General features: G+C 30.7%; 1 protein-coding gene across 2 annotated transcripts; it reads right to left on the reverse strand.

Moving 5' to 3' along the window:
* Window positions 1–19,635: 19,635 nt before the first annotated feature.
* LOC142334076 (protein FAM117B-like) lies at window positions 19,636–81,962 on the reverse strand. Of its 2 annotated transcripts, XM_075381753.1 has the most exons (9): window positions 81,551–81,962; window positions 74,299–74,465; window positions 69,431–69,516; window positions 60,609–60,822; window positions 58,931–59,042; window positions 58,749–58,832; window positions 53,756–53,903; window positions 49,747–49,924; window positions 19,636–20,037 (listed from the first exon to the last, which is right to left on the reverse strand). In XM_075381753.1, the coding sequence occupies exons 1-9, from the start codon at window positions 81,780–81,782 to the stop codon at window positions 19,987–19,989; spliced, it is 1,272 nt and encodes a 423-aa protein (XP_075237868.1). In that variant the 5' UTR covers window positions 81,783–81,962; the 3' UTR covers window positions 19,636–19,986. The 2 variants fall into 2 exon arrangements, with proteins under 2 accessions (XP_075237868.1, XP_075237867.1); XM_075381752.1 differs by lacking the exon at window positions 19,636–20,037 and having other exon boundaries at window positions 46,069–49,924.
* Window positions 81,963–121,985: the final 40,023 nt, after the last annotated feature.

The raw sequence follows: 121,985 nt of genomic DNA on the forward strand, positions 1-121,985 counted from the left end.
GAAATATTAAAAAAAAAAACACAGTGCATCTGTTGGACGTAAATGCAACATACGCTATAATAAATATTTTACAATTCAATTTCAATGTTTCCGATATGTTTGTCCGTAAACAGTATTATACTACGAAAATTTGACGAGAGTATCACAGTGCGTTCCCGGTACATTCACAATGCAATCCTTTCTCATTCTACAGAAAAATGTAAATTATGTGATTATAAATACAAAATATTTCCTAGAAACGTTTGGTCTAAGACACAAAAAAATCAAATTATTTCTTATTTCATGAAAATATTGTGTTTTAATAACTGTATTATGGAATGTAATGGGCTGGACTTGATTGGGGTTAGTCAAGTCCAGTCCATTTCGGTTGCATAATGAATTTTAAATTAAATTTTTATATAATCTTAAAATTTTTCTTTGTATAATTTTATTTTGCATTATGAAATGTAACTGGACTGGACTCGCGTGAGTCTAGTCCAGTTACATTACCCTTTTGATTGCGTAAATACAAATTGCCATAGCAATTGAATTTAATAATCTAATTCTGTCCATTTACATTGAGATCGCGAAAAATTTCAGCTTTCAGATTTCAACGAAAATTTCCATTTTCCCTGAATCCATTTTCGCGTGACATCTGTACGTATACGAATGTGTCTCGCATATCTGAAAAACGATTAGCCGTAGGATATTGAAATTATGGACTTAGGTTGTTTTAATATAAAGTTGTTCACCACCCATTTTAATTGCAATCGACCGCATCAAAAAAGCCCAAAATCCTCAAAAAATTGAATTTTGGACTTTTCTTAACCGCAGTAATAAGCCCTCATTGAGAGATTTTCAACGTTATATATAATAAGTGGTAACAATTTTCATTGGTTCCAGAGTTATAGCAAAATAAAATTTTAATTAATGAAAAAATATTTGGATCTTACAAGGGCATCTTACACCGGTTCGAATCCGACTTTATACCTTTTTCTGTTTTTTTTAATTTAAATATATTGATTTATTAATTATTTTTAACCTCTGATTTAAAAAAAAATTCAATAAATAATAAAAAAATTAATAATATAAAATAAATATATGAAAAAATATCAGAAGTTATTAATGAAATAAAATTTTATGTACTTTTCATTTTAAAAAATGTGTATGTAATATAATAAGCTACAAGTCATATGGTTTTACATCAGATTTTTATTTTTATGTAAAACTTTCATCACTAAATTGAGGAATCCGTCGGGTTAGTCTAGTGGTGAACGCGTCTTCACCAATACACCTGATTTCTGAGTCGAAAGTTTTAACGTTCAAATCCTCCCCATATTTCATTAATTTTTTTTTTTTACTATTCTATAAATTATTAAATATTTATTTACTTACAAGAAATTTTTTAAATTAATTTTTAAATAAAAAGAAACATTTTTAGATTACGGAGAAATTTAATTTAAAATTATTACCTAACCAAAAGGGTAATATAACTGGACTTGGACTCACGCCGAGTCATAAGCCCAGTCCAGTTAACTTTCCAAAATACAGTTATTAAAACTTAATATTTTCATGAAATAAGAAATAATTTGCTTTTTTATATTTTATATCACATAATTTACATTTCTCTATAGAATGACAAAGGATTTCATTGTGAATGTATAGGGAAGTGCATTCCCTATTCGAAAATTGAGAAGAGGATCACAGTGCGTGTGATCCTCTTTTAATTTTCGTAGTATAATACTGTTTACCAGAATTTCTTGTAAAATAGCTCTTACGTCGCTAGTTTTTTTTTTAGGTACTAAGAACCACTTTCATCTAAATGAAAGTGGTTCTTAGTAACCACTTTCATTCATGGATGAATTTCATCCGTGTAAATTTTTGTTTTATGCAAAATCAAAAAAAAAAGTATTACTGCAAATTTCTTTTCAATTCCTAATTTTGTAAATTTTAAACGAAAATGATGTTGTGATTTCATTATTTTATCTGTTATCCATTTACATAGCAACAACAGGCTTACGTTCCCCTGTAGTTACTACGTAATGATAAATGATTTTGAATGCTTAAATGTCCAAATATTTTAAAAGATAATTTTTCCTGTGTTAAATTCAAGATGTATTATTTGTTATCGAACAGAAAAATCGCGTATTTCTTAAACGGAGAGTCATTTAAAATGTGTTCTATATGCTGAATGTTATATTGTTATTATCACCTGGTTGAAAATATACTATTTCTTCTTTTTGCGCTGTGCTGTATTAAAACAACATTGCAATTTTATTTTTATTTATTGAAATAGTAATTTTATATGTTTTATCAGCTATTTTTTTTTTTTAACTTAGTAACTGATTTTCACATTAATAAACTGGAAGATAAAATAATTAAAATCAAATAGAAAGACTATAATTATGTTATAAGCTTTTCCGACTGGAAAAAAGAAAGGTTTTTTTTTTACGTAAAAACAGCTGTTAATGTATATTTAAGATACTAAGATAATATTTTTACTTCCTTTTTCGAAGTAATTAATGTATTGTGATCACAGATTTATTTTACTTATCTCATCATTTAAAGCAGAGGTTCCCAAACTTATTTTTCTCATAGACCACTTTCAAAATTTTGCTGGTTCCGGTGGATCCCCTGGAGCTACATTTCTACCATATTTCCAGTCGACAGAAAATGTAAAGATTAGATATAACTATGAAAATTTGCGTTACGGCTGAGTTCCACGAACTAACAGCTTCCGAAAAAAAAGTGAGAATTGATCGGTTAATTTTTGATCGACTGTGCTGTAAGTGGATGTCAAAAAATTAAAGTTGGCCGATCAAAAAAAATGCTTCCATCCAACTTTACATTTTTGACATCTACTCCCAGCACAAGAAAGCAATCGATTCTCACTTATTTTATTTAGAAAACTTCCCGTTCAGAGTGGTAAAAAGCAAAAGAAAAATAGTATATTTTTTTGTTTCGCATTTATTCAAATATGTAATCGTTACACGCTATTAATTATTATTGTTATCATATCGCGATGTAATATAATAAATTTGTCGTAATATAATTAAAATTAAACAATAATAACGTAATGTAACTTCTACAATGAAAATCACAAAATAGTTACAACATTATCTGCCTAGATTGATACTCAAAGTCAAGCCAACATTTTAGTTCTTCACTATCGAAACCAGATGAATTTTCGTGGACCCCCGCTTACGAATTGTGAACCCCCAATTTTTTTGTCACGCCAACGTAGACCCCCGTCGAGTCTCCCGTGGCCCCTGGGGGTCCACCTGGACCGCTTTGCGAATCAATGATTTAAAACAATGCTCCAATCTGCTAAGTTTTGTGTTAGATAAATGATCTAAAGCCTGGTAGTGAACTTAAAGCTACAGTCTGAATAATTATTCTGGATCTGTTCCTCCCTACTTTAGATTCTGTTGTAGGTCAGATCCCTTTTTGGTCAAAGGAAGTGAAAACCTGTAAATTTAGTGCGATCTGGTATTAAGTTGAGTTACCATGTAAATTTCTGGTGTAATATGGGGACTCATTTCTTCCCAGAGACTTCCAATCGTATGAACCCTACTGTAATGTGATGCAGTTATATTAAGCAGAAGAAAATAATGATAAAGAAACTATATTCATGCTGGATAGAATTGGACTTTAAAGAATTTATCTTTACAAGAATGACAAATGTCGTAGTGATTCCCAAACAATGCGCCACGGCCTCTTTACAGGAGTGCCATGAAATATTGTAAAAGTTTCACAATTAATTGAACCGAAAATATTATAATTATTAATTTATTGTTAATAAAGTAAAAAAATAATGAAGATACACGAGTTTTATTTATCTTATCTATTATTTTTGAGTAGTCACACTTTTACTTAGAGTAGGGCACCATGAAAAAGTTTTAAATGAAAAAGGACGTTGGTAATTAAAAAATTTGGAACTACTGCACTAATGAATTTAAAATAGTGTTTTTATACAACATTTATACACTCGTATATATTTTGTCTGTATTTTTTTCTTCTAGTAAACTGGATTTTCTTTTAGTAAATTGGACTATAATGATGAAGCATGTTAATTATTTTCCATCTAGATAGCACTATAACTCTAGAAAGGAAAGTATTGTAATTGATCCAATTTGGGCAAATGCGGATTTCATCGGATCTTGAAGTTTTGACACGTAACGGACCCAAAAACACCAGATGGAAATTTTCCAGATGTTAATGTACGCGTGTGTTTGTTATTGACCTCTAAATCACCTTATATCTCTAGAACTACTGGACCGATTTTGACCAAAATTGGTCAAATTACTTCTACAGGTTGTCCCATATAAACGCAACCCATGAATCACACATCCATGAAATTTCAAAAGTCAAGCTTACTCCCCTACTCGTTACTGAAATGGACTCGTCCACATCTGAACATCGCGGCGACGCAGTAGAACACTACCGATAGTAACAACAATGCAATCATAACGTTCAGTGTATTGCTAGAGACAATATGGTGTTTTCGCTAGATGAACGTGTTTTCATTGTCGAGTCGTACTTCAGTACGAAATCAGCGGTTGCAGTGCATGATTTGTTTCGCCATAAGTACCCAGATAAACCGGCTCCTAACAAAACATCAGTATTAAGGTTTGTCGCAAAATTTAGAGAGACCGGTTCCGTTGCTCTCAGTTCTTGCTCTGACAAGGAAGATCTGCGTCAGTGTTGAATACAGATATAGTCGCTGAAATCAAAGACCGATTACTCGCCTCGCCAAATAAATCAATCAGACGTCTGTCTGCTGAAATTAATTTGTCTAAATCAACTGTTCATCAGGCAACCATACGATCAGTTACGACCTTATCGCATTCAAACGGTTCATCGACTTCTTGCGCCCGACAAAGAAAAACGGCTAAAATAATGTCAACGGTTCCGTGACGGAATTACCGTTACGGATTCGTTATTTTTCACAGATGAAGCACGGTTTCATTCGGATGGCTACGTAAACAGCCAAAACAGTAGACTTTGGAGCGCTGAAAATCCCCACGTTTATCACGAAAAACAATTACACCCGCAGAAGTCGGGCGTGTGGTACGCGATATCGCGGAAGAAAATAATCGGTCCTATTTTTTTCGAGTACACCATTATTGCAGAACGATATCAGGATATTTTATTTCGGTTCATCGCACTCTTGGAAGAGGAAGACAGACACTGCCGGCTACAACATGACGGTGCGACATCGCACTACGCAGGTTCAACTTCTGATCTCGTCGAGGAATTCTTTGGTAATCGTGTTATCGGTCGAGGCTTGTGGCCACCAAGATCTCCAGATTTGACTGCGGCGGATTTTTTCTATGGGGATTACCTCGAAGAAAAAGCCTACAACAACAAACCACGAACACTTGAACGATTGAAAGTCAATATTGAACAAGCTGTATTAAATATCCAGCCACAAACTTTGAAAAAAGTTGCAAGAAACGCTGTAAAAATAATTGAAGCTTGTATTCAAGAAGATGGCGGCCACTTCCAACATTTACTCTTAATGTAAGGGTAATGGATGGTAATAATAAAAATTACATTTACATTTACACATGCCTTTTTATTATTTCAATACCTACCAATATAAGGTTGGGTTGCGTTTTATATGGGACATTCTGTATATATAGGGCATTAATGCCAAATAAATTTTCGAATGGGTTAGCCTATACAACAAGGTCGCCCTCAGTACTTCAAGATTCCGTCTAATTGAGGTTATATTTTTCTTAGAAAAATTTGTTAATAATTAAGAAATAATAATTTTTCAAACTGTTAAAGATTTAATTGTTGATCCGTATTTGGATATAATTAAAAAAAAAAAAACAAACAAACAAAAAACTCGGATTTACGTACGAGAAATGCAATTAAGAAAAGTATAATTATTTAATGTTATCTTAATATGTTTTATATATTTTAACAAATATGCGATAATTTATTTAATGATTTTTTTTTTTAAAGATAAAGTTAAATTTTATTATATAACGTCATTTACTTTATTATTTTTATCAACAAATAATGTATATATACTTTTTTATCATGTTTCTAATAGATATCAGCAATGGATAAAATTAGTGAGTAATTAAAACGCTTATGCAATCAATTCATTAAAAAAATATTCAGTTATTTCATTAATTTGGATTTTATCAGTTTTTTCTAGATTAGATTAGATTAATTATAATGCATACAAACATTTATGTATATATATTAAAAATAATAAATAAATTAAAAAGTTACGACAATTGCTAGAAGCAATCTATATAAACAAAAATGTAAATATTCGTTTTCTCCGAAAGTTCTTCACAAATTGTTTTGAAATTTTGACACAGGTGTTACATTCGAATACGCGCTTGCTTTGATATACCTACTATTTATATTACTTTGATATCACACCTGTGACAGGTAATAATATTAAAAAAAAAAAAAAAACAGCGCATCTGTTGGACGTAAATGCAACATACGCTATAATAAATATTTTACAATTCAATTTCAATGTTTCCGATATGTTTGTCCGTAAAGAGTATTATACTACGAAAATTTGACGAGACGAACGCACTATCACGCACTGTGATAGTGCGTTCCCGGTACATTCACAATGCAATCCTTTCTCATTCTACAGAAAAATGTAAATTATGTGATTATAAATACAAAATATTTCCTAGAAACGTTTGGTCTAAGACACAATAAAATCAAATTATTTCTTATTTCATGAAAATATTCTGTTATAACTGTATTATGGAATGTAATGGGCTGGACTTGATTGGGGTTAGTCAAGTCCAGTTCATTTCGGTTGCATAATGAATTTTAAATTACATTTTTATATAATCTTAAAATTTTTCTTTGTATAATTTTATTTTGCATTATGAAATGTTACATTACCCTTTTGATTGCGTAAATACAAATTGCCATAGCAATTGAATTTAATAATCTAATTCTGTCCATTTACATTAAGATCGCGAAAAATTTCAGCTTTCAGATTTCAACGAAAATTTCCATTTTCCCTGAATCCATTTTGGCGTGACATCTGTACGTATACGAATGTGTCTCGCATATCTGAAAAACGATTAGCCGTAGGATATTGAAATTATGGACTTAGGTTGTTTTAATATAAAGTTGTTCACCACCCATTTTAATTGCAATCGACCGCATCAAAAAAGCCCAAAATCCTCAAAAAATTGAATTTTGGACTTTTCTTAACCGCAGTAATAAGCCCTCATTGAGAGATTTTCAACGTTATATATAATAAGTGGTAACAATTTTCATTGGTTCCAGAGTTATAGCAAAATAAAATTTTAATTAATGAAAAAATATTTGGATCTTACAAGGGCATCTTACACCGGTTCGAATCCGACTTTATTCCTTTTTCTGTTTTTTTTAATTTAAATATATTGATTTATTAATTATTTTTAACCTCTGATTTAAAAAAAATTCAATAAATAATAAAAAAATTAATAATATGAAATAAATATATGAAAAAATATCAGAAGTTATTAATGAAATAAAATTTTATGTACTTTTCATTTAAAAAAATGTGTATGTAATATAATAAGCTACAAGTCATATGGTTTTACATCAGATTTTTATTTTTATATAAAACTTTCATCACTAAATTGAGGAATCCGTCGGGTTAGTCTAGTGGTGAACGCGTCTTCACCAATACACCTGATTTCAGAGTCGAAAGTTTTAACGTTCAAATCCTCCCCATATTTCATTAATTTTTTTTTTTTTACTATTCTATAAATTATTAAATATTTATTTACTTACAAGAAATTTTTTAAATTAATTTTAAATAAAAAGAAACATTTTTAGATTACGGAGAAATTTAATTTAAAATTATTACCCAACCAAAAGGGTAATATAACTGGACTTGGACTCACGCCGAGTCATAAGCCCAGTCCAGTTAACTTTCCAAAATACAGTTATTAAAACTTAATATTTTCATGAAATAAGAAATAATTTGCTTTTTTATATTTTATATCACATAATTTACATTTCTCTATAGAATGACAAAGGATTTCATTGTGAATGTATAGGGAAGTGCATTCCCTATTCGAAAATTGAGAAGAGGATCACAGTGCGTGTGATCCTCTTTTAATTTTCGTAGTATAATACTGTTTACCAGAATTTCTTGTAAAATAGCTCTTACGTCGCTAGTTTTTTTTTTAGGTACTAAGAACCACTTTCATCTAAATGAAAGTGGTTCTTAGTAACCACTTTCATTCATGGATGAATTTCATCCGTGTAAATTTTTGTTTTATGCAAAATCAAAAAAAAAAGTATTACTGCAAATTTCTTTTCAATTCCTAATTTTGTAAATTTTAAACGTAAATAATGTTGTGATTTCATTATTTTATCTGTTATCCATTTACATAGCAACAACAGGCTTACGTTCCCCTGTAGTTACTACGTAATGATAAATGATTTTGAATGATTAAATGTCCAAATATTTTAAAAGATAATTTTTCCTGTGTTAAACTCAAGATGTATTATTTGTTATCGAACAGAAAAATCGCGTATTTCTTAAACGGAGAGTCATTTAAAATGTGTTCTATATGCTGAATGTTATATTGTTATTATCACCTGGTTGAAAATATACTATTTCTTCTTTTTGCGCTGTGCTGTATTAAAACAACATTGCAATTTTATTTTTATTTATTGAAATAGTAATTTTATATGTTTTATCAGCTATTTTTTTTAGCTTAGTAACTGATTTTCACATTGATAAACTGGAAGAAAAATAATTAAAATCAAATCGAAAGACTATAATTTTGTTATAAGCTTTTCCGACTGGAAAAAAAGGTTTTTTTTTACATAAAAACAGCTGTTAATGTATATTTAAGATACTAAGATAATATTTTTACTTCCTTGTTCGAAGTAAATAATGTATTGTGATCGCGAAAAATTTCGGTTTTAGATTTTAACTGAAAACATCCATTTTGGCCATCTCTGAATCCATTTTTACTAGTTTCGGCTGTACGTACGTACGTATGTATCTCACATAACTCAAAATCGGTTTGCAATATAATGTTGAAATTTTGTATTCAGGACTGTTGTAACATCTAGTAGTTGTGCACCTCCCCTTTTGATTGCAGTAGACTGGATCAAAAGTGTCCAAAGAAGTCTAAATACCAAAAAAAAATTGAATTTTGGATTTTTTCTTAACTCTCTCAATAAGTCCTTTAGTGAAGTGAATAAACTATACTTTTTACTTTAAAGTAAATACTGGTCAAGTAATGTAAACCCTTGAGACTAAGTGAATAACCTTTTACTAATACTTGTAAGTAAACACTTGTAACATTTGTAGTTGTCAAAGTATTTGCCAGTAGTTTTCCCATTTTGCTTTTACTTATCCAGTATTCTCTTTACTTATCAAGTAAACACTTATATGATTCATATCCTGTACATCATCATGTTCAGACACGTTTGTCAATACATCAAACTTTTCTTTTGTTTTAATCTTTTCCCATCACAATGATCCGCGGTTGATTGGTATCCGCGAAAATATGTTGGTATCTGATTGCCTCAAAAATTACGATAATTTAATTGAAGAATTATTTTGCGCATTTCTACCGCGTTTTTTATTAGCGAATTTTTTTTTTTTTGCTTTCTGTTATGAAACATAGTTTGCTGATTTTAAAAATAATACTTTCAAAAGCAAATCGGTTGAAAATGGGCAAAATATGATGAAAAACCCGTGTCATAAATCACAGATTAGTAACATATGTTAGTATAAGTGAACTTAGATTCAGAAAACTACGTTTTATAAAAATTCCCACCACTCAAAAGGCTATTCATATTGTCAAAAAACCATTTTTACTGTAAACTCTTATTCATTACGAATCGTTATGTGTTACATGTTTACCGATATCATTTGTCAGAAAAGATATTTATAGACCTCAAATAAAGTGACGTATTTATGACCACAAATTCCTTCTTTTTTTTGTGTGCCGTATATCATAATTTATTATGTATTTCAATACATCGATATGTTGCTAGTAAGATAAGCTATACATTTCTGAGAAAAAAATGGTCATATTCTTTCTAGTCTAAATAAAACATTTTACAACGTATAAACAAAATAAGCGACTTAGATGCCATATAAAATGAGTTCGTAACAAAGTTTTAAAACTGTCTCCCAAAAGGCATACCGTACCTTAAATTTAGCCATGGTTTGGCAAACACTGCTCCGTTTCCAAATGCGACTGTCATCGGTGCTACCCGGCCAAGAAGCATCAACGCTAGTGATTTTTTCAGTGGAATCACATGTTACCTGAACGTTGATGCTGGGATACTTCTTACGGTTTACGTAATAGTCTCCGTAACGTGCCGGTTTATTTATTTCTAAGTGCGTGCAATCCACAGCACCTATTACGCTCGGCATTTTAAAGCGAGAACTCCATTTTCTCTTTGCTTCATTTAACTCATGAGCATTCTGTGGAAAGTGAATCCACTCAGATGCCTTTTCGTCTATTTTATTCACAACGTAATCGAAAGTTTTGCATACTGTAGAACGGTGAATCCCGAAGTCTTTACTGACACCGTTTTGAAATCCAAGGTCTGATAAGTACCGCAAAAATACTTCCATCTTCTGTTGCGATGACAGAGCACCTCCTTGCTTTTCATTACTTTCTTCCAAAAAAGCGTTGGTCAAAAATTCAACTGATTCTTTTGTAAAACGAATTAGTTCTTCATATCTTCTTGGACTCAATACTCGCCTTTCTTTGTAAGTTTTTGGTTGACGAATGTTGACAAAGGCAGCCATACCAAGTATAAAAATTAAATGAAAGTTTGATAAGGTTACTAAATAGCTACCTTGAAATTCTACCAGTAAATACTTGAATACTCTTCCGAACTTAGGATTTTATTCACTCGTTTTAAGTAAAGTCTGACCGGAATCAGTAATTGCGTGTAGTTACAAGTAAACGCTTGATAAGTAAAGCTTATTCACTTCCCTATTTTACAAGTAAAGAGAATACTTGTCAAGTATTTGGTTTACCGTTGTTTATTCACAGAGCTGGCAAGTAAACACTTGTATAATTGCAAGTAAAAGTAAATACTGGTTTTTATTCACTTCACTACTTATTGAGAGAATTTCATCGATATATAAGTGATACTTATTTTCATTGTTTCCAAAGTTGTAGCTAAATTAAATTTTAATTAATGAAATATTTGGATCTTAGAAGCGAAGGTACATCGGTTCGAAGCCGTTTTTTTTTTTGTAGCTCATATTTTTTTTACGTTTTTAAATTTAAACATATTGAGTTATTAATAATTATTAACCTCAGATTGTAAAAAAAAAACTTTACGATAAATAATAATTCAGAAAAAAGAATAAAATAAGAAAGTTATTATGGAAATAAAATTTTACGTATTTTTCTTTTTAAAAAAATGTGTATATGTAATTTAATAGGCGTACAAGGAACTAACGTAGTGTAAAAATAAAGATAAAAAAACCTGCTTTTTTTAATAGGAAAGTGTAATCAGGCATCGATTGTCAGTATTAATACGATTAATCGATTATCGAATTCAGTAATAATAAGAATCGAGTTAAACTTTAAAAACTGTTAAAATTTACTTTAAAATAGTAAACACAAAAAAATTAGCACATAAATCTTGCTAAATTTTATAAATTAAAAAGTCATAATAAAATATGTAATAAAGAAAAAGATTGTTTCGTTTTAATAAAAGAAGCTGATTTAAAAAAGGTTAAAAATTACTTTAATTTTTTTTAAATTACTGCGGATGTATTAGATATATGCCAGTTATTCTAGTTTAAAAAGGTAAAAAAATAATATTTTGGTACTTCACTGTGCAAATTAAATGGGACAAAGAAATAAAAACACTCTTTTTTAAACAACTATGCTTTTATTCGTTCTATGTACACTGATAAATATATGCATTATGAAGAATGTTCTCCTTTAGCAGAAATGACCTCTTAAAGACATTTTAACATCGACTCCACTAGATTAATGGACGTATTCTTGACTTCATCATCGTGGAACCATACTTTTGTAGTATTAGTTGTCATGCATTCTTTGGTCGTATAATCCATTTTGCCTAAATATCTCTTTAAAATATTCCACAAGTTCTCAATTGGATTTAGGTCTCGTGAATTTCTGGGCTGATCAAGTGCATTAATTTGATTTCCCAACATGAAAGTCTGAATTATGACAAGGGGCCAAGTCACACTGAACTGTCCCGTCAGAAGTTTGCATGAATGGAAAAATCCTACTTCATATCTCGTTCATCATATCTTGAACAGGAATTTAACTTCCAGTCCCAATTATCAAAAAAAAAACCCAAAAATCTGTTTTAGAGGATGTTTTACAGTTTGTTGGAGACACTCACATCTCAAAGGTTCACTGTCACCTTGCCTCAGACATTTGCTTTGTACTGCTGCACAAATAGTGTTTCATCACCAAAAATTATCTTCTTCCGATCATCAGCAGTCTATGATTTATATTTTTGGGCCTATGCTAAATATTTTTTCTTCATTTAGATGTTAAAAATTGTTTTTTCATTGGTCTTCCTGCCTTCTGGCCGGCTTTCAGAAGCCTACAGCATGCAGTTGAACTACTATTATCAAAACCAGTTGTCCATAAATCTCTTTTAAGGTTTGAGCTTTATTCCTTGGATTAGTTTTACCATTTCTTATTACAATTTTGTCAGTTCTTGGAATAGTTTTCCGTTTGCACCCACATTTTCCTTTCCTTTTTGGAGACGATGATCCAAATTCTTTGAATGTTGTTAGAATTCTTCATAAAATTGATTTGCCTACACCATCTGCTGTAGAAATGTGACCTTTAAGATCAATCATTTTTGCAGGCTTTCTTGGAGTAATATCTATTTTTAAACAGATGAAAGTAACAAGTTTACACACTAAGGTAAAGTGACTACTTCCACTTTAAAAACAGTCAAATAACTTTCTTACTGTCAAGGTTGAACAATCACACCACCTGAAGGCAGATATAATTAGATTAAGGTGGTTTCAGACATAACTGGCAATCAATTAACAATTTGGAGAAAAAAATAGCTTGTCCCAATTAATTTGTACAGTGTAGTAATAATAAACAAAGATACAAGAGAATAAAACAACTATTTTATTTTTCTTTTGAAAAAAAATTAATATTTACATTTAATTCTTATAATAATTACTTAATATCTATAATAAAACTCATATATATATGCATGATGCAATGAATCCTTAAACATATTGTACTTTTTACACTTACTGTATTTATTAACTAATAAGTAATATAATGGATATATGTGTATCCAGATGGAACAATAAAATTCAGTAAATGTTACTATTTTAAGATTATTCTAAATGCCATCAAAAAATAAAAAGGAAACCTTTATCGATTTTCTAATCTCTTATATAAAAGAGAATGTCCTGACTCGTAATCAATGTACAACCAAAACTATTATAGGTAGAGACTTGAAATTTTCAGGGTACCTTTGTGTCTTTAAGTAGACGTGCACTAAGAAAGGATTTTGTGAAATTTTGATTTTAAGGGGTTCAAATCTATAAAAAACTAAATTTTATGTTTTTTTTTTTTAATAACAGTGCTATCTGTTGGATGTAAAAGCAACATACGCCATACTAAATATTTTATGATTCCATTGCAATGTTTCTGATATGTGTGTCTGCTATACACTAAAAAACTACTGGACCAATTTATGCGCAGGGAAGAAGGAAGAAAGGGAAAAATCAGAAAAGGGAAATAGGGAAAAATCAAAAAAAGGTAAAAGGGAAGAGGGTAAAAAGGGGGAAAACGGGGAAAAGGAAATGGAAAAGAGAAAAAATAAAAGAAGAAAGAGGACGCGGAAAAGGGAAATGAGAAATGGTAAAGGGAAAGAGAAACGGGAAGGGAGAGCGAAGCAAGCCATGACCCTCTGATCGTGACGGGAAGCGCAAGTAACCATAGAGCATGGACAAAGCCTCGATGGGGATGCTAGATTTGGGATTGTAATAAATTTTTTGTTTATCTTACTGCACTTTATTATTGAAATATTTTATTTCATTCATAAAATGTATTGGTCAAACAAATATTGTTCAATTTTCTTATCTTCCTTTTTTGTTTTCCTTTATTTAAGTTTTGGGCAACAATTCATTGTTTATCATATATTCCTTCAGTATTTTTCATAAAAATTTTTATTTACCGTTTTATCAGGATTTAATGAAAATCTAAATATTACATATTTTTTATTTATAAAAGAATAAGTTTGCTATTCAAAAAGAATTGCGAGTGAAGCTACATCTATATTGTGGGCAAAGTCACGACGGGGTACGCTAGTATTATATATATATTATATAAATATTAAAAAAAACTTAAAGAAAATGAAGCAGAAATGTATTCAATTTTCATAGAGTTAAATAAAAAAGTGTTATCAAGAATGAAGGAAGAAATGTATATAAAAAAGAATTAAAGTGGAGAAAAAATAAACAGATGAGGTTTTTTGTAAGAAAAAATGATATTAGAGAAGACTAATTTTGATACAGTTTTTATAAACTTAAAACAAAAATAAATCTGTAATGATAGACTGTGTACAAACAGAATTACTGTCTTATTTTTTTAGATTGGAAAATTGTCCAAAACCTTTTCTAAATGTGTACTTGTTATAACAAAAAAAAGTAGACACTGGAACTGTGAAAATTATTACACTATTGCGCTGACATCTTGTGTATTGAAAAGACTCATCACACCAGAATAGTTTATATGTGAATAGAATATATATGGAAAGCATACTATTTAACAATCAGTTTGATTACAGAGAGAGAGTAGATAAAAAGAGAGGAACAAAACAGAATGCAAATGTGTTAGAGGATGCTTTATTATATAACTTTTCACACAACCTGACCAATTATCCTTTACTGTTAGGTCTTATAAATTAGATGGAGGGTAATTTATTTTTAGTGATTGGTGTAGATTATGTTTATTTGGATGGTATTATCTTTTTTTTTTAGATTGTGAGTCTTTTTAAATTACTGTGATTATTCCTTGAGAGAGTTACAAAATTATACCTGCCTTCTCTCAGCAGGATTGCCCTTCAGCACGATATTACTACCTTTTTGTCATAATACACTCCCTTTGTAAAAAGACTTGCATATGGTGGTTGCCTGCCTCTAAGTGACAGGCAAAGAATCTCTGGATATTGGAGATTATTCTTTTTCTGGTGTTCCAGACTGAACTTTCTCTGCTTTCGTAGGATGGTCTATAGTCTTTGCTTCTTCTTTCTACCTGACTTTCCAAGTTTTGGTTATTATTATTTACAAAGGGAGGTAATTTACAGAAGTGTATGAACATAAAAGAGCAATTTATAAACCTGAACAAGGCATTTCAAAATGTAGAATGAGAAAAATGTTGAACATATTTAGGAAAACTGGAATGAAGTACATTGAAAGAAGACATATTTAGAAGAATTTGGTAATATTTATAACAGTAAATGAGGAAAGGGGAATTTGTGATTAGAAAACAGAAAGTCAAGGATATAATCCATCCCAATTGTTTTCTTTTGGATTTATGTATAGAAGACGCCAAATGAAATTAACAACATTTTGATAGTGGAAACAATCCAAAAAGAAAAAAGAGCATTAAGTTTCAAAACAATATTTTTTTTATTAGAAATCAAAAATGACCTAAAAGGAACATAAGCTAGAAAAAGGCCTTTGAAATGTCATGTCACAAGATGTTAACAATCAAGTGGGTCGATAAAATTTAAATAAACAGTTTTCAAGATGTATGGGAAAGAAGAGGCATTTATGAATATAATCTTTGCTAAAAACAAGTCACTTATTCTTAGAAAAAAAATTATAATATCCACTTCTATCAAACCAGACAACAAAACAGTACTTTATAACTAAACACAATACTTCACAGCTTATACAAAAAAAATCTTAAACTTCCATTACCATTTTTAACAAGTAGCCATTTGAAAAATTTCCCACAATTTAATTAAAATATTTTCTTTTAGAGGAAAATTATTACTGTTGATGAATTTTTAAATAATACTAATAAAAAGTTTTAAAAAAAATTTCCACATCCTATTCAACACGTACATAAATTGCACTCAAATAATTTTCATTAATGTCTTCTGAATTATTTTTACATATAGTACCTTCATGTATTTTACCTTAACAATATTTTAAATAATTATATAGAGTTTAATCATATCTACTGAAGAATTAATTCATTACAGAAGATTGAAAAGTTGGTACATGGAAATGAACATTTTGTAAACCTAACTGAAATTTGAACCCAGGACCTCCAAATAAAAGGCCAAGTCATTACCATTTTGCCACAGAGATCAAGTAATAGTTTATTTTATAATTATATATTTTGTGATGCCATTCTGATTAAAGTTTTACCACGGTTTCCTTGATCCAGCTAGGTAAATTCTCAAGCAGTTTCTCTTTTTATCTGTAGAGAAACATATCTACCTATTCCTGAGATGGTCTATAAAATGTACCAACCAGAATTAGAGATTTATTTATTTATAATAGAATCCTGCAATAAAAAATGTTGTGCCATATATTAAGATATCTAAATTTAATTAATTTGATAATAGAAGGTTTTATTAATGGTAAAAGCTATAACGAAGTTAAAAAAAGGATTAAGTGCAATATATAAAATAAATAAAAATAAAACATGAATATATGCATGTGGGTCCATATTTCTTTTCTTAATATTACTCATAGGTTATACTTTTTACTTTTTCTAAATTTTTTTTTTATAAAGCCAACATAAACCATTATGTTTTTTAAAATTATTTTTAACTTAAAAAAGCTATTTTTTTCAGTTGTAAGGTTTTTGTAAAATAGCTGCATATTATACTGTTAATTAATTTATCACAGGAATTTAGAAAATTATAATCTTTTTTGTTAAATGAAAAACCTTTTTATTTTTAGTTCAATCCTTTCATTAAACATTTTTGGAAAAAATTGAGTTTATTATACGACTGCCCAAAAAGGAGTGTAATGTATTTATGTTTGTTCCACTGTACCAACTCAACGGATGAACCGATTTACTGGTTGAAACACAAACTTTAATGAAATGTGAGGCTCTAATACTGTGTGAGCTGAGTTTGAACTGAATGATTCAAATGAATAATATTACAAAAATAATAGAACTAAATTTACCTTAAATAAAATAAAATTAAATAAATTTAAAATATTTCTGTTTAAGAAAAAATTTTTCTTCCTTCTCATGGGGACTGCATGTGAGGCTAGAATGGTGGTGATGTGGGCACCTCGTGCAAGACTAAACCAATTATCACCAATAAACGGGGTGCCCCGTTTATTAATTAATAAAAAAAGAAACAAGCTTTATAATAATTAAACTTTTGAATTGAAGAGAATTGAGGGTTCTGTTTGTTTTTTTTTTGTATGATATCTTATGTTTCTATGAATAGACAGAATATTAAGTATAACTATGAATTAATAAATAATGGTATCCCACAAAAATATTATACATTTCAGTTACTGCTTTTTTTTATTTTTGGTATTATGTATAAATTAAGTGAGCTGGATATTATTGGTTTTTTGCAAGTTTATAGAATGTATTTGTTTTATAAAATCTCTGAAAAAACATCGACACAAAATGTTGCTTTCATTGTCTCTACATCAATTGGATTTAAATCCAATTAAATGGTATGGGCTAAAGTAAAATAATGTAATTACACAAAATTAGTATGAAAGTAAATTTTTTAAAATAAATTAATTACACTGGACATGTTATGAAAAAATGAAGAAAATAGAAAAAATTTACATCCAACAAAAATTGATATTTGATATAAAAAATGGGATTTTTTTACACGACTGCTCAAAAAGGAGTGTAATGTATTTAGCATGTATGTATGTTTTTTGTTCCTCCATAGCAGCTTAATTGGCCAAACCAATTTAGACATATGACTCTGGATTGGAATCCTTACATTACCAGGAGTGTCATAGGTCAGTGGTTCCCAAACTTTTCCGATTCATGGTGCCCTTTTTCAATTAAAACTTTTCTATGGTACCCTACCCTCAGTAAAAGTACGACTACTCGTAAGGAAGAGATAAAAATAAATAAAACTTGTATATCTTCATTATTTTTTTTATTTTATTAACATTAAATTAATAATTATAAATGTCTTGGTTCAATTAATTATGAAGCTTTTACAATATTTAGGAGCACCCCTATGAAGAGGCTGGGCTTCCCTGGGTACAGTGACACACATTTTGGGAATCACTGTCATAGGCTATATAAATATGTATATCTATATATATGTGGTAGTAAAGAATTTACTGGTTGAAGCACAAACTTTAATGGATTAAATTTTAATTAATGAACTGTAAACGTCTATCACTGTGTTAGTTGGATTTCTACTGAATGATTCAAATTAGTGAAATGAATAATATCACAAAAATAATAAATTAAAAAAAATAAAATATATTTAAAAAATTCTGTTTAATAACAATGGGTTTCCTGTGTGAACTGCGTGTGAGGCTAGAACGGTGAGTTGGTGCAAGCACCTTGTTTGAGGCTAGACCAATCAACATCAACTGGTAACAAACGGCATGCCCTGTTAAGCCATTTGTATACCCAACAATTAATTTACAAAACATACCTAATAATTCTCAGATTAATTGTATAAATATTAAAATTAAACTTTATTTAATAAAGTAATAAAAACAATTATAAAAATTAAAAAACATGACTGTCAAAAAATAAAAAGAATTAAAAAAATGACAATAAATTAAACTAGAAGGAAAATAAGATATGTAAATAAAGAACTAAACACCACATAATTATGCAGTATTTAATTAAGTAAAATAATGGGTGATCAATCAACTTTCAGTTTTAATTTAATTATATTTTTCATATTGTAGAAATAGCAGGCATTTAAGGTTGTTTATTGATTACGTTCTCATCAGGTTTTACATTGATAAGAAAATTTTGTCTTTCAATGAAAATATTTAAATGCTGTCAGGGGGCTCTTTAATAAAAAATAATTAATAGAGCTCTTTAATATAGGGCAATTACTATTCAGATCTCCCCCCCCCCCCAATGGCATTTAAATATTTTCGTTGAAGGACAAAATTTTCTTATCATTGAAAGAAGACTTTGTGAGAACTTAAATCATTAAAAAATCTTAAATGTCTGCTATTTCTACATGAAAAAAAAATTTAATAAAATAAAATTTATAAGTCTGTCTGAAAGTTGGTTGGTCATCCATTATTTTATTTACTTAAATACTGTATAACGATGTTTAATCCTTTATTTTCATTCTTTTAATTCAACTTATTGTCGTTTTTTTAGTTCAATTTATTTTTTTTTTATATTTTGGCAGTCGTGTTTTTTAAAAAATGATCTCTGTAAGATAACAATGATTTTAGAAACTAAGAATTAAATGTTCTGCTGTTGTATTATGTATGGCTTCAGTGAAAGCTAAGACTCATAATTTACTGCTGTAAATGTCTTCCACGGCATTTGGATCAGTGACGTCTCCCTGAGGGCAAAAAGATGACCTCTGGTAAAGCCAAACATGGCTAGGAACGGAAGGGATGGTGTGGCAACTGGAATACCACAAGGCGGGTTGTCTTCCTTTTATTTTAATCCTTGTCTCTTTTAAAAAAAAAAAATCATCATTTGTGATTAAATCTGGATCTTCCAGTATGATCTTGTGACAAAATGAATCGATTACTGAAAATGTTATTATTACCAAAAATGGAAAAAAGCTCATAAAAGCAAACCCAAATTCAAAGCCTCACTGTGTTTTTTTGATATCAAGGGTATAATTTTGGAAGAATGGGTTCCAAAAGGCATAACAATTATAAGGAAGTTTTGATTATAACAAAAAGATTTTTAAAAATTACCTTACTGTGGAAGAATAATTTCATTCTTCATTAGAATAATGCATCTACTCACACATAACTTTTGGCTGAAAAACGCATTACAACGATGGAATATCCTTCATAATTCCCAGATTTGGTACCATGTGACATTTTACTTTATCCTAAGATCTCATCTGCTCTACACCTTTGAAGAAAGTGTGATTAGATCTACACTGAAAATGACAATCATTAGAATTATATATATATATTCTTATTATTATATATATAATAATATATCTATATATAGATAATATATCTTATTATTATATATAATAAATATATATATATATATATATGAGATCTGTAAATAAAGTAGACTAGTGTTTTTTTTTGGCAGCCAAAGTGGCAACACTGTAAAGTTACTAATAAACAAATGATTATATGAACAGCTGATTTATATTAGGTATTAATATTTTTAGTATTTTGTTGCCATGTGAGATGTAAACGAACTTTTCGTGAAATGAGTTTTTGTTGTGCATTACAAAAGTGAGTGATACTAATTATGGGCAACGTTGTGCAATCAAGTTTTGTGTTAAACTCGGTGAGAATGCTACTAAAACCTTTTCAAAATTGAAAAGGGCATATGGAGATGATGCTCTGTCATGAACCAAGTTTTTAGGTGGTTTAAGACATTTTCAGATGGCCGGGAATCAGTTGCAGACGACCCACGCTCTGGAAGACTGTTGACAAAACGTGACAACATTGAGCAATCAGAGACTTGATACAGTACGACCAGCGATTAATTGTCAGAATGATTGCAGAACAATTAAATTTTAATCATACCACAGTCCATCAAATTTTAACCAATGAATTGGACATGAAAAAATTTGTCTAAAATTAGTCCCAAAAAAACATCACTGTTGAACAGAAAAACAACAAGGTGGAAGAGTGCCACGATCTTCTAGAGCTAATTGAAACAGATCCTGATTTTCTAAAAAAATGTTATTACTAGTGATGAAGCTTGGATATTTGAGTATGACCCAGAAATCAAAATGCCAGACTAAAGAGTGGCACACTTCAAACCCACCATGTCCCAAAAAACAAAAATGAGCAAATCAAAACTATGCTAATTTGTTTCTTCAATAAACCATAAGTACAAGTACATTGTCCATAAGTAGTTTTTGCCTATAGGACAGACTGTAAATCAATATTTTTATCGAGAAATTCTTGAAAGACTGCGGAAAAGAGTTGCCTTCGTAAGACCAACCATCAAAGACAACTAATGCTGCATCATTACAAAGCACCTTGTCACACTGCACTCTCAATGAATTTTTGGCAAAGAAAAACATTGCTGTAGTTCCTCAACCATCTTATTCACCTTATTTGAACTGCCTACAATTTTTTCTTTTTCCCGACTTTAGAAAACAAAAAAATATGTAACTAACCATCTGAAGGATATTCCGGTTTCTGAGTTCCAACACTGCTATGAAGAGTGGGAAAACCGTTTGAAGCATTGCATGGCTTTCAAAGGTGATAGAGTCCATGTATAATTGGATTGAAAATAAAAAGTTTTTCTGCACTAGTCTCATTACTTTACTTACAGACCTCATGTATAATATATATATATAAAGGTAAGTTATATCAGTCTGATTATTTAATAGTCGCATCCTGTGTACAGTATTTGAAGAAAATTTTTTGCATCCTTTAATAATTTCTTTTTTTGTTGAAAATTAAATCTCAATGTTCCCTTGTAACAATAGAGATTTGTTGAATATCTACAATTGAGTTGAAAGAGAGGAAATCCAGCAGAAATTAAATACTCTATATTCCACTTTATTTTGACTGACACTTCAATTGATGATAATGAAATGAATCTGTTGTAGCGTGTGAAAACATGCCATGTCTGTCCAAGATTTAAACCCAGAACCTCCAGATGAAAGGCTGAGGTATTACTACTCCATCACGGAGATCAGCAATTTAATAATTAAAAAGGATTTAATTCTTTCATGAAATTAAAAATAAATATAAAGTAAAATATTAGAATATATAAACTGTTATTAATACCATGTATATGAGTAACTGAAAATAAAACTTGTATAAAAGGATAAATTTATGTCAAAACAAGTTTATGATCTGAATGAGTGAACCTATTGGACTAATGAGATTGGAGCAGATTCAATTAATGTCGAAACAAACTTCAAAATTTATATCAATGGCTATGTATCAGTCTGTACCATCTATATCTGTAATATTATATAAAGAGGAAGAGGGTTTTTGTTTGAGAAAAACAAAAAACTACTCAATCAATCGCAACCAAATTTTTATCCATGTTTCTTGGGATAACTTAGAAGGTTTTTAGATATATTTCATTTCAAAAATCTCAAATTTGTGGTTGAAGCATGAACTTTAATGAACTGTGAGTCTTTTATCACTGTATGAGGTGGTTTTGTACTGAAGGATTCAAATCAATCGAATGAATATTACAAAAATAATAGAATTAAATTTACATTAATAAATTTAAAAATGTCTGTTTAACAATAATGGGCTTTCTGTGAGGACTGGATGTGAGGTAAGCGAGCACCTTGTGGGAGGCTAGATCGACAATCATCAACATTAAAACCGGTAACAAACAGGATGCTATTTCAGGAGATACAATGGGGTACTCTTATAATACATCTGCAAACAATTATTCTATTCTCAAAATTCAAACGGGATATTTGTTAGTAGGTTGAAGGCTAACTTTTGCATGTATCAGGTACACTCAATCTAACAGATCACAGTTATTCGAAAATATATATATATATATACATAAAATTTTTCTGTTTGTTTGTCATTGCATTATGCAAGAACCAATCAAATGATTACTTTCAAATTTGCAGGATACATTAGTGTTATCTCAGGGAAGGTTTTAAGCTGTCGACCAAGGCCCTAGCACCCTAGAAGGTTAAGATATTAAAAATATTATTTCTTCGCCCCAAGGAGGGTGAAGTTGTGAATTAAAGATATTCTTTAAGGAAAAAATAGATTGATCCTTTTACTTAATTATTATATTTCTGCCACCATACCAAAGAAAAAATTATGAATTTCTCGCCATCAAAGGTGTGTGTTATTTTAGTTACCATATTATTCCACCTTCTGTAATTTAGTTTCTTTTTCAGGTTTCTATAAAACCTGAATACTATATTTATTATTTATCAGTATTATTCTCACAACTGTAAGGATAATGTATAGTACAGGGGACCAGAGCCCTCTGGTGGATGGGAATGGTGACCGAAGCAAGCTCTCTGGGTATCCAGGGTGCCAGTTCTCCTGACAAATCAGGAATGGCGAGCAAAGCAAGCTCTGTGGCCATGGGATAGGCCTCTTCACCCTGAGTTGGCTTCAGGATTTGTCTGAGCTCACCTGAGCCCCAAGGGTCCAGGTTCTGGCTAGACGGGCAGGCTAGTTGATGTGTAAGTTAAATCTCTTGTTAAAATGTAGATAAAAATCAACTATTATTTTTTCCCGCACTCCTTACATAATATAAGATCTAAAATATAGTTTTATAAACATTTTTTATGTGATGACACTTAAGTAATCTAAGAATAGTGGCAATTACTGAAATTTTCTCTATGACTCATATACATAAACATTTAATGATTTAGAACTATGGTAATTGATTATTTTAATATACAATATTACAAAATATTATAACAAAAATATCTATATTACAATATATAATTAAAAGCAATAATATAATTAATTAATTGATAAAAAAATAATAATAATGCTATTTTTATGAGATTTTATTTTATTAATAATAAAATTATGAAAAAATCAGGCACAATAATATTTCACTTGCTCTTTCTCTCTTTCATACACACACACTCAATATCTAGTCCAGTAGATTTGAGATTTGGACCCAGAATTAAATTTGGCTAAAGAAATGTATAGTAGTACAGCTCAAATAAGATCACGTAAAAAAAATTATAATTATATATCAACAAATTCTCCGAAGAAATTACAGCCATGTCAGATTATTTTCTTTAAACCGTGCTTTATTAGGGATATAATTATTTTTTATTTTTTGTAATAAAAATGCACTAGAAAGGAAAAATGAATAATCCTATTAAATTTTTTTAAAATTCCATCTTTTTGAGATTGGTCGCCAAATTAGAAACAAAATTGTATATAGATTTAAGGAGTTTAAACTTCAAATTAATTATTTAACAGTATTTAAATTTCCATTTTTTACTTTTTAAAAATAAATATGGCCTCATAACTAGTCACATAAGATCAATACGTTGCCATTTTGACAAATTTTTGTTGCTCAAAAATTACGGATTTTTCCAAAAATTATTTGATAATGCTTGGTTTCAACAAGATAGATTGATGTTAACAGCATGAATATTGATGGCTATTTTATACCAGTTGTTTGGTAACTGTAATTTAAAGAAATGGTGATATTCCATGGTCTATCAGGTTTCCTTATTTATCTGTCTTTCCTCAAAAGCAAAGTGTATAGTAGTCGACCATCTACGACATTAGACAAGATCCAATCAACAATTGCTGAAATTTCTGTTGAAATGTTACGTTGAAACATGCAGTTTTATTATGAAACTGTAAAAATGTTTATGCAGACACATAAAAGATAAAAATGTTTATGTAGATGACTTACAAGATGTGATCATCAAAAAATAAATTTTGCGTATGCATTCAAAAATGGCTTGTATTTTTGTATTTAAATGTTATAAACAAATTTATTTAAAAGAATATTTTTATAAGCATATTTAATTCTCAAAATTTCGGATTTTCCTTAATCATCCTCTACAATGTATTATAAACAAAATTTACTAGGAAAAAACTCTTTTAGTACAAGATCTGGCAGCTGATTTCTGCAGTTATGTTTTTTTTAAAATTAAACTCAATTTAAATGAATGATTAATGATAACTTAATATATTACTGCCGAGCTGCCAAGCAAAAATTAGCCGCAATTACCTTTAATTAAATATATTGTAACTAATTTATTTAACAAATTGCAGCTATATTTTTTAAGTGAATTAAAATAAACAATTTGTAGAATGTAAAAAAAAATTGCCAGCTCTCAGTTTGTCACAAACTGTCAGGTGTAAACAGGTATGTTATTGTTAATTATTTACACTCATCGTGTTTTTAAAAAAAAAAATATATACTAAATTGAAGTTTATTTTTTTCTGTACACGACAACACATGGTTACCTGTAAAAAAAAATGGCCGCAAGTAGTGGTTACCATTATTTGAACTAATTACTTTCAGTCTGGATGAGTGTGAACAAGAGAGAAGGAATGTGTGCACTGCTTCATGTTGTAAACAAGAACACAGCGCGACTATCGTGAACAGAAAAAAATTAAACTTCACCTGATTACACCTGGCAATATGGAGGTTGTGGCTGACTGAGAGCTGACAACCATTTTTTTTTACATTCTTCACATCATTTTCTTTCAAATGACATTTAAATTCACTTAAAAAAAATGTAGCTGCAATTTGTTAAAATAAATTAATTACAATATATTTAATTAAAGGTAATGATGGCTAATTTTTGCTATGCAACCCGGCAGTAATGTATTAAATTTTCATTAATCACCCATTTAAATTGAGCTTCATTAAAAAAAACAAATACCTGCAGAAATCAGCTGCTGGATCTCTGGTAATTGTTTATTATTAGGGCACAAATTTATATTTTTCTAATGTTTAAAGAATTTATTTGTAGAAGGACAAAATAACATTGTTCCTGCACTTTGACTGCATAACATTATCTTATCCATATAGATTATTATATAGAGTACAGTGCTCGACACAACTTTTAAATTGTGGATAGTATAATAATTAATTAAGGCTTCAAGTACTAATTAGTCATGCTTATGCAAACACACTTTTTAATTCAATGCAAACTATTTTTAATTCTAAAAAACGTGGAATAAATTTTTTAAACAACATACTCTTATTTTTCTGTTTAGCCTCTGGAACCACCATAAGGCATTAATAGTCTTATACACTCTCAGGTTGATCAATCCTGAGATGTGCGGTTAATTGAAACCCAACATCGAAGAACACTGGTATCCATGATCTAGTATTCAATTACCTGTAAAAGTAACTGCCTTTACTAGGATTACAGAACATACTGATCACACATAAATGACTGTAGTGCACAGCTAAATAAGCCCTAAATATGAGCTATTATAATATACGTATAACTCAGTCCTGAACAATAAACATAAAAAACAAAACGCTGTGGTATTTAAGTTTTGCAATTCCAGGGTAAGTAATTTGACTCATAATCTGTCAAATAAACAATTAATTTCATGGAATTTTGGAGGCTGTTATATTCACCATGGCATGATTTCATCTGTAAAGAGCTTAAAACTTCTAGCTGAATCTCCATCGACTGGTCTTCTTAAATTCTGAATGTGTTTTTGTCATGTGATGTTTTATCACTCAGCAAAACAGTTTAAGGCTAGAAGGCATGTTAAGATAGCTGAGATAGACAAAAACAAAATTCAAATGGTGAAAATATAATGAACATTTTGAATAAATTTTACTTAAAAAATTTTTTTTTTGTATTTTTACTTAATTTTATTTTTTTTAAATAAATAAAAAAATGCTTCACAAGTATTCTGTGACATCACATAATTACTGACAATTGTCTAATAAACATTGATCAAATATGATATGAAATGTCATATAATATTTACTTTAAAAAAGACTACCTTCACACTTATAAATGTTCAAAATTATCAATATTTTGTTTCTATGACTTATTTTATTATTAAAAAGACAGTTGAGAAATATTCATAATCCTTGACTCTATTATTCATAAGACTCAATATTGAAAAGGGTTAAACCCAGATCCATGAATATCTAAAAAAAAATACCACACAAACATTCTCTTAGTTTAACAGTTTATGTGCTTACAAATACAACACATTAATTATATATATATTTTTTGAAATACAATATGTTATATAAAGGTAGTTTAATTATTCCTTTTCTTATATAAATCTAACTTGCCCACCAGGCTGATCTTGTAGTAAACATGTCATCACAAAATCACTTGTTTAACAACTGATTTTCAAAGTCGAAGGTTCTGAGTTTTAAATCTCAGTAAAAGTTAAGTTACTTTTATATAGATTTGAATATTAAACAGTGGATACCAGTGTACTTTGGTAGTTGGGTTTAATTAATACACATTACGGTAATGGTCGGCCTGATTATATACAAGACAACACTTTATTTATGTCACACTTATATCTTAACATCCTAATCTCACTGAGTGATTTTAGGATCACTCAGATGAAACCGGAGGGGGATTTACTTCATCTACATTTTCTACATCAATAAGCCATTATAAAATTTCTTTCTCATCCCATTCCTGGTCTATGGCAGCGTTTCTAAACATGGAATCATGGTGATATGAAAGGGGGTCAGAAAATTACCCTATAACTTTACATGTAGACAATAATTAAATCATTTTATAAGAAAAAAAATCATTTATTATAAACATTTTACTTGTACACATGTAAAGAAAAAAATTAATGAGTTGGTTGCATTTATTTTTTACTTAAATTTTCTCCATACATGGATCTATGTTAACACACAAAAGCAAATTTTTTTCAAGTGATAAAAGACTATTCCTATACTTAGTTTTTAGTGCAACCATAGATGAAAAACCCTTTTCACAGAGATGTGGTGAAAGAGATTAATATTTTTAATGCCATTGTGACTAAATTTCCATCTATTCACTTTGACGAGCAAGCCAAAATGTAAATTTTAATGTGAATTATAGCTGTAACGTTTTATCAGCAGATATTTCTGATGAGCTAGTCATGAATCTCAACTGGTAACTTAGCAACTGTAATGTTTTCACTAAATGGATTTAGCACCAGTCTCTTCAAAAAGTAATTTTTATCTTCCGGGAAATACTCCGCCAAGTGAATTTTTAGTTCACGCAAATGCATCTTCATGCTATCCAAACTTTGGTGATAAGAGTGTCTTCATCCAAGTGTTTTTCAATATAATCAGAAATGCGAGGAAATATATAAAAATTTTTGTTTTGAAGATGAATAATCCAGACATCAAGCTTCTTAATGAAAGCATGAACTTCATCATTAATAAAATTTTATCACATCCTTGTAAATTCACATTCAAGTTGTTTTAATTTGTGAAAAATCAGCTAAATAAGCCAACAGTAACATATACTCATTATGCTATAAAAACAATGAGAATCACATTTGCTTATCCTGGAAAAGTATTATTAATTCATCTTGCAATTCCAATAACTGGGTTAACACTTTCCCCTGTGGAACCATCTGACTACTGTATGGAAAAGAAGAGATTTTTTCTTTTTTTTTCATTTTATCACATAGTTTAGCAAACACCTATTCTGTAATGACTGACTTTTAATAAAATTAACCATTTTTACACCTTTACAAAGAATTTGTTTGAGATTTTCCAGCATAAGAGCATGCCTATGAAAGAAGCAGTGCATCCATTCCACCCTTGATTTAAGACAATCTCTTAATTTTTTTGGAAATCCACTATTCTTTGCTGTTATCACCTTTTCACTATCACTACATACTGCAATAAATTTTGTCCAATCTATGTTATAGTTCTCAAAGTGGGTGACAACACCCCTTGTGGCTGCTGAAGGCCTTCTGGGGTCAGTAGAAAGCCCACAGAAAATTGGGGGCGTTCAGTCTAGGAAGGTGATGGCCGATTACAAAAAAGGCAAAAATTGTTTTCCTGATATTTCAAATTAAAATTAAATACCTACTAAAACTAGTACAAAAAATTAAAGGGACACCTATATTTTATGATAAAAAATTAATTTATTCAAACTACTTTAACTTTGCAACTAAGAAGGTTGAGAGACAAATATAACTTGAATACTCTACTTTTTGACAGTACATTTCAGATTTCAAAAATCATCAAATTAAAAAAAAAATCAGCGAGAAGAAAAGTTAAAAAATTTGAAATTTTTCTTCGTGTTTGATCAAGTGTATTGGGGAAACAAATTTTTTTCAGTAAACTGCATTAAAATCATTTAAAAGCTTAGGATTTTAGTCTTCATTTCTTTTTTTGTATGTCCCTCTATGATTTTTCTGAACCGAAATATTCCACTTGGAAGGGGAAAGGCCACTTTTGTCTTTAATCTCCCGATCTAAGCAACATATTGATACAAATAAATATGGAAAGTAAAGGGTTTTGATCTAGCTTTAATGAACAAATTCGTTAAAACACATCATCCTTCACATTAATGTAAGTGTAATTTTTCAATTGAAAGCTTTGTTTTAATTATTGTATAGTTAATATTGAATATACTATCACTATTATTGTTACATAACTATACAGATACAATTGTAATTTTTTTGAAAGCAATTTTAATAAAAATACTTCCAAGTATAATTAAATATGTTTTAATTGCTCTCATTTAAAATGTAAGTTTCAACACAGAAATAGGATGACACATCTAAAAATAATAATTGTAATTGCTGTTTTTAAGAGTGCATCTTTAAAACAGCAACTGCAATTATTATTTTTCACAGTAGGTAAGTTTAGAAATTTTGGGGAGCGCTAGAAAATGTTGGATTCTGTGGGTGGTGGGTGAAAAAGTTTGAAAATCAATGTTATAGTTTTTAGTAGCTTCATAAAAAACATCAAAAAAACATTGTCCTGTTGTGTAACCAGGTATTGATTTGCAAAACAATTTTATTTGATTGGTCTGTTTCCTATCGCATTTATATCTCACAAAACATGACAATTGAGAAATGAATGTTTTCCATATCTATTGATTCATCAAACTGAATACTAAAAAATTCACTTTAACTCACTTGCTCAATTATCTGATCATGAACATCGGCAGCAATGTAATCGATTCTCTTTGATACTATATCATTAGAAAGCAGAACTTTTTTATTTCTTCCACATCTATTAAAACACTGACCATATCAATTGCAGCATTCAATATGAGTTTTTCTGCAATTATATGGGATTTGGACATCTTAGCTACTCTTAATGTGATAAGATAAGATGCTTCAAGAGTACTTTTATCAGTATGGCTTGATTTACAAATAGAAGCTGTTGATTTCTCAAAGTATGTAATCTTCTTTCAAAAAATTCCAAGGGTTTGCCGATGTTTACTTTCCAGGTATCAAATTAATTTTGATGTATTCATGCTTTTATCGGAAAGGACTTGAAAGCAATGGCTTTCCATCAAACAGGATAAAATTATAATTTAAAAAACCGTCATCGTACAATCTTGTCATATTACCAATTTATTCACCAGATGTGGATGTAGAAGCTCAATTTTGTTTTTTCACAAATTTATCTATTTTGCATAAAAATCTAATTGAAAATAAAATACAGTTACATTCTTTGCCACACAATAAAAACCCAAGACCTTAATTATTATTTTCAATAAAACTATGCTTTTAAAAACTTAAATAAAGGCAACCGACAAGCACTTTGCATTCGAGACTTAACTGACATTCTGCAATCCCTCACGCCTCTTTTATACTGCTGAGGGCATGTCGTGTTCAAACATATCATATACATTTTTGAAAATGATGCTCTCACAGTAAATATTATGCAACCAAACCAACTTACAAGGAGCACATACACATCAAGTTAGAACTTGTAAATTGCTTATGTTTGTACAGTTCAAACATGCATGTTTATACTCACTGCTATCAATGGAGCCTAAATAGTTTTAACTAGGTTTCATTGAGATGGGGTTGTGAGGGGGGGGGTCGCAAAATATTCATTATATATATATTTTTTTCACTTTTTGGAAACCATGGACCTAAAAAGGTAGAAAATCACTAGTCTATGGTATCAAAAAATATTTTTATAATTAAAAAAAATTTGTTTAATTATATTTCAAATTTTAATCCATCTCGTAAGTTATCTATTGCATTTAAAATGTTAGAACCTTAATTTTTTGACAGTCCTTAATCTTTAGCATTTATTGAAAAAAATTAAAAAATTATCACCTTCTTCATAAAAAATTATTACTTTATTTATTTAGAATTAGGACTATATCTGCATATTTTTTAACAATTAAAAAAAATTTTTAATTTATTGTCAATACAACTTTCCAGGAAAGTTATGCAATTTATAGCTAGTTTTTTTTTCATTATACTTCTTTCATTAATGCAGAAAAAATCTATTAGTTTAATTATGTTACATATAATAAAGGAATTCTATAATTTATGTTTACAATTTACATAAGTAAAATATTAAAAATATAAAACATAGCGTCACCCAATAGGAAAGTATGGAAAATACTTTCCTATTGGTTGGAATTTTATTCCAACCAATAAATAAATTTGGATTGGTTGGTTAATAAAATTCAAAATGAAAGGGGTCAAGACCAACTGAACAACAGACAAGTCTGGCAAAATCTTGTAAAATGAAAGAATTGTAGCATTACTTAGTAAGAGGTAATCTCCAGAACTGATCTGTCATTATAATATTATCTTACTCTGTTTGTTTATATGCACACATAGATTTTATTTATATTTGAGATGGCTGATATTCATGAGCAGTTTTTTGTTAAGAGCAGCATCAACAGCTATGGTCATTAATCTGATAAAAATTGGCAGAATAAGAAAAGATGCCATATCTAAATAGAATTTAAACCTGAATTTTCTGCACAAAATGCCGAGTTGCTATCTACCCAATTCATGATCAATGAATAAACATTGTTTAATAACACATTTTTTAACGGATAAGTTCTGTTTGTAACCTAGAGAGTTTACAGAACTCTTAAAATGATGAAAAGTTCATACTGACCACTGACTGAGTCTTATGTATTTTTATGAATGTTTCAAGTTCACATTAAAATATTGCAATTAGTTTGTAAGGAGATATGTACTGAATGAACTGTAAACAGAGTTCAGAGTTATTTAATTAAACATTTTTATCAATGTAAACATTTAAAACCAACAAAAATTAAGATTGCCATCAAAATCTACTGACAATAATAATGCAGCAGAAGTCATATTATTATCACAAAAAATCACAGACTGGGTAACTGATCCATTATTTGATGACCACTGATTTGAATAAAAAAAATAATAAACAAGCATTATATTGAATTTTAAAAAATTATTAAAATTGATAAAAGGGAAAAAACAAAAATGCTTTATAAGAAGTTGTAAGAAAGGGATGCTAAAGAAGTGGGCAAGCAAAATTTATGACCAAAGAAAAATACATTTAGAAAAATTTAATAAAAAAAACACAACAAATATATTGTTCTTCAACCACTGTTATTCTCCCAAATACATTCCATGGACTTATTAGACTATAAAAGTCAGTGTAAAAAGCAAACATAAAAACAGAAGTTTATTAATTTTACTGTAATAGGTTGATGATTCTTCAAAATAATAAATATCTATATGCTTCATATACTGGGAAAAATTTTACAAATATACATTTAAGTCTGCAAGATTACTGTCTACACAGTAGAAATCACTTGGCAAAAGAGAGCTAAAGGTAACAATTTTTTAGTTTTAACAGCTCAATATGAAAAATTATTTTTTGTACATAAAAATCTAAAAACAAAAATCAGGGTAAGCGTTAAAATTTTATTAAATATATATTCATATATATATATATATATATATATATTTAGCACAAGCTAAACAAGCCTTCAGTAAGAAATATAATTTGTTTACATCAAAAATTAATTTAAATGACAGGAAAAGATTTTTGAAAGTGTATGTTTGGAGTGTCGCTTTATATGGAAGTGAAACTTGGACAATCGAAGTATCTGAGAAGAAAAGATTAGAAGCTTTTGAAATGCGGTGCTATAGGAGAATGTTACAAATCAGATGGGTGGATAAAGTGACAAATGAATAGGTATTGCGGCAAATAGATGAAGAAAGAAGCATTTGGAAAAATATGGTTAAAAGAAGAGACAGACTTATAGGCCACATACTAAGGCATCCTGGAATAGTCGCTTTAATATTGGAAGGACAGGTAGAAGGAAAAACTTGTGTAGGCAGGCCACGTTTGGAATATGTAAAACAAATTGTTAGGGATGTAGGATGTAGAGGGTATACTGAAATGAAACGACTAGCACTAGATAGGGAATCTTGGAGAGCTGCATCAAACCAGTCAAATGACTGAAGACAAAAAAAAAAATATATTCATAAAATTAAAATAACAACTAAGACATTTAGCTTTGACCCATGTTTTTTATTTTATAGTAAAGCTATTTTTTCTTCGTAACTATAAAATAAAATAGTTTTATAAATTGAATAACTGCTTAAAAACAATAAAAGGTACAAATCTGAAATTTTAGTGGTAATAAGTTTATAAAATGAGCTGTCTTGTGTAAAAATTTGAGTAGAATTGCTGGAGTAGTATTTTTAATGGTAAACGATCAAATTTAAACTACATGCTAGAAAACAAAAACGTCTACTTTTTGTTCTACAGTAAAAACATCTTTAAAAATGATTAAAAAATACAAATTCAACATCAACGAATGCAGAATAAAATTATGTAAATTTTGATATTATTTTTGTTTTTTTTTATAAATCATGAAAATAGTTTTATTTTTCTTTATAAAACTTCACATTCGAGTGCATATAACTTTTGCAGTTACAGTAGAAAACTACTCTGAGGCTAATGTGCTATTTTATGAACAGAATTTCAAGAAGTGTTTTTTCAATGGAAAAAACCACAGGAGATTAATTGAAAGTACAAGAGAAATAAATCTTTGAAAATAATTAAAGAAATAAATGAATTACCTTTAAAACTGTTTTTACCGATTAATATTTTATTTTAAATTAAAATTAACCTTACTTGTTGATTATTTGTGAATTGAAAAAAAAAAATTGATTTATATGCAAGAACCTGAAGTGAACAAAAGCAACATTCAGCCTGTACTGTTCACCAACAAACCAAAAAAGTCCCCCTTGCCTCCTATTACATAGCCTTGTTTTAAAGAGGGCAGACTACCTAATAAAACTAAACGATATTATGCTAAGCAGTACGAACTCATTTTAAAAAATTTTAGAAAAAAGTTATACAATTTTCTTTTACTTTTGAGTAAAATTGAAATAAATTACTAACTGATTGAGAAATAAGATTACAAATTATAATTAAAAAGGAAGAAAACTTTTACATAAATTAATGAAAATGTTAAACAATAAAAAACATTTCATCAGGAAAAACTTCAACATTTTATTAAAAATAAGAAAACATTATATGATTTCGTCAAAATGTAGCATTAAAAAATAAAAATTCCTTAAGTCTAATTTTGTTAATGTTAAGACAGAGCATAACATTACCAATCCTGCAATGCCTTGGCTCATAATACGGTTTCATAAATTTCTTACTACTTGAGGTTAAAATCCATTATGAAATTTCATGCCTGATTATCCAATAACTTTATATAGTAGACTCACATCCACAATGACAAAACAGTTGCTGGAGAGTGATCATAAATCAGGGATCGTAAATTAAGCCCTTAAATATTACAAATGCATATGTAGGAAAATCCAATCTTATTTTATTTTTATTAAAATTGAATAATTGGATTCCATACTACTCAATGCAACCAGTTTTTGCTTTTCAACTAGATATTTATTTCCTGTTTTGATTGTTTACATCTACAATGTCATACGTTTCTAATAAAAACCTCTTCACTGAATGTTAAGTATTCATCTTCTTCTGCATATGTTAACATATAACACAGTGACTATTGGAAATGTACCTGCTACATTTTCTTGAATATTTTAATGTCATATTATCTGATTCGTCTATTAAATCAACGAAACCTTTGCTTTAACCTCAAATACTGATAATTTCTTTGTAAAAATAGTTACCTTAAAAAGTCTTAAAATTTATTTGGTACATCTACAATTCTTACATCTTTCAAATATATGTAAGACATTTTTAATTGATTAATTTAACTTTAAAATTTTGTGTTATGTTAAACAAAGACTTTTCTGGAATTTAAAAAAAATTGTCAAATTTGTATTTTCTGTTATTATACTATCAGAAACATACAGTTATGAAAGTATTCCAATTATCCTAATTGTGGCAAAGATTTGTTGAACGCAAGATTAAAATTTTGATAAAATATAATGTAATAAAAAGATATAACAACATACTTTAAAAGACAATCACAATGCAGAGATAACAACGATCTTTTAACTGCAATGTTGGTGACAAATAACATGGAATAGACTTAAGTGAGTTCAGAAAAATAAAAATAAAAATTAATATTTTAAAAACTGAACTGCATTATAAAACCAGATTCATGTTAAATTTACCAACTTCAATAGTTAAAGCAATGATGGAATGCCTATTTTATGTTCCAACATTGGCTATCAGATGTTCATTTTTAATGTATTTTGTTCCCAAATACAATATTTTTTTCCGTATAGAAGAGTAAGGGAAATAATAAAATAAATATGATACATATTTATGCAAGGACACATAAATTAACTGAAATAAAAATGTTTTTAGTTAATGAAACCCATCGATCATTTATTTTTAGTAAATTAAAAGGACCAGTGTAAGATTCTAATCACAGCAAATGATCATAAACTGGAGATCTACTATATACAACATAATAATTTCAAATTGATCATAGAAAAACATTTGGAAATTTCAATAATATTTGAAGATATTTAATTAATAATTATAGTAAAAGTATTTAAAAATATATAATGCTTCCCAGAATAATAAACCTGAAGGAAAATAAGACCTTTGTAATGAACATACCCATCATATAACAAGAAAATGAAACCTTATCATATAATTTGCAAACATTCATTTTGAAATAAATATATACATTTTTTTATATTAAAATAATAACAAACCATATGAAACACCACAATGTCTAAAATAATAAAATATACCTTAATCCCATATAATAAGATTCTGTTAAATAAACAGGTACACATTTCAGTAATGGAAATAACTGTACATTATTACTTAAAACATATACTATACTGTGTAAATTAATTGGGACAAGCCATTTTCTCTCTAAATTGTTATGCGATTGCCAGTTATCTCTGAAAACACCTTAAACAGGTTTTATCAGCCCAGTTTGATTGGTTTTCAAGTGAAAGCAGTCACCTTAGCTTCAGTTGTGAGCCTTTGAGTGCGGCAAGTGTAATAAGTGTTGCTTTTGTGTGTTTAAAAATGTATATTACTCCACCAAGGAAGCGTGCAAAAATTATTGCTCTTAAAGAACAACTTCAATGACAGTGAGAGATATCACTTCTGCAGTAAGTGTAAGCAAATCATGTGTATCAAGAATTCTAATAACATTCGAAGAATTTGGATCATTGTCTCTAAAAATGTGACCACAAATGGAAACTTACTCTAAGAACTGATAAAGTTCTAATAAGAAATAGTAAAATTAATCCAAAGAAAACAAGCTCAGACCATAAAACAGATTTATTGGTAACTGGTTTTGATGTTAGCAGTTCAACTGTACGCCATAGGCTTCTGGAAGCCAACCGGAAGGCAAGAAGACCAACAAAAAACAATTTTTAACTCCTAAAATAAAGAAAAAACTTTTTGCATCGGTCCAAAAATATAAATCTTGGACTACTGATGACCGGAAGGAGGTAATTCTTAGTGATGAAACTCATTCATTTGTGCAGGATTACAAAGCAAATGTTGTGAGATGAACTGAGCCTTTTAAGACCTAAGCATGACCAAAAAATTGTAAAATACCCTCTAAAACACAGGTGTTTTTTATAAATGGCACTGGAAATTATTTCCTGTTCAAGGTACGATGAATTCAAACTAGTATATAGAAATGTTACAACGTAGAATTGTTCCATTCATGCAAACGGAACATTTCAACATGACTTGGCCCTCTGTCATAATTCAAAATCGTTCAAGACTTTCATGCTGGAAAATCAAATTAATGCGGTCAATCTGGAAATTCACCAGACTTAAATCTAATTGAGAACTTGTGAAATATTTTGAAGATACGTTTAGGTAAGATGGACTGTATAATAAAAGAATGCATGATAACTTATGATATAAAAGTGTGGTTCCATGATGATGAAGTCAAGAAAATATGCACTAATGTAGTGTAGTCAATGCCAAAACGTCTTCAAAGTATATTTCTGCTAAAGGAATACATACTTCATACTAATACATGTTTATCAATGTATACAGAGGCATATAATGAATAAAAGCATAGTTTTTTGAAAAAGTGTTTTTTTTATTTTGTCCCAATTAATTTTTACAGTAGAGTTGATAAAAACACATTTATAAATCTAATTAACGTAACATTTTAAGCTCAAACTCTGATTTGATCTACAAAGAGGATTATGGCAATGATGCTACCAACTGATAATCTTTTTTTATATATGTATACTGAAGATATCAACAAAAATTCTTTACAAGATGAAATAATCTGTGTAGGAAGAAGGAGCATAAATGGTATTTGCAGATGATTTTTTTTTGGAGGGGGAGAAATGAAAACAGGCTATTCAACAAATGATTTCAAAATTAGAATAAGAGTATGACATGAAAATGAACGTTAGTAAAATAAAAATAATCATCATATAAGAAAAAACGCATGAATATCTGTACAAATGAAGGAACAATTGAATGAATAAAATAGTAAACAATTTAAGTACTATGTTAACAGGAATATAAAAATGAAAATAAGATTAGCCCAGTTATGGAAGCATTTAAAAGAAAAGAAAAAAAAACAATTATGTGATAAAATGTTTTTATGACTTGATAAAGTATCTTGTGAAGTGTGATGATTGATGTACATTTTAATAGGATGTGAAATATGGGCACTTCGTAAAATAAAAAAAAAGAGAGACCAAAGGTATATGAATGTGAGCATGAAGGAGATTAATGAGGAAGAATAGAAACTTAATCAGAACGATTCCAGAATAGGAATGCTAGCTAATTAGACTACAGCATTAAAATATAAAAGATCGGTTGATTAAAACAGTATAAAGAAGAACCAATAGAAAGTGCCAAAGGTGTAAAAATTAAAGATGATCTTAAAGAAATGGAGTTATTAAGATCTTAAAATTTTAGCTAGAGATGGAGAACTGATTAAAGATGTGGTAGAACAGACCTGTCTCAGGGCTGACAATCAAAATGATAAAAAAATTTGATTTATAATATAATCGACTTATAGTTTTTAACCACAGTAACAACATATTTATAGAATTACATTATAATATATTTTTTAAACACCATTTTTTAGGACTTTTTTGTTATAAAATATGACTTTTGATTTAATTAAATCAAAAAAAACTTTCAATTAACTGACTATTTTCTGTTCTTTAAACAATTTAATTGTTGTTTTTGTACTATGAATACATAATTGTCCGATGAAAAATTAATTGTTGCTTAACAACAATTTCATTTTCATCATTATTTGATATACTGGTTCTATATTGTCAAAATCCAGTTACCTATCTACAACGACAAAATTGGTTTGTACTAAATCTTGTTACCAAGTATATCTTTCGATTGAAACGCTGATAACTAGGCTGTTCTAATAACCAGACATCGATCATTCTTCACTTTCTGTTTACATATTTCTTTTACTATCACACAAAATTTTAAAAAGTTCTTTAGATTTTAAATTAATCGTTAAAAAATATTTTCTAACAATTTCAAACTACAAAAAAAAATTTTAAATAACTTTTCAAGTCAAAGATTAGGAGAAATAAATTTAGCTGCAATATACTTAAGTTCACATTATAACTGGGAAGCACTATATAATCAACTTCTTTTATATAGGATGATTACAAAATGAAATAATTTTAATGGTTTATACAAAATTTTATTTAAACGGTTTAAAGTTAATACAACTGCTTTTGTTGACATCAATATTTATTATTATTGTCACACAACTGCTGGTCTGACGAGATAACCATTACTCCCGTGGAGAAAGCTTATTGTATACTCAAATTAGTTAAACAAGATTTCTTAGTATAATGCACGAATATTTCAAAACAAAATACGGTAAAAGACCATTAAACTCCATTGACAAATAGAAAAGGCAATTAGAAAACCTAGTGTATTATATAAAAAGAAACACTCTGGAAGACATATGTCAAAAGAACAACTTTTATCTAGAGTAGTCCAGAATGGAGTAAATTCATAATTATAAACTCCATAACCAACCACATGAAGGATTTTTTTGGAAAATTTTGTAAATGACATCTTATAAATTTCAGTCAGTACAAAATTTAAGTGAAGACAATAAAGTCTTACATTAAGATTTCTAAACAACCACGCAGGAATGTGTTGACGAAGATGTTTTCTTTTAATGCTTAATTTTTAGTGACAAGTGTATATTTCACATTCGTATAAAGATCAAACAGACATAATACACAAATATAGCGAACAGAAAACCCTAGAGAAACTGTACAACATACGAGTATATAAGACTTGGCTAAAGTGAATGTGTTTTGTGCTATTTCCCATAAAAAAGTGTACGAGTTATAATTTTTTTTTACAACACACTAACTGGAGAAATTTATTTTGAAATGTTAAATGAATGGCTAACGACTAAACTTGAAAAAAAAAACAACTTAATTCTCATAAAAGAAAGATCTTTGCAGTACATACAGGTTTCAAATTATCTGGATTATCATTTTCAAAGATGAACTTTATAAAAACATGGTACTGATAAATTTGCCATCATTAAGTTCAGATATAACACCTTACAATTATTTTTTCTGGGGGTTTTATAAAAGACAAGCATTTTGTCCCTTGTATATGTAAAGGATTTAAAATGATGTACCACAAATGCTATTACTAGTTTTGCGCGAGATATGTTTCATGTATTTGGAATTAATTGGACTACTTTACTGATATGTCATGTGGTTAATGATGCACTCATAAAAACATTTGTAGAAACAAATTAAAAATTTTTTCTACTATAGAAGCCCCTGAATAATCTGAACCTTAGATAATCCACAATGCCAAGTAATCTGAACTTAAAATGAGAAAATGCAAAAAAACTAATTTTACATTTGATATTTTATGCAATAAGCCATAAGTTTGCCATATCTTTATCACGTCCCTCTCTACAATGATTTTTTTTACTACATTTTTTGTTGTTGATATGACTTGTGTTTATTTATAGCACAGTACAGTAACAAACTACTCCCTCTCTAGAAGAATCTGGGATGCATTCCATACCGTAGCAGATAAAAATGTTTATCTTATTCTAATGTGATTTCAGTAGCTGATGCGTTGTGTTTTTTTTTATCTTCTGTTAATCAGTTTTATGTGAGATTGTTTTTCATATGATTTGAGTATTTTATTTTAATACAATTTAATATTGTTATTGTCCAGTAGATACCAAAATTGCATGACTTCACTTACAACTAAAATAAATCAGACAAATGTAAGAACGTAGTTATGTTTTGTATTGTACTTTTTAATTAGCACTTAACTGCTACCGTGGGGTGTATTTTGACCAGAGGGGTATATTTTTGTTTGTTATGTGCAATGACTGTTGCTACCTCAGGCCAGCTATAGTGCCACGTGCATTGAAAGCTTACTGGTTCAACTTTTACGAGTGTTCCAGGTCTCCATCAACTCAACGATAGTAGTAACATTACTTTTTTTATATCAAGCATTTGTTATTTTATAATAAAATCAGTCACTGTATTTTTTGTGTTTTTAAAAAATTATGAGTTTATCGAGTCCAAGTACCTCTTGTGAAAGTAGTAAAAGTTAGAGTGAAAATGAAATTATAAATTATTTTAATGAACTGGATAATGAGAGTTATTGAGAGTTACTGTTTACTGATGAAATATTATATTAGAACATACAAATGACAAAATCACTGAATTATCTCTAAATTACTGCTCCACAACTTTAAAGCCAGCAATAGCTAGTTGCAAGGATTTAAAAAAAGATACGCTGTCTACCACCAATTATGGGAGAAAAACTTTCTTCCAATTCTAATGTTATTGGGTCATTTCAAAATAAATTTCTAAAAAAAAATGGAACAAACTTCCAATTCTAATGTTATTGGGTCATTTCAAAATAAATTTCTAAAAAAAAATGGAACAAAAGAACAAATTTACAACACTTATAAAAGTGGTTTGCTGTGGCAAGTCCTGGCTCATAAAACATTCGCTCTAGAGCTGAAGCTTCTGTCCAAGTTGAAAAATATCAAAAGAGCATATTATATTTTTGGTAATCGTAATTACAAGCTAAATATCCATGGGCGTTTAAACATTTTTTATCGCCAGTCAAATACAGCAATCAGGTAAATGCTTAGATGAATGCTGACATATTTTACAAATGGTTTCACAGCATTTTTGTACAATCTGTGAAAAATTACTTGAAATCCATAGCTTTGGAAGAGAAAGCTCAGTTGTTAATTGATAGGTGTCCAGGACATCCAGATGTAAAAGTTGACTAGTGAAGATTGAAAAATAACAATTACATTCTTGCCACCAAACTGCACAGCCATTTTACAACCAACAGACCAAAATATGATCCAGTCAATGAAAATTAAATTCAGAGAAAACCTTCTTTCAAAGTCATTTCTCAAAATGATTACATAGTAGAGTGCTTAAAAAAATTAATCTTAAAAATGTCGTGATTTCTGTTGCTGTTGCTTGGGATTCCATCGACAACGCTTTAATTTGAACATCATGGAAAAAACTTTTGCCTTCTATGATTAAAGATAATAAAAATGTAGGCATTAGTCTAAGTAAACAAATAGAAAGTGTGGTAGAAGAGACTAGAACTGGAAATATCAAAAGAAGATATTACAAACTGAATTAACGTAGACGCAAAACAGTGTTTCCGAATTAAATCCGATGATGACATTATTGAAGCAGTATGATAAGGACTAGATGAAAATGTTGAAAATGATGATGAAATTGAAATAGGAGCAAAGTGCGTAAAGCATGCAGAAGCAGCAAAATGTTTACACTAATATTGAGTGAGCAACTGAGAACAACAATTCACCGTTTAACAATTTTTTTATCTCAGATACGAAAAGCACAATAGAAAAATTACTTACTTCAATAAAACACATAAAAATCACCATTTTTTTTACAGAAACAATAATAAAATTCGTTTTTAGAATATAAATACCAATACAGTAATAAAAATGTTGTTTGTACAGTAAAAGAGTTTCAGCACTTATTTCAACTTCCAAAACTCACCTTGATATTCAATCCTGTACCTTTAAGTTGAACCCTCGATAATCAAAATTTTTCATAATCAGATTTTTATTAGTTCGAATTATCCAGGAGCTTTCCGTACCATGTAAGTAATAATCTTTATATTTGAACAATAAATTTTTTATAAACCACCAAAAGCAACTGTTTCATTTGTATTTACCCTATATATTTTCTCTGGTAACAAAGATTATATAAATATCATACCTCTGATACACCTATAATATTTAATGTTCTTATGGGTCACCTTTTTTTTCTACCAGACATATATCATCATCTTAACAAATATCTCTCACAAAACTCATACAAATGTTCATCCATTTATTTTTACATATATTATTATTTATTTACATACATACATATCTTTTTTACCATTTTATTATACACCGATGTCATTAAAATACTTTTAATTTTTAATTACTATAACTTCATATACCATATTAAAATGACTGAGCAGTTTTATACATTTAAATATAATTAATTACAAAATAATATCAGTTTTTATTTTTATTATAATTATTTATTTATAACATATAATAAAATATTATTTTTTAAGAATTAAAATTATATATACATATAAATGATAATTTGTTTTCTACTAAACTGGTGCAAATTTACATAATGAACATATCTTTATTATTATAATTACTATTATTATTATTAGTATACAATAATATTACCATTATTTATAATAATATATTTTGTTGTTCCATCTTTTTCTCATTTATTTATATAAATTCTTCTTTGCTATGATATACTCATTCATATTATCTACCTCACTCATTCATTCTATGAATATAAATGTATGTGTGTGTAGTATGTATACATATATATTTATAATACAATTAAAGAGTAAAAAATTGTAATTTTTTTTTAATGAAAACGAAAAAAAATGTTAGTCTGCTAAACATTTTGTTAAAAATGTTAATGAAATAAGCTTAACGTAAAATCAAATTTTCTTGATATTATAAAATCTTAATTTTATTTTAAATAAAGTGGTCCAAACTGCATGCATTTTCACCATAATATTATCAAACTAGATAATTCCTGTTAACTAACCATTGAAAAATTAAATTATAATGAGTGTACCGAATTTAATCTTGTTATTTTTTCCTCCCTCAAATTAACTAATTCTCATCAACTTTATATCGAATTATATTTAATCAAGAATAAGGTTATTAGGTAATGGTTACTTATTATTCAGTATAATATGAGATTAAGGCAGCTTAGGTGAATGCTAGCTGCTTGTGATTGAACTGAACGTTTACATATCTCATGAATTGCTCTTAGTAGAATACACAAATCTTATGAGTAAAAAGTCAATGGCATTAATTTTTGAAGTTAAACTAAATATTTAACATCTCTTGGTCCACAAATACTTGTAAATATTAACTACGAGTGATTAATCCAACATACATACAACAGCATATCACCTGATTAATTTAATTTTACAGTAAAATAACCTAAATGAAAAAAAAAATTGTTAATTGAATTTCCCAAACATCTCTGTAATATAACTGTTAAATATAATCAAGTGGTTTCTTTTTTGTTATTAATTACAAACTTCATAAAAACAATGAAGAAAATTGACTTCACAATCCATGTTCCATGCTACACTGCTGCTACTAATTACCAAACGTCAAATAACTTGCACTCTTATACAATTATAATGTCTCTACTCTAAACCATTATTCCTCACCTTTCTTTCCAGAAACAATAAAATTCAACATGATCATCGAGATGACAATATACCTTGTTTCCTTTAGATAAAAAATTATGTTATATGTAAGGTGAGAAATGACATCATTATAGAGACATGAAATTTAAGAGCTTATAGCCGTTTTAGCTAAACAGAAAAAAAAAATTCTTATAAACACAAAATCATTGAATTGATAATGCCAAGAAATTTACAATAAATCATTTTGAACAGTAAATTTTAAAGAATTAGAAATGTGAAAAATAACAAAATGTCACTTAAGCAAGTGTACAATGCAAGCAGTCTACAGTACTATTATTAACCTGTAATCTGGCAACACTGTGCAGCTCCAAAAACTATTGCCAAAACATGCTATAGAATAAAAAGTGGAAATCAATTTTTTTTTTAAATTCAGAAAAATTGCACCCATTATATTCAGATATATAACAGTTAAAAAATGGTTAATAAAACACAACTGGACATCCATATTCTGTTCATAAAAAAGGAATTCATTGTCAAAGGTTCTGGGCATGACAGTAACTACTCTGATCTGAAATAGTCAGTAAGATGACTTCAAAGGAGTGCTGTAGGAGATGTTTACCTGCAGCCCTGGTTACTTCATTAGCATCATGTTGGCATTTTTTTAATAGCAAGCAAGGAAGCTACTTCTTTACTGAAGTTCAGTAGAATGGGAACACCGTGCCCGTGAAATTATTATAGTGTTTCACATCATTATGAAAAATAGTTTTACTCTTGGGATATTTTAAACATGGAATCCTCTCAAAAAGATGACATTAACAAAGCGTGGAATAAAATTTTAAAATCGATGTCCAGCAAGACAGATGAAACATAATGTTAAGATGTAAAAAAATGTAAGGAAGTTCGCAGAAGAAATGCCATGCTGTACAGACATCGAGAGTATTAATGTGTGGATCATTAGTGATGACAACAACCCAGGGTATCATATTTTAAAGCGATGATGAGATCTTAGAGGAGATAAAAAAAGGATGATTAGCAAACTACTGAAGATGACTTGCATCCACCACCATAGTGAAAAAGGTCATGAATGTTTGTCTACTGATATGGGTTGGCTGGAGTGACAAAAAGAATGCATTACTTAACACGTGACGATGGTCAATAAGTTTTATTCTATTAAATGTACTATATATGTAATTATTTCAGTAACTTAACTTAATTTCTCATCAATACGTTTTTTTTACAAATAATTTTTGTAAATTATGATTCTTTGTTAGCTAATTTATACTCATTGGATTTTTTGTAATGTATCTATTTTTTATTGCACTTTATGTATGTTTACTTGTACATATCATTTTAATTTTACTGAAATACAACCATTTTTTCACATTTTCATCTTTTTGTTACGTGTGATACCAACTAAACATTAGAATGATATATCCAATATGTATGAAAAAACTTTTTAATTATCTTTGCCAAGGATTTGGCCTTGCAAAAGTCAATCCAGATATTCAGTGTTCTGATTATTTAAAAAAAAATTATGTTCTACTGAGTCGCAATTTGGTAAAAAAAAAAAATGGTTAAATTAATATATGTTAACTTAACTAAATATTTTATTTCGTTTTAATAGCAGCATCTAAAGGCCAAAATAACATCTTTTAAATTCATTTTTCCATAACAATGAAACCAAATTAACTTATTTCACATTGTACTCTTTTGAGAAAAATGTCTTAATTAGTATACTTTTGATTCATAAGTATACTTTCATAATGAATTAACTTCATAAATAAAAAAAAAAGTAAAGGAAATATAAATAAATAATAGAAAAACATTTATGTGCCCTATGTTTGACCAACAAACAGACAAAATTAAAATACCATCGAAATGCACCACTTCAGCCGTTGACAAACACGCTGTAAAGATTTATAACAAATAAAATGAGACAGAAATTATAAACATTAGATAAAACAATATAGGGTAGAAGAAAATAAAGATAATGCTAACATCAAGAACCTCCTTATACGCAGAAAACATCATACAAAAAAAATCAAATATTTAACATATATATACACACACATACATACATACACAATCTGCACTGTAAATTCTTTGGCTAAATATAAAATTTTGGTTGCTTTGATTTTTTTTTTTACAAAGTAAAATTTTTAGTAATATATTATCTGAAAGGTTGATTATTCCTTTTAACAAAACCCAATTTATGTTCCATGTCGCATTAAACACCTGATTTATAATTTCTTAGTTTATGATAGCTTTATAATTAACTATATACATTGGAAACTGGTTTGCTGAATATACAATGGCAAATAGTACTCATAAACTACTTTCTCGAGACGTAGAAAAATAATAATGATAATCTTTGAGAAAACCCAATTTGTTTTTTTTTAAATTGTTGGATGTGAATATTAACATTTCATAATACCATAATTTGGATCTATGCTACTCAGACACACCAGATTTTTTCACGTTTCTTAATTCCCAACAAAAACTTGAAAAGTATTTTAATCCTAGACTTCAAAAAATTTAAACATATATTTGGGATTTTTTCACGACTTATGAGTAAAAAAAAAAGATCACTTTAACTTTCCGTAAAGTCATAAACTTTGATAAAAAAAACATGAGGAAAGATAGATTCATGAAAGTTGAATTGTTTGACAATATGAAACACACCATCCAACACAGCAACAGTGATTGAATTGTGATGAACTGTAATTCATTTCTTCCACGTACAGAACGTGGTGTAATTATTTAAAAAACCAAACAAGATTAATTCAACTCTATGGAAGACCATGTTCAATCACAACTCTGATCTCATTAGCATCCATACACAGGAAAATAAAAAGGTATTCTGTTAAAATGAATAAAGTTTGAGGAAAGAGGTTTCCACAAGTATAACACCAACCTCGTTATGTTAATAAACCGAAAAATAGAAATTTTTTTTATAACTTTTTTTTATAATCAGTAAGGCCATAAATATATAAATGTTACACTATAAACGAGATCAGTTTATTCTGTTGGGCATTGTCTTTTTCAAACACACTATTTAATGTCTACCAATAATTTTCACGTATCATTTTTCAGCATCATTAAAGCATTGATAAAGAAAAGGATTTATTCGTATAAGAATTTTTGCAAAATTTGAACAGTAAAAGCTTGGACTTGCATAAAAATATAAGTTGACAAAACTTAAGCTTGCTAAAAAGTAAATTTAAAAACCTAACACGAAAAATATGAGGGATATCTCTAAAGTAAATACTGCGGGAAATTTCTCTCCTTTAAGTTGGCGAACCTGTGTCATTCATGGCCCGCTAGTAATGCACACACTGCATTGTTGTCTGTAAGTTGTTGCATTGTAATATCTTTGATTACATGTGAGTTATTACATTACAAAATGAATAGGAAAATCGATGTTGCCACAGACTGTGAAATATGTGGTGTCATCCATTTTTTAAAATATCAAAACGTGAAGCCAGATGAAATTCATAAGCAGTTGGTTATTGTGTAAGGTGATAAAAGTAATGAATGAAAGAAACGTCTGAAAATTGTGTGAAAGATTTAGAAATAACAGAATTAACGTGCATGATGAAGAATGTTCAGAGGCCCTCGATAATCACCAAGGACTTGTTGAAACATGTCTATGATGAAATCAGAAAAGATCATCACTCAACAATTTCGATCTGGCCCTTCTTCTTTCTGATGTTTCAAAAGCTATTATTGGTTACATTGTTCATGACCATTTAGGCTTCAGAAAGGTTTCTGCATATTGGGTCCTGCACATCTTAATGAAATATCACAAAAAATCCAGATGGGATCTGATTTGGAATTTTTGATGTGCTACAAAGAAAAAGGTGATTAGTTCCTTAATTCGACTGTTACCGGCGACAAATCCTCATATAAAGGCGTCATTCAAAATCACTGACCAGACCAAAAAAGGTTAAGACACAGCCATTTGAATCGGTTTGATATACTGCCGATTGATTTCATGCCTCATGGAATGACTATAAATGCAGAACCCTACTGGGAAAACTCTACGTAAGTTACTGCGTGCCATTCAAAATCGGCAACATAGACGGCTGACCAATGACGTCGTCCTGCTGCACGATAATGCATGTCCACATGTTGTGGGTCCGACATGTGATTTACTCAGAACATTTAGATGGGAAATTTACAATCACTCACCATACAGTCCAGGCATAGCTCCTTCTGATTACCATTTGTTTTGGGAAATAGAAAGAGTTTTTGAGTGGTAAGCAATTCATGGGTGACGATGAACTTAAAAATGTTGTTAATCAGTGGCTAAATGGACTGGCGCCAGAAGAATACGATGAGGGTATATTGAAGCTGGTATCTGTAACTGTTAGCTGTATTGCTACAATAAATGCCTTAATTCAAGTGGCGATTATATAGAGAAGTAGTATAAGGTATGTAGTTTAAGAGAAATAAAAAATATTTATAAAGTTTCCAGAATAAATCTTTTTAGAATGAAACTTTAGAGATAAACTCTCGTAGATTTCTTAATATAATTAAATTCATTTAACATTTTAGAAAGAACATTTTGAGTTATCTGAGAATGTAAAATAGACATTTTAGAGCAACAATGACAGATTTAAGACAAAATATAATTTGTTCCCTCCACATACAGAATGCAGTGGTGGTAACTGAGGAGGAGCTCTTTTTGAGCCATAGGATATGTGAAGATACATGCTGATATAAATTCATCATTTCCTTGTCACCGCAACCAGAAACCTTTTCTTTTAATTGATAAGTTGACAAACTGTAGAAAAAGAGACCCTGAAACTATTAATCACCATTTAGTTTTTTACTTTTCTTGAGGCAGAACATTTTTGAAAAAGATATTCCAGTACTTCTACTTTTACCAGAATAAATTGAAAGGTTTACAGGAGTTTGAACAGTTACTAAATCTATGATTATTCATTCCTAGATCTAAAAATTTAAATTGAACAGCTTTCTCACTAAATTTATTTATAACCGTTGCAATCATGAAGGTAACACCAAAAGGAGTGAAATTATGAATTTTAAATTAATCATTAATAATGAAAAAAAATTGGGAAATTATAGGTTGTTAATTATTGGGAAATTATAGGAAATTATAGGTAATTTCTATAAACATAAATCACATTTGACAAGAGTAACTATTTAAACAATGTACAAATTTTTCAGATTAGTTCATGAAATAACCCCAGGTAAAAATGCTCTGCAACTTTAAGTAATAGTGAGATAATCAAAATTTATCATTATTTTTCAATGCAGTGCCAAATATTCTTGATCTTTTATCAAAGATAATATAGAAATCCAAACTTTATAGAATATGAAAAATGACATGCCTGACCAGGATTCGAACCTGAGACCTTTTGGATGAATGGCTGAGAAGCTACTACCGACTCTCCACTGTAGAGGTCGGTTTACATATTTTAGAAATACAAGATCCATAATCAAAATTCAGCTAAAATTTTCAAAATATTTACACACAAAATGAACAACAATCCTTTTTTTTATAACAGCTATCGTTAAGTAAATTACAGTAAAATAAAAAATGTCATTAGAAGTAATACTTTTATAATTATATATAAATATTGAGATCTGACTTTTTTTTAATGAATAATAAATAAGTTCATTTTTTATATAAATAAAGCTAATTTTTTTTAATTACATCAATTATATGAAAACAGAATTGGCGGTGTTTTTGTTATACATAGCAAAAATTCAGTGCCTGAAACATGCTAAGCTATCGGTCTAAAATTAAAAAATTTCATTTACACAGATACAGTAGTTCTACTATGTATTTTTAATACACATAGAACATTTTATGAAACTGTCAGTTATTACCATTCCACCCTGTATACGAGCAACATTCACTTCATATACCACATATATACATGCATTCACGCTTAATTATATTTTTAAAATAAAAATTAAATCATTAAAATCACTATGAAGATGATGTAGATGAAGGTGATCCAGATGAAACGGCTGCAGTACTCGCAGCAATCATATCAGTCGATAAAGCGCTAGATGTAGCTGACGAAAGATGTGTCGGACTACTAACCGATTTTTGCTCCTGTTGCTGATGGCTTCCTTCTTCATGTAACTGCTGCGATTGCAAAGAAGCCGTTATGTTTTGCAACGGTAAAAATGCTGAACCTAAGCTCGGTTTTAATTGAAATGTAACATTCGGTTTTAATGGGCAATAATCAAATAAACTTAAATCTCTTCCTCTAACGCCACTGAAAAAATAAAACAAAATTTAAAATCTATAAAATTTAATAGCAAAGTATACTTTTATTTTGTTACACACAAAGTATCAATACATTATCGCTTCTCTAAGTATGAATCACTAATTGATATTACTAAAGCCAAATCAGAAAATTTATATACATGTATTTTATTTTCATTTCCTGCTTTTAAATCGAAATCAGATTTTATTATTCTATTCATTTAACAAAAATTGACTAAGTTCAGTAGAAATAATAGATACACTATATAATAGACTTGTTCATTACATAAAGTGATGTGTGTACAGCATGATGTGCACAGTTAACAAATGTGGCAGGAGATCTAACACAGCAAACTAATGGTGTGATTCTTGCAATTAAAATGCATTAATATAGAATGAAGGATGTCAGGGGATATTTTATATCCCCTTACACACTTAAGAGCCTAGCCATCAGTCTCATACTGATGGATTTATGTATTTATCAGTATGAGTGGGTATTTTATTTTTAATGGCAGTTATAAATTTATTTTTAGTTTAAGATGGACAGAGTTTGGTACTGTGTTCTGATCCTTGGTAGATTGTATTTGTAAAATATTTTACTCTGATTATTTCTACGGAAATTAGCAAGGCATTTGCATCTTTCTCCCAAAGTGATTCCCCTTCCGTTCATCCAATAAAGACCTTTAGTGCTGTCTTTCAATCTAGCAGGAATATGCCTGAATGGGCCTAAGTTTTGTGGGGGATCTAATGAATTCTCTTCATGGAGGATGTCGTTTGGGTACTTGACTGTCTTCACTAGTAATTGTAGATGAAGGAAGGAAATGTACTCTGCTGCAATTTTTTTTATATTGTTTTCTAAAAGAGTGTTTTTCTGTGAGAAGAGTTATCAAACCAGGGTAAGAATTTCATGGGAAAATTAAGGGCAGATTATCATTCTCACGCTTTGAGCTGGATCCAGTACTGCTGGTAGAGGATACGAGTATGAATACTTCAGGGAAGACCAGTTAACGGTCAGTCTGCAAGAGAGTGCTACGATGAGTTCTGCAACAGAGTTCTAAGTGAGGAGTTATTATGCAAGTTTGAAGTGAGAGTATTCTACAATGAGGTCAGTGAAGGATCGCGTTGAACATGTACACTAGTGTGTACATGTTTGACACGATTAAGGTGACGTCACAAGTAATTCCAGTGTGACAGTATATGAAAACAAGAATGGTTCAGCAAATTACTGTTAAACTATAAGTGAAAGAGATAATGTAATGAATTTCATTCATAAATTGTTAGCATAGTTTTACTTGTGAACACAGTGAACTTTATACCTGTCTTATATTATTGTACTAGAGATGTTAATACAAGACTTGTTAAAAATGTTAAGATTAGCTGTCATGCTAATGTCTTTTGTCAATGGGACTGAATTCTGGTTTTCAATATTTAACTACCTGTAAATAAATCCTGACGATTAATTTAAATTCTGTTTTGTACGTAATCACAGTTTATTATTATTGTTGTTATGATTACTATGATATTATTTACTTATTATTAACATATATTATTATTATTATCTGCTGCTGTCATTATTGTTATTATCCTGATTATTACTGAGAGTTGTTTATATTGACATTTATTATTTATTGTCATCATCAACATGATAATTATTATTATTATTATTATTACTGATTTGTCTTGTTTTACTTATGTTTTTAAATTATAAACTAATAAATTGTAATTATATAAAGATTTTAAACTCTCAATATCTCAATTTCCTGATCGAGTCATGAACATGTGACAATGTATTTATTTTTTTTATTGTATAAAAAAAATACAAAAATTCTAATTACTTTAAAAGAATTAAATCCTACCTAACAAGACAACTAGTTCCAGTATATAATTATAAATATCTATGTATGTACCTGTACAGTTGAATATATTATAAAAATAAATACTCAGCTGGAATCATAGTATTACTAGATTAGATACCAGACATCTATACACCCATTAGTAGTTTACTAATATTTTGTTTACTCTAAGGCAAGTATTTTTACAAGGCAAAGGTGAATTATTTAACTGACACGATTATACATCGTATCTTTATATTTTATACTGGTGTGTCTTGTGTATAAGGTCTAACATTCTAGAAAAATAGAATTCTCAAACCTATAATTTATACTGTGAATTTATTAGAAATCATCTAAAATTAGCTTACAATGTTTCTACCTTGTTAAAACTTTCACTGGAAGTTAACACTTTCCACAGTAGTACTGAGAAAATATTCATCCTGATTTTTTTGATGTACTTTTACATGCTACTAGTTATGTAAAGAAACATTTCTGCCTAAAATAATCTATAAAATGTGGTTGTCATAGCATATTTGACAGTGGCATGTAATGTAATATTACTGCCATTTCTACATGTCATGTTGTAGAGAGTATTCTATGGCTCCTTAATTTTAATTATTCTTCTTTTCCTTAATCATATATATATATATATATATATATGTATATGAATTTCACTATTTTAGCAAATAAATATTCTTATAACTACATTAAACAATTTGAAATATGTTTTTAATTTTAATAATAATAATGCACAACACATAGAAGTACGCCTATACAAAAAAATTTGTATACAGAGCAATTCAGAGAAATGGGAAATTTTTGTTTGTAGCCCGAGTGAATACCTTATAGAAGCCACTTTGCCATTTAGTTATCACAGATTCTTGGATTGCTGCCACACAGTGCTTTTGCCATCAAAGCTTTTTATAAAAATAGTAACATCGTGGAGGCTGAGCATTGAGATTTACCACCAATTTAATTTAGAATGCCATGATCATGTTCCATCAGCACAAGAAATTAATATGATCGATACTAATTTTGAGGAAATTGATTTAGCAATGAAAAAGAAACCTCTAGGCAGTGTTTTTTAAACAGACAATATTGAGACTGTTCGAGCCACTATCGTAAGAAGCCCATACTGTCAATTCATTGTCAAACAGGGACTTTACTGATTCATAGCACAAGTGTCCAAGAATACTGCTGCAGGACTTACTTTACCATCCTTAGAAGTCGCACAACATTTGGGAACTAAAAACTAAATGATTATTTATAATATGGCATTTATTCTGTGAACGACCAGTTGTAAAATAAACAAGGACAACTTTATTAACAAACTGTGGATGTCGGATGAAGCCTGTTTCCACCTTAATAATGTGTTAATAAACAAAATTTTCTGTTTTGGGCACAAGAGAATCCTACACAAATACATCAGCGCCTGCTACACACCAATAAGTTTACTATGTGGTGGGCTGAATTATCATACGGCATAATAAAGCCTTACATTTTTTAAAACGGCCTCACTTTTTTTTTGAGGATAGCTTCATGACTACAGTCACATCAGATCGATGCATCACCATTCTGAAAAACTTTGATGCCCAAAAACTGCAGGCATTTCCACTAACCATTGACAATTCTTGGTTTCAACAAGATGGATCAACATCAACACTGCAGAAATATCCATGGCTGCTGTACGCCAATTTTTTGGCAACTGTATAATTTTGAGAAGTAGTGATATTCCGTGACCTTCAAGGTCTCCTGATTTGTCAGTTGGTGATTAAACAGCAATTGCTCAACACAGTAAAATTTTTTTTCTGATCATTAATACCAAAAACATTTTATTATATGTACAAAAATTTTTTTCACTATCTTCACAAACAGAATAAATCCCAAAATGATTTTTATTTCTTCACAATACACCTGCATATATATCTTCAACCAACTATGCTAGAATATGTATGAAAATCTTTTATCTATCAATTTTTAATACTGTTTATAAGTAACTAACTACTAACCTTGCATCTTCAGTAAATTTCATACTGACACGTTCACATCCATCAGGTGGTTCTCTAGCTAAAAATCTGTTAATTCGTGGAGATGTACCAAGCTGTCCCGTATTAGATTCTTGATCTGGTGATGAATCACTGCTACCACCTGTACCGACTAAAGTTTACCAAAAGGTTAATAATTACACATATAAACAAAAAAAAAGGTGACAAGACAGTTATTTCTGGTGCATGGCACACACATACATACATACATACATACACAACTTAATTTAAAATATTCATCATTTTATTTTATTATTTTTTGTTTATTTAATTCCATGATTCTAACCTAAGTGCGTGCACATACCGTATTTAATTCACGTAGGTGTAGCAGTACTAGTGACGATAGTAGGCACTAACTAATGTAACTTCATAACTTACATAGAACAATTTTTGCTTGTACGGTTGGCAGACTGATGTAGCTATGAAGCTCAATGCACCAGTACCAACCAATACATCAACCACGTGATGGAGTTCAAGACCTGGCCAGACAGAGTCACTTTTTTACACTTTAAATATTATTCATTATTTAATTATTTTTAATCATTAACAGATGTGCCTAAGAAAAATATAACCTTAATTAAACAAAATCTCGAGATATTGAGGGTGACCTTCCTCTGCAGCCTCACCTCCTTGACCTTTTAAGTTGAAAATTTATTGGCAACAATGCCCAAATATAAGATGATTTAGAAGCCAATATCAAACACACACACATGCACATTAACATCCAGAAAATTTCCATCCAGTTTTTTGGGTTTCTTAGGAATAAAAAATTCCAGATCTGGTGAAAACAGCATATGCCCAAATTGGACCAATTACAATACCTTTCCTTTTGGAGTTACAGCACTATCTAGATGGGAAAGTAAAACATTGCAGTATCTTCTTACATTATGATGGTACCTTTTATAATCATTAATTCCGGGTAATGATAAAACCAAAGCGTTCTTTGCCCACAAAAAAAAATAATAATATCTGAATCCTTACAAATAATAAAGAATTCACATGATTATACGAAAATAATGTAACAATGACACAGGTGTAACAATAATGTAACAATACACAAATAATGACACAGGTGTTAACAGACCAAGAGAAATTCACATCAGTGATAAGGAAATATGAGAATTATTGATTATATACGTTATATTGGGATCACATGAAGGTACTCGTCACACCACTTTGGTATGCTCTTAAGAGAAGAATATTACATTTGAATATATTCACTGGAGAGCACGTGCAGCTGGTGGAAATTTTCATTCATAGGGAAAAATTCAAAATTTAATGTGATTTGAGATATTAAGTACTAAAAGAAGCCGGCATATACTTTATCTGATTTTTGCTGTAAAATTCTTCAGATTTATAATTAAGTTTAGCAACAAATGACAAGATTTATTTCATAATTATGATTATCAAGATCTAATGAATTTGCTGTCTACTTTTTATTGTTACAAGTACAAATATACGTAATCCTGTTTATGTCTTTACTGGATCTATTACTGTTCTTTCTTCATTGCATAAATGAATTTCAAATGTGAACTTAAGTATCAAGGGATCTCAATGGTGCTAAATTCTCACAAGTCTATAAATAAACAATATGGCTACCCAAAACAAATTTAATAAGATTAAACTCTGTTTTCCCAACACAGTATAATAATAAATTTAAAAAATCATAATAAAAAATTTGCTCAACACTACATAACTTTATCATTTAAATTATAATGCTAAATTAATAATAAATTCAATATAATGCAACCCAAGTCTATATACAGTTGGAGAGATATCAAATCTTTATAAAATGCATAAATTGTCACGATCTGAAATGTAGTAAATCCATTAATGGCAGATCTGCTGCAAATAATGATTTAAAATCAGAAGAAAAAAATGTTATGGATTTTGCAAATTATTATCAGCCTTGTTCTACCTGTTACTTTTAATGTATTTGAATTCTAGATCATGGATACTGGTGTTCTTTGGTTGTTGGGTTTCAATTAACTACGCATCTCCAGAATGGTCAATCTGAGACTGTACACATCATTTACATGATGTCTTTTGCATACATGTCATCCTCATTCATCCTCTGAACCTTATGCTGGTTTCGGAGGCTAAACAGAAAAAGTAAAAAAAAATCCCTTTCAGCATGCCAGAAGACAGAGGTAAATTTCACTGATGTTAACTAGGGGATAAAAAAAATTTCTTAAAGTTCTTCAAGAGATCTTAAAGTTAAGAAAAACTTCAAACTTCAAAATAGACCAAAATATTGTCAGAATTGACTGCTAGAAACTGTTTAAACTCTTCAGAGAACTAAATTTGCTTTCCAGAGTCTGTGGGCAATAATAACTTTTGAACCGCTTCCACCTTATATGGTTAAAGACTAAGCGTCTTACAAATTCCCCTGTATGTGATTACAACATCGATATTTTTTTGGCAGAAAGACCTTTACATAGACCTGTTGGGGCTACATCACATACAACTGTTATGTTTTTCTCTATCAAGTACTGATGGTCTACCGCTATACCGATACTTCTTTATAGATCCTTAAATTTCTTGATTAATATTCTTACAATATGTTGATAAGGAACCAGTGTATCTGGAAATCTAATTTTTCACCGTTTATACATACTCACTGTGCCTACCGAAGGCATATTCAAAAAATTACTCACTGTATTAAGGTTACCACTGTTCTGAGCGCACACGATCTCAATCGTTCAAAGTTGAACGCACAATGAACAACAAAGAACCAGATACGCACTCTTGTCTCAAAATTACCAGCCTAATGCTCAAAAAGAAAAATTCACCTGATGCAGAATTATCCATCTTTGAAGAAAATATTACTTGCAATACATGAAATGCAATCCCTCAACATAAAATCATTACTTTTTCTTCTCAAACACAATGTATAATAATAATAATCATACAATATATAACAATAATAATCAATACTTAATATTATTGTAATTTAATACGTTTAACCCTGAAACCTATAACTATAGACAAGTTTCCTATAGATGCAATGCCATTTGAAAATACAATTGTTGAAAAATTTGTACTTGCTTATTTCTATCTCTATTTTTAGAATTTCTGAATCATACTGACAGATGTTACGAACATATCCTTTGTTATTGTTAATCTTGAATGAACACACTTTTATTGGTACATCTGTAACTAGAAATGATGTTAAATGAAACAGCTGTGAAAGGTAAAAACTAACTTTAATTCTGCATAAGGAGTTTTCCTCATGCGTAAATTGTAAAAAATTATATATTTTTTTATCTTCGTCTTCATTGCTTATTATGCCATCAACTGATTCCATATTTAAAATTAATCTTTTATTCAATCTTTCCAAACTTACCTTGCCACACTTCAAAAATATGGAATAAGGAATCATTAAAAGAAAGCGGCAACATTGCATTTATATAACAAAAATCTAACTAAAATGAAACTAATTATTTGGATTCTCTGAGCATTAACAAAGACAGCAAAGATTCAAATTATGAATTGAATATCACTTCTGAACAAATTTCAGGTTATTTAACAAGCAACAGTAAGAATTAACAAGGTTATAACAGCAAATATGCTGAAAACTGTACGTATGGAACAAAGTAATATTACCAAGTAATAGAAAAACGTACATTTTTAAACAATGAATATTGTCCTACTAAGCTGAAATACAAATTTTTCATATTATAAAACTAGGATTTATTTTTTACATACCCAATTACTCCAAAATGTTAGGTTAACTACAAAAATATTCTCTATATAATGTACAAATGCTAATTATAAATTTGTTTTTAAACAATTTTTTCTACTTGTTATTTTTTATGTTTTAATTACAATTCTCATAGGATGATAAACAGTGATAAATTATATATTATGTAAAAACTCAAAATTAATTTTAAATTATGTGATAATGCAAGGGTCATTCAATAAAGACACAAACTGCTCTGGTACTAAAATGGTTTATTTAATCAATGTAACATTTTTTCACTTTTCAACAAAATCTTCGGCAATATTAATACACTTGTCCCATCTCTGATTTAGCTATGCCTGCATCAAAGAATTCATGACCTTTTTGCATATTTTCTTTGTCTTTGTCATCAAAGACATTAAACTTCTTTCAGAGTAGCAGCTTCTTCAATGGATCAAACAAGTGGAGTTCCATTTGTTTGGGCCAAGTCAGGACTGTATGGGGAATGAGGTAATACTTTGCAATGCAATTTAAGAGATAATTTCTCAAGTTACCCAAGCTGTATAAAGCTGGGCGTTAGAAGCCTTTGTAGTAAGATCCAGTGTATTTTTTCAACACTGCTAACTTCATTTCATTGATAAGAATGTCATAGTAGTATACACCACTTGTTGGTTGCTACTTCTAGAAAATCAAGTCTATGCAAGTGTCAAACACTGGAGTTGAAGACTTCAATAAGATGTCCAAAAGGTACTCGTCAGTTACTGAAGTTCGACCGTAAAATAAGATTTTGAGGTTATTAACAATTTTACTCAAACAATCATCAAAAGTTATTACAGGTTTACCGACTTACTGTTCTGAAAATACCATAATCTTCTTACTAACTGTTTTCCCTCTACAGCTATTTGTGTTGATTATTGAATGACCTTTGCAATAACTAATGTTTATATTCAAAATAAACCATATACGGTAGGATAGTTCCTTAGAAAAATTCAATAAATATGCTTCCCAGCACCAAAAATTTACTGCTCATACTATGGTTAAATTAAAGGATTGACGTTCTCAAAATAAAAAAAATAAAACAATCTATTTAAATCTAAATATTTCTATCTATTTATACCTATAGAAATTTTTGGCAGAAAATAATCAATTAGTTCATTCCACATATGCTCACATGCACGCATGCACACACACACACTCTCACTCCAACTCTCTCTCTCACTCACACACACACATACTCATTCACATTTGTATAAGTTTTCTAAACTGATAACTGACCTCCAAGTTGAACTTCACTTGAAGGTCTAGAATTATCCATACTTCCTGCAACTAATGGTGAACCAGAATCCCTCGATGATGCTTCTAAATGAAAAATTAAAAAAAAATTATTTTAGAAAGAAAAAATTTTTAGAAAGTATCAGTAAATTAAAATTAATGATTTTTTTTATAATAAATCATACCAGACGATTGTGAACTGCTATAAGCTGGCGTTTGAGTATTAACTGATCTGGTTGAACGTGAGAATAGATCAGCTAATGGTGCCCTATGCCCCTCAGGTGTTGTTTGTACTAACTGAAATAAAAAAAATATATTTATAATAAATACTATTTAAGAAATACATATAAATAAATCTACCATGTATGTACAGACAAACTAACTATATATATATAAGAAATAACTTGATCCACCATGTACAGAATAAAATTAAATTAGGTGGGATGACACTTACCTTACATCATTATATATACATAACAGTACTTTCACGCATTTTCCCGCATCTTCAGTTGATACAATCCTTTAATTTTTCACGTAAAATTACATATTATAAATATACATCATTAATAAAATAAATTCTTTATAAATGGAATAAAATGGAATTTGCTAAAACTCTAGATATAAACTTGAAAATCAAAATTAAAGTTACAAATTCCATATATAAAAATATCTCATCAAATAATAAAAATATAAATTAAAAGTTAAGATGATAAACACGTTAAAAAAAAATAAATCTGAATAGCCAATAGCCAATATTTTATTCTAAGAAATCATCTTCTGCCACTTGCTAACGAAACATTTCCAAACCTATGTTTATAAGAACTTTATTTTTGGAAGTATAACAAAGTTTGTTACATTCTTTGTGAATCAATCTGTATAAATTGTTCGGAAGTGGGGGGGGGGAGGCTCTTCACCCTATCTTTTTCTAATTTAAATCAACATACTTTGTAATATTTTATTTTGAACACTACATTTTGTAATTTTTTCCTAAAATATGACCTTGTCTAGCATAATTGTTTACGAATCTACAAAGTTTTACATAAAATCAGGTAACCATTAACTTTCACAAAGGGCTTTTATGGATAATTATGAAAAATCCATCAAGTTGATAGCTATTAGCAACATCCTTTATAATGTTTAAATCTAATGATGGAAAAATTAAATATCAATAAGTTATAAGCAAAAAGTTTTCATGACACTGAAAATATTTTTTTTCTTTTTTTTTTACTGTATGTATCTTCGGTGAGGAACATAATTAATTTAACTGGTTCTTATCTCTTCTATCGCTGCTTTATTCATACCATTGTATTTTATTGATCCCCTACATATCTGAAAACAGACACCACTTTTAAGACTTTCATATTCTGCGCTAATTTTCTTTTTGGGATAGTTTTTGATGTTGGATTTATTTCAGATTTTTCAAAAGATGTATACAAGCCTGCTCTCTCAGCCACCTGTTTTAGATTTTCTAAGAATCTATGGAAGAAGAATACAGGTATATTCTTCTTCCTCTATTTCTGCTAGCAAAGTCATATCACCCACAAAGACCAGACATGTGATTCAGGTTCTGCTGTTTTTTTTTCCTATACTTATTCCTTTTTAATCCTTTTCCCAGAAAGTCTCTAGTATTTTGTCTAGATTGAAGTTGAAAAGCAACGAAAATAGTCTGTCTCCTTGTCTTAATCCGGTTTTAACTTCAAAGGGAGCACTTAGATGTCCTATGAATTTAACTTTTGATATTGTCTTTATGAAGGTTAATTCTATGAGTTTGATTGTTTTGTTATCTATCCCGTATTATTTCAACAATTTATAGTTAAATAAAATAATAACAAAAAATTTATAAAATCTGATTGTTACACATACCTTTTCTTCTTCTCTTTCAGTGCTTAAAGAAGACATCGCTTTTAAAACTAATCTCTCAATTTCTTGATTTAAACCTTCAATAGAACTTCTCATTGGTTGCTTTTGCTTAGATGGTATAGGTAATGGATTTGTTTGGGATGCATGTTCTACTTGCGTTACTTGAATACCACCTCTGTTACCAGAAGGTAGAACAACTGTTGACCTTTGTAGCAAACTAAAATAGACAAAAAATGTATTAAAAAATAATAATAAAAACTAATAATGGGTCAATCCATTTGAAGTGACCCAAAGGTGATATAAAATCAATCTGTGGTATCAATCATTGTGGTAATTGTAATATTAAAGTGGTGAGAAGACAAGAAACCCCATTGGAGCACTTATTTAGCGAGTCAAAATGGTACCGCTTTTAACAGGTTTTTCATGATTTTTGAGACGTTATAACTTTTTTATTAGTACAATACACAAAAAAACTTTTTATCTGCCATAAACATCTACAAAAACACTGTGTTGTGGAAATTTGAGATTTTTATCACCAGCCCCTTCACAGTTATTTGAAGCCAAAATTTGAATCTTTTTTTAAAAATTACTTTTCAAAAATTCATAAAACTTTATGGGCAAGTATATCACCATTAATATTATTTATGGCAAACCTACTAACATATACCTACATGTAAAAAAAATAATTCAAACTATATATGCCATCCCTGCCTCTTGGAAAAAATTACCAAACGTGAAACTTCACTGTTTTTTATGTTCAACTTTATTGGTAATTTTCTCATAGAGTGAAGAGATAGGTAAATAAACCACTGGACCAATCTTTTACCTTGAGAAAATGTGAATAAATTGCTTTTTGTTTCATCCTACCAGGACAAATAGTTTTTTAGTTATGACTTTTTTCATAAACCCTTACAATCATAAAAATAGGTGTGCACACTGTAACAAAAATGGCTGCCACAAGTAAACTGCTTCAATAAAAAATTTAAAAAAATAGTTTTAAGGTCGTGAAACATTTAGGAAACAAGTGGGTAAGTTTCAATTTTTTTGGAATTGGTCGAATAACCAACTTATGTTTTTTTGGGACACTTCAAATGGACTGACCCTAGTATTAGTTTGAATAAATAAATAAATAAATATATATATATATATATATATATAAATGGGATTTATATATATATATATATATAAATGGGATTTATTTCAAAAGCAGACACATTTCCTGAATTGCTATTATAATATTAAAAAATAAAATATTACATTCACTGCTCTGAAGACCAAAACAAAAAGTCAGCCAGCAAAGTCTGATCGAATGAGTTGATATTATGTTGGCGCCAAGTGAATTCCTGTAACCCAGGTTGGTCTAATGGTGAACTCATTTTATTGCCTATCAGCTGATTTTGAAGTCAAGAGTTCTAAAGTTTAAATCCTAGTAAAAGCAGTTACTTTTATATGGATTTGAATCCTAGATCATGAATATCGATGTTCTTTGGTAGTTGGGTTTTTCAATTAACCATACATCTTAGGAATGATCGACCTGAGACTGTACAAGACTACACTTTGTTTACAGTCATACATATCATCCCCATTCATCCACTTATGTAATACGCTACCTTACGGTAGTTTCAGAGGCTGAAAAGAAAAAAGTGAAATCACATAATAAGAGTCTAGAGTAGATCTCGAGGTATCATACTTCTCTTGATTCCATCCTTTTGCTGCTACCCATAAACTTTCCACCGTGAACCTATGAGCCCCCAGTAACTGGATCTCAAAAGTTAACTGAGTGATTAACAGTTTGATGTGTAAAACTGTAACCTTGTAGATAAGTTATAGTTTTGTAACTTTGCCAACTATCATAAATTATGTTCATCCTAGGTGTAATATACTCCTTTACAACACTCAGTAATGTCTCTTTCCCTTTCATTCAATCAGGGACTGTATACACGAAACATTCTTTTGTTTCTCTGTAAATTCCCACAAACACACACTACTAAGAGTGAACCTCATTGAATATGGTTCATATTCCTTAGCAGTAGATAGGTTGTCCCCATATTGTACTAGTTTACTATAGCATATTTTAATTATTTATTATAATAATATTATTGGTGCATGATAATGACACTTTGTTTTGCACTCAGTTAAAAACATTACATTTCTGCCTTGAAAAAAGTCAATTTCCACTTTCAGACTATTCCTGCCTATTATTACTGAGTTACGGAGTAACATGTTCGCACACAGTTCCCTCACAAAAATTTTCTAATCAGTATGGGTAGCAGCACTACCCATACCAAATTCTTTGCTACAAAACTTAAAAAAACTAGTTAGTATTCCTACTCAATGCAAACAGAAAATAAAAAACTTCTAATTTCAGTTTATTAATTTACAGAAATGTACTGCTCCTTAAAATGAGCAGAATTGCAGCAACATAACTTTGCATGCAATTTATCTTCCCGTTGCTTAACAAAAGAGACATTTCATGACTCCATTTTTTACAAACTAAATGGATTTTACATAATACTAGGTTTTCCATACAGAGTCGGTATGGAAAACCTAGTATTATGTAAAATCCATTTAGTTTGTAAAAAATGAACAGAATGTTATTTATCTAGCAACTCTAAGATTAAGTCAAGAAATCCCATGTTGAATCAAAATAATAAACAGTGATGACAAACACACCAAAAACACATGCAATACGTGACTGAAATAATTGTTTGCACAACTTGTATACAGCCAGCAATATAACTACACGATAAGACAAGTTGAAAAATAAACTATGACTGATAAGATACACTTTTTTTTTTTTTTTTTTTTTGTCTTCAGTCATTTGACTGGTTTGATGCAGCTCTCCAAGATTCCCTACCTAGTGCTAGTCGTTTCATTTCAGTATACCCTCTACATCCTACATCCCCAACAATTTGTTTTACATACTCCAAACGTGGCCTGCCTACACAATCTTTCCCTTCTACCTGTCCTTCCAATATTAAAGCGATTATTCCAGGATGCCTTAGTATGTGGCCTATAAGTCTGTTTCTTCTTTTAACTATATTTTTCCAAATGCTTCTTTCTTCATCTATTTGCCGCAATACCTCTTCATTTGTCACTTTATCCACCCATCTGATTTTTAACATTCTCCTATAGCACCGCATTTCAAAAGCTTCTAATCTTTTCTTCTCAGATACTCCGATCGTCCAAGTTTCACTTCCATATAAAGCGACACTCCAAACATACACTTTCAAAAATCTTTTCCTGACATTTAAATTAATTTTTGATGTAAACAAATTATATTTCTTACTGAAGGCTCGTTTAGCTTGTGCTATTTGGCATTTTATATCGCTCCTGCTTCGTCCATCTTTAGTAATTTTACTTCCCAAATAACAAAATTCTTCTACCTCCATAATCTTTTCTCCTCCTATTTTCACATTCAGCGGTCCATCTTTGTTATTTCTACTACATTTCATTACTTTTGTTTTGTTCTTGTTTATTTTCATGCGATAGTTCTTGCGTAGGACTTCATCTATGCCGTTCATTGTTTCTTCTAAATCCTTTTTACTCTCGGCTAGAATTACTATATCATCAGCAAATCGTAGCATCTTTATCTTTTCACCTTGTACTGTTACTCCGAATCTAAATTGTTCTTTAACATAATTAACTGCTAGTTCCATGTAAAGATTAAAAAGTAACGGAGATAGGGAACATCCTTGTCGGACTCCCTTTCTTATTAGGGCTTCTTTCTTATGTTCTTCAATTGTTATTGTTGCTGTTTGGTTCCTGTAGATGTTAGCAATTGTTCTTCTATCTCTGTATTTGAACCCTAATTTTTTTAAAATGCTGAACATTTTATTCCAGTCTACATTATCGAAAGCCTTTTCTAGGTCTATAAACGCCAAGTACGTTGGTTTGTTTTTCTTTAATCTTCCTTCTACTATTAATCTGAGGCCTAAAATTGCTTCCCTTGTCCCTATACTTTTCCTGAAACCAAATTGGTCTTCTCCTAACACTTCTTCCACTCTCCTCTCAATTCTTCTGTATAAAATTCTAGTTAAGATTTTTGATGCATGACTAGTTAAACTAATTGTTCTGTATTCTTCACATTTATCTGCCCCTGCTTTCTTCGGTATCATAACTATAACACTTTTTTTTAAGTCTGATGGAAATTCCCCATTTTCATAAATATTACACACCAGTTTGTATAATCTATCAATCGCTTCCTCACCTGCACTGCGCAGTAATTCTACAGGTATTCCGTCTATTCCAGGAGCCTTTCTGCCATTTAAATCTTTTAATGCTCTCTTAAATTCAGATCTCAGTATTGTTTCTCCCATTTCATCCTCCTCAACTTCCTCTTCTTCCTCTATAACACCATTTTCTAATTCATTTCCTCCGTATAACTCTTCAATATATTCCACCCATCTATCGATTTTACCTTTCGTATTATATATTGGTGTACCATCTTTGTTTAACACATTATTAGATTTTAATTTATGTACCCCAAAATTTTCCTTAACTTTCCTGTATGCTCCGTCTATTTTACCAATGTTCATTTCTCTTTCCACTTCTGAACACTTTTCTTTAATCCACTCTAAGATACACGTTAGTGATTAAATATTGTATATTATTACTTAAATCATAAATAATTTAAATAAAACTATTAGAAATTCAAAATATGAATATTAAGAAATGTGTCCACTTTCAAAATAAAACCCCAAAAATGTGTTTCTATTAATTTAAAGCATTATCAAAATTTACTGCCTATTACTTTTTAATATATTCTGTCTCAGTTACAGCGCACAGATGTTTAATCCTTTGAATACAGGTAATCTTAAGCCACATTAACCACGGTCTACTTAATTGTAATAAGGTAAAATCAAAACCTAAACCAACAACGATTGTTAATGTCTATATGCCTATAAGCGCCCATGATGATGATGAGGTAGAGTGTATACGAAGAGATTGATGAAGCAATTAAACACGTAAAAGGAGATGAAAATTTAATAATAGTTGGAGATTGGAATGCAAGCATTGGAAAAGGCAAGGAAGGAAATATAGTGGGTGAATATGGGCTGGGCAAAAGGAATGAAAGAGGGGACCGACTTATAGAGTTTTGTACGAAGTATAATTTAGTAATTGTCAACACCCAATTTAAAAATCATAATAGAAGAATATACACTTGGAAAAAGCCAGACGATACTGCAAGGTATAAGATAGATTATATCATGGTTAAGCAAAGATTTAGAAATCAACTCGTTGACTGCAAAACTTAACCTGGAGCAGACATTGATAGCGACCATAATTTGGTGATAATGAAATGTAGATTGGGGTTTAAAAACCTGAAGAAAAGGTGTCAGATGAATCAGTGGAATTTAGAGAAGCTTGAGGAAGAGGAGGTAAAGAAGATTTTTGAGAAGGACATCGTAAGAGGTCTGAGTAAAAAAGATAAGGTAGAAAATGTAGAAGAAGAATGGGAGAATGTTAAAAAGGAAATTCTTAAATCAGCAGAAGCAAACTTGGAATAAAGAGAACTGGTAGAAAACCTTGGGTTTCAGACGATATATTGCAGCTGATGGATGAACGTAGAAAATATAAGAATTATAGTGATGAAGAAAGTAAAAGGAACTATCGGCAATTAAGAAATGCTATAAAGGAAGTGCAAACTGGCGAAAGAAGAGTGGATTAAAGAAAAGTGTTCAGAAGTGGAAAGAGAAATAAACATTGGTAAAATAGACGGAGCATACAGGAAAGTTAAGGAAAATTTTGGGGTACATAAATTAAAATCTAATAATGTGTTAAACAAAGATGGTACACCAATATATAATACGAAAGGTAAAGTCGATAGATGGGTGGAATATATTGAAGAGTTATACGGAGGAAATGAATTAGAAAATGGTGTTATAGAGGAAGAAGAGGAAGTTAAGGAGGATGAAATGGGAGAAACAATAATGAGATCTGAATTTAAGAGAGCATTAAAAGATTTAAATGGCAGAAAGGCTCCTGGAATAGACGGAATACCTGTAGAATTACTGCGCAGTGCAGGTGAGGAAGCGATTGATAGATTATACAAACTGGTGTGTAATATTTATGATAAAGGGGAATTTCCGCCAGACTTCAAAAAAAGTGTTTAGTCATGATACCAAAGAAAGCAGGGGCAGATAAATGTGAAGAATACAGAACAATTAGTTTAACTAGTCATGCATCAAAAATCTTAACTAGAATTCTATACAGAAGAATTGAGAGGAGAGTGGAAGAAGTGTTAGGAGAAGACCAATTTGGTTTCAGGAAAAGTATAGGGACAAGGGAAGCAATTTTAAAGCAAAATCCAGGTGGATTTTGCACTTTATCCAGGTGGATAAAATGACAAATGAAGAGGTAAATAGATGAAGAAAGAAGCATTTGGAAAAATATAGTTAAAAGAAGAGACAGACTTATAGGCCACATACTAAGGCATCCTGGAATAGTCGCTTTGATATTGGAAGGACAGATAGAAGGAAAAAATTGTGTAGGCAGGCCACGTTTGGAATATGTAAAACAAATTGTTAGGGATGTACGATGTAGAGGGTATACTGAAATGAAATGACTAGCACTGGATAGGGAATCTTGGAGAGCTGCATCAAACCAGTCAAATGACTGAAGACAAAAAAAACAAAAACTTAATCGTTACAACATTACTTTATTCCCACTGCCTGTATCCCACCACATTCAATCAATATTTTAAAAATTACATCAATCTTATACAAAATCTTTTTTAAAAGGGCAAACACAATTTTATAAAATACACTTCAAATTTTATATAACATAATGTTTAAAAATTTATGTCCACAAGAATGGTTTTAAATTGTATAAGATCAAAAAATAAACATAATTTTTTAATTACATATGCGCTATGTTTTCTGCTATCGAACGAGTTCATGAGATTTCCAAGCAATGGTAGCACTCACTGTCTATAATGTACATCAATAATTTTAGCCATTTACTTTATTACAAATAGCAATTAATTTTGTTTGAAAATGACAGAACAAAAGATCTGCATAAAATTTTTCGTTATGAGTGGAATAAAGAGCAGTGAAGTGATGAAAGTACTAGAGCAGGCTTTTGGCGAGGATATTATGTAGATACCAGGAGTTTATGAGCAATATAAATGGTTTCAAGAAGAATGTGAGATAAGAAAAAGATTGGATATCCTAACATATAAAAAATTATGTAAATATCAACAAACCAAAGAACATTATGACCAACAATCACTGAATCAGATTTAATACAAGAGGTAACAGAAAAAACTGGCTTCCTCTTTTGAAACAAATTATATGTTCACTTTTATCTTTTAAAATAATGCAAAATATATATATATATATATATATGCGGCAACGTTCTTGTTCTTTGAGAAAGGAAGGAGAGAGTATCCTCTGTAAACAGAAAAAAAAACTGACATTTTCCCAGGTTAAAATGTGGTTTTTACTTTTAGTGGTGGAAGTAAAAGTACGATGTCACCACCACATGCTCTTCCTCACAAGTTCCACATCCTTCCTCTTTTGATTCTTTAGTGACATAATTCATCCATGTTATTTTTTTTATAAGAGGTCATTAAAGAAATTTTTAATCCTTGACTGTTTTACATCATTACAGAAGTACTGTGACAGCAACCAGGCTTCTTCAGTAAAAAAACTGACTTACCAGTCACTTTGCTAAAATTGAAGTAATCTTTTTTTCTCTACAATCCCAAAAGTTTTCCTAACATTTCTTTAATACATGAAAGTTTTCTGAAATAGATAACTTTGGTCTGTTAGTCTTATAGATGGAAAGTTATTGATTGATATGCATTCAGTTAATTTTTAAATCATAAGGCCCACTCTGATTTACCCCTAAACTGATTTATAAATCTCATATAAATCTGAAATCGTTTGATCCCTTTGTCAAAATGAAGTAATAATTTAACATTTAATTACTTATGGATTAAAACTGACAAGTAAGAGAGATAGAGTAATCAGCACTACTAATGATAATTATTGTTATGGAAGTATTTCACCGATGAATCATGTTTACTTATGCTCATATTAAGAACAAAACATAACTATTTCAATTTAGATTTGATAAATGTTTATTTTCCCCTTTGATTTAGGCCATCTACAGAGCAAGTGAAAAACTTTACATATGATTTTTAATAATTTTTATTCCAGTAATTATTCTTTTACTTTTTTGTGAATACAGCTGTTTTCTCTCCTCAAGACCACACTAAGTTGTTGACTTGTTATTTGTTTTGTTAGTTCTTGAAATTACAGAAATTCTTGATTTTGTCTCGAAATGTGTTCCAGTCACATGTTTCTTCATTAGTGATTACATCATCGTTGATCTCAATCTGTTGTTCTTTTCAGTTCTGATCTACACGAGGATACGTTTCGTGATTCATGTCATTCATTGAAGAAATGTATTGAATTTTATCTTGCGTTTTCAAATTATATTGGTGAATTTTTCACACTGTGCAGAATTCCCTGTCAGTTCAGAGTTGTCAATGGTTTTCTTGGGCCTAGGATTTTACTGAGGAAATTTCTTTCTTTGCATTTAAGTACGTGGGTGTCACATTTTACTAGTGGTCCCAGGTATTTTGTGTTTGATGATGGTCTATTAAAACAATTTATGAAATTCAAACATTTTTTAAAAATTATTTGTAATTTCAGAAAATTCTGAGAGAAAACAACAACAATACTTATAAGATACACTGAAAATATTGCATGAACATTGTATGACACAACGTTAAACATAAAACGGTTACACATATACATAAAAATCACTGGTATTGTTATATATATAGAAACTGTATAAATTTATTCAGTACTTACCGATGCCTAATCATTTTTTCTAATTTATCTTCACTTAAACATGTATCAGAAATTTTATGTGATTTTCTAGCATCTGAATCATCAGTCTAAAAAAGAAAAGATTATTAATCAGAATATATATATAATAACTTATAGTTATTAAACATATACATAAATATTATTCAAAAGGATAGTTTACATGTTGAATATATAACAATAAAGGCTAGACATTATTTAAGAAATAAATACAGTCGCCGCCAAGTAACCGCGAGCTTGGAGTGATGATTATACCCAATGTATCACACATCATGTTTATGCTACCACGAGATGACTAATCATGATGTGCCAATGTTTAGAATACAATAGTATAGCAGTAACATGCAGGCTGATCATCTAAGCTCGCCATTACTGTAAGTATTAGTATATATTTGAATTTAATTCAAAAAAATTGAGATTTTGTCTATAAATTCCTGAAATTATTATTCAGATTACTTTTCCATAAATTTGTGTCAAAAATACAGGATTATTTTAGTAGATTAAGTAATTCAATATTTTGTACTTAGATACACATAAATCAAATGATGAACTTAGAAAAAATGTGTAATCGATATTAATATAAAAAAGAATACATAGTAGTTGACCTAAAAGCATAACAATAAAATTAAAAATTTTAAAAACCCCACAAAGCTGTTTTGAAGAAACATATCTACTGGAGCGTCCCCCCATGACTCATCACTGTAAAAATAACCTAACAACCAGCTCTGAGGCGATATCTATGTAATGCAAAAAACCGCATCAAGATTGGCCCAACCGTTTTAGAGAAACACATCTACTGCAGCACCCCTTCGTGGCCTATAACTGTAAAACATGTCTAAGAACCTGCTCTGAAGTAACACCTATGTAATACAAAAAAACCACATCGAAATCGGTCCAGTAGTTTTTGAGAAAAATGGTAACAGACATGCAAACACACACACAACCTCTTCCCCCAAACGCATATACCAACTTCATACTCTTGTAACAAACAAGAAAATTATAAAAATTGGTGAAGTAGTCGCAATAGCTTAGATGATATTGATATCTTAAAAATAGGGAGGGTAATACCAAACACTACACACCACTCTGCTCACATTATTGTTTGAAATGAAAACAAATCTTTGAAAAAAAGATTCACCTTTTTGTTAGGTTCATGCAACAAAATACACATATGATTAAGAAATCTGAACATTATTATCAATCATTCAAAGTGAAACAAATAATACAGTCAATTATAGTATTTCAAATATCATTTTATGTAAGATCATTATGAAAAAGACAGTATTGGACTGTTCAAGAACATCAATTAGTGTTGTATGAACAGTTACAGAGAATACATGATAGATTGAATGTCGAGTGAAGCAAGGGAATGAATTCTACTTATGTAGAAAACATGGAATACAGATAAAAAGACAGATCAATGATATAATCTTAGCAAAAGATAATCTTATAAAAATGTTTTCATCAAAGGAATTTAATGTTTTGGTAGGTAGTAAATAGTTTTCGATATAACTACACTACAGTTAAAGAAATAACAAACAATTTTTTTTTCTACATCAAATTACGTAAAGACAACTTTGTTAAATCCTTGAGCAACTGGGAAAAATTATCTGGTTTCTTGTATTTTTCTCTCCAACTAACATTCACAACACGAGTCAATAAGAATAATATCACTTCCACACACATCCACGACTCACACAATTTCATAAATTTTAAAGAATGTTACTGCTGTTTCAGTATTAAAACTCTACATTTCATTGTCATCTGATTTACTTTAAACAATCCCATTATACGGCACAATAAAAGATTTTAATTAAAATTCCACAATATTAAAAATACCAGACAGTTTAAATCAACAAAATAGTTAAATCTATTTGCATAAAGACTATCGTTTACAATGAAAATTTATAATACTATTCAAACATGGCAGCTGTAAACAGCAAAAACAGATTCTTACTATATCAATTTTTACAGGGTAGGGAAATTTAATCGATATTGATACACTACTGATTACCATAATTTACTAACAATTTTATTGTTAACAATTATGAATGTAAGTGTCATTAATAATTAAAAAAAAGAGACAAATGGCAACAACAGAAAACTTATTTAATAGAATAAAGTGACAATATGTTTATGTAAATTAGGCACACCCGACATAGAAAATATCAGCTGTTTGATAAGAATTTCCACTATTACATTCTCTTTTGTGGGCTTCAAAATGTCCATATGGTACTTGAAACAAGAAAAAATAGAAAAATAGGTTACTATGATAAGATTTTTATCTTCCGAACGAGTAAAACCAGAAAAAATTAACATGAGGATGTTAAAACAGTATGGTAAAAAGTGTATTAACTGTACAAAGTTTTATAAATGGATAGAACAATTTAAACCAAGCAGAACAAGTCTCATACTTTCAATGTAGTGGAAGACCGCTTTTCAAAACTCTACCAATTATTTTGCTTGTGAGGACAGATTAAGATTCCAGAAACTGCTGAAATTTCCACTAAGAGTATGGGATGGTCCATTCCATTATCTGTGACAAACAAAATTACTGGAAAATATGTCTTAGATGAGTTCTGAGATGGTCGAATCAAAATCACAAAATACCCAAATTCACATTTGTATGGAAATTAAACAAGACATTTTAGCAGAAGGCAATGTTTTTTTAAATCACACAACTCGTGTTGAGCATAGTTTTGATCCAGAATCCAAATGTCACGAGTAAAATGGGAAACATCTGGGTACTACCACCAGGAAAAACTTCAAAATCTACACAGCAGCTGGTAAAGAGATGCTAACAGTGTTTTAGGAGTATAAATGCCCAATTTAATGCATTTATTTGGAAGAACAATGTACAATTAACTGCACATATTATTTTGATTCATTAATAAATAAAGTGAAACCCCCAATAAGGAGAACATGTACTGGTACTAACTCAAAGAAGAAAACTCTTCAGCATGATAACATCCCATGCCGCTCTAAAGACACATAAAGCTATTAAATGCTTATATCCCAAGCTTATAAATGCCAGGTTGGGAAGTATTGCTACATCTACCTTTTAGTCCTTTTAAAAGTTACAACTTTTTGTAATTTCTTTATATTTTATGCAAAAAAATAAATAAAATTGCACTTTGCAGTAAGTAAAAAAAAGATAATACAAATTGCTATCAAACCAAATTTTAAATATCTTATTAATCCTTAATTTTTAACCAAATTCGGAGTTAAAATTTTGAATTGTTGGACAATAGAAAAAATGCAAATGTTATATAAAACCAAGTTTCATATTTTATACAGTTCACAACATTTATTAAAAACAATATGTAAGAAAACTATAAAAAATGAAAGAGCAGCACCAGTTTGCATAACCATCTGTTAACAATTACATACATACTCTTATGAACGTATGCTCCCCCTCTCACATTCTCTCTCTCTCTCTCTGTATATATTATGTGTATGTGTGTCTGTGCATACACATGTGCATCAATTAACAACAAATAATACATATGTACTCCATTAGTATAAATTATAATGAAAAAAAAAAACTATTTTGCTGGTGATAGAAACAGTGTGAATAATTTACACATTCTTCTTCTTCATAGAAAACTGTATGTATTAATTTGTTGTTTTACACTAATTATACCAATCTTTCTTTTGAGTCTAATACATATAAGTCAAATTAAGTATAAATCAGGGTACTAATCAGAACTGTTTTCATAAAGTAATGATGATAATTATACATAGGCCACCAACTATGGGAAAATGTCACCACTAGGGGAAAGAAAACAAAAAAATCATTCCAGAAAAGGTACGGAAAAGCCCAGGTAACTATATACAATTAAGAATTCACCACAGATTTTGATGAAATTTATAATACCCCGTATTTGAAATCCAAGTTATTTATTACAATTGAAATTAATCGTCAGAAACACCTTTCACCCGAGTTACATCCCTTATAAGTTACATAGTACAGTAATCAAAACTTTTGTAATTCAGCACTGTACAAGTGTAATATACATTATTTTCAGAAAAATAAATGGTTATTATATATAATTATGAGTACAGCCTAACAATAGGCCAATTTAATATTCAAAGTTAATTAAATGAGATTAGTGAGTGAAGCGAGTGTTAGGTTATGTGATCATATGAATTTCAGCACACAGAATCATTACCTAACCTAACCTTAACCTTGATCTAAACCTAACTAAACTCAATTAAATTTAACTAAAACCAAGTTATTTAAATTAAGTAAATAATGTATATCATTTAACTTAACCTAACTTGCATTTAAATTTAACCTAACTTAATTCAATCATAAGTGAATCGAATCTCATTCTTAACTTAATTAACAAACTAATTATTTTTTTGAAAATGTATGTTACACTTTTACAGCGTTGAATTATAAAACTTTTGGTGAGAGTATTCTGTAACTTACAAGTAATGTAACTCAAGTGAAAGGAGTTTCCGACAAATAATTTCAATTGTAACGACTAACTTAGGTTATAAATAAGGTACATCCCAAATTTCATCAAAATCAGAGGCGAGTCTCTAATTGTATATAAAATATAAAATTTAAAAAAAATAAAATTAATAAAAATGAGAACTTAAAAATTTTAAATATAACAAAAAGTTATTAAAAATAGACACACCTTTAAACAAAAGCTATGATTAACTGAAGGGTTTCCAAGAACAAAGGATAAAGAAATCCAAAAAAAGGAATGGTCGGAAGAACGCAAAGAACAAACAGAGAGAATGAAGAAGTACTTTTAAGAAAACAATTAAGAAAGAAATGAAGAAGGTTGGAATGTGGATTTAATTGACCAAAAGTGAAAAGAAAAAAAATGACAACTTACCTGTGTTGATTTGTCAACTTGTAATAATGATGTATGATGTATATCTCTTGGCCACTGTCCGGTAAGGTATATTGTATCTAATGAAGCAGTACGACGAATACAAGTAGCACTATTTAGATAATGCTGATGAAAATCAATGTTAGTTGAATATAAAGTTCGACATTTACCTGAAATAAAAGAAAAGAAATTAGTTGAATAGATAATAATATAGCTAGAATTCACCATTAAAAGTGGCAGTTATCATCAAATGTGTTGATGTTATTCCTAAATTGATTCTACCAACTTCAGAGAAATGATTTTTGCTCTTATCAGTTATCTGCCTGCCACGTACTTTTCTGTCCCAACAGGTTCAAACAGTAAGTATTAATCAATTTACACGTTAGCTAAATATTATTTACTTAAATGTCATATTTTAAAATTAATGAAACAATTATTACGATTTCATAATTGTTATCTCTATTGACAGCAGAGCTTATCATTCAACTGACATCTTTTGAATACCTCTTGTTTTTATTCTAGTTAGTATTTCACTTCAATTAGACTGGTTTCAAAGTTTTGTGCTTCTAATTTACATTGTACAAAATGAACATTAGGCAATTATCAAATAAGGAACAGAACGCCACGCAATTCTTTATTGAGGCCGGGATTCTAACAAAACATCACCTTGTCCCTATGTTCAAAAGGTCATAACATGACATTATCTGTAAGCACTAGAGCTGGATGGCGTTGCAACCATTGTGAATGTCAGTTAGGTGAAAAAATTGATTTAAACAACAATTGTATATGGCAGGCAGATAACTGATAAGTACCTTTTGTTTTATTTTGGCCAGCTAAAGAACTGCTCACCAATTTTCATTCAGCTTTCTTTTTTTTTTTGCTTAATTTTACCTTTTTTTATTCTTTCTGTTCTTTCTTGTGTCCATTCTGCTCCTATTTTTTCAGGAGGGGATTTGTTCTGAAATTCTTTCATCTGTTTGACCATTTCTCTAAATTTTTCTTTGTTTTTAATATATTTTACTGTTGTTTTTATTTTAAATCTTTAGAGGTCTGTGCAAACCATTTTAGTTCAACTTTTTTATTTGCAAAGTGATCAATATTTTGTTTACTAATATATTATTATTCATTTTATAAAGGTGGCCGTAAAATTGGGAGTATTTTAATTTTAATTATATTAGAGAAATGGTTTTTCACTGGGTTGTACTTTCCAGCTTATTTTTTTTTAATTACAGTGGAATACCAATTATCCAGAATGTCCTTTTCAAACCTGAATCTGGACAATCATAAAGCTCGATAATTGGAAGATTAAAAAAAACATTTATCATATGTACTGGATAAATTATTTTAATATTTAATGGGTATCAACATGGTTAGTAAAAAGACAAAAATATTTAAAAAATTAATATTTTAGTAAAATTAAAATGGTACTCAGAACAAATGTATAATGTAATTAAAAACAAAATACATTACAAACATATAATCCAATGAGTTGAAATACGAGAGGAAGTTGAAAAGTTCCTGGCTTTGATGCCTTGTAGTTCAAATAAAAAAAAATCTTTGGGCTCATTTGAAAGTTTGATATCTTAGTATGTAAGTGTGCAAATAGCGGGAGTCCAGCATTCATACAATTTTTTTCTGTTGCAGGTGAAAACTGAGATGGCAGAGTCAAAAGCAAGTTTGTTGTCAGTGGAGTTACAGGTCATCATGAAGTTTTTGTTTCTCCAGGGAAAGTCAGCAAAGGACATTCACATTTAAATGTCACAAACACTGGCAGAAAAGTGCGATTCCTACAGCACTATGAAAACTTGGATACCTCGTTTCAAGACTGGTTATCATTTCGCTGTTGAAGATGAGCCCTCAGTGGGTGCCCTCAAATTGCAACTGACACTGCAACATGCAATACTGTCCATGAGCTCATTCTTGAGGACCGGTGCCAAAAAGATAGCCCAGGTACTGGACATCTCCAGTGACCGAGTCGCTTTCATTATTACCACAATCCTAAACATGCGCAAGCTTTCAGCGAAGTCGGTGCCCAAATGTTTGAACTATGATCAGCAGAAGGAATGAGTTGAGACATCCAATGCCATTTTGAAGCCCTGGAGGCCTTTTTGGCTAGGTTAGTGACTGAGATAAAACTTGGCTTCACCTTGATGATCCTGAAACCAAGAAACTGTAAAAAGAATGGCGCCACAGTGGTTCTCTGCAGCCAAAGAAGTTCTGTACACAGAAATCGGCAAAAAGTGATGGCATCCGTTTTGTGGGACAGAGACAGCATTGTCTCTGGTGGACTATTTACCTCAGAGATCAAGTAAAACCGGACAATATTATGGCTAACCTGCTGGAGAAAGCAATTTAGAAAGAAACGTTGAGCAAAGTTGGCCAAAGGGATCCTTCTGTTGCATGACAATGCACTTGCACACATGTCCATAGTTGTGGCTGCTAAATTGACAACCCAGGGCTTCCAACTGTCAACCATCCCCACTACTCACCAGACCTAGTCCCTTTGAACTATTATCTGAACTAAAAGAAGCACCTGAAGGGTATTCATTTTGAGGAGATTGAAGATGTCAAAGAGGCTGCTGAGAGCTGGTTTCGTGCCCAATCAAGGACTTTTATTTGCATGGACAAGAAAAGTAGTAACAATAATATACCATGTGTATCAGTCTCAGGGTAGAATATATTGAATAAATGGATAATTACATAACAATGGCTCCATTCTTTTTAGACAAAGCCAGGAACTTTTCAGCACTCCCTAGGTATGCTAATAAAACAATAAAAAATTTGATAATAGAAAAAAAATCAGAACTTACAAAAATTATCTGAAAGAAATTAAAATTGACTACCATACTGTTTTATAAAAATTGTCATTTAAAAAACGTAGAAAAAACTTACAAAAAAGTACTGAAGAAAATTTGAGTTAAGTTACTGTAATATACAAAAAAAAAAAACTGAAAAAATTACAGTAAGTTAATAGAATAAAATGTAGCAACAATCAATGATCAAAACATACCTTTAAAAACAATATTTCTTCTTTAAAAAAATCTGTAATCTGTGCTTGCTTTAATGTTAAGCTTCATTTATGAGCTACAAGATTATGTCTAATCATTTTAAACATAGAATCGATTTGAGAAGAATTAAAGAATCACATCCTTTTTGTAGCTCAAACCAGTCCATAGCATACACAAACATTCATGAGCTTTTTGGTGTGATAGTTTGTAAACAGCCAGATCCAAGTTGTCAACCAACTGGGTTGGTCTAGTGGTGAATGCGTCTTCCCAAATCAACCGATTTGGAATTCGAGAGTTCCAGCGTTCAAGTCCTAGTAAAGTCAGTTATTTTTACACGGATTTGAATACTAGATCGAGGATACCGGTGTTCTTTGGTGGTTCGGTTTCAATTAACCAGGCATCTCTGGAATTGTTGAACTGAGACTGTACGCATGCATATCATCCTCATTCATACTCTGAAGTATTATCTGAACGGTAATTACCGGAGGCTAAACAGGAAAAAAGAAAAGAAAAAATCCAAGTTGTCGCGTTCTTCTTCTTCAACTGTCAGCTAATCATCTTTTCGTACTTCTACAATCTTGTCGTTGTACAAAATTTGGTACCCTGGATCATTGTCATTGCTGATGACAGGGGACATATCATCAAAATCAAATACAATGGAAATTTGGATGTTACAACATTTTTCAGTATAGACTGTGTACTTTATGGTTTCCAAAAGCAGGTATTAAAGGTGTATATATGTAAATTAAAACCACAGGAAATCTTATGCGACCATTTTTAAGCAAAGTTTTTCGCAAAAGTTATCAACTGGCTACCTATTCAATTTGTTGGTAGCTATTACTTTTTAAAGGAATAAAGTTCATAAAAATCAAACTCATCACTTTGCAAAACCAAAAAAAAAATTATAAATATTTTGTATAAATTATCGATTATTAAATTGGAAATTTAATGTTTTGAACTTTTTTACTTCCTAGAACGAAGTAAAGAAAGTATTGTGATCGCAAAAAATTTTGGTATTTAGATTTCAACGGAAATATCCACTTTGACCATCCCTGAATCCATAAGTGTCCAAAAAAGCCCAAAATCCATACAAATTGGACTTTTTCTTAACTGCAATAATAAGCCCTCATTGAGATCTTTTCAGCAATATAAGTGGTACTTATTTTCATTGGTTCCAGAGTTATAGCCAAATAAAATTTTAATTAATTAAATATTTGGATCTTAGGGAAAGACAATCGGTTCAAATCGAACTTAATCAACTTTTTTATTTTATTTAAATAAGTAGATTTATTAACCTCTCATTGTAACAAAAATGTTTACAATGAATAATAATTCAATAATTAAAAAAAAAAAATGAAAAAACATCATAAGTTTTTAATGAAATAAAATTTTATGTACTTTTCATTAAAAAAAAAAAATGTGTAAATAATTTAATAGGCGTACAAGGAAGTCATGTGTTGTCCACATCAGTTTTTTTTTCATAAAAATTGGTTTAAGTAGTTTTCAAGAAAATTTGGATATAGACCAATGTTATTTTTCAAACATTACATTTTATTTCAAAAATCCTTCTTTACGCGACCTTCTTAAAAAATTTGAAAAAATGTAGTCACTTCACAAATTATTAAGACTTTTAATAAAATAATAAATTGTTTAATACAGAAGGGCAAAGAGCCTTTTTACAATGTTTTTTTAAAATAGTTAAATGTAAAATAAATAGTGGTTTGAATGAAGAAGATGTATATTACATCATCAGGAGATAAATTTTCCACAGCCTTGTTGAGCACAAACTGACAACAAAACATTAAGGTTTTGTTTCAGTAATGCAGAATTTTAAGATGAATCACAACTAGTTATAAACTAAACTAGGTTATTCCCAATCTTTAATGTGATATTCAAATGCAGCCCTGATAGAAAATCTGCTTTGAATTACTTTCATATACTTCAAATAAATATTGTAACAAATCTAGAAGGCTATTTTATTGCACTCAAACTTATTTAAATATGAAAAACTGCTTATAAATAAATACAGAATATCAACTTTCAATGAAAAAGTAATATTACAAAATGAAATAAACAGAAATTTTCCATTACTCTTTTAGTTTTAAAATATCACTATAGAACAATATAAACAATTATTCCATCTCTAATGGATGTTATAACCTGTAAATGTTTATAAAGCAAAACAAGAAAATGCTTAAAACTTTACCACAGTGTTTAGAAATGTATGCTAATTCTGTGGTAGAGTAGTACTGACTCGGCCTTTCATCAGGGTTTGAATCTCAGTCAAGCATGGCATTTTTATATGCAAAAAAATTCCATTTCCGTACTTCCACGGGTAAGCTTCAAAGATTCTGAGGTGAATTAATTCATCATGCAAAAAGAAAAAAATTTGATAAGGTTCAAGCACAAAAGATACTGATTTCAGGACCCTTGAGTTTTGAAATTTGCTAATTATAAATAAATTTAAAACATTAAATTGTTGACTAGAATGCTATAAAAAAATGATCAAGCATAAAAAATCAAGTTTGTAAAGGGGCATTGATGTTAATGCAATGATAGCAGCAACAGCAGAATGGAAGAAAACTGTTGACAATGATGGAAGTTATAATTAAAGGCATATAATAGCAATTAAAGTTATTTTTTACGTTGTTATCAAAATTATAGGCCAAACCTAATGATAATTATATTAGATAACTAAATAATCTAATTAATGTATTTCTTGAAATCTATATTGTAGGATATTTCATTACAATATTCTATCTTAATTTTACTACATAATTTCTGCTAATTAACTGATTTAGTAACATATATCTTTATTTACTTTATATTATATCTTAAATACAACACAATTCTTCTTTAAAGAGAAACTTGTCAAGGATGAATTGTTTTCTTATACACCACCGATTTACATTTTAGAAAAGCTTTATTATATACCAAAATTCTCATGAGTACTATTATGCATTAACAAAATCTATAAGATCTCTCTTTTACTTGCAATTTTGGTATCATGCAAATACCATCAGTACCCACTGGTTTATTGTAAAGCAGGAAGAAATTAATTAACACACAAGTAATATTACCAAAGAGAAGAATAACAAATAAATAAATCTTAGTAGTTTCACAGTAATCAGTATATTGCTTTTAATTCTATCATATCAGTTTTATAATGCACATTCAATTTGATATTATGATTCTTTATTGGTAAAGCAAAAACATAAAATGCAGTTAGAAAAAATATCAATACATTACTGTTAAAAAAAATATATTATTTTTCCTACGCAAAACCTTTTACTCAATCTGATTAATTTTAATAGGTATTGTATTTAGATTTAATTATTTAAATAGTTTATTTTCTTTCATAGTAAAAAAAATATTGGTTTACTTACTGTAATGCTATTATTATTTTAGCTTTAACAAAATGCAACTTACTTGTACATAAATGTAAGCAAGTTATTTCTTTTTAATGGGGGCTTAACGAATCCTTTTTTAATTTATTTACACCACTAAAAAAATTGTTAATTAATTACAATCTTGGATAATTTTGTTGCAAAACGTCTTCTACCTAACTTATGGAAAAGCGATTATTTTTTATACATAAAGCTTTCAACATTTATATAAAAAAGAAACAATTTTTTAATAAATCTATTTAATCCTAATAAGTGTAAAATAGATTAATAAGGTTAACAGTTAAAATATAAAGTACTTAAAATTTTTGTTCTAAAAATACCTACAGATAGAACCTAACATTAATTATTTAAAGAACCAAACGTTAATACATAACTACAATTATAACAGATATCAAATAAAAGGTACCAAAAATATTAGTTTTATATTAAAACAACGAAGGCCACTATTAATTTTTGTGAAACGAAAACTTTTTTCTAAAGGTTTCTTTGTTATCAGTGAACGACGTACCGGTACCGAAACTTTCAATACAGATATATATCAATCAATACGGAAATAACATTAATTCATTACCTTCAATTAATAAGAACACTGTATTCTTCTGGATTATAAAAATAAACACTATTCTGATAATTTACAATTAATCTAGACACATTTATCTACGAACGTTATCTTTAAGACCACCGATAAAATAATGGATAACGCAAACAAGGAAATCTAAAGAAACAAAGGACCTGTCAAATATGTTAACATCTGGTATGATGGACCGGAAAAGTTTTAATACCAGTATACTTCAAACAGAAATACATATAATACTGAGATATTCAATTTAATGCACTTACCTTTACAATTGAACGCACCAGGACTCCGTACTCTAGTTGGCGTTGTATCAGGAGACGTTCTAGTTTTCCATAAAGAATTCGGTGACAATATAGGACTATTACTTTTACTTTTCTTTAAATCTTTACTGTTTTGTCTAGTTAATGAAGACATAGGTAGAGTCGCTTTCATTGGACCCTGTTTTGATGATGGAGAAGATTTTTTCACCCATCCTTGATTGCTATTACCGGACATTTTGACAATTGCACTATAACCAATTTTACCTTTTATTAAAAAAATTACATATAATTATTACTTGATTATCGTTTATATACATTATAAATCCTATAATCTACATATTAAACAAATAATAATAAATTATTTTATAAAAATACATGAAAAAATAATAAATATTTCGAGACATCACCATTTTTTGTTGACAATACCACTTGACATAAAGTAACTGGCAGAATTTGTTGGCATCTGTAGATGGCACTAGTAGTCTCTACATGTGTCGTGTACTAGCGGTGAATTTAAAATCCTGATCATGAATGAATGTTTAAAAAATCTTTTTAGAAAATAAGTTATTTTAATAAAATGCAAATTATTACCATTTTTATAGAAAAGTATTATTCATAAAATTAATTTATAATTTTATATACAGTATTTGTTAAGAAAAGACAACAATATTACTTTAAATTATTACAGAAATATGAATTATTTAAGTGTATATTGCAGAAAGAAAACCAAATTATTTCTTTCAGATCATATTAATCTAAAAAATGATTGTTAAGAATTCTGCCACCAAGTCTTAATATTGGAGTCATCAAGACCAGCATTTTTCATTACAGATTCTGCAAATAGATTAAAAATTAAAGGGATAAGATGTAGAATTTTCTAGTACCTTGATCTTATACCAATCAGTGTCACTATATGGCAGTGGTATATGGCTACTTGGGTAACGTATAGAGACTTGATTAAGCATACAAGATGTTCTGACATACCCATTGCCCAAGGACAGTTGCATAATATGTTTTGGCCGTCAAATGCCTTGGAATAATCAACAAAGCATATAAATATGTTTTTTTTTTTAATTCTCTGGATTTCTTCGTTACCCATAGAATGTTTGCAATGTCTTTCTTTTGCCCATCCCCTTCTGAAACTGACCTGGGCTTCGGGTAGTTCTATGTTAATGGTCACACCAAGACATTGTTGAATGGTTTTCAGTAAAATTTTATTAGTGTGGAGTTTCAGTATGATATTAAGTAGTTTGAATAATCTTTGGAGTTGCCTTTTTTTTGGATAAATACTGATTTTTTTTTCCATTCTTGTGATAAGATAAATGTATTCCATATGTCCAGGCAAAGAAGGATCATTGATGCAATGGATATTGGTGAGAGTAGTTTCACCTTGATATACCATCAATATTTGGAAATTTCTGTTTGGATAGCTGTTTCATTACCCGTGCAACTTCTTCTGTAATATCTGGTTCCATTTATGTTAGCTCATTTTCTTCTGACGAAAAATTTTTACGACCCAGTTTATTCAACAATTTTTTTAAATTCCTTGATAAATCCCTATCTCCATTCTATAGGAAAGAACAGTGAAAACATAGCATCTTGCTAAATAAATTTTCAAACTAGTTTTAGTAATAGTGAAACTATTACTTTCATACCAAATTTATTTACGTTTTTAGAAAATGTTTATTTAACATTTTTAAATATAAATTTTGAATAATTTAAATTATGTATATTTATTTTCATTATCCAGTCATCAAATTAAAATTTTGTTTAATAATTATATTTTCATCACAGCTTTTTATTGAGTATTTTTTTTCAAAAATAAGAAGTTGACATAAGATTTCAAATATAAGAGATTTTTTTTTTAATTTGCTACTGTTAAATAAATGTTTTAAAAATAAATCTTTTATTAATATATTATATAAATCACAACAGGAATGGATAGATTATGCAATTTCCATATTTAAAAAAAGGGACTTTCCTATCTTTTAACTGGATAAATCAAGAAAAACTATGATAAAATCTTGATGACAAAAATCTTGATCACAATCTTGATCTTGATAAAATCTTGATCACAAAATATGTAATTAAATATAAAACAAAAATGTAAGATTCAATTAAAGTCTATATTAATTTTTTTAAATATAAACACATGAAATAATACTGATCTATACACGAAGATAATAAATATAAAAAATGACTACTGAATAAATTACCATTCCATAAGGCATTAATGAAAATTATTTGAGTACATATTTATGTATACATTGAACAGATTCAGAAAATGAAACATTAATTTAATTTTTTTAATTAATGTTTATTTAACTAAGTAACATTGTTTCTATAAAATAAGATCTTTTAATCACATTTTAATTAAATTGGTGGGAAGATTTATTAATCATTTTGGTAATTTATTAAAAAAGCCAATGAAAGTAGAATATGATCATTTCTTTTAAGCTGAAGGATTGTAAATTTTTAACAAAGACTACATTCATAAATACAAACACATGGATATTTATTTCTAATACTGATATTTTCTCATTTTTTTTAAACATGTATTTATTCTTTTTTCTTTAGTATTATCAGCATAATTAGATTTTTTATTGTATTTAAGTGTTTATAAATTTCTTGAAAGCATACTTTTTAATTTTTTATTCATCCTTTCTACAAGCATGTAAAAGATGACTACAAAATAAATTACAATTCACAAGGCGCTAATGAAAATTATTTGAGTACATATTTATATATTTGTTGAAAAGATGCAGAAAATGTATTTACACTTTTATTTTCTGCGTTTATTTTTATAAAAACATTTATTATTATACATTCAGAGTCATCGAAAATGGTTGCAACAATTTAAAAAAAATTGTATCTCAAACTATTAGTGGTAATCAAACAATGTTGTACATCCCTCTTTTTTTCACAGTAGATAATGTTTTTAATGTATCCCTACAGAAAAAAGTCTAGGGGGTGTTAAACCTGGACTTCTCAAGAGCCCAAAGCACACGACTAGCCCTACCGATCCAACAACTGGAGAATCTTTCATTGAGAGCACATCAAACACCACGCTCTTCTGATGTTTCAGTAGCTCTCAATTGTGGTTTGTTTTATGAATATCCAGTTTTGGCCGCTTAACTTCTTTCTCTTCATTTGCTTTCTTTTCTTGGTATTTTTAATTTGTTTTCTCTAACTGTATCTTTCACTCTGCTGCTGTCTATTTCTTCATCATTGTAGAATTTTGTTTGTTTCCTTTTCTACATGCTTGCTGAGATTTGGTATCTTTCAATATTTCTTTTTTAAAAATAAATTATTATATTATTACAGTTATCATATTATTACATTTTTAATATCCCATCTAAATCCTCTCCCTAATGGACCAGACCGAAGTCTATAATTTAACCTAAGTCTGGGGTTTGAATTAAGTTTTCAGTAAGGGAATTCAGGACTAAAGTTTGTTGTGATCAACATCTTTGGTGGAATGTTGTGTTTAATTTGCCTGGAATTACGAGACATTTACAAAATTGGCTAGGTGCGGGGTTCGTACTTCTGGAAGCTCAGTTACCTAGTTCATTGGGATATGATGTAGGACATTCAAGATGTCCGAACGAGGCCTACAGCGAAGGCAAAAGCTGAGTTAATAAATCACCAATGCAAATGTCTACCGAGGCATTTACATTGGTGGCATCCCAACGAGGCCAGGCTTATTACTGTGAGATGTAAAAAGTCAGAGGGCGATAGACGACTCCTGTTAAAGCCCAACAGGGCCAGGAATGGGTGGGGTGGTGTGGTGACCAGAATGTCACTAGGCAAGTGTCTTCCCCTATGAGGTTGGGATGTCCTTCTAAATAGCACTATAGCAAAGCTATAGCTCTTAAGGGAAAGTATTGTAATTGGTCCAATTTGGGCATGTATAATTTTCATCAGTTCTTGACGTTTTGACACCTAAGGAACCAAATATACTAGAGGGAAATTTTCTGGATGTTAATATTCATATGTACGTGCGCGCGTATAAATGTGTGTGTTTGGTGTTGGGCTATAAATCACCCTTCTATTTTTAGGACTGTATGGAGCATTGATGCCATTCAATTTTCAACTTAAAAGGTCAAGGAGGTGAGGCTGTGGAGCAAGGTCACTCTCAGTATCTCAAGATTTCGCTTAATTAAGGTTATATTTCTCTTCGGCATGTCTGTTAATGATTAAAAATAACATTTGTAAAATTTGTTTTTCAAAATCGCATCCCATTCCAAATAATACTGTTGTAATCGTCTGTTATGTTGTGACTTTACAGATGACAGGTAGAATTAAATAAATGAATAATATTTAAAGTGTAAAAATTTAACTCGGTCTGGCTCGGTCTCTAACTCGATCGCCCGGTCAACTCGTATCTGGTGCGTTAAGACTCGCGGCTACACCACTCTGCCGACTGTACAAGTGAAATTTGTTCTATGTAAGTTGTGAGATTACATTAGTTTAGTCACAGCCGACCGTCACCGTTAGTACCGAATCACCCGCGCGAATTAATTACGGTATGCACGCGAGCTTTATTTAGAAACATTTAACTAAATTAACGAAAACATATTACATTTAATTAAAATAATAAATATTTTTAATTAAGTTGTGAGTAAGCCGTGTATCAGAAATAACCCACTTTGAGTTTCCCGGAACGCGGCTTTAGACGCATTCCGGGAAACTCCGGTATCTTCCGGTATAATATAACTTTGTTGTCAGCTTTTTATTTCCCCCACAGAACGGAATTGTTTGAAGTAATTAAATTCTCTTAAGTTACAAAATCTCTTCGTAAACTAAGTAAGTTTTTATTTTTAGTGATTTTAATTCTTTTACACTGAAGCAAACAAAAAAAGCAGTTTTATTCTATGACCTGGAGAATTAGTTTCCATTATTATAAACTAGCATCCCAGTCCCGGCTTCGCCTGCACTATATGGTTATTTGCGTCTCCCATCGTTATAAGGGGATATTTAGCCGGTCATGTCTCGTTTCGCTCGCTCATCCCGTCTAACCAGAGAGCTCTGCCCCTTGGATCTTGGTGTGTTCATTAAACTCATACTTTTGAGAATCATAATGATAAATAAAAATTAAAGACTCTTCAATTTATAAAAAATATCTGTGTATTGTAATTTCCTTGTAGTTTGATCAATACAGGACCAGAAATTGAGTGATCTAAGAATGCGGGTTTCAAAACAGTCGGCCTCCATCTTAAAAATATTAGTTATAACTGGTTACCCGTACTTCGTACGGGTAAAAATATATTTTGCCCGGTTCTTAGCGTTACCCGACCAACACTACTAGGTGTATACGTAGGCATACTTCGTTTCTCGTTCTTTTATTTGATTTTTAATTATTTTTATTATACGACTGCCCAAAGAACAGTGTAATGTTTTACGCTGAAAAAAATTATTCTGTATAAAAATAATATATGTAAAATTCTCACCCGCACTCTTTAATTGTCCTACAGTAGTAATTAAGCAATGTTTTTTTTTTGGCAGTCGTGTCTTTTAATTTTTATCTCTTGCTTTATGTTTTTTAGTCAAGCACAGCCAGTCGCTTGGCACGAACAATAACAGTGGCTGTGATTGTTGAGCTGCCGCGCCGTACACCATTGCACTCCTTAAAATTGTTAAAATTAAAAAAAAAACCGAAAATGGTTGTTAAGATATTTATATGAAGAGTTCTTGTAAGCTCCAATTTAGTGAATAACTCGTTTAGAATAGTCGTAAACGGAGGAAATTTGTAATCATAGTTCAATTTTTTTTACCTTTCTTCACTCCTTTCAGGAAATTAGAAAAATTATAAATTTCATTGTTACTTCATTTTAACCTTTTAAATTCGGAATTTCGAAAAAATCCTTTCTTGGTGTGTAGTTACACCGTAAGAAGAACATTAAAAAAATTTGATCAACTTATGATGTTTTTGCTGGTCGTTAATGAATCAGTCAGGACAAATTGCTTTATAGGTATAGATGATACCATTTATTTACAATTAATCAGTTTATTTGTGTTCATAAATTTTAGACGGTAAATTTACACTATATTAAAATCCGCTTTAACAGCCACATGATCTACTCATGCTGAATCGACAGTCAAAATCTATCAGATCGATTGATCTACATCTCGATTCAGCTTCTTTCCTTAAGATTTTCTCTTTTATTTCGGACAACTGATATAAATGTGTTCTATATACGAAATTAACAATGGAGTATTGTATTTCTACCCAAATTAACGTCGCTGTGTAAAATTTCACAATTTTATGATATCAGGATATGAAATCTTGCATTTGAGGGCACGGTTGAACCGTTGTAAGTTAAAGAAAAGCACGTGCTATTCAACGTTTACATTTTCTAACGTTTTACATAATAACATCCATTTGAAAAAATCGGTCAATCATGTTTGCTTGGAGTATTTTAATTGTAAAATCTTTGGTATACATTATTTAATCACTTAGCATGTGTAATCATAAATACTATTTTTAACTTCGACAAATATTTTTAATTGTAATGCTTATAGAAAATTTTAGAAAATAGTAAAACTGGATACTGTTCAATTTGATTTCTTCGTCACGTTATTCAATATTGTTTTCAACAGCTGATTTGCGTTATATGCATTGCAACAATGAAAAATGATGTCATAGTTATGAAAAACAGTTTAACATACTCCTTTCTATTATGAAACAGATCATTGTTTACACTTACCAAACGTAGGAAATGGGTTGGTTGTAACAAACAAGTATTATGATACTCTCGTTGAATCATTATTGTTGTGTCCACCATGACTGTATTTAGTAAAAGATACAGAACTTGGTTTGGTAGAACTTTAAAGAAGATTATATTTTACTTATTATTGCCGAAGATGAATGGTGTGCATTTTTTATGACCGCACAATTTTATTTCGACAGTGACTATATACACAGTACCATAATTTTTGGATGTATATTTTTACAATTTTTCTTTTTTTTAAAGAGGAAATTTTAAAATTTATCATTTTAAAGAGGAAATCTTAGAAGATATCTGAATGTTTATACAGTTGTTACTAAACTTGAAGCTGTTGCATGGCACCAATTCATTAGACTGTAAGTGAGAGTATTTGTACTTCAAAAAAGTTTTAATGGACTGAATTTTTATTTGTTATATAATCTATGCAAGAGCTTAAAATTTGCGGTAATGTTTTTTTTTTCCCATAGTTTATGTATTAACATTTCTTACTTATATATATTTAGAATGGTTTAACAGTTTTTAAAATATAAAAAATGGGGCAGTCAGTCATTACTGACGATTCTTTAGGTTCATTTACGGTAAGACATTTTTAGACATTGAAAAATTAATTGCACTAAAAAGTAATCAAAATGTTAAATATTTTAATTTCTAAATTTAGGTAGTATTAAGGTATCATTTATTTTACAATAAAATCTATGATAGAAATGTGATAAATGTTCTGAAACTGATTTTCTGAAAACTAGTTAGTTTGTGTGGAAGAAATTTAAAGATCAATTCTGTTTGCTCATTTGTGTAGTTTTTGAATTTTGATTTTAGTCTAGTCCTATATCTCTTGTGAAAATTGCAATATAGTCTATGAAAGCCAGAATATTTGTTATGAATGTAGTTTTAGAGCCCATTTTCATGTTTCTTGTACATTTAACTTAAGTTCTTTCTCCTATTCTCTTGTAATGTTTTCAAGGGCACACTTAAATGGAGACATTCCATTTCCTTGCCTTACTACAGTTTTAATATTGAATGGTTCTGAAAGTTCCCCAAAGAATTTCACTTTTGATTTTGGTGTTTAATGGCTAATAATATTTGTCTTTGTAAATTATTAAAGGATTTAAGTTGAAATTCCCTGTGGAAAATCAATAAAAATTGTAACTAATTATGGGTTTTTAATTTTTATATAGTAAAATTTTAGTTTAAAAGATTTGCTCCATACAACTTCTTCAAGGTCTAAATCCACCTTGATATTTTCAGATTTCTTTTTCTATTGTTGGTTATATTTTACTTAATATTTTGGACAAAATTTTGTATGGGACTGACAACAGTGAAATTCCTCTAATTAATGTTTTATTACCTTTTCTGTGGAGGGGATGTATTAAAAAAGTTTTTTTAGTTGAAAAAAGATTTTAATATTGTATATTATTTTTTATAGTTTCTAATATTTGATAGAATCTATTTATTTTAGTTTGAAAAATAATAAATTAAGGTTTTGTTACAGTAAGGGGCAACCCGCAATCTGGTTTTAATAACGTGCTGTTGCCACTAATTTTATTATTTCTTTTATTATCTTTTTTTTTTTTAGGGAGAAAATATACATAGCTCCATGTGGCGTCAAGAAAAAAAGGATTAAACCAAATGATTTGCTTGTAAAAGATATTTATGGAAATAATTTACAGATTCCTGAACCAGAGAAGAAACTGAATGTACACCATTATTTATGTGTGCGTATACAGGTAATTAGAATTACATATTTTTTAAAAATTATTTAATAAATATTAGAATTTTAAAAGTATAGTAAAATCCTGATTGTTACTAGTATCATTTTTTGTTGTAATCTTGTGTGCGCATTTGGGTTGTGTGTGTGTGTGTGTGTGTGTGTGTGTGTGTGTGTGTGTGTGTTTGTGTGTGTGTGTGTGTGTGTGTGTGTGTGTGTGTGTGTGTGTGTGTGTGTGTGTGTGTGTGTGTGTGTGTGTGTGTGTGTGTGTGTGTGTGATTTTATTACTTTTGGGGGATGAACTACTCAAATAGAAACTTTAACAAAGAAAAAAAATTAAAAACAGCAAGAGATAAAATATCTGAGTGTTCAGGTGTTAAAACATAACAGATTAATTAGATAGAGGAAAGAAAGAGATAAAGATTTTAGTCAGATTTAAAACAGAAAAAAGTGTGTGCATGTATATTACAAAGAAAATAATTATCTTTGCATTACTTATATTTTTTACATTTTGTTTACTTTTTACAAGTTGCTACATCAAGATCCTTTTTTTAACTGAAACAATTTAAATTAACATTTTTAATTTAAATTTAATTTTTTAACTGAAACATAATTTCCAAAATGGTATTATAGCAAATTCAATAGTGTATCATTTTACGTACTTAACATTATTCTTTTCTCACTAAATGGTAAGGAAACTCTCACTAAATGGTTTCTTATCCTGCAGCTGTACAAAAAACATAACCTGGAATTAAGGTGTTCATCAATAAAGGCATGTGTGTCTGTTTCTCCCTGACGTGCACATGCATGCTTGCATGGGAACGTGCATGTGCACATGCGCACACTTTCATTTTTGTTTTGCTTTATAATACTTGAGGTGATGTAATTGCCAAGTCTGGAAAATTCATGACAACCAGCCCCACTAGTGGTAAAAATTCATTTTCACAACTTTTGGCTTTGGTGCGCGTCAAAAAAATAGAATTACAGTACATAAAAACCTTTAAATTTTATATTTTAGTTTCATCCTTATGAAGTAAACGCTGGCAACATTACTTCAAAATGCAGGATTTTTGCAAAATTGTTTCTTTTTTAAGTGTTTTATTATGTAAGGTCAATGAACATTAGTTTAGATTTCAGTTATAATTTTTTTAGTGGAATATGAAAACATTGAAAACGTAACTTGAAAGAGTTGAAAGCATTATGAAAGTTTTTAGATTTTGTATTTTATTTAATCTTCACTTAAATCCTAAAGTGTATTTAGATCAGCAACAAACTGAGGTTCATTCTCCACACTCTCCAGAATCAATAATTGAGAATTTGTATGTAAGAACAATAATAAGAGAATTTGTGTAGAACTTTGTATAGAAGAACTGAGAAGAGTGGAAGAAGTGTTAAAGACCAATTTAGTTTCCAGAAAAAGTATAGGGGTAAGGGAAATAATTTTAGTGCTGAAATTAATAGCAGAAGGAAGATTAAAGAAAAACAAACCAATATACATGATATTTATAGAAGAAAAGTCATTTGATAATGTAGAGTGGAATAAAATGTTCAGCATTTTATTCAAAAAGTTTAGAGAATAATTGAAGAGCATATGAAAGAAGCAGTAATAAAAAGGGATACTTTTTTAATCTATATGTAGAACTAGCAGTTCATAATGTTAAAAAACAATTTAGATCCGGAGTAACAGTACAAGGTGAAAAGATAAAAGATTCTAAGATTTATTGATGATATAGTAATTCTAGCAGAGTAAAACAGTTTTAGAAAAAATAATGAATGGCATGGAGGAAGTCCTTTGCAAGAACTACCTCATGAAAATAAACAAGAACAAAAGTAAGAAATGTAGTAGAAATAAAGTAGATGGACCACTGAATATAAAAATTGTATGAGTAAAGACTATGGAGGTAGAGTTTTGTTAGGAGTGATATAAAATGCAGAATACCACAGGCAAAATGAGCTTTGTCAGAAATATAATTTGCTTGCATTAAAAATTAATTTAAACATCAGGAAAGTATTTTTGAAAGCATATGTTTGGAGTGTAGCTTTACATGGTAGTGAAATTTGAACCTGAGAAAAGATTAGCTTTTGAAATGTGGTTTCATAAATAGTTAGTGGATACAGTGACATTGAAGGTATTGCGGCAAACTGATGAAGAATGCATTATAAAAAATATAACTAAAAGAAGACATACTTATAGGCCACATCTTAAGGCATCCTGGAATAGTTGTTTTGTATTGGAGGGACAGGTAGATGGGAAAAATTGTGCAGGCAGGCAGTGTTTGGAATTTGTAAAGCAAATTAAGGGATGTAGGCTGTAAGGGGTACACTAAAATGAAACGACTGGCACTAGATAGGGAATCTTGGGTTTGGTTTTTTAAAAAAAAAATGTAATTAGGTTAAATACAATGATTTTAGATATAACTGGTATTTAATTACAATGACTTTAGATATAACTGGCATTAAATTCTATGGTCATTAGTTCAAACATTAAGCGTGAAACTGTGCATAATATTAAACTTTGTGATCTATGGAGCCAGTTTAATTTCAAACTGGCTAATTTCATACGGGTGGGGGTGTATACATATATATATATATATATATATATATATATAGGATGCTAAAATAAAATAACCAGTTGAGATGTAATAAAACAACATTTTTATGTTATGTCTGCAGATATGTTTTTCTACTAAAGGAGCAGCCATATCTTGGGATACAAGGAAACATGAAAACTGTTGCAATATCTTCATGTGAAGCCAAATAAATTATTCTAATCAAGGTATGCAAACAGGCCAAATGGCTATGTGGACTCCTCAGCTAAGTGAATCCATCAAGAGTGAGTAATAGAAATGCAATCTATAAGTGAGTCAATCATAAATATGCCATGTATAAGTGATATTTTAAAATAAGTGAGTAATATTATAGATCTACTAATCATTGCATTCTTTGTAAATACAAGCTTCTCTCTCATCATCAATTTCCCGTTTAACATATGCTTTAAAATATAAAAGCTATGTTTTTCAAAAGTAAGTCAAAAAAGAAATTAACTTAAGAACTTAAATAGAATTTTTATTAATTTTACAGATTATATGTAATTAACATATTATAATATAACATTACTCTGATATATATTTATCAGCTACATAAGTGGAAAAAACTGCTGATTTTTCTGTAAAAATTGGAATGTGATTCTTGATAATAGGTAAACAACGTCGTCTTGCTCATTTTATATAATAATAATTGTTAGATGTAATTAATGATTCTATGTATTTTTTGTTTAAAATAACTGATTTTATGTGTAAAATTTTTTTTTACTTTAACATTTTATTTATTATATATTGATTATTCTACAAAATTGTAAGTGTCAAAATGTTAAAAATCTATTTAATTTAAATTACTTAAAATACAGAATAAAGGAATTAGTTATGGAGGTACCTCTTAACCCTTTTTTGTTAAGATTGATTTGATTAAAATTAAATATGATATGTAAATGTTATTTAAATTTATGAACCTTTCATTGTGAAGAATGGTTTTTGAAGGTTCCTCCATCATTTCTTTAATTTTTTTAAATAATTATAAATTTAATTACGTAAGTCCGATGTAAACTAAAAATGTAAATGTCAATGATTATATGAAAAGATTTAGTGTATTGTTACAAGCAATACACTAAAACAATTTAGTTATGATAAAAACAAAGATACATGAGATCTATTAAAATCAATTAAATCTAATGTAAATCTATTAAAGCAGGTAGAGAGTATGAACTAAATCAAGAGGATTAAACTTGTAGAATATTGTATCAAATATACTAATGACTGTGAACACCTTTTTCTAAAAAAATATAAACAGTTACAAATGAATAAGACTAGGAGAAAGAGGAAGGCATCATTTACATTATAATGGTTAGGTAGAAATTTTGGAACCAAATTATGGAGTCGAAAACATACCTAGCAGAAGTATAAGTATAGAAGTAATGATGAAGTTAAATTAATGAGAATAAAAATAAGTAGAAAGAGATGGGATACAGACTAAATTAAATGAAATTGATTAAAAGTTAAAATTTGAAAAATATCTTAAAAAGCATGGAAAATTTTCATGTGAAAAACGCACATTTTTCAAGTGTGTTAGTATAATAGTAGGTAGAATACAAAAAAGGATAGTTGTCTAGCAAAGTCTCACAATATCAAATATAAATCTTTAAAAAAATCTTAAATTATCAAATTTATATTTGATAAAATTTATAAGAAAGTTATGACCACGTAAGATCACTTTAGTCAGTCCATTGTCGAAGTCTCTTCGATAAGATTGCCTTGGGCCTTGTGGTTCTCCCACTACTTTGTGCCCTTTCTAATGTTGAGTTTAAAAATGCTCCTGTTGAGTTTTGTCTTGTGTGTGAAGAGAATTTTTTCTTGTTTAATTTGATCTTATCTGTGGTGTAAGGCCAATTTCCTTCAGATCCTCCCTTAATTTCTCTGATCCATCTGCATCCTGTTTCTGTTTTATGAATTGAGACCAATTTTTTCACTTTTCTGTTGTCTGTCTTTGATTGTTCTGGTGGAAGTGTTTCTGCTGCATAACGTTTTATTACAGTGTTGTAAGTCTTTTTGCTTTTCAATCCTAGAATATTTCATGGAAGATCAATGATTGCAATTATTTGTGTTTTAAGAATTTGTCCATTTTATTGACTTGAATTAATAATACTGTGTGATTATAGTTGTTAATTATGAACGCACTTAAGATTTTATTTTTGATTGATTAATAGCTCTTACGAAAGTGTACCTGGTTATCTTTAGAGCTGTAGGTAGTTTTTCTTATTTTATTTATATTCTATAAATATTTATAGTAATAATTATGGTAGTGAAACATGGATGACTGGAAAAACAAAAGGGAAAGAGTGTATAGTTCTTTGAATTGTGGTGTTATAGAAGGAAGTTTTAATAAGTTTAAATAAAATTTAAACTTTTTTAACAGAATTAAATAGATTAACTAGGCTAGTAGACTGTATAATAAGTGACACAGGTTTAGTTAATTTGGTGGTATAGTATTTTTTTGTATTAACCTAATGTGTACATTGCAATCTGTTGAACTAGTGAACAATGAAACCCCCTCTCTTCCACGGCCAAATGAGATTAGGATATGATGTATGACATGTAAATGATCGTGTTGTACAAACTGACTGACCTGACCGTTCCTGAGACATGTGGTTTACTGAGCCCCAACCACCAAAGTACACTAATATCCACTGCTTAGTATTCAGATCTGTATTAAAAGCAACTAACTTTTATTAGGATTTGAACCTCAGAACCTTCAACTTCGAAAATCAGCTGTTAATTTTTTAACCTTTGGATCCACCGTTAAGCATTCTTCAGAGGATGAGATGAATGATTTGTAGAGTTTGTGAAAATGCTATGCCTGACTAGTATTCAAACCTGAGACCTCCGGTTGAAAGGCCAAGACGGTACCACTTATGCCATGGAGGCTGGCAGCTGTTAAAACAGTTTATTAACCACTAGACCAGACTGAATGGGCTTGGTGGTAGAGTGAGTTGACAGAATGTTGGAAATATTTACTATTTTTTTATTCATATTTTTACTCAAATTTTGTTGATCAAAAGATATGTTATTTGATTTTCACAAAATTTTACAACAGCCGTTTCGATAAGACAGTGTGTTACACAGAAAACTAAATACTAAACCAAAAGAGGTAAAATACATAAAGATGTATTTTACCTCTTTATGGTAATAAAGATTACCATAAAGAGGTAATCTTTATGGTACCTTTATGTACCATAAAGGTACCATTATGTACTTGTGTATCAGTAATTTATAAATTTAACAGTAAATAAGCAGGTTCCAAATTATGCTTGTCATTTAATAAAGATCATGTTTTTTTAATGGCATTTTCAAAGTACTTCATTTTGAGAACAAAGATTTGTCCACTGCCACTGCCCATTCTCAAACTTTCAATTGCTGTTTTTAAGATGCGCTTTTAAAAACAGCAATTGCAGTTAGTGTTTTTAAACATGGCATTTCCTATTTCTGAATTGAAACTACATTTTAAAATTGCTTTCAAAAAAAATTAAAATTGTATTTATATACTTATAAGCGATAGTATATTCAATATAACAATACAATAATAAAAACAAAGCTTTCAATTGAAATAGATACAAAAAAAGAAATTAAAGCTATAAAGTCTTAAGCTTTCAAACGACTTTAATGTAGTTAACTGGAAAAAGAATTTTATTTTCCTCATGCGCTTGGTCAGACATGAAGAGAAGGAACTTTTTTTAAAACTTTTCTTCAGATTTTTTAAATGTGAAGTAAATTTATTTACTGTAAAATTTTGGTTTTTGCATTTACCTCTGAGTGATTTTTAAAATAAATTTTGTAAAAATATGATGGATTTTCAAGTTACTGCTACATCTAACAATTCTTTTTCAAATAACTCTCAGTATCAGAGTGGTGATATATGAGTATATGGCTGTTAATTATTTATAATTTACAAACCACCAGGTACACACGTATACCTTACCTTCAAGTCAAGTGTTAATAAAATACTTTCTCAATAAATTAAGGCCTTTTCGGATCTCTCGGATCCTTTTCCTTTTTCCTGTTTAGCCTCCGGTAACTACCGTTTAGATAATTCTTCAGAGGATGAATGAGGATGAGATATGTATGAGTGTAAATGAAGTGTAGTCTTGTACATTCTCAGTTCGACTGTTCCTGAGATGTGTGGTTAATTGAAACCCAACCACCAAAGAACACCGGTATCCACGATCTCTCGGATCCATTATCTGTTATTAAGACACTACAATCAACAAAACATTGAGGTACTTGTCACCAAGGTTAGGACTAATTAAAATTGTTAATCAGATGTTAAAAAATCAAACTTTATTTGATGGTTCACTAAATTGAAATTTTTATATTTATAAATGCAATATTTTTCCAAATGTTTCAGTTTGTTCTTAACAAAATTACAACATTTTGAGATCATTCACTAAATCCACCATATTTAGAAAATATTTATTATTCTTAATTGTATATGCATAATTAGCATTATGCCGCTTAATGTGTTACACATTGGTTTATATATAATTTTCGTTTATATAACTGTATAAAATATATCATAATTTTCAGACTGATTCATTGGAATAATTATATATATATATAATAAGACTGATATTATATAAGGGTCCTTATTATATATCTTATTTAAATATTGCCTGTAAATAGTGTCAATAAAACATTTATTGTAGCCATTTTGTAAAGCCACAATTTTTTTATATACAGTTCATTATTCAGTACCGCCTTATTATGTAAATAAATTACATATCAGGCTAATGATCATCACTGAGTTTGACTAAAGTCTCAGCAAAACTGATAGTTTTACATCCACTGAATTGCTGCATCCAAAATTCAGGCTACAGTGATAAATCACTAAATGGAGAAAATACCAGAGGAAATCATGAAACTTAGTGATGATCATTAGGTCTTTATTGGGAGATTTTCCTTGCATAATACATGCAAACTTGAGTATTTTATTCCTTTAATTTGTCTATATTTTCCATTTCTAAATATTAAAACTAGCTGCTCTTTTTGTTTCTTTTTGTTGGATATAATCAATCCATAATATCCTTATGGTAAATCCACATTTCATATGCCTCCCAACTTTCATCTGTAGTTTGTCTTGTATCCCTGTCTGTATACATTGCATTATATTTTAGAAAATATTATTGTAATGGAATCTCAGGTGTACTCTCGTTAATCAAAACTACTTACACCTGAGATTCCGAGGTGTCTTCAGGAAGGTGACTGGCTCCTTCATATCACTCATATTTCTAAATACTAACAGCTGTATTTTCCATTATTAGTTACAACAGGCTTATATATACTAGATTATAAATGAATTTTGTAGCGTATGAAAAATGACATGCCCACCAGGATTTGAACCTGGGACCTCCAGATGAAAGGCTGAGAAGCTATCACTCTTGTCACAATTCAGCATTAAGCAATGACGAGGACTAGCCAATACATAAATTTGAAAATATCTTTTAATTTATCTATATTTTCAAGTAATTACGAGGGTTTTTCAAGGTCCGATTGGTCACGAAATTAAAACCACAGTGAAAATAAAAAAAAATTTTTTTGTAACAAGTATTTACATAGTTATGCTATTTCTCTACATAGTCGCCACTCCATGTCTGTACCAAAATGGTGTCCTCCTAGCCAGCGTTTCATGTGAGCAAAGAGGTGAAAATCGGATGGAGCCAAGTCTGGGCTGTATGGTGGGTGATCAAACACTTTCCAACGAAAACACTACAGGAGCTTCATTGTTACAGCTGCAGTGTGCGGCCAAGCATTGTATGGAGAAAGATAATGCTTGATGACAACATTCCTCTCTGCTTATTCTGAATTGCCCTTCGTAGACGTTTAAGAGTCATGCAGTATGAGGCTGCAGTGATGGTCGTGCCATGTTCCATGAATTCCACCAAGAGAACTCCATTCTGGTCCCAGAACACAGTAGCCATACACTTTCTGTTGAAGGTTCGCTTGAACTTCTTTGGCTTACTGGGAGAATGACAATGCATCCACTGTTTGGATTGTTCTTTGTTTCTTCAGTTTTGAAATGGACCCATGTCTCGTCCCTTGTGACAATTTTGTTCAAAAAATCTTCTTCATTGTGGTAGCGCTGGAGAAACGTTAGGTAGGTGTCCATTCTCATTGTTTTGTGATGGTCGGACAGCATCTTGGGAACCCATCTCGCACACAGTTTGCGGTACTGAAATCTCTCACAGTGGTGTAGAGAGCTGACCTTGAAATTTCAGGAAACTAATCACTCAATACAAAAATTGTGAACAGACTTTTCTCGAATTGCATCATCCACACTCTCAACGAGATCATCTGTTGACACTCGCTTCCTTCCCTGACCGCCTGCATCATGAACATCTGTACTTGCTTTAAAGTTCCAGCACCATTATTGCACTTTGCTGTCACTCATTGAAGTTTCACCATACACATATTACATATTCGCTATTATTGTCTTGCCATGTTTTTTTTTGTAATTTTTCTATGTCTCGAGATAACTCTATCTTTACACTGTAAAATATTTATATTGTATGTGTTAGTTGTGCATTTGCATAATAGTTTTTGCATGCTAATATTAACAAAAAAAATTTAGTTTTTAGTTAATTTGATAATGATTATCATATGCAAGTTGTCTGAATGTGCATGTATTTAAAACTGTATCTGCATGTAGATTAGTTATTTAAAAAATAACTTTTGTAATGACAACTTTTGTAAACTACAAAAAGTTCTAAAAAAGTTTTCTTTTGTAAGTGATCACTTACTCAGTCCATTATCAAAGTCTCTTCAAAGGGACTGTTAGGGCCAAGCAGTCCTCCCAGTACTTTTCCATATGTACTTTCTCTCAGTACTTTTTTCTGTCGGTATTCTTTTTCTCAGTCAAAGTACTGGCAAAGTACTTTTTCTCAGTCAAAGTACTTGGAAAATGTTCATGTTGTATCTTTCTTGTGTTGTATCTTTCTTTTTTATGGTATTATGAAATATAACTATGCAAGTAATATATTTTTTGTAAATTTGTTAAATCTGTTCTAATATGTATTATAAAAATGCTACCACTCTTAGAATGAATACCTCTGAATAAAGGTATATTAATTGATTGTAACTGTATTTGATAAATTTTTGTATTTAAACTAACTTCTTGATTAGATTAAATCTGTCAGTTTATTAATTATTGTAATTTACATTCAATAATGCACAAGTCTTCCTTGACTTGTGCAATCCGATCCAATGATAAAACATTGTGAAAATTCATTTCAAGCTTCATCTAAGGCGTGACTTAGGATCATATGCATCAACAAATGTGCCAATTCTTTTTATAGAGGCCTTTACTGACCCTCTTTGCCTTAATTGCTTCTTATCCATATAAATAAATAAAAATATTATAATATGGATTGTTGCTAACCCAAGTCGTTACTTCCTTTATCGTATCAATAATAAAGTATTGAATCTTTGAGTCCTTTTGGTCTTCCTTCAGAGGACCAAAAATGTCAAATATCTGCCGTGGTATTATACGGTAGTACCTTGGTTAGGAGTAATTATTCTTGCAAATAAATTGCTGGTTCAGTGCTAAAAAATTGGGACATTTATCACTTTACATTTATCTACATTACCAATGTAATGTAGATGTCATGTTGACTGCATGAACAATGAATAAAGACTAAACAGTACAATTAAAAAATAGCAATTTTCTAAAGTAATTAGGAGGAAATTATAGAGAGTCTGAATATTGTCAAGAGCAACCACTACCCCTGATGAGGCCTACACCAAACTATAATAGTGCACTTCAACGTGGAACTGATGCAGGGCTGGCCCTATCCCTGTGGTACCTAACTTTCCTATAACAGCGTAGGTAAATTGGGTACCCCAATCAAACTCCTCTACCATCGCCACTTATATGCCATCAAACTATGTTAATTAATGATTAATGATTAATTCCCATAATCTGTTCTTGCACAAGTAAAGCATGCAAGTAAACAGGGCAGTCCTTGCTGATCACCTGTTTTTTCTTGCAAAACTTGCTAATATATGAGACTCATTACCGTAATCCTTAAATTAAACTTCAGTCAATATAAATTTTATCCCAGATCCTCAGCCAGTTTCTTACCACCATGGAACATTCAACAACCCAGTGTTTTTCCTTATCCATGTCATCTCATTAATAAATAATCTTGAAACCATCAATAAATAATTCCTTTGATGCTCTAGCTTCTGTATTCTGGCTGAAAATATAGTCCATGATTTTGTCTTTAGAAAGATCTTCAGGAATATCATAAATCATTACCTTCTGTTTAATGGACCAAGGTACACTAGGTGTTAACCTCTTATTTCTGAGGGCCTTTTAAGATCTTTGACTGTCAGCCATTTCAAGGACTCCTCCTCCTTCCCTCAGTCTTCACAAGTTTCTAACCTGAACAAAGATTTCACCTGTAAACCATGTGTGAAATTGTTTATTTTTGCATTACACTGTATTCATTGCTGTAACTTGATTGCCTAGATGTAAGCTCCCCTGTGTGAAATTGTTTATTCTTGTAATCTCAAACTTTTCTTAGGTTTAACTACCTCCTGAATCTTCCTAGTACTTTGCTCAGCAGAAAGTTCTCCTTTATCGTCTTTACTTGGGTCCATAATCACTACATTGCTCTGGCTAGGGTACATATTAACTTCTGCTAATATGGTTATATTTATCTCTGGATTTTGCCTAATTCCTCTTATCGACTGGAGTTCCTCATGACCATGTACCATGTACTTTTCCCAAAAGATAAACTTGTCACAGCCTGCAACAATCTATACTACCCTGTAGCGACTTAAATAATCCTTCCAAATCACTAGGCCTCTAGTCCCGCAAGCTCATCAGGATACTCCTTTTCAACTTAGAAGGAGCTAGCACCTGCTACCTTCTACCTGCTATCTGCTATACTACCTTCTACCCGCTATCTGCTATACTACCTTCTACCAGCTACCTGCTATACTACCTTCTACCCGCTACCTGCTATACTACCTTCTACCCGCTACCTGCTATACTACCTTCTACCCGCTACCTGCTATACTACTACCTTCTACCCGCTACCTGCTATACTACTACCTTCTACCCGCTACCTGCTATACTACTACCTTCTACACCCGCTACCTGCTATACTACTACCTTCTACCCGCTACCTGCTATACTACTACCTTCTACCCGCTACCTGCTATACTACTACCTTCTACCCGCTACCTGCTATACTACTACCTTCTACCCGCTACCTGCTATACTACTACCTTCTACCCGCTACCTGCTATACTACTACCTTCTACCCCCCGCTACCTGCTACTACCTTCTACCACCCGCTACCTGCTACCTGCTTACTACCTTCTACCTGCTACCCGCTTACTACCTTCTACCTGCTACCCGCTTACTACCTTCTACCTGCTACCCGCTTACTACCTTCTACCTGCTACCCGCTTACTACCTTCTACCTGCTACCCGCTTACTACCTTCTACCTGCTACCCGCTACTACCTTCTACCTGCTACCCGCTACTACCTTCTACCTGCTACCTGCTACCCGCTACCTGATACTACCTTCTACCCGCTACCTGATACTACCTTCTACCCGCTACCTGATACTACCTTCTACCCGCTACCTGCTACCACCGATACCTGCTACCTTCTTCTACCAGCTACCTGCTACCTTCTTCTACCAGCTACCTGCTACCTTCTTCTACCAGCTACCTGCTACCTTCTTCTACCAGCTACCTGCTATACTACCTACTACCTACTACTTTCTACCAAGCTACCTGCTACTACTACCTTCTACCAAGCTACTTGCTACTACCTTCTACCAAGCTACTTGCTACTACCTTCTACCAAGCTACTTGCTACTACCTTCTACCAAGCTACTTGCTACTACCTTCTACCAAGCTACCTTCTACTTGCTACACTACCTTCTACCAAGCTACCTTCTACTTGCTACACTAACTTCTACCAAGCTACCTGCTACTTGCTACACTAACTTCTACCAAGCTACCTGCTACTTGCTGCACTAACTTCTACCAGCTACCTGCTACTTGCTACTACCTTCTACCAGCTACCTGCTACTTGCTACTACCTTCTACCAGCTACCTGCTACTTGCTACTACCTTCTACCAGCTACCTGCTACTTGCCTACTACCTTCTACCAGCTACCTGCTACTACCTACTACCTACTACTTTCTACCTGCTACCTGCTATTACCTTCTACCAGCTACCTGCTTATTACCTTCTACCAGCTACCAGCTATTACCTTCTACCAGCTACCAGCTACCTGCTATGCTACCTGCTACCAGCTACCTGCTATGCTACCTGCTACCAGCTACCTGCTATGCTACCTGCTACCAGCTACCTGCTACCTGCTATACTACCTTCTTGGATTTAACACTTATTTGACTTCACCTTTTTACTCCACCTTCCTTTTTGAATAGTGTCTTGCCTTTCTTGCGCATTTCCCCCTGCGAAATAGTTTTTGCATCATTCCTGTCTTGGAAGCCATAAAAACCAATTAAAACACTATGAATGAAAATCTCAAAATATATAAATGCAAACAACAATTTACAAATAATAAACAAACTTTGTGAACAAAGCCTAAATAGCCCTTTTTTAAGTTTAAATAAAGTTTGTGTTTTGATGTTCTAATGTGTTTTAAATTCGTCAATGTTGTTTGGTAGCAGTACCAAGTTATCGGTGAAATCAATGCTGTTTGTTTTGATTTTTTGGCTTATTTTTGTCTTTGGGGGCATTTTTTGTGTTGATCTCAAATTGTTTCAGAGTTCTCCTCTGAATTTCACTTTTGATGCAGTGTTTGTGAGGGTAAGTAAGTTTTATCAGGTTTATTAATTTTGGATTTAGTCTGAGATGTCTCACAATTTTTAGTAGATTCTCTGTGAATGCATTCTTGGTCTGCAAATGTTATCACCATGTCTCTGCTTCTTTTTCTGTTTTCCTAGCTTGAGACTGTTGATCTGGTCTGAAACACCTCCCTGGTATTCTCTAGTTCTTTCTCAAGCTGTAAGCTGATCCTGTTGAGGATGATTCTTGAAAGAATTTTGTATGTTGTGTTTAGTTGTCATCCAGTGTTTTGTGTGGGCAGTTTTTGCTGGTTTTCCTGCATATTTCTAGGTCTTTAGAAATGTCTAATTTTTTCCTGTCACTTTGTAATTCTTTAGATTGTTTAGAAATCTTTATAATTGTTTAGAAGTTTGTTTTAAATACATAATTTTCATCTTCAATCAAGGACAAATCCACATGTGTATTGCATGCTCAAAAATACCTTGCAGTATAGGTATATTAGTTTTTATACGTAGTTGCAATACTGCAATATCATATAAACTATCAAATCCTGCATTATTAATTATTGAAAAAAGTAATGGGAGGTTTTGCTGTTGAATTATCATTGACATTTACTTATCCACTTAATTTAGTTTATTATTCTCATATCCTCAATATATATTGAGGATATATATATATATATATATATATATATATATATATATATTACTGAAATTAATCTAAAGTACAGATTCATATTATTCTGCTGTACTGTTAAATTTATTTTAAACTCCATCAAATAAACCACCTAGTACAGAATATAGAGACATATCTTACCTTGAATTTTTCATTCATGGGATCCTACATCATCAATTTTAAAATAATGAAATATTTTACATGATGTTGCTATTTGTTGCAAATTTTATGAGAATGTCTCCTTTAGACTGTCTGATGGTTTATAAGTTGAAATTTTCTAATGTTTAATTTTGTGATATTTATTCATTTCTAATATTTGTAAATTGTAGTAATATCAAAAATAGCATTTATTGTTTATTGTAGATCATAATAGATTATTGTAGATCATATATATAGATAAATCTACAATTTATTTTTGTAATTTTTCAAGAAAAATCTAGTTATATTTGTTTTTCTTGTATCAATACAATCACAATCATTCTATTTAATCTTATTTTATCTTAATTCCATACAGATTGTTTATTTTATTCATTATTGTAAATTAAATATTTATTACATGGCTAATAGTTGTAAGGTAGTTGTAAGGTTATTGTTTTTTTGTAAATACTGTTAAAGTAGTATCATATCCATTTTCGACCACTTTGATGTTTATTTCATTATTTAATTTTCCATTTTTAGTGTGTGTAATTTGATTGCTTTATTATTTTTTGTAAGTTTTAATTTTATAAGACCAATGGTGATTCGATTTGATTTTTTATGAATTATTAGATTAGATTTTCTATGTACTGAAGTTTGTTTGGTTGTCAAATTATTTCAATATATACATCTAAATAATTTAATATTCTGTTATGTATTTCAAATGTGAATTTAAAATTTTCATTATAAGAAATTAATTTATTAGATGTTCATTATATTTGACATAATTACCGATAGTGAAAATCCCATAGGTAAGATTTTTTTTTGTGTTTATCATAACTAATCAGTCTAGTATCTTTATTTACGTTTAATTTATTTAAAACAATTTTTTATATTAAATAACTAACCAGTCTAGTATCTTTATTTACATTTGTTATTTAATTTATTTAAAACAATTTTTTACATTAAATTTTATTTATCTATTTCTAAGAATTTTATCTATTACTTTGGATATAGCAGGGGGCAGATTTAAATTAATCAAAGGTTGCATTAATTAATGCATTTTTGGTAGTCCAGTTAATCCTAGGGGCTGTACAAACAACAGAAGTGATAATAAACAGCATGCTAAATTGTAAATATGAAAAAAACACATATGAGATTGACCATACTGCATGCAAAAATTAAAATGATTTTTGTAATAAATGAAAATATGGGTAAATTAAATATTTAATATTTGTGGGGTAAATTTAAAAAAAATTAAACATAGCTCGTTTGCCAAAAAGTATTTGACTTTATCACACAAAATAAACAGAATATAGGCTAACAAGAATAAAATCTACAATTTAACAAAGCCTGAAAACAAAAGAACTTAAATCACCTTTTTCGCAATCATATTCTTAGTATAACTGGAAAACTGTTACATTATTGACATATTCTGTAATAATAAAAATTAGCAATGAACAAATTTCATTAACTTAGAAAAATAAACTACAATAATTCTTATCATTTGCGCTGCTCATCTAAATTTCATCTAGTTAATATTATTCTACATGTTTTAAAATTAAGCAGACAAAATAGAAAATTACAGTGAAGTTGACACTACGAGAAGACCTTGAATTTATTGGCTTAAAGCTACTTTACGCATTGGCATAAACATACTGGGGGGTGAGCGAGCAAAGTCAAGCAGAGAAGACCAGAGGTTGAATATTATTCACAGGACGAGTGACAAAACCAGAAGTAAGTTTGATATGAACACTACAAATACCATCTTTACCAGGAAATGTTTCAGAGATAACACCAATGGGCTAATGAAGAGGAAGAGTACTCACCAACAGCAAGGTTGGGTTGGGATTTGTTCCATTTTGAACGAGAAGTGAGCTCATGCAGATATTCTTTGGACCATCGAATCCAGAAATGTTGAATTTTTTGCTGTAGAAGAGTCCAGCGAACACAGTGAGATTGGAATCAATTGATTTTTCGGGAAGTCCAATGATTGGACACCCAATGAAAAAGTGTCCAAGTGAAAGGGTGCAGGATTCCTCAGCAGGATCTAGGGAAAGAAGTGAGCGGCCGACTATTCAATATTGCCTCAATATGAGCAAAGATCGTGGAAAATTCTTCAAAGGTAAACTGGGTATCACCAAAGGTTCGAAGCAGTAAAGTCTTAGCTGACTTAACAGCGGCTTCCCTCAAACCTCCGAAGTGGGGAGCATATGACGGATTAAAGTGCCAAGTGATGCCTTGAGATGATAAACTGGTGAAAATTTCATCTTGGGAGTTAAGTAGTCGAAAATTCCTTTAACTGTCTCGAAGCGCCGACAAAATTTGTTCCATTGTCAGAGTACATCGTATGAGGAAGGCCTCGACGTGACGTAAAGCGTTGAAGTGCAGCAAGAAAGGCTTGAGCAGATACATCAGATATGAATTCCAAGTGTGCTGCGTTTGTGGACAAACAGATAAAAATATATAAATATCCCTTTTGGATTTTGCTGTTTAAGTTGGGAAGATTTATAAAGAAAAGTCAGTGCCTACAGCAAAGAAGGCTTGTTGAGGAACGACCCGATCAGCAGGAAGATCAGCCATGATTGGTTGAATTGAGTAAGGTGTAAAACGTTGACAAGTTACACAATTTTTAATGTTTTGACGAATTACTGTGCGTGCAGAGATGATCCAAAATCGTTGAGCGACGAGCGCTTGTGTGGCGAGGACCACAGTGCATGCCATCAAGATGATGTTTTGAGAAAGCCTAATGAGAAGCCTAGATAAATTTGAATTTTTAGGCAATGTTTTGAGTCAAGTGACGATTTGAGTCAACGCCAATTAGGCGATTGTTGTCGAGAAAAAGCGAAAGAGTTACAAGAGAAGAGAGCATGCTGTTCTTGTCAAGATCTTGAATTTGTGCAGAGAAATGCGCTTGCTGAACTACGTGCACACAAAAAATAAGAGCAAAATTAAGCGTTTTCGCAGAAGGTGATACGCGGCATGAATTCTGAAGCGAGTTCAAAAGTTAAGCAATGATAGGATGGGGAAAGGTCTTTTTGTAAATTTTGGAAAGAAATTTGAAAATATGAACGATGACATTTAACAGATGAGGTAAGGATAAAAATTTATCAAGAGAAAACATGGATTTCGATTCAGCAGGAGAACTAGACAATAAGGAGATGGGAGAGGAGTGATTTATGTCAAAAGGAGAGTTTTCCAGGGCTGAAGATGCGGAGTTGAAAGAATAGATCTGAGGAATAGTTTTCTTAGACTTGGAAAGAGGTATGTGAAGGATAGGAACGTGGAAGTCTGATGGTCCATTCCACCAGTATTCGCAAAAAGAAAGCTGTGAGGCAGATGTGCCTCGAGACGCGATGTCAGAAGCGTTACTTGAAGATTTTACATGATGCCAGGAATAGGATGAAGTAATTTCCAAAATTTGACTGACACGGTTAGCCTGGTAGGTTTGAGATGGGAGAGGAGTGATTTATGTCAAAAGGAGAGTTTTCCAGGGCTGAAGATGCGGAGTTGAAAGAATAGATCTGAGGAATAGTTTTCTTAGACTTGGAAAGAGGTATGTGAAGGATAGGAACGTGGAAGTCTGATGGTCCATTCCACCAGTATTCGCAAAAAGAAAGCTGTGAGGCAGATGTGCCTCGAGACGCGATGTCAGAAGCGTTACTTGAAGATTTTACATGATGCCAAGAATGGGATGAAGTAATTTCCAAAATTTGACTGACACGGTTAGCCTGGTAGGTTTGAGATGGGAGAGGAGTGATTTATGTCAAAAGGAGAGTTTTCCAGGGCTGAAGATGCGGAGTTGAAAGAATAGATCTGAGGAATAGTTTTCTTAGACTTGGAAAGAGGTATGTGAAGGATAGGAACGTGGAAGTCTGATGGTCCATTCCACCAGTATTCGCAAAAAGAAAGCTGTGAGGCAGATGTGCCTCGAGACGCGATGTCAGAAGCGTTACTTGAAGATTTTACATGATGCCAAGAATGGGATGAAGTAATTTCCAAAATTTGACTGACACGGTTAGCCTGGTAAGTTTGTAACTTGTATGTAGGAGTTGAAATCCATGATAAAACAATTTCAGAATCTGAGAATAAATAGTTGAACGAGGAAAGAAAATGTTTTAATAACAGCGAGAACAGCAGAGTTAAGCTCAAGAGGAATGGTGATTTTCTTGAGGGGCTAAACGTGATTTGGTGGCAACAAGCTGAAGAGAAATAAACTTTTCTGGAGGAGACGTGTACAGATACAAAACTGCGGCAATATCCCTTTGATGAAGCATCACAAAATCAGAGTATTACTTGCTTGAAGCTGCCTTGAGGAAAGGCACGAGCTATTTTGACATTATTCAAATCAGAGCTGCCGCAGGTGATTTGCGACCATTGTAGAGTGAGTTCTTCAGAAAGAGGTTCGTCCCAGTCGAGGTTTGCAAGCAAAATCTGTTGCATAAATAATTTAAGAGAAAACGTCACAGACGTGAGCCATCCAAGAAGATCGAAGATTCTTGCTATGTATGCATAGCAAGAGAACGTTTCGTGATTTTATCTTTGAAAGGGGTGATCTGAAATTGAAAAATGGAGTAATTTTCCAAGAAAGTCTGAAGGAAAATTTTCTAAGAGTGATGGCTGATTGGAGTTCCATTTTCTCAACTCAAAGCCACCAAGTGATAATAATTTTACCGGTTCGTCTATGAGTTTTGCAGTGTCAATATCGGCAGAGCCAGTAACTAAGTCATCAACATAGGTGTGATTTGATGAGCATGAGCAGCGAGAGGAAATTTGGATTCCTAATCAGTAATTAGTTGTTGAAGTACACGTTGGGCAAGATAGGCTGAAGGTTTCAAACCGTATGTTACGGTGTTTAATTCGAATTCTTTGACACGAGAAGTAGAATCAGGACGCCAAAAAATATGTGAGCTTTCTGTCCTGAGGTCGGACAAGGATTTGCCGGTACATTTGGCGGCAGTCAGCAGTGATGACAATTTTATGCAAACGAAATGAAGTAATGATCAATGCAATGTCATTTTGTAATTTCAGTCCAGAGAGGAGCCGATCACTTAGTCAATCCAATTGAATCAGGTGCGCTGGCGTTCTAAAACCAGGATCGGTGTTTTTGAACACACAGTGATGCGGAATAATGTAATCCGAACTACTCTTTGATGGAAACATGTGCGCAGATCTGAGGTAATCTTGCATGAATTCGAGATATTTTTCTGAAACTTTCAAGTTTCAAAAAATTCAAAACCTCTTGAATTTTTTGAAATTCTATTTTCTAAGGCCAGGTAGGATCTGGATGATCTGTTACGGTTGCTAGCCACATCTGTTGCATCTGAAGCAAGTTGTAGAGGGACAACGTATAATCCTTAGGGAGTTCTAGTGGTTGTAGTGAAATAAATCCTCTCACACCGTTGATCATCAGATTGGGAGGCTGGGCATACGCAACTTCCTCGGTCTTCTTGAGAAAACAAGTTGTTAAAAAAGGAAGTAGATCCTTCAAACGGCGAATCGAACAATTCCGACGTGTTTCCGATAATTATCCATCCAAAAACAGTGTTGAGCGCTGAAGGAAATCCGGCCGGATTCCTGAATGTTGCCGGAAGGCGCCAAAACATGGCAAAACAGGTCACTACCAATAAGGTCAGTAGGAGAGGATAAACAAAATGTTGGGTCAGCGAGATGGAGATGTTGAAATTTGTAGGCGACTGAAGGGGATAAGGAATGAGAAGGAAGGTTATCAGATATTAGAAAGAACAAGGGCCTTTGATTGAAGGGTCTTTTTGAATTGCGGTAGAGTGAATTTTAATATTGGCGGTACCCAGGATAGAAGCATGGGTTAGAGGAAATACCGGAAAGACGTATTTGAGAATTTTCCAAAGGAAGAGCAAGACTGGAAAGACCAATTTTTGGTAATTAAGGTACGTTGTGAACCAGAGTCCAAAACGGCATGGACAGTATGTAGTTTTTTAAGGGATCAACGGCAGTACCAAGGAGCACAACAGAAGACTGTTCACAAGCAGAATGACTGGAAAAACACGTTGTGGTGGGATCCGACTGCGGTGAAATTGGAGTAGAGCTGATATGAGTGGAACGGGTTACGGGTGGATTGAGAGAGAATTTTGGGAGCTAGAGTGACGGAAGGTGTCGTGGGAGTAAGCGTGGTGACAGAGGGTGAGGGGCAAGCGCTATGAGCAGGATAAAAGAATAGAGCAGGAGTAGGTGAGCATAGAGAAGAGTGATGGGGAGAAAATTATTGGAAAAGATTTTGCGGGGAAAAGGTAGGGGATGGAGGAATGGTACGATGGCCTGACGTAAAACATTTCAAAGCGCTGTCATTTGAAGTTCCAAAGAAAGCGATATTACTCTTTTGACACAATAAGGTATGATGCGAGGAATTATTTTTGCAGTTAAATTGTGACGTACAAATTTTCCGCGAATGAGAGCCCAAACAGCGGAAGCAATGATTCTTTTTTCGCAACCAGGTGATGAGGCAAAGTTCATGAGGCAAAGTTTGAAATTGTTTGAATCTGGAGTTTGATTTTGAGCAAAAAAGGATTTTATTGGTTTGGGAGTTTTGATTTTGAGAGTTTCTCAGAAATTTTTTCTTCAACAGTGAGGAATTCAGTCAAGTCTTCCTTCATATGTGGGTACATTTGACGATGCGATTCAGTTTTCGAAACGCGTTCGAACATTTGCGGGGAGTTTTTCTAAACCGAGCTGCAAAAGAAGAAAATTTTATAAATTTATTATGTTGAGGCTTTTTAACGATAAAGAAATGCACGTTGCCTTAAAATCAGAGGTAATTGACTGTAAAAGCTATTTAAAAGAGAGCGTTATTGTCATACCTAGAAATTAAAATATCATAAGCAACTTGATAATTTTCTGCGGAAATCGGAAGAGATTCAATTAATAAAAGCGCATTACCAGATAAATGTGCTCTTAAAATTTGCAGTTTTTGTTCAGGAGATAACTGGGAATTTTCATGGACGGAACCTTTAAACAAATTGTGGAAATTTACCCAGTCGTTGAAATTGCTGGAAAAAATTGGAATTTTAAGTTTCGGAGTCTGTAATAAGGATTGAAAAACTGGTTTAATATTCGGTTTGAAATCGGGAGTTTCTGATTTGACAAGTTTAATCTGACAAAACAATGAGGTTTGTGCTGATTGAATTTATATCACAAATTTCGGACTGCTCTTTTATTTCAGAGTTATTTATAAGAATTTGATCGATGATATTGTCAAACTGTTGAGTGCTTTGATAGCATCAAATTGTTCAATAGATACAGAAACCCCGTGAGAACTGACCATTTCATTTAGTCGGCTAACGCGGAGCTGCGCTTTAGCTAACAGCACAGCGTTAGCGGAAATAATGTTAGCCTGAGCACGATAATTTAAATTTACAATATTTGAGCAATCCGGTTCGGAGGACCAAAAACGAGCTATGTTGAGTAAATTAAAAATAAAATTAAACAGAATATAGGTAACAAGAATAAAATCTGCAATTTAACAAAGCCTGAAAACAAAAGAACTTAAATCACCTTTTTCACAATCATATACTTATAAACATAACATCAATAAATATAGTATAACTGGAAAACTGTTGCATTATTGACATAATTTGTTCATTGCTAATTTTTATTATTACAGAAATTTTTTATCATTAACTTTTTTAACATCTTCATACTTATCAATAAATAAAATTATACATTCCAGTATAAAAAAGAAAGTTAATTACAATATAATCAATTACATCTAAATTTCATGCAGTTAATATTATTCTACATGTTTTATTACCTTGAGCAGACAAAATAGAAAATTACGGTGAATTTGACTTGATTGAATTTATTGGATTAAAGCTACTTTATGCATTGGCGTAAACATATATAATATAATGATAATAAAGATAATGCAAGTGCTACCATACTATCAGTATATGGTAAACATCCAAAGTAATACTTGTAATAATTTATCTTAATACAGATCAGTTTGGTTCAGAGAGCTTTGGTACAAGGGAAGCAGTTTTAATTCTTAGAAATTACATTTATAACAGTGATTAAAGAATAGTGAGTTAAGGAAGTTGTTTATTCTTTTGGGTCTTTAAAATAGATTTAGAGGTTAAAAAGGATAAGAGTTACTGTACCAGTCTCTATTTTTTCACATTATTCTGTAATTACATTTAAATTCTATTAAATAAACGCTTAGAATATTGATGCAAGACATATCTTACCTTAATTTTTCATGCAAGTGCTTTTGCAGGATCCTGCATCCTTAATCATGATTGAAATAATTCCATTATTGCCTAATAAAAATTTAAAAAAAATAAAAAATAAAAATTAAATATTAATCTAGCAACAGATAGTAGCACTTCTGTAAATTAATATGCAATTTTTATTATTTTAATATTTTTATTACGCAATAACTAAATTATTTCATTAACATTAACATTAAGAAGAATAGTGTGTATCAGTCTGGAAAACCCAGCAGAGTCAAACATTTGAAACAGATTTTATTATTATTATTTTATTATTTTATTTTATTTTTTTATTTTACCTAATAAGGTGTAAAAGATTATATAAATTACCTTAAATGGTGGTAAAGGTCTAGAAAGTCCTTTAGGTGGAATTGAATGGAATGCAAAGTTGGCAGGAGTCTATTACTCCCTACTTTATCGCAGAACCTGGACAGAGTCCCTTGCTGCTGGATCATTCTAATCGGGCTTGTTTTTTAAAAGGTTATTTTTTTTTTTTTAATCTCGGATCTAATTTTTCAAGTTTTGTCTATTATTATTTTAGTGAATTTAAGACTGATTTAATTGCATTCCAATCCGTTGTTAAACCAGCGTTATCGAACCCATTTCATGGGCCGACCGCGGAAGGCTAGGCTTATAAAGCCTGTCCTCCCGACGTAATTCCCCTTCAGACCGTGCACTGAAGTTCTTTCGGTGCTAACTCTTTAATAGGCTAGCAGGAATACGCCACAACGGGACACTAGCTATAAGGAGGGAGCAATGCGTCCCCTTTTCCGGAGGAGTCGCTATTGCTGGGTTATTTTGTCTTATTGTAAGTTTTGAAATAGGAGAGGTTGTGTAGAAGCTCTTCATCCGCTTCTGGTATGGCTGCCCTTCAGGACGCATCTCTGCTGGGCTCTGTTCCGGACTCCAGTCCGTGATGTTGAGACGAGTGGCTGGTCTTCCTTCTTCTTCTCCCTCTTCTTCTTCTGAAGACCTCTTCGTTCTTCTTTGGCCTGCACTTTCCAAGAATTGGTAGTAACCGAAGTTACATACCATTAACCTTGAAATTCCCGAGGCCCCGAAGGGCTGAACGGGGGAAAGTGCAGGTTTCTTCGTTCTTCTGTGCTGTCAGTGGCTGCTGGGCAGATGACTGCTGGGCAGGTGGCTGCTGGGCTTGTGACTGCTGGGCTGATGGCTGCTGGGCTCGTTCCCTCTTTCTTCTTTCTTGAAAGGAAAGGAAGGTAATAGGGAACTTACAAATGGTGATACCTATTCGCGATCGCGGTTTTGGGGCGGCGATTTTGTGGAAAGAAGCAAACAGTAATTATTCACTCCACGTAATTATTAACCGTCAGACACACGTGTGTCTGAGAAGGGGTTGGGGGGACCGCGTGGCCGCAGTGAAGAAACCATTTGTTTTTGTGGTGGCTGTTGGTATCTGCAACAAAAGAAGCAGAACACACACGAAGAAAAAAAAAAAAAAAAAAATTAAATTTTTACTTTCTTTCGACTGGCAGGATGAGACGTCGAGTCGTTCCACATCCACGCTTCTCCCGTTTCTGAAACAAGAGAAACAGAACAAAACACACGCGAAAAGAAAAAAAAAAAAAATTTTAAATTTAGACCGCGTTTTTGTTTTATGCGCGACTTACCGTATTTGAAGTCTTCAAACTATATAACTCGCGAAAAACTATTCACTCGCGACCCCGGAAACGCGTCTGACGCACTATTCCGTTTATGGCTCATGCGATATGGAGGCCCCTAAGCCTGGATTGTCGATTTTCGGCTACCGCACCGCACCATCACGGTGGCTCGTCCAGTACGGCGTGAGGCCGCTTCCTTACCACTGTCGGAGTTGGGTCCTCTCGGCAGATGTCCCGAAGATGACTGTGTTCGGACACAGCCGCTCTCCCGAACAGTCTGCGCGCCTGCGCCACCCCCACCTGGACACGGATTGAAATCACGCATCAGATCGGAGAGTGGCGTTCCTGACGAACCACGGAGCTCCAAAGATCGTCCGCAACGCGATGTTTTGGACGGCCTCGATCTTCTTTTGAAGCGAGGAGCTCAACACTGCCCCCCATACCGGGTAAGCATATGTTAGAATCGGCAGTACGTACAGCCGAAAAATGAGGAGCTTAGTTGCCAGTGGGTACGGGCTGGCACTGTTCAGCACTGGGTATAGCGAGGCTCTGGCGGCCTTAGCCCTCCGGGTCGCATAATTTACATGTTCGCCGAAGGTAAGCCGCCTGTCCAACACCACCCCCAGGTACTTAACTGTTTTCTCAAAAGAGATTTTCTCCCCTGAGATTTCCAGCTCTCTGGTCGGTTTACGTGTCTTGCATGTAAACATCACGGCCACCGATTTTTCACCGTTGACCCTGATTCTCCACATGTCTCCTTTAGGTATATTCTGTTTTTTTTCAATTTTTTTTTTTCCAACTCTTTCATCAGGATAATAGTTCAAGCCAAAATCCTCTTTCTCTGCTGCTGGACATCCTGTTTGAGGTGCATAGACACTGATATTCCAAATTTCCCCATCTATCACAAACTTAATGCTCATCAGGCGGTCACTGACTTTTTCAATATCGACGATGTTGTTTTTTAGCTCTTGACAAAGTATGATGCCAACTCCATTTCGATGATTCTCGAGGCCGTGATAGTGTAGTTTAAATTTCGTTGTGTTCGTATCCAACAAAAGGGTCTTGTTTGCTTGGTTACACCACTTTGTTTCTTGGACACACAGTCGCACGTTGCATGATCCACACTGACGCCAATCATCCTAAACTAGGAGTAGCTTCCCAATACACAATACCGCATTGACTAAGTCGCCCCAAAGTCGAACAGACGTCAAGGCAACTGTCTCACATCCAATCCTCATCACATCCTCCAGTTGGTAGCTCTTTCCGTTCATGCTACCCATATTCCATGAGCCAATGCGCAAAATCCTGGGTCATCGGATGCTTCACTTTGAAACGTCTCTAGCTGTGATACGTCCACTAGTGGACGTACTGGGATCACGAACCCGAACGCTAGTGTCCGGCGGGGTAGTGTTATTTATTTCAACCATCATTTCCATAAAGCATGAATCCATTCTTTTGAACCTGTCTGGATTTAAAAGGTTTTGTTTGACGTCTTCATATTTTGCCTCATGATACTGTTGGGATCAGTGCTTAAGATGTTAATGACGTCGCAGCCTCATCTTATGGTGTTCACTTAGCATTTGATTCAAAAAGGTCATTTAACATGACCCCCCACCCTTCTCTGTCTGCCGCACCACCTGGTAGGTCTTGCGTTGCCCGGATCACACCACGGGGAGGTAGGGAATCGGGTTGACCGGTCTGGAGCTATGTCGTTTTCCTAATAAATGATGTTGGGTACTTAGCCCTGTGCTCAATTTCAACTGGCCCATTTTGTGACCCAATTCACGTAATAATGCATCAAATTATAATTAAACCATTTGAATGTAGCTTTTTTAACAGAATAAAGACTATACTGGCATGAAGCATTGTAATAATTAATTGCAGTCTGAACACAGAGAAATATTATAGTTCATATTTAAAATTTAGAAAGAAGACAATTTGACGTGGTTAAAAATGAAAAACTAATACAAAACTCAATTTGGGGTATTCCATTTCAATTCACCAAATTCTCAAAAATTTTATTATCATTATTTTTAATTTTGATGATATTTGGTATATAACTACCCACCTTTTAGTGGCCAAAAAATATTTTTTTATATTTAAAATATCTTTTTCTTGAGTAGTAGACTATTTCCTAACTTGCCATCAGGTAAAAACAGCCATTTACATAACTTTTTCCATGAGCTGTAGCATTCTTATTTTACATCATACAGAGACTCTTTTCAATACCCCTAAAATACAACCATTTGACTTAAGTACCTACAGATGCCACAGTAAACCTTCAATTCACATCAAAGAAAAAAACATTAGTATAAATTTAAATACGTTACCTTATTCACAAGGACAACAGAATCCTGATATATATGTAATCCTTTAATATATGTAATTGTTTTTAATTTGTTGGACCATTTTATTCCCTAAATAAATCACTGCTTCATAAACTGTAGTTCCTGTTAACTAATTGGCAGTTACAGCCCAGCTGTATATATATTAATATCCTAATATCCTATATTAATATCTGTAGTACGGTATGTAAAGTGCAAACTATATTACTCAGGTTTTCACATATTTCATTTAGTTCACATGCTTCAGATGCTAGACCCTCAAATATCTTTCTTTCTTCAAAAATAATCATTTTCAGTACTTGACTGGATTTAAGTATCTTCTCTGTTGTAGTTATGGATTGGCCAAATATAACTGTTTGTTCTTTCTAAAAAAATTAATTTGGAAACACTTCTTCCATATATTTATAATTTAATATTTTAAGATCTTAAAATATCTTTAATATCTTTAAATGTGTATTTAAATACAAGGTTAGAAAATAGAAAATTTTGTTTTTTAATCTTTATCATTATTTTACAGATTATTTGGTTCTTGTCCCTTTCAAAATACTCCCCTTAATCTATTCAATACATTTCCTGGAGGTGTTTTCACTTTTTGAAGTAGTCCTGGATAGCTTAATTGTTACAAATTTGCTTAATCTCGATCAATGGTCTCAAAGGTGTGTCTTTTCATCACAAAGAGGCCAGGTCTGGCAAGTAGGGAGGCTGAAGGTATATTCATCTGATTTTTGGCACAAAACTGATGAATTGACATAGCTGAGTGTGAGGACACATTATCGTGAGGAAGGAACCATGAGTTGTCTTGCCACAACTTTTGTGGATATTTTCACGTAACTGTTGTAAAACGCCTTTGTAGTTGACTGACTGTTCACTGTTTCACCTTGAGGCAAGAATTCAAAACGTGTATTCCATTATATAAATATTTATAAAACATTAGAAGTATACATATTAACTTTTTTGATTTTTTTTTTTTTTTTTTTTTTTTTACAAAAACAATTTACAGGGCATTAATTGTTAGGGCATCAAAATATAGAAATAATGTTAGTTCAGAATTTGAAGCATATGCTGCTGCCTGGTTCAATAATATTTTCAATAAATACCTTCTTAGTGTGAATTAATAATTGATTATAGAAATATAATTATATATTTATATTTAAATTTTTAATTTGGTTAAAGATGCAAAGGAAATCAGTCCTTAAAGTGTTAAAATTAAATATATTTATATTAATTTTATTAAACACAATATATTAATACTTTATTTAAAGAAAAAATATAACATCTGTTGATCAACTTTTAACCTGTTGGTCTACCATTAGGTATTGCTTCAGAGGATGAGATGAATGATTTTTAGCATGTATGAAATGCCATACCCAACTGGGATTCAAATCCAGGTCCTCTGGATGAAAGGCTGAGAGGCTATCACTGCGCCATGGAGGCTGGTGTTGAACTCAGCTTAGGTTAACATGCTTGCATGTTAAGTGTTATATAGTTTAACAATAAGGACATGAGACTGAACATAATTGCCCATCAAAAATCCTGAGGATTTTTCCTTTATATAGTTTTTATAAAACTTATCTTGAAATTATTTTAAATATAAATTATACAATATATCAATAGTTTCAACTTAATTGTTAATCAGTAATTGTTCTAGTAAACAGGGTAACTTAACCTGCTTAATGTACGAACATATTGTCTTAGTGTACACACCATGCATGTTGTCTGCTGGCAAGTTGTCCAGGGGCGTGCGCATGCGTGTGTGTGAGCCGATGAAGATGCAAGTTGGACCCTCAGTGATATTGAAAATGAATTACTCCATAATAGAAAAAGCATTATCTGCTGTAGTTTGGGCAAAAAAATATTTTCATTTATATTTTTATGTAAGAAAATAAAATCATAACCTCTACAATTGCTATTTTCTATTAAGGAACCAATTTTTTCAAATTAAAAACCAATCTGAAGAAGGTAAAGTTGAGGACGAATGACAAGATTGGTATTTTCACTACTGTGTTGACCAGTCAGTTTTGAAAAAAAAACAAATGCTAAAATTAAAGTTAACCCGCATGAGGTAAATTAAGCAAGTTAAAACATTAGTTATAAATTTTGTTAATTTATAATTTTATAAAGAATATTTGTATTTTTATAAAATATTTTCTATTTAGAAAATTGTAAGATTTGCAACAGTTTTAACTGAATAATTAAGAGTTTATTATAGTTTATTTATATACTAACATGTACAAATAACATTGCAAGAAATAATAAATAAGGTGGTAAAATTAATTTCTTGTGTATTCCCAAATTGTATAAGTAAAAAAGATTTTGATACTGTCATAAGTTAGATAAATTATTTCAAATTTATTAATCAAATGTAAATAAAGTTTCTTAAGTTTAAAGTTAAATTTAAATTGTTAAATTCTTAACTGTTAACAAGATTGTATTTAAGTTACATTAATGAACAAAATTTAATAAAACGATTTGTATAATATTAAAGACATTTTAAGGAATTAAGTTCAAGATATTGATAATTCATTCGACATTTTGTAAATTAGGAATGCTGCACCCCAGCAGAGAATTATTAAATAATTCTCTGATAATTATACAGATTATAATTTATATAAATTGATTTCTGACAAAAAAAAAAATTCAGAATATATTAAAATACAAAAAGTATTAATTGTTAAAACAATTAGAAATTTGAAAAATCAAAAATTGTAGGCTAACATAGTAATTGTGTACTCTGACTTATGTTCATCTGAAATATATCACATCAAGAAAAGTGAAAGTCTTTAGAGGTTAATGAAAATTGAATTAAATGGATACCAGATTCAATATTACAATTTTTTGGATATGGTTCAATATAAAAAAATTTTAATTTTCTGTAACTTAGATAAAATTAATTTAATTAATTTGTCACCTGTTAGAAAACAATTGTTACTAATCAAATAGCTATTTTGATTTTATTGTTGTATTTAATTTTGGTAGTTATTATAAAATGTATTGGTAAGATGTTTCATTTGGGGAAGGAGAAATAAAAAAGCCTTTATTTTAAACTCTCTTTGCTAAAATGCACATGTAATATTGTTTGTAAGTCTTATTATTAATATAGAAAGAATACCTATATCAAAATTTTGTGAAATTATATGTATAATAAAGTAAATTAAAAAAAAAAAAAAATGTATAACTTAATTTACATATGTATATAAATGACTGGGTGTAAGGAAAAAGAAAAAGTAGATGAACTGTGTTGTTACCCAAAAACAAATCTAGTATCACAGGTTATACTTCTCATGTTAAGAGTATATCATAGTAAAAAATATCATGATGTGGAAAGTAGTTTCCTTTTTTGGGGTGGGGAATATATTTTATACAAGGTGGTGGGGGGGGGGGTGATGTTTTATAGTAAAATTATCATTGTATGTTGATTATTTTACCAGCTAACATTTCTTTTTTGTTGGTGGAGGGGAGTGAACTATGAAAGTTTAAATAAGTTTATAGACTCCCCCACCCACAAAGTACTTTAAATTTTTTAACTTTTTCAATTTTTGGGAAAGGAGGAAATCTTAGTGCAAATTTTGTAAATTGTAAGATATTAAGCTTGAACATGAATGAACATGATATCCCTCTACATTTTTTTTTTGGGTCCTTGGTTCATGAAATGTCAAAAAATGAAGAAAACTGTAACCCATATTTTGACTACTAACAACCATACTTTTCTTCTTGCAGCACACCGCTAGAGCTATAATACTAGGGAAGTAAAAAATGGACTGGAAATAAGTCTGTACTAACATATTAACGCCACCGCAGCTACAGCTTTATTTAAAATTGAGTATTTATTTAATACAGTAATTATTGCAATTATTTATTATTTAAATAACAATAGTAAGGTAGGTAAATAACAATAGTAAATAACAACGTAAAGTTAACTTTGGTTAAATTATATTAAAATTAATAAGACTGTTTTGAATCTGTTAAACATCGGCCCATTTTCCACCGAAATCCGATTGACTACTATCAGTCCCCTGATCGTTAATCTGGCATATTCCTCTGTTCTGAGCATTATGAAGAAACACTTCTAAGTCTTTGATATCTGATCCAATCCAATCCTTAATTTAAGTATTAATTAGTCAAGGTTAGCGAGCGAAGCGAGCATAGGTTAAGTTAAAATTATTAAAATTAATAAGACTCAATAAATACTCAATTTTAAAGCTGTAGCTGCGGTGGCGTTAATACGTAAGTACAAATAAGTCTTTTGGGTTTTTCTGTTATGAATTTGTCATGTCATATCTAATTTCTCAGTTGCAGTTGCAAATTAATTTGTTAGCAAAATCTGATGCTCTACTTAAAAAATTGAGAAATAATTATTAAACTTTAGTAACAAATCCATCAACATTAGATGTTGATTGATATTTGTGTATTATTATTTTTGTTAGTGTCGTATCAGTTTCCCTGATTGTTAATCTGGCATATTCCTCTGTTCTGAGCATTATGAAGAAACACTTCTAAGTCTTTGATAACTGATCCAATCCAATCCTTAATATTGTCCAACCATGAGTTCTCCTGTATGTTCCTCAATCTTTACCTGAAAACCTATTTGACTAAAGCCTAAAAATTGGTATTGACTCATCCTGCACCTCTACTCATGTGTCCATGGGATGCAAAACATTCTTCTATGGAGCCACATTTCAAACGCATCCACTTGCTTAATAGTTGCTGCTTTCAATGCCCAGACTTCACATCCATACATCAACATAAAACATTTTAGCATTCTCGCTTCAAATTGTAATACACCACTAGTTTATGTAATTAATTTCCTAGTTTGTCTGTTTAACATCACATTTATTGATAGCTAGTATCCTTCCCCCATCATAGTTTGTCAATAATCTGTAGCAAAAGTTATGCCTCCCATTAACTTCATAATATGATCCGAAGTCTCTTGAGACAGCCAATCATTTCAACATGAGCTTGATGAATCACAGTGCATTCATCCCATACAATATGTTTTATATCTTTGAATAATTTACAAAGAGTACCATTTTTACATATAGAACAAACTAACTCTTGTCCACATGTACATTTAATGGTAGAAGTTAATGAGCAGTCCTATAACTAAACAGGAGTGTTGCAACAATGCCTGATGACACTACACTGAGGACGAAACTATCTGTTAATCGAACATATGCAAGAAGTAAATGAAAAAGGTTTTTAAGTGCCTCAAGGAGCATCTAAAAAAAAATGGCTTCTTCTGTCTCTATGGATAGTGATGGAATCATATGCTTGAGGCTGATATGGGTAACCTTTCTAATATAACCTTTCTAATATTAAGACAGAAAATATTAACCTTTCTAATTTAGAAAGGTTACTATTTTCTGTCTTCATATATTAATTCAATATATAGATTAAATTAATACGTGTCAAGACCTCTATAGAAATAATTTTTCATCTTAATATAGCCTATGACATTTTGGATTAAATAGTGAAATAAACTAATAATGCGATTAGTTAGCGGTTCTTGAGATTTTTGATAACATACAAATGCTTCCTCTAAATAATCTGTTATGTGAAACAATACATAATGAGCGTTTGGAAAATATTACTGAGCTTTGTGAAATT

The sequence above is a fragment of the Lycorma delicatula genome, chromosome 13 (genome assembly GCF_047948215.1).
Source record: "Lycorma delicatula isolate Av1 chromosome 13, ASM4794821v1, whole genome shotgun sequence".
Classification (NCBI taxonomy): Eukaryota; Metazoa; Arthropoda; class Insecta; order Hemiptera; family Fulgoridae; genus Lycorma; species Lycorma delicatula.

Excerpts from the sequence above, each read along its gene's own strand:
- LOC142334076 (XM_075381752.1), bottom strand. The coding sequence starts at position 81,782 with ATGTCCGGTAATAGCAATCAAGGATGGGTGAAAAAATCTTCTCCATCA. Across the intron at positions 69,517-74,298 it reads AAGTTGACAAATCAACACAG|ACTGATGATTCAGATGCTAG; the intron begins GTAAGTTGTCAT and ends TTTCTTTTTTAG. Across the intron at positions 59,043-60,608 it reads CTGAAAGAGAAGAAGAAAAG|TTAGTACAAACAACACCTGA; the intron begins GTATGTGTAACA and ends TTTTTATTTCAG.